The sequence below is a fragment of the Rhipicephalus sanguineus genome, chromosome 8 (assembly GCF_013339695.2).
Source record: "Rhipicephalus sanguineus isolate Rsan-2018 chromosome 8, BIME_Rsan_1.4, whole genome shotgun sequence".
NCBI classification, from domain to species: domain Eukaryota; kingdom Metazoa; phylum Arthropoda; class Arachnida; order Ixodida; family Ixodidae; genus Rhipicephalus; species Rhipicephalus sanguineus.
Window position 1 is genome coordinate 141,190,676 of NC_051183.1, and position 144,179 is coordinate 141,334,854.

General features: G+C 46.9%; 1 protein-coding gene and 1 long non-coding RNA gene across 3 annotated transcripts; one reads left to right on the forward strand and one right to left on the reverse strand.

Annotated features, from left to right (window-relative positions):
- Nucleotides 1–4,259: 4,259 nt before the first annotated feature.
- LOC119402368 (venom metalloproteinase antarease-like TpachMP_B) lies at nucleotides 4,260–91,195 on the reverse strand. 2 transcript variants are annotated; one of them, XM_037669505.2, is made up of 10 exons: nucleotides 90,950–91,195; nucleotides 79,562–79,688; nucleotides 66,560–66,598; nucleotides 66,357–66,481; nucleotides 49,956–50,027; nucleotides 49,764–49,894; nucleotides 45,594–45,643; nucleotides 25,427–25,535; nucleotides 11,946–12,086; nucleotides 4,260–4,592 (listed from the first exon to the last, which is right to left on the reverse strand). In XM_037669505.2, the coding sequence occupies exons 2-10, from the start codon at nucleotides 79,650–79,652 to the stop codon at nucleotides 4,484–4,486; spliced, it is 867 nt and encodes a 288-aa protein (XP_037525433.1). In that variant the 5' UTR covers nucleotides 79,653–79,688; nucleotides 90,950–91,195; the 3' UTR covers nucleotides 4,260–4,483. The 2 variants fall into 2 exon arrangements, with proteins under 2 accessions (XP_037525433.1, XP_049274575.1); XM_049418618.1 differs by lacking the exon at nucleotides 79,562–79,688 and having other exon boundaries at nucleotides 90,950–91,063.
- LOC125759609 (uncharacterized) lies at nucleotides 84,519–87,524 on the forward strand. Its single transcript, XR_007417237.1, has 4 exons — nucleotides 84,519–84,711; nucleotides 84,778–84,849; nucleotides 86,832–86,896; nucleotides 87,266–87,524. It is a non-coding gene; the product is annotated as an uncharacterized LOC125759609 (long non-coding RNA).
- Nucleotides 91,196–144,179: the final 52,984 nt, after the last annotated feature.

Sequence of the window (144,179 nt, forward strand, 5' to 3'; positions counted from 1 at the left end):
CGAGAAACGTGGCGCTCGCGACTGGCGGCGACAGAAGCGTGAGATATGCCCTCGGAGGCCGCACGTGTAGCATATTGGCACGTCACGGTTCAAATTAGTAGTAGCAGAGGCTCGCGGAGTTGGGTGGTACTCCGCAGGCGCACGTCGTGACGTCTCGTAGTAGTCTGCAAGAGGACGTTGTGGTGTCGGGGGATATTCCGCAGCAGCACGATGGGGTGGTGACATCCGGCGGCGACCGTGACTTGTCGGGAGCGATCGGAAGCTCGTGCTGGAGTGCGCCTCTTCAGATTGTGGTCGATACTCGATGCGACGCTCTCGCTTCCAGAAGGATGGTGGTTCGGGAAACTCGTCGAATGCACATTGATAGCCAGCCGCTGCTTCCTGAAGCCGTGCTAGCTCTTCTTGAACTACTCGACGCACGATCAGAGGGAGGTCTTCGCAGGCGGCGACGTCCATACTTGCAACCGTAGGGACGTTGTCCAAGCGCCCGAACTTCGGCAAAATTCGTCGGGTCTTCAGCGCCTCGAATGCCCGACATTGCTGCCTAAACTCGGAAGGTGTGTGCAGGTTTTCCCTTGTAATTAAAAAGCTATAAACATCTTCAGCGATGCCCTTTAACAGATGTCCGACCTTGTCTTCGTCGGACATGTTCGTGTTCACAATGCCACAAAGCTTCAGTACTTCTTCAATGTACGTCGTACACGTTTCGCCGGGCAGTTGTGCTCTACGTGCGAGTGTCTGTTCAGCCTTCTTTTTCTTGGAACTTGTGTCCCCAAAGCAGGCCTTCAGTTCCTCAACAAAAGTCGGCCAAGTGGTCAGCACGTGTTCATGGTTCTCAAACCAAAGCAGGGCGGTCCCGGCGAGAAAGAATGCCACGTTCACGAGCTTCGCCGACGTACTCCATTCGTGATAAAGGCTCACTCTTTCGTAGTGCTTTAACCAATCGTCCACGTCTTCATCGGTCCTACCTGAGAATATGCGTGGCTCAGGTGCCCAGTAGCTAGGATGTCTCGGTCGGTGGCTGCCTTGCTCCGTGACACCGGTTGGTGCGTGGGCGTTGCCGGCCGACGTGCCTTCGCGGGCGTCGGTCATGTCGGTGTGTTCCGGAGGTAGTCCAGCTAGGCGTCGGCTTCTTCGAAGGTCGTCTGCGACAGTGTTGTCCAGGGCGTCGGTTACCCCGCACCTCCACCAAAACTGTTACGGATGATATGGGTTTATTTACAATGAAGCGGCAGGCAAAAGACAAGGGACGATCCGATGATGCCGAGCACCAAATCCCTCACGCCCGTTCTTCTTCTTCGTTCTTCTTTCGCGCTCTTCCAGCGCCGCGTTACATTTGATACATACTTATACATATACGGTGCATGACGGCGGCGACGGCGACGGCAAAATCCAGCCGAGACTGTCGATATAATTGTCGCAATGAAAATCCTTGGAGGACGCTTGAGCTTCGCTTTGACGTGTAGAAGCCGACAGCGTAATTGCGAAACGTGCGCATCGCCTTCTCAACTGCTAGCATCGCTTCGGTTCTCAGTGCATGCTTCAACCGTGCCGCAAGGACACGAACGTCTGTGCGCGTAATTTTGGCCGCTTTAAACTATCCTCAAATGCCAATTGAAAGTACAGTTGCGCAGTGCCCACTGCGCCATAATTCTTCCTTTTGTGAATGAGCGAAGCGCCCACTATGCGTCCGTAAGGCAACACGAAAACCTACGCAGCTGATCATATTGTTGATGCTGTTGCTGATGATGATCGTTAAATATTCCTGAGCGCTTTATAATAGGTAGACGTTTAAAACACCCACTCGTTGCGCAATTCACAAGTTTTGACGCCTGGTGCCATTCCACGCTTCTGCCACGCAATATTACATGCGTCAAGGAGACTCCTCCCACTATAAGATATTCATATAGCGTTCTTTTTTTTCGAAGATGTTCCGAGCAATGGCGTGTGGCTCTGTGGTAGAGCACCTACTTGCCACGCAGAAGGCCTGGGTTCAATTCTCACTCGAGGCAAAGGTTTTATTATTTATTTTATTTGCATCTTTCTCGATTTTCCGGTCTCGGACAACGCAGATTTTTCGCTCACAACCAACGACGCCGACACCCGAATTACTGCGAAACGAGCTGTCTAACGTTATCGCGTTAATGAACTATAGCCCTGCAAAGACAAAGCTAGATAAGCGGCTTCCGATATGAGTTCGCCGTACGCTCTTTAATGCGCTTACCGCAAATATCCGCATACAGAGTAATGGTTTCGTGCTCGCACTTCTAGTGAGGTCAATGACATTTCAAAGGGTTCCTCCAACACTTTTTCAGCATGGTTAGGAAAAGCTGCTGATTGGTAGTCGAGGCTCCTGAGAACACGAAACATTAGAGCGCGGCACGCGACCTGGAATTTACAAATAATTCTAAACTTAGCTATAAATCGTTCCCTTTTATTACGATAGCAATTATATGGACACTCTCGGCTGATTTTTGCCGTCGCCGTCATGCCCCGGATATGTATATGCATGTGCATATATAAAAAAGGCACAAAGAAAAATACAACAGAAGAAAAAAATCCGAAGTACCCGACCGAGGATTCGAAACATCGACCCCTCAATCCCCAGCGCGCTGGTTTACACCACTCAAGCGTGCACCATTCATGCACTGGCGAAATAACGGCAAGCTATTTATATACACCATTTACCGCTGGTGGTAAGCAAGTCTCCACAACGCTCCTACATTTTCAACGCTCCTACATTTTCTTTCAATTTGAAAACTGCCCTTGAAACGCGCACGACAAAGTGGCCCCTTTCTGTACCAACTGGTGTTGTGGAAGAAAGAAAAACAAACACCGGGCACACAGTTGCGTCAGACGCCCCCGTGTGGCAGGAGACGCAGAGGGGTCACTCCACACGCCGCAATTTAAAAGAAAAAGAAATATCTAAAAGCGTCTGATTCTCAATTGTTGTCACTTGCAGCGCGCTGTTCAGGCACAAACATGTAACAACTGGTTCAATTGTTAGTTCACACTTCTGCTGTGTATGCCTGTGTGTTCTTTTCGGGCTTCCTTCCTTGTGCTTCAGCGGCGCGCTGCAAGTATCGAGCTTCTTCTCGTTCTTCGTGTGACATTTCAATTTCCTGCTATCGCATTCATTGCTTCGCCCTTGCGGCGAAGCGGACTTGTTCTCTCGATAAATGATACCATATAGACCTTTTCACAGACGGTTCTTTGGATGCTGCCACAATCCTCTCTGGGCTGCAATAAATAGACGTGACCCCCTAAAATTACACTGCTGAGGCTGTGACGTCAGCCGTAGTACTCCCGCGCGCATCCCAGCATGGCGGAGTTTTTTCCCTCATCTGAAAAGATCTATACCCAAATGACCGCGCCATATACCGAAATTCATGCCACTGGCTTATTTCAGCATCGTGTGCTGCATTAGTTACCGTTGCCGCCGCGGGAGGCCGTCGCGTGTCCGCGAACGCGTTCGCGATCACACAATGCCGCGCCTTTGAAGAAAAAATGAAATCAAAGCGCACAAATCATGATGCACGCTGAAGAAGGGACACATCTTCTTTCCCCTTGTCATCGCCCTTCGTACTTAGCTTTCAGCTCCCTCGCTGGTATGAGAGCTCAGAGAAAGCGCTTGAACCATGCGACAAATCCCTGTAACTCCGTTCGTACTTCACGAGCTCTAAAAATTTTTGCGGTAGTTGCTCTGTGAGGAAATAACCCCTTTAAAAGAAGCCATTGGACGATTGCTTGGAAAAGTTTTGCAGGGCCACTTTAAGTAAAGGTGTCAGACGTACCACTCTTAAAGTACTCGCCCTGATTAAATTTGCCACAGAATAGTACGGAGTGAACGTAGTACCGCCGTATTAACATGTAAATATTAAGAAATTCTTCGCAAATACTTCAACAATAATCGGTGAGACAGCTTAGCTTGACAGGACGCTTTCTGAGCGTTACTCCATGTGTTTGTAAGCAGGTTCGCATACAAAACAGTTTGAGTAGGATAATTTGTGTGACATAACTCCCGCATATTTCCTTGAATATGCTTACTGGGCTGGGTAATGAAGCAGGTGTCACCTTTGGAGACATCCTTTTTATTCGCCTGGCACTAGGCCTAGATTGATTTATGAGCGCAAGATCATGTGCTGCTCGGTTATTGCTCATATACACGACATGCATGTGCTCAGGTCATTTGTAATTTAAACAAAGCCCCTGATATGTATAGGCAGATGTGATACATTTCGCCAAAACAAGGAAACGGTCAAATCAGCAATTTTATTACAGAGTACAATGTGGCCACTCTACAAGTTGAACGCAAAAAACTGCCTCAGTGGCGTTACATGCAGTTTTCTTTGGTGATGAAAATCAGAAACAAAGTTGAAGCAACAAAAAGGCGGCGAAGAAACGTGGCTGCTGATCTTTGCAATAGTGATGTGGTTGCATTCAATGGGGTTTATTTTAGCACACCTTGAACTAGTATGATTTCTCAACTTTGTGTTGATGACTTGCCACGCCGCGGAGGTTTAATTGGACGAGCGTAGACACCGATAACCTTCATCGATGCAGCGTACTTCAGACATTCTGCCGCCGGTGAGCTGAAATGAAGGAGCAGATGACACATTCATTATAAGAAAAAAAACATACGTCATCATGCTTTGACGCGTTATTATGTTCAAAATGACGAAAGGAGACAAGCGCTTTTTGTGAAGCCTATGTGTCTATGAACTTGTGTTTTTAGCGGTGATTTCCGAAACATTGCCCCGTGCACTAAATTGGCCAAATCGATAATGTGTTTCAACAAGTGACCGAATGGCCGGGCATTCTTTTCCTTTTGCTCTTGATTTTAATTTATCAGTGGTTTTTAAGCAATGCGTTTGGGCTGTGGTGCTTTCAGCTGTGGCGTATAAGAAGTAGTTGCTGCTCAGATAAACTGTATGAATTAAACCTGGATCTGCTGGTTACAGTGACTTGCTTTTTAATGACAAGGCTATTAATGGCATGCCGCGACGGCCGTACAGGCGAGCTAGCTTCGCTTATCCTATACCCCTGTGCGTTAAACCTACATTTCTGTAGGGTTCACGCGTGAGGTTAGGCCACTATGAAGGACTTTAACAGCTCAGCATCAAGCCGTGGAAGCCGAATCTCAATTTTCAAGAAAACTTTCTTTTTTTTTCATTGTATTTAAAGTACTCTTTTGTGCTACCCTGTCATTCAAACATTCATTCGGCCTTCGCGTGCACAAAAAAAAGAAAAAGAACCGATCGGAAAGCCCGCTCGTGGACCCTATGCGCCATCTCGCGGCTGACAGTCAAGCCTCTGGCACGCTGAGGCACCTCCATAATGAGCATTCCACCAAAGGTGAATGGTGTATATAATAATCGCCGCTAGAGCACTAGAGGATGTATGTGTGGTGGCCGAGCGGCTAACCTCATCGCTCCTGATGAGGAGCCGCAGGTTCGAATTCCCGGTCCCATCCCAACCGGAGTTTTTTTACTATTTCTTTATTCGCATCCACATCGAATTTTCGCTCACGGACAGCACTCATTTTTCGCTCACAACCAACGTCACTGACACCCACAACGGAATTTCTGCGAAACGAGCGTTCTAATAATACCGCGTTAAAATAATTTTTTGGCGATTATATTTTGCCTAAGATGCCTAACTTCAATTTAACAAAATTTTGGTATAACAAATAGTCGACTTTGCCGACTTCGCTATATTGAATTAGAACTGTGTGTATAATTTGTAATACAGTTGTTGCGGAACGTCGGCCTTCTAATCGTAGCGCCGCCAGAAAGACGGATCCATGAGACTGCAATGAAATGCCTTTAATGGCGACAATCGAACTCAAAAAAGTACATGATGATAGTGGTGCACGGACTTCTTGGCGCTAGCTGGGGAGACAGCAACCCACTATCAATTCCTCTTCTTTGTCGTCTGCTGATCTCCGACATCCTCCGGGGCCTCAAATGTGGTATCATCTAGCTCTAGACTATGTAGCTTCTGCACTGGCCTCTTGACTACTTTGCCTCCCTGTAATCGCACTAAACAGGCGCGCACCACTCCGTCGTTTCCTGGGTACACTTCTTGAACCCGGGCTAGTGGCCAGAATAACTTGGGCGTGTTAGGAATGTCCACAATCACGATGTCGCCGACTTTTAAGTTTCTTGAGTGATGCGCGGGTGAGCGATGAGCAGATGGTAGCTGAAGCAAATACTCATGTTTCCATCGCTTCCAGAAGTCTTCCATCATTTTCTGTCGATGTTGGAAACGGCGCTGGTAGTCTTTGGCCCCGTGGCTTGCTCCTTATTTTGACAATGTATTTCCTTCTGGTAATGTCGTCAGTTGCAGGCCGACTAGGAAATGCGCTGGCGTGAGAGCTGCAGGTTCGCTGGCCTGATCACGACCATACGTTAGTGGCCGTGAATTGAGAACCGCTTCAACCTCAGTCAAGATGGTTGATAGTTCTTCTGCGCACAGACAGCTTCGGCCTAAAACTTTTCGTAGTGCCGTCTTCACAGTCCCAACCAATCTTTCCCACCAGCCTCCCCACCATGGGGCCGCTTCGACTATGAACTTCCACTGTATCCTTTGGTTTGCAATATAAGCCTGGAAGTCGTCTTTTCGAATAACTTTCCACATGTTTTGTAGCTCCCGAGACGTCCTCTTGAAGGTAAGGGCATTGTCGGAGTAAATGGTACTTGGCAGTCCCTTTCTTGCACTAAAACGCCGGAATGCCAACATGAAAGCAGTTGACGACATATCCGAGACCAGTTCCAAGTGCAAGGCTCTTGTCACTGCACACGTGAAAAGAACGATGTACATTTTGGAATCGGAGCTCTCGGATGACTTCGCATACAGTGGTCCGGCGAAATCAATCCCTGTAGTGTCGAAAGGTTTCGTCTTCTCGACGCGGCAAGCTGGAAGCGGCGGGTACGGCGGCACGGTGGGTCTCGTGCGAAGACGCACGCATATCATGCATCGGTTGATTGCTTTCTTTGCCGCTTGTCGCGCTCTCGGTATCCAGAAGCGTTCGCGTACGTTGTGTACTGTCGCCGTTACACCTCCGTGCATGACTCGCCGATGGGCATCGTTAAATACCAGCTCGGTGAAACGGTGTCGACTTGGAAGCAGGAATGGATGCTTCACGTCCCAGCTGTCTCTGAGATTTTCTAGTCTTCCGCCGACACGTAGAAGCCCGCTTTCGTCGATAAATGGGTGTAGTTGTGCTACCCATGAGTTACTGGGTGAAGCTTGTTTTTCTTCTAGCCACCTCCGCTCGTCGGGAAACGCTTCAGTTTGAACTTGGCGGATCCAATATCTCTCGGCTGCCAAGATTTATTCAGCAGTTATGGCTCCATCTTCCTTAGTCTTGAACCTAACCTTGAACACAAAACGCTGCACCCATGCTGTGATCCGAAGGAGCTTGGTGGTGAGTGATTCCTCTCGAATGACCTCCCTGTGTGGCATGTAGTACTCAGGGCCATCCATTGATTCGTTGTCAAGTACAACTTCAGCATGGCCGGAAACACTGTACTGACGTATCGCTGTATCGTATCTTTCCAGCGAATCCTTCTGGCTTCGAGATACGTTTAATAAGATTTCGTAGTCGGGTAAATGCGGCGCTGTAGTTGACTTGTAGCAGCTCGATGTCCGGGGTTTTACGTGGCACGGCTACTTGGTACCGTTTTCCGATCTTTGTCATCTTACTCTCGAAAACAGACAAGGTGTCTGCGTTCCCATGAGTTGCTTCCGTTTGTGCAATTCGCATGGCATCCAACGTCCAAAATGACTCCAGTATGTTTTGCTCCAATCCTTTGCTTTCTTCAGCTTGCACTCGCAGGACGCAGATCATCACCTCGGATGTTCCGCTTATGAAGCTCGTTTTTGTGACAGGACCTTGGAGCGTCCATCCAAGAGTGGTCTTGACCGCTACCAATCCTTGTACTTCCATGCTGCGTATGATGTCGCCGCTCACAATCTTCCACAGTTGATCAGATCCTATGAGCACACTGTCTAGGCACAGTTTGCTCGTCTGCCAGCCGATAATTTTGCTCTCGCAATTTGGCTGCGAAGGAGCATTCCATAGCCGTGGCAAGGATGTCGTGGCAAATTACTGGCATGGCGATGGCTTCGATGACGTGCTCGTTGTAATCAAACTGGCTACGTAGGCGAACCTCGACGACATTGCACTTTCTCACACGAGAAGGAGCGTCTCATGCAAACGTGTTCACCGCAAGGCAAGTCTCTCTAAGGATTTTTAGTCCCAACCGTGTCACCAGGTCTCCCTTAATGAACGTGCGTTGACTGCCTCCGTCGATGATGCCTCTGACATAAGACGTCTCATTGAAACCGACAATCAGAGAACGGAAGGTCTGTAAGTTAACGGCTTCGTCAAGTTGACAGCTTGTAACTTCAGTCGACCGCGGTGACTCTTCTTTTATTGGCTTAGTAGCAGCAGCGGCCACGTTGGGTGACTTTTCGCCTCTTGTCGCACGATAAACTCAGTCGCACATCGTTGTAGCATGCCTGCCTTTGCATGTCACGCACACCAACCTCCGCCGGCACTCGTTTGCGTGGTGGCCCTTCATAGTACATCGATAGCACCGCATAAATTTAGCCAGCCGGTTCTTTTTCTCTGAGATGGTCAAGGTAGCGCTGCATGCCTCGGTTTCATGCCTCTCAGACTTGCAAAAGAAACATTTGTTGCGTACTTGCTTCGATTCTTCGGATGCATGTAGGACCGATGACGACGGCACATGCTTTCTGTTGTTCCCGCTGCCTTTGATAGAGGAAATCGATGGAGCACACTGCTCTCTCGTTTCGAGCTCTATCTGTGTATACCGCAAGAGTTGCTCAAGGTTTTCGGAAGGCGTTGTGGTTGGCTCTCCTGAAGCAGCGTCCCGTGCCTTGTGCTTCATCCTGGAGACGTCTATGGCGGTAGAACGCCACGATGATTTCTTGTGGCAAGGATTGAAGCATAACGTCGTAGAGCATCGCCGAAGAACTGCTAGTTGGGACGTCTAGGACGTTGAGGCAGCGGACATTAAGCTGGACTGCGTCGTAAAGCCTTCGCAACTCCCTTGTATCCGATGGAGAGGTCACAGGCTGCAGTTCACGAAGCGCTCTGAAGTGCTGCTGTACGATCCTGCTCTTGTCCCCGAACCTCTGCTTCAGCAGCTGGATAGCACTTTCATAACACGCTTCCGTGGTTGGTAGTCCGGCAATTGCAGCTGCTGCTTCACCTACCAAATAGTTGTGTAGGTAATGAAATTTATCCGTCGTGCTCAGAGTTGGATTCGTGTGGACGGCTCCGTTGAATCTCTCCAAAAACGACGTCCATTGACACAAGTCCCCATGAAACGGCTTGATAGTTAGCGTTGGAAGACGAGGTCCGAAGCTCTGGGATGCAGCTGGCGTTGGGGCAGGCGGCGTGTTGAGCGTCGTCGAAGAAGAAGTCTGTCGCGTGTTACCGAGGCTGAGATCTTCAAGCCGGCACCGTAGGCGCGTCAGGGTCTCGAGTGCCTGGTCGTCATAATTCGCCGCAGACTCGTACTCCCTCTCAAGTTCCTCTACCGGAATCACTTGCTCGAGCTCGGCAGTGATCTTCCGAAGCTCGTCACGGCTTGCGACGAGCTTGTCGATAACCTTGCTTAACGCTGTTCGGTCGTTGCAGTCACTCTCCAACAACGTCGTCGCCTCATTCATTACTTTCGTTGACTGGGTCCAGCCTAGCAGCACTTTTCGCTTTCAGGTGGTCCATGTCTGCTTAGGATCACGGCTTACTTGCTCGTAAGGTAGCCGGCTCCGCTCGTGACTTCCCTGGGTGCGGTTCCAATGAGGATCAGGTTGCTCCGGCTGCGGTTTCTAGTAGCAAACTCATCGTCGCCGTCGCTCGTTGTCCACGTCGTTGGATCCGCTCGTTATCCCGTGGGTTTTCGGCACCATATGTTGCGGAACGTCGGCCTTGCTAATCGTAGCGCCGCCAGAAAGACGGATCCATGAGACTGCAACGAAATGCCTTTAATGGCGACAATCGAACACAAAAAAATACATGATGATAGTGGTGCACGGACTTCTTGGCGCTAGCTGCGGAGACAGCAGCCCACTATCAATTCATCTTCTTTGTCGTCTGCTGATCTCCGACAACAGTCATCAAATAGCACTATAGTAGGACATTTCGATGAACTATGGGGTGTTAACTTGGACGCCTTTGGCCCTGGTGAGGTTAGAACAAGTGAGGATTATGCAATGATGACTAAAGGTGGTGTTCTCAGCTACAGAGGTCTTAAAGATAGAAAATAAATATACGGCGTAATATTGTGACGTTGTTGTGACAGTCAAGGCTCAAGAAGCGAAGACGCGAAATAAATATTAAAGTTTTTGTAAGGCTAACTTTTGCCAAGCAAATAGGTAATCCTAAAAGAAGAATTTAATTATTATTTATTTATTTATTTATTTATTTAATTATTTATTTGGTTATAATACACAAGAACACGAAGACAGAGGGAATAGAGAGGGGAACAGGCTGACAACTGCCACCTACAGGGGCACGACTTCTGCCTGCAGAGAGCATACTGTTCAGTCGTGAGGGATGTGATCTGCGGGTGAATGACCTCGCCTTTGTAGACACGGAACTCTTATAGAATCGACTCAGCAGTAGGCCGGGACGACAGTCCCAAATAATGCTACAAAGTGCACGTTTCTAGCGCCTGACAACACAGGCTAAGCCTGCAGTTCCAGCGTAGTTTGCGCGGACATACCCAAGGTCGATGACAGCGAAATGAAAACTGTAAAAAAATGTCCACCCCCCAGCTAAACGAGAGTGCTGTAGTCCGTGATGATGTGCGATACTGTGGGGCAGCTATATTAGTGATTTAATAAATAATTATAAATGAACAGCATTGCAACAAAAAAAAAGGGACAAGATCGGTTTTCTTTATGTGCGACAAGAAACATCATAAACTTCAGGTTATCACGTGCGAAAAGTGGCATATCCGTATGATAAACGCCATAGGTGTGGGACTCCGGATTAGTTTTTTTAAAGTTTAGATTACCTTAGACTGCACATATATGCAAGCGGACAGGCGGTATTGTGTTTTGCCTGCGCCCCAAACTCGACGGCCGGACGCAGAAATCTAGCTGAGACATATGAGCGCAAGGAATAAAACGCCGAACACAAGAACGAATACGAAACAAACGCACACACACACGCACAGCACTTGTCTTCGTCTTCTTTCGTGTGTCAGACATTTTATTCATTACGCTCATGTCTCAGCCAGTTATGTGCGACCAACGGGCAAAACGATTCAGTCTCCCAAAAATTTAAACCAGAACTTAGCCAAATCCGCGAAGTCGTGTGTCAAGAAGAATCATCCTGTAAGAATCCGCACTCGCTCTTAACACAGCAAAAGGAGCTCCTAATTTCTTGCTACATTGAACTAAGTTCTGACAGAAATTAGTTTAATAGTTTTTAAAATAGTGCGCTCATCTTGTTCCAATAGAATTGTAGTAGGTTGCTATACTGCAATCCGCAACGAACCTTCTTTTCTTTATTGAAGGCATTGGTTTGTCTTTGTTTGGTAGAGAGACATTCCATTATGTCTTGTGTTAACGCTTGTATGAGTGTATGAGACTGCCGACGCGCAATTCACGAAGCTTCTGCTACAGCGGACTGCAAGCGAACTGTTATGGGAATTGCTTTGGTTACCATAAGAGGGCGATCATGGTCGTCAACGTTAGTCGTCGGGATGGCGGTGTGCCACTATGTGTGGGTGCATTCACGTGAAACGATGTAATGCTGGACTAATACCACTAGTTATAGTGCAAATTGGGGTTCTTATTTCTTGAAGTACGCTCAACATGCCACTGCCTTCGTGATGACACATTTGACTTTTGTGCACAGGATTCGTTTGGCTGTGCTACAGGTAAGGTTAGCAATTACTTACGTTACATATTTGGAGATTACTGTGCGACTGCAAATTGAGAACTCCTCACTGTGCTTTTCTTCGAGCCCTGGAGTCATGATATACCCATCTGCGGCGGGACACATTGCTGAGGTTCCTTCACCATCGTGATCAGATCCGAACCTGCGGTCCAAATTAAAAGACATATGAAGCTGAAGGCTTTTAGGTCTATATGGTGGCAGTAAGTATAGCGGGAGAATGATTGCCATTCTAGTAAGAAAAAAAGACGGCAGTGCTAGTGGGCGCAGTAGCAGTTCTTTTGTGAATAAATGCTTTTGTCCTTCAGAGTGACTGAAGTTGTCATGCGGTGACTCTTCCTCTGTGCAGTTGTACTTTGTAGCACATCTTCCGAAAATGGCATTGTGAAGTGTTCACCGTTCAAAACTTTCTGTATCTCACATATGTACATGCAATTGTTTCGCACTTGTTTTCGCACTTGTTTGCTTACAGACAGCAGCCATAGTTTTGAAATATTACCACCCAGAAGACTAAGCAAGGCAGTTGCCTTCGTCTGCTGAAATGAAAAAAGACTATGTTTAGTGCGAAAGTTATTTGATAGCACTACCAATAATGAAAAGCTCGACTGAAATACGTCTTGCGACGACAAAGCACGCTGACGCCAAACGAAGAATTGCGAAGGAGTGTAACAAAACGAAGACAAAAATGACATCTTGGGTTCCGCACTGGTCCCTTGACCACACCTCGATGGTGCTTCCATGCATTGCGTATGAAGTCGAGACTGTGAAGGAAGATCGTCTGGTAGTTATGACGCGTGTTAACCCCTTCAGACACGCATTATGATGCACTGTCTGCAAATGCGTCAAAAACGCATGGCATGATTCGAAGGCACTCAGTATTACATATCAAGAAAGAAAAGGAAGAAATGTGTTGTTTTTTGTGAGTTTCAGTAATTAATCGTTATTAGCGTGTTACTAATTATCTAATTATTCTGTCATCAGTCAGCTTCAGTACTTGCGTAAAAAGAATCAACTATTAGGCCCGAAAACCATGTACACCTTCTTTTTTGGTTGTATTTGTTTCGAGCGGAGAAAAAAAATACTCTTTACGTTGGTCCTTAAACGCGGCACGTCGAACGATCGTCTAAAATGGTAGTGTCTCCAGCAAAGTGATCCTCTGCAGCAATACGCAGGGCAGTGTAGTTAAATGACCGCTATTTGTCCAATCAGGAAGCGTGCACGAATGTGCACACTGAGTTTCAGGCCATTTGAAGAAACACGCGGCATGGGACGCGCCTCCGAAGTTCGCGTCCTCAAACGAGGACGCCGTGCCGCAAAGGGTTAAGCAAGAGAGACGTTAATATATTACAAAATAGTGGATTGTAGGGCGAGTTCGTACGTCATATTGAAAACAGGAAAAAGCGAGGACACAGATAGGAAGGCTACCACACGAGCGGTTACTTGCAAATGAATCTTTTTGAAAACCGAATAATATATACATAGGAAAGTTAGGCGACTGCGTGTAAGAAAGAAAGGGGCGCAATGATCTGGCCATCTAAGGTGGCCCTCTAGATAACTTATCTCAGCGTTTTGCAATGTTACCGACGGCTGCACGATACACTTGTCGGCCGCCTGAATTCATTTGCAAGTAAGCGCTCGTGTTGTCGCTTTGTTTTGTGAGCGCTCGTTTTTGGCGTTTTATTTTTTATTGTGTTAATATATGTCTTTTCAGATCAATTTGGCAGGTGTATGATCGACCATTTTTAATTATTTTGCGTACAACTTTTTCAAAACCGTCGGAATTTTTCTACATAGAAACATTTTTGAGCTCCTTTCACCTCTCAGCATGAATGTTTTCCGGTTGAACACTCAAATCTGATATACTAAGAATAATTAAAACTTATACTGACAAGGCCCACCTGTTGTTAATTTGAGAATCAGGCGCGTATGTTCAAGAAATTTTTCTAAATCTTCGATTTTTGCGTTTATTGCATATTTATAGCCGTTACTGACGCCACATTTCAATAGAAATAAACGTCAATTGATTTTTTAGTTGCTTCCCTGTTATTTCAATCATTTATTTGATACAGAGAAACTAAACTGCACGTCATAGGAGTCAACGGTAGGAACTTGCGTAAAGCGTTCAAAACCACGTGTGCGTTCCACGAGCACAGTTGCCAGTTCCGCTTATAGTAAACGGATTCGGGTTTCTCTTTTCGCCGAGTCGCTTGTAGAACTTTACAGTCGCTTGTCGCGGTTTTTGTTTGTTTTATTCGCACTTTTCCAGGAAATATCGTTCTTTTAGTGATTATCACGTTCGTCAATAGCGCGTTTGTCGTTCACTAATAGCACGTATGTCGATGACTTTGTGTAGTTGAATATTGAAGTCAAACATACGCTGGGGGAATGTACAAGTGACGTTAATCATGTACTGGGAAACAGTGCATTGAACCGAATGGAGACTGTTAAAAAGTAAATATGTGCTTTCGTTCATAGTTGCGCATATTTTAGCTGTAGAAAATAATGAAAGTGATTTTTTGAACTCCCCTTCGTATTTTAGTGGCATCTCTTTATTATATGAAGAACATTTTGATGAATCGGAAAATTCATTAAATTTCCGCTTCTTTTGGGCATCTTCGAGAATGTCGCGCCGCTTTTATGGGGGGCTTCCTTTGGAATGATTACTTTCTTGTTAGCTCTGACGCGAGATGAACACTGGTCCAAAAATGGATGTCTCAGTTATGTATCCTATATTCATGAACGTATCAGTTAGTACTCAGAAAGTTGAGTTTGTTTGTTTATTGAATGCATAATATAGGAAAGAAGCATTTAGAACATATTATCGGGGAACCATTTTCTTCAACATAAGATGTTAATTTTTGCCGCAACACCGAACAGCTTTTCTGTATGAACTGGATGCGTAATGAAGATTAAAGCAGCATTGTTAGAAACTGGTGAACACACGACAACTGATCTTGATATAGTTGAAACTCGATTTAACGCAGTGAAGAGCTGTGACAGTCCACCGATATGCAAGGACATGCCGAGCAAAAGAAGGCCAATGGAGAAATTTGCGAGAATACGATCAGTGCTGTGTGTCGCACATACCATGAAGTAACGAAAGCAACCAGCGTCGCCCACATGTAACGGAGTGCCATTGGTACAAAAGAGTGTTATACCGACTGCAGAGTTCGTTTTGCCGGAGACAGGCAAATTGCGTTTGTCGGCTTTAGTCTTGTGGTTCTTGCTTTCCGTTTTCATATATAGCAATAGAACTACGATGCGCTGTGGCAATAGTCGAGCTGGAGCACGGACTCCAAGCACGAGCGGCGTTCTTTCAAAAAGGAGCCGAAAAGGATGACCCACTACAGCGTTCCCAGGCTTTGCTACAATATCTGTAGTGCTATGACTTTCTCACTTGTAGTTTAGCATTGCTTAGACTTCGCGAGAATGCGCCAGCACGTACTGTTATTTGTATGTATGGCGCGATTTGAAGGTTATCACGCAAGCGTGGACCAACAGCAAGAACTGAGCCATGGCCCAGAACTTTTTTGAGGAGAGGGAAGTAGTAGGCAAGCCAAGCCTGCCCCACTCTTTTTGCTGTTCTTTCAAGTGCGGTCACTCCCTTACGAGGATGGCGTTCTTTCATTTTTTTTCTTCAAGGAACAGTCAGTGATGATATTGTGCGCAACGTATTGATCCGTATTACCAGGAATTGGACGCTCTGGTCCGCCATGGTGGATCAGTGGTTACGGTGCTCGACTGCTGACCCGAAGGTTCCGGGTTCAATCCCGGCCGCGGCGGTCGCATTTCGGTGCCGGCGAAATAGTAGAGGCCCGTGTATAGTGCAATGTCAGTGCACGTTAAAGAACACCAGATGGTCAAAATTTCCGGAGCCCTACACCATGGCGTCATGTCACAATCACATCGGGGTTCTGCGATATTTATTTGAAGTTGCATCTTTGTTTTGGTCCTCTAAAATTAGAGCCAACCAATTCTAGGCTGAATCGCAATGAATGGGAAGCTTAAAACAGTAGTAACAACGCTTGTGTCGTTATCTTCGTTCATTTGCTGTCCTTGTTCTCATCGCGCTGTTACGACCTCTGCTCCACCAAAAATCGAGAAAGGGTGGCGAGTTCTCGTGGGGGTGACTTCTGTAGCACGGAACACCCAACGAGAGAGAGAAGAATGCGAAATCGTGATTTTAACGGTTCCAAAACGGACCGTTGGGGCTCTCGGATGCTGGGCCGTTCGACAATCACGCGATAGCCTATAAATCGCGCTAGTCTGTCGGTTGATGGGAAATTTTGTGAGCAAAAGCAATACGATTAATCAGAACGAGAGAGACAGGACGGGCGCTACCTCCTGTCTCTCTCGTTCTGGTGAATTGTCTTGTTTTTGCGCACAAGAGAGATGTAATGCGGAAAGGCAGGGAGGTTAACCAGAAAACATATCTGGTGTGCTACAGCCTCGCCGAATTTCAAGGTTTGTTGAACTGCACGTTGGCGCGTCGGAGGGCCCGTCTCTTGGCGTTTGTGCTCTAATGCAAGTGCGGACGTCATGTCGAGGCAGCAACTTCCTTCAGAATACTTGACTCAAGGTCAAATAATGCACTATAGCCATAACTAATGAAGCCGATAGACAATTAAGCCAGGGAAAGCATAGGGGGCAATATTGCTGGTTTCTTGAATGTAGTGTAATGATTCTCACTACAAGTCAAAGGAAATAAAGTGGACAAAACACCCTTTCTGTCGGTGGGATCTGAACCCACAGCCTTCGAGTTATGCGTCCGATGCAATACCACTTGAGCTACAACGGAGCGCGCTTTCTCGTCCACTTTTTACCAGCGAAGCTGTTAAAGCTGAGAGTAAGACATCCGTTAACAAAGCCGCTGCCGCGTCGAGGAGCATCCGCCGCCGAGCCGTCGCCATAGCAACCGCCACAGCCGTTTACGCGCACACTGCCGGAAAGCATGCCGCGGTGGCGCCCTAAAGTCCATTAATATATAAAAAGTAGCGGCACTCTCCTCCATATCCTCTCCAAAGTGTCCAACCATCATCTCCCAAGTGTCCAAACCTTATCTATATCCTCTCCCGAACGGCCACCGTGCGGGCGCCGGCCCTATAACCCGGCTCATGCCACTTTGCTATCAAGAATGCTGTCACGCTGATAACGCGCGCGTTTCCTGGGCGACGGCGCGTGAAGCGGGGAGGTGGAAGGCGGGAGAGGAGCGTGCTCGGCGTGGCAGCTGGGTATCCAGAGACTTTATGGCGTCCCGCCCGTCGGCGCCTCCACTCGGCAAGCAGCGGCACGCTGTCCACACTGCCGGCGCGGATGTCACGTGACAAAGGTGCTTTCTCGAGGAGCCCGCGCCCGTCGGCTCACTGCCGGCTAGCGGATTCTCCCCTACAGGCGGAGAGAGGTGGAGCGGCAGAGGACAACAATGTCCAGTTGCTATGATGGCGCCCTTGTAAGAAGGAATAATATAAATAGGTTTTGCTTGCTTTTGCTATGACTAAACTTTGGTGCTGCTATGTTTTGCTAGGTTTTCCTAAACCTGAACTTGCCTGTTTCTTTGCTTCTTTGCCGCTTAGGATCGACCAGCTACGCTGTTGCTCTAGCTTTGCGCAGCAGTGTAAACTTCATTTTTTGTTGTTGTAGGGTATTTATGTGTGCTGAGAGTGTTAGCAGCACCACTCGGAGCCCAAGAGGCTAGTGCTGCACACTTTTTTTTTTGCCAGAGGCATAGGTCTGAGGCATAGGTCACAGGCTCGGACTCGGACTCACTGAAATTTTACTCAATCGGACTCACTCGAACTCAAACTCACCAAAATATTGCTCGCTCGGACTCACTCCGACTCAGACTCACGGATCGATCTGAGTCTGAGTGTGTCCACTCATGAGTCCATTAGCGCATAATTTACTTTTTTAACCATAGCGTCAATGCTCTTTAACATCAATACCTCATATAACTGGTGTTCTACCTGGCGCGTTTTCATCTCATACGTCCAAATACGAGTTATGAATGGTTACAATGCAGTAAGGACATTTTTATCGAAAGAGATGACTCACACGGGATATTTTATCAAGGCCTTCCCATGAAAGATTTTGCCAGAAGGAGGTCAAACCCCCTTCCCCTTGCCCCCTCCGTAACTCACGCCTCTGGTCAATTATTATTGAGATGGAATATGAACCCTACTGCTTTGAGGTATGTGTGAGTAGACGTGAGTATAAACGTGAGTCATCTCAAAGCTGATGAGTAGAAGGCTGAAGTTGAGTAGATAGGACGATAGGTCGGCAAAAAAATGTGGAACTCACTCAGACTCACTCATGAAATACATTTAGCCCTTAGAGCTCACTTGAACTCACACTCACGAAAATTTTCCTCATTCCGACTCACTCAGACTCACCGAATTTTTTTTTCAACCGGACTCAGTCGAGTTCAGACTCGCGAAAATATTCCTCAGCCTGACTCACTCAGATTCAGACTCACGGCTCGATCTGAGTCTCAGTGAGTCGACTCATGAGTGAGTTTGCCGAACTATGGCCAGAGGGCGTCCCGTGGTGTCACGAGGCATCGGACGCTTATTCCAAGGTTGTGAGTTCGGATCCCACCGACGGAAAGGGTGATTTTTTGTCCACCTCAATTCCGTGCAATTTAAGTAAGCATCATTGCGCTACAGTTAAGAAGCCACATATATTGCCCCATACACTTTCCTTGGCTTCACTGTCTGTCGGTTTCACTAGTTGTGTGTAATACAGAAAGCGAGCCCCTTCGACAGTTCCCCTTGTTTAGCCCTATAGCCAGCATATTCCCGAATATTTCGCATAACATCGATTCCAACAACAGGGGTGTTTCGGAAACATTGGACGGGCAAACATGGAACAATATACCAAGTTTTCTGAACGCTGCTGGGGGGGGGGGTAAAATTTGCGTGGTGTTCTTTATTTATTTTATTTATCTTGAATACTGCCACTCTCTTTCCAAGATCGTAGCAGGTGCGCCTACACTTTGGAGATGCATGTACATCAAACCAGAAACATCAATCTAGTGCGGTGATCAAAAATATATAGTGACCAAAAAGGTATACAATGTGGGTTTCCTAATGATAATTATGAACCAATGTGGAAATATACATATACAATTCACATACACAAATAGACAAATCAATATACAAACATACAAGTAGTATAGAAAAAAGATGGCTGATCCCTCCGTCATAGGAATCGGTATAACACGAAAGGGAACGTGTCGTCCCAGAAGTACTTTATTGCTTATAGTCCATTGGTATATGAGAGCTTGTACAATGTCTACTGTTGTTGGACAGATGTAGCACCGATTGACGTGGACGCATCATACTCACGTGACGCCTAGTGGTACATCTCCGTACAGACGACAAACGTCCATGATCATGATTTAACCATTGCGGTAGCTGAAGTTCTTGACATATGCATGAACACCGCATATGGTGAATCCCGCTTAAAGATGGCATCAACAAGCACATAATAAGCACTGATACTCGATATGGATTCCTTCAAAGCGTCGTGAAATGCGAAGAGGAACGCTACGCGCGTCTTCTCTTCCCTCTAGCCTGGCCGTTAATTTTCACAGGGCGAGCGGGGAACTCGGTGCGACTGGCAGGCGAGCGTCGGAGAACTATTTTTCGATATGGATGAATGCTATGAGAAAGGCTTGCGTTAAACACGCCACCTGACGGTGTGGTAAAGCGTTGGCGAAATTAAACTTGTATTGGAAACGCGCCGAATTGGACGGTCGTAGCAACGGCGCGTATTTTAAAGACGATAGTCTTTCTTGGGGAACTTAAACGCAGAAATTTTGGTCTGTCTTTCTGTCTGTCTTTCTGTTTGTCGGCACGTCCCTCGATTCAGCCACTCGGCCAAAGTTGAACCACTTGCCCAAGGGCCAGCCATCGTGAACGGCTGACGAGGTTCATACTTGTGTACATTGTTGATCAAAAAGCAAACATTACGCATATCTGAGGCGCAACATCACTAGGTAAGTATTAGGCGGTGTGTTCCTTTAACAGAAAATACATAGATACGCAATATTAAAGACCTTGATGGTATGCGTTTAACGTTGAGACAGTAACGCGTTTATTAAAAGATTGCCACAGCTGAAGCGATCAGCGGTCCAAGCCGAGCAAGCGCGAGCGCCAACAACAACCGTCTTCGTCGTCTTCTTTCGCAGGCGTTCTTGTCTGCGCCCTACCATGTTACAAATCACTCCCCCGCGGAAAAGGAGCCATCCTGGCGACCTAAGGAACAGGTACAACTGGTGAGTCATAATGCGGCTTCAGTCGATCGACGTGAGCAGTCTCGCGGCCGCGACGACGGCGGTCCGTAGATGATTGAACAGGCTCAATCATATAGTTAACTGGGGATGCTTGACGTAGGACGCGGTAGGGGCCTTCGTACTTAGGCAGTAGCTTTGTGGAAACGCCAGGAGCGGAGGAGGGAACGCGAAGCCACAACAACGTGCCAGGCGAATACAACTGAGGAGGCAGGTTTTTGTCGTGACGGTCCTTCTGGCCCTACTCGCCCTACAATGTTACAACCCTAGTTTCATAAGGTGCGCTGAAAATGCGACTGCGCTGAAACTTGTCTTCCTCCGTGCCCTCTGCACAAGCTCATGTTGTGTTTCGGTTTGGGTTCAGTATTGCATTGTACGAATGACAGGGGGCGCCGCTCTGGCATTCCTGTTTTACCCAGGCGACGTGTAAGTAAGAGAGTTTGTGGAGAGTACTCGTTGAGTGCGGACGTTTCTTCTCCTTCGGCGCATCGCGCCAAACAGCGTGTTCAGGCTGGCCGCCGTCCCCACCGGTCGCGTTGGTCACCGCCGGTCTTCACCTGCCGCTGCGCCGGGACTACCAGCCCGCAACACAGCACTCGTGTTTCCCGACGTATTGCCAGATGGCGTCCATATCTCACGCAGCGCCTCTTCTATCGTCATTAGACGACATTTGCAGCGAAGCACGCAGATACGCGGCCAATTTTTTTTTCCGAGCCTGGTGGCACACGTGTCACCGCCCCGTTATAAAGGGGACGCTCATAGCACCCATCCATCCATCCATCGAAGAGCACGCTGAGAGGAAAGTGTTAAAGATAAAAGGCGCGTTCATATAGCCGCCGTAATGTTTTTGGCGGTAGCTCAATGGGCTAAAATCCCGCCAGCCATCGTCGCGGACCGAGAGGTCATGTGTTCGACTCCCGTCAATGGAACTTTTTCTTGTAGTTTTTTCTTTGCCATCTGATTGCGTTCATTTTGCGGACGTACATTCGTGACGAAAATACTTCAAGAAAGCCTTGGTGGACCCCGGCATAAAACACTTTCGTGTTAAAAAAGTTACACCATCTCCCGCTAAAGGGAACCATGTGTGGACGCGAAGCAGCGGGGAGATGGTTAGCTTGAACGGGAGATGGTGTAATTGTTTTTCTTGCGTCCTCGAGCCTGTGCCTTCCTCTGGCGTAGAATCAGCACTGTCTTCCAGTCTCCATCCACCTCCCGCTGCGTGGAACTGCCGGCGTTCGAGGTATTCGACTCCCCCAATGTCGCAAGGTCATGTGTGTTTGCCTCGCTGCAGTCCATGTCATTGGTGTCGTCGTGGGATTCTTCAGCGAGGGAAGGAGAGCACGAGCGCCCCGCGTCTAGAGCCACAGAAGCAGAGGCGGCCATCGGCCGCTCGTGCCACGTCAAGACGCCGGAGACGTCGCTGCTGCCTACTCGTCGCAAGAAAGAATGAGGCGCGCGAGAGGGGGAGCGGAGAGGAGGTGTGGGGAGAGGGTTTGCTCATGTGCAGTAAGGCTGGTCACGCCGCACATCACCACCGAATTGAAATCCGCCATGAGATGCTTCGAATCTAATATTAGAGAAACTGTACATGAAATGGAGTGGTACGCAGGCAAGTTACAGCAAACCTGACAACACCCTGTACTGAGCACGAGGCTACTAATATGCTTTCAATGATGATGAAATACATCTGGGGCGGGGAGCATTGCTGTATTAACAGATGATACTATCTATTTTTGAAGCGAAGCCTAATGATGAACTCGCGTTATCGACCGAGTGATCTAAACATTTCCACTCCATGACAGAACGTGGAAAAAGGAATGCTTGAAAGTCTCATTGTGGTAACAGTACTCTTTTAGTCTCTGCGAATGCCCGCGCCGGGTTACGCGGGATTTTAATGGATTGATGTGTTCATTTTATAATAGTTGTGAAGTAGGTGGAAAAGAAATTTGAAGCGGGCTTATTTTGCTCTAATCGGCAGTGTTTGGCGGCCACAGCTTGTTAACATATTTTGGGGAGAATCAATGCGTTTATATTTGTTGCAGATGAATCTTGCAGCCTTCTTCTGTACATTTTCTATTGTTTTTATGTTAGTGACGGCATAAGGAAATCGTACTAGTAAGCTTATTCTAATACCGGTCTAATCTAGGTAGCGTATAGGCTAAAACCTTAGTAGATTGTGGGGCCTGTCGGAGGCATCTGTGAAGATAAAACAGCTTCCGCAGAGCAACGGAAGCAATATTTTAGATGTGCGCATCCCATCGGAGATCTGGAAAAATCGTGAAACCTAGATGATTTTGTACATTGGCTTTTTGAAGCCAAGGGACTTTAATGCTGTAATCATAATTGATAGCTTCTTTCTCTCGGGTTATCGTCATACATACTCTTTTACTTGGTTAATCAACATTTGGCTTGCCATGCGTCGCGCCAGTTCGAGAGAATGTTTAAGGAATCAGTTAGTGAATCATAATCTGAATGACTGTTAGTGTCTCTGTAGATAATGCAGTCGTCGGCGAATAGCCTAATGTTGCAAGCAATAATGTCTGTGATGTCATTAATAAAAACAAGAAGTAACAAAGACCCTAGAACGGAGCTCTGTGGTACTCCGGACGTGAGAGGCGCGATTTGTGATGGCACTTGCTCATACAGGATGTATTGGAGACGGTCAATTAAAATTTCTTCATTCCAACGTACTAATATATTTCCAATGACTTTTAGGAGCTTTGCAAATAATATCTTGTGACATACGGTATAAATGTCTTGGAAAAGTGTAGTAGCATGGTATTTCTTTGTTCGCAGTGCCAAGTCATGAACAACCTCGCTCAGTTGCGTTATTGTCGATAATCTGCTACGGAACCCGTGTTGGCTAGATGACAAAGTGCCATTCGTCTCCAAGAAAGCGTTTAGGTGTTTTAGGAGTATATGTTCCAATATTTTGCATGTTGTGCTGGTTAATGATATTAGTCTGAAGTTTGAAGGGTCATCGGTATTCCCTGCTTTGGGAATCGTTGTTATTTGAACTTTTTTCCAGTCTTCAGGAATCATAAATGTGACGAGAGATTTTTTTGAAAACCAAACCGAGGTTCTTGCTACACCATTCTGCATATCGCTTAAGGAAAAGATTGGGGAAGTCGTTCGGTCCCGACGATTTCGGTCTCGACAATTAGCGCAAAAGACCTAAATATTCCTACGGCACTTACTTATTTGGGTTCATTCACCAAATGTCGGGGGGTGTAGGCTGTGATATTATTTCGTTTTTTTTTTTTTTTTGAAGACACAGCGGGAAAAGTTGTATGTATTAGAGATGGCCTTTTTTTGTTCTTATGAGAATTCAGGACTGCCTGTTTTCCTAGTGTGAAAATATTTCCAGCACCTCTGTGGGTTAACAGTAATGAATAACGGCACCGTTACCTTCAAGTTATGTTCTTTTGCTTGCTTTGTTTTGGGCCTCAAATCTTAAATGACTGCATTTACTCTTGATACATTCGCACTGCAACACTTTTTTTCCTTACTGCGGTCTGTGGCCGCTTAACTTCTCGTGTTGCGTGTGCAATTTCTCTCGTTATCCAAGGGTTATTCCTTTGGCGCCGCGTAAGCCGCAGTGGAATATAGTTATTAATGGAGTAACGAACAGTGCGCTTGAATCGTAGCCAGGGTTCATTTACTGTTGTGGCAGGATCACTGTTCAATTCCAGGAACTCGTGAAATGCATAAGCTAAATGGGTTATTACGCTGGCGTCGTCTGCTTCATTGAGGTTCGGAACATGATTCCCTGATGGTTGAAAGTGTAAGCTGTGGTCCAGTGTTAACCAGCAGATGGGCGCTCTGTGGTTCGAATTACTCTCCACTATCTGTCTCTCAAATTATTTTGCGCAGCTTGCACTGAGTCGCGCAAGGCTGTGGCACAGCAGAGCTGGTCGGCACTCGGTTGGTCCTGCCTTGACGAGGCACACGCGCTTCACGCACCGATGAAGGAAGTGTTCACGTGATCACATTTCAAATCACGAGTATTGGCTAAGTATCGATCGGGTTCGATTGAGCATCGCTTGGCAATGACAGCACCAAGTAACTTAATTAATTAAAACATCTTTTTTGTCACCGTTTCTTTTCCATTTCTTTCTTTCCCTCTGTCTACTTCTTTCCGCTCTTCCTATCATTTTTCTATTTCCTCCCTTTTTTTCTCTCTGTCTCTATTTCTCACTTTCTCTTTCTTACTATATCTTCTTTCTCTCTCTTTGTTTCCCTCTCTTCCTACCTTTATTTCTGTTTCTGTCTTGATCTCTATATTTCTATTTCTTTTCTGCGTGTGTTTCTTTGTGTGTCTTTCTCCCTTCCTCTGCACTAGTTCTTTCACCCATTCCGGTTATTGCATCCAACGCCGGACAAATCGGCGATGCGGGAGAGCGCAAGCCGGGTGCACGCGTTGGAGAAGCGAAGCAGGACATGAAGAAGATGAAGGAGACAGCGCACCGGCATGATGATGATGATTGTTTCTTGTCTGCATCGCGAAACAGACAAACGGCGGGCACAACAGCTCCGCTGTAAAATGTAACCCATCTACGAGAGTGAATGGTCGGAAGAATTGTTCTTACTGAACCCGGATAAATATTTGTAAATGAAGACTGCACATGCCTTACAAACCTAAACAGCTACTCCTTTATTGACTAACGTCGCGCCTGCAGTAGACCGGCGTTGCTGTTCAAGTCTGGGTGACATAGCTCTATCAGGCGCCTTTAGGGCATTTTGCTATATGACAGTAGAAAATTTCCCAAAATATTTGCAATGAAGTGTGAATGAATGAAGGAATGAATTTCTCTTCGGTATATCGCTGCTGGCACAGCTACTCACTGGCGCTACCCCTGTCTAATTATATAAGCAGTTGTTTAGCTCATTTTCTTGTCGTCAGCTTATTTGTGCTCTAGTTCCGCTAGTATGTTCCTTCCCGCATAAACCGCGATGCTGACTGTACATCCACGTTTCGGTGCGTCTTCCTATTACACAAATCAGCATAGTTAGAAACTACACAAATGGACATAGCTGGAACCAACTTTGTCAAAACCGCGTGTAGTTAAGCAAATAAAAGAAGGCATCATTCGGAATTGAGGCCCAAACATGCTAGAATGAGGCTACAAACGCTCGCATAGATGCCACAGCTTCCTGGAGAGAATGAACAATGCATCAATATTTAGTGCACTTACGAGTGTCCCATTTCGTGGGCCGTTGAATGCACACCTGTGTACCGTCCAGCCGTGTCTTTCACTAGTGCTACGCTATACTCGCTGCATATTCCCTCGATTGGTGCAAGTCCTGTGTGGATAATAAAGCAGTAGCAATAATTGTTTATATTCTCAAAGCAAATACAATGAGTCATGTTTGTTGCGCAGGCAATCACATTACATGTGTGGATTGCTAGTTTTCTGCTAATCATGCTACGTATTATAAGTTTAACCAGACTGCACTTTAAAAAACTGTCCCAGGAAGAGTGCGCTCGTTTCCGCCGACATGTTAGCGTAATTGACTGCATATAAGTATCAAAAACGTTCTGACGGCGATTCCGCTACCTAGAACCATGGCGCTAAATAATGCTCGTCACCGCACACTATGACGTATTCATTTGTGCATTTAAACCTGAATGATACTTCACATATTATCTAATTAGTATAAGTGCGATGCCTTGCACCAATTTCGAGCTATGTGACCTCAATATATGCTGCCAAATACATTACCTTTCCGTTTATCAGCATCCGTAGAGCACGCATCAAACAGCTCGGTACGATGACAACTGAAAAGCCGCAGAAGCGTATAGCAAAACTCGGGTATCTTTAAAGCCAGCATGACTTTAGAAACCCGCGCTCCCGTTTTCCAATTACGACACGTTCACAATGTAAACAGTACAGGATACGTTTTTACTAGACATATTGCCTAATCTGTTTGACTCCTACTTATCTGCACTTTGCAGCGTAGCCTACCAACGTATACAAATGTTGCACGAATCTGAATAAGTTCTCAATAAAAGACGGTTCTCATACAATTCTACGAGTCTGAATGTTCTTTTGGGCAAGTTTTATTGCTGTGTCCAATCTATTCTACCGCTTCTTCTATGTTACCATCGTTATACTCTTCCATGTGCCAGTGTTTTCGTCGCTTTAAGCAAGATGGATAAATGTGGCCCGTGGCATAAAGGGGTGCAGCTGTATTACTCAAATAAGCGAACAATATCTGAATCAGGAATGAAATTAGTATTCTAGTATATTTAGATTAAAGGAACCTACTACCGATACCGATATGAGTAACTAAACATTGTCACGTGCTTGGGACGACGAAGAAGGCTGCAGCAAGACTGGGAAATGCGCAGCTCTTTATTTGGACGAAATTGTGCCCGGGAAATGAATATAATAATACTATAATTGTTAGGGTTAAACGTCCCAAAAACCACGATTTGACTATGAGAGACGCCGTAGTAGAGGGCGCCGGCAGTTTTGACCATCCGGTGTTCTTTAACGTGCACTGACATCGCACAGTACACGAGCCCCTAGCATTTTGCCTCCATCGAAATGCGACCGCCGCGGCCGGGATCGAACCCGCGAGCTTCGGGTCAGCAGCCGAGCACCGCAACCACTGACCCACCAAGGCGGACGGCGGGTCGTGGAAAATGAAAAGTACGAGCAATTGGGGCTGTACACTAATAGCGGCGAGAACAGTTCGCAGCCGTCGAAGAGTCTGATCGGCGGTAAGCGCGTCGGCGTTTATACATGTGGCATCGAAGATTCCAGGCTTATCGGTGGTTACCGCGTTAGTTCCAGAATAAACTCTACTTTTAGCGTTGCGTGCTCACTCTTATTAGAGCAATACAAAACAATCGGGAGTATTACACATTCCGGAGCGGTGCGCGAAACCGTGGTTATACGTGCAACGGGTCGGTTGCATGAATATAAAGAAGCGCACGTGGCATTGCCCTCCTCTGAAAAAAAAGCATCGCCCCTATGCTGCACAAGAACACAAATTCGAAGGAAGAAACGTATACATAAATATAGAAAAAGCACAAAAACAACTGGGCAAATAAAGTTATGTGTGTTTTCAGATAACACCGTAGGTGCATGTCCGCAGACCTCCTGCGGACCACAAAAAATATATTTTGCGGTTCGAGTCCCCAGGGCCACAGAAATCATTCTTAGTTTTGCGAAAAAAAAAAGTTTCCTAAGGAAAAAAAAAGTTTTCGAAAGCCTCCGCTCAGCAGAACCGCTTTTCGCGAATTGCACAAAAGTGAGATTGGCGAGGTCCTACAAGAAAAATATTGTAGCCGTGCGCCTGAACATTTTTCTTAGAATTCTGAGAGTAACGTATGTTAACTCTTACGTTAAAACGCCTATTCAAATCGATCACCGGTGATTGATGCTTTTAATCGTCGATTTTGGCATGTTGAGTTTGTTTCTCGTGCACCTATCACGTCCTATTAGATAGGCCAGCCACTGAACTTTCAGAATCAGTTGTAATTGGCCGTTTTGGCAACATAGTGAATTTTGACAGAGCTTTACGCGAACCAACGTGCGTTTCTTGTTGCGAAAATGCGCTTGGCTGACGAACTTTTGAGAAATGCATGCCGCTCGGGGTTATGCTCCAGTAACATCAAACGTTCTGTACTCAAAAGAACTTTTGCAAGTCAAATATCAAATTATGGTGTCAGCTTCGCAATCTGACAGTGTTCAGCGGTAATAATTGCCTGAAATTTATGCCAGCTATTCACTAGAGAGCTGTTGTTTGCTGTAGAGGATGATTTATTCTACCGAAAATTATTTATGAAAGTTAGCCGCATGTATAACGTGTAGACGTGGCCTTTTCAGCCAGTCTCCAGCAGCTTCGGTTTCGCTTCTATTGTTATATGAGACACAGGGCCGCATCCCGCATCATCAGTCGCTCCTATGGCGTCGTCGTCACGCGAGCAAGGGTGCGCACCTGCACAGCGAGAAACGCGCGCCGCTCGAAACTATATTGCAACGGCATTTGAATTTAGTGAAGACGAGCTCTGAGCCCGAATATGACAGCCCCTCAGCTTCATGCTCGGCTGGCGACGATATTTTGTGTCAGCCTGGGACATCTGCAGCCGTTCAGGGGTTGGTTTCGTTTACGGCCTCAAGTGGTCTCCTCCGCCGCGCGTGCGTAGCTGCTGACCTTTGTGCACAATCTTAGAGCTACTATGCTTACGTACGAGGTTCATACGTCGCTGGACCGCGACGTGCTGGCGCCGGCTGCAAAGCTTCTTCTCACGACAGCAAGGCCGCAGGAGCAGATATCGGCACCGCACTACAGAGCGGCGCGAGACGTTTTAGTACTGCACGTGGTTTCGTCCTTTCCTTTTCCATACTATCAGAAAAAATACTAATTATTATGATTTGGTGCATTTTTGGAACGCCAACCTATCGGAGAGAGGTGGCTCACGGAAAGAGGTGATGACAGACGAACTGCTGAAGTTAGTTGCGCATCTGATTTATATAGGTGTTGTTCACATTGCGAGCATCCATCTGTATTGGAACGCCAGCATTCTGGTAAAAACAAAACTATTCTGGTAAAAAACAAAACAAAGATTTTATGCGAAAAGTTTACGAGTGCACCTGTGTCTCACGTAAACTTGGAAATGCTTCACCGAATTGCACGAGCAGTGAAGCAGTGCCTCGGTTCAGATTTTTTTCTCTATTTTAATTGAAACACTGTGTAGAACATTTATTATTTTTATACTATTCCTGGGTCATTTATCTTCAAAATGTATATCCTGAAGTTTCACTGGTCTGAGTACTTTTGCGTGTATAGCGTTTTTGCATATATACGGCACATTGCTCAATAAGGCTCTAGTTTCAGATGTTTTTCATCGCGTCTATAATACTCAGAATTTCCAAAATATCCCAGAGTGTTGCCACGCATTAGTTTAATAACTGTGTTAGGTATGATTGCCGAGAATGGTGTGAAACGCAAACCGAAAATGCATCAACGAAGGCTTGTCTGTAAAAATGCATTTCAAGGTCTTGTATTTTTATAGATACGCCTTCACTCATGCCTTTTTGGTTTTCTTTTCACACCATTCTCAGCAATTATATTTAACGCAATTGATTAAAATGATGCGTGGCAACACTCTGGGAAATTTTGGAAATTATCAGTACTATAGACGCGAAGAAAATAAAATCTGAAACTAGAGCGTTACTGAGCAATGTGCCGTATTACGTTTTTTATTCCATAAAATTCGGGTGACAAAACTCCAAGATAACAATATTTGGTAAACACACGTCACTCGTAGTATGCCAAGAAAAGTTTTGAGACTCACAGCTTCAATATTTATCTTGTAGGACGTCGTCAAAGTCCCATTTTCACGCAATTCGCAAAAAGCGATTCTGCTTAGTGGAGACTTCCGATCTTTTTACTAAGGCAATTTTTTTGCTGAACTAAGAATGGTTTCGTGACCTGGAAACTTGAACCGCTAGATATATTTTTGCAGATACATTAAAGAAGGTCCGCGGACATGCACTGACGTTCTTATCGTAAAATAGCATTTTCAAAGTTACTTAGCGCGCATAGAATGGTTTATGGCGCACCACATTCACGGCCGCGTGGCGTGCCCAGCGCCGCTGAGACAACCTTGTAGTTGATTTCGCCGAGACGTCGAAGTACCCAGAACGGTCTGAAGTATCGTCGCAGAAGCTTCTCGCTAAAACCGCGTCGGCATATCGGCGCCCTGACCCAAATGCTGTCGCCGGGCTGGTATTCTATGTGGCGTCGTAGAAGGTTGTAACGACAGCTCTCTATCTTTTGCTGGCTCTTGATGCGCAGACGGGAAAGTTGTCTGGCTTCTTCAGCGCACTGAAGGTAGATGGCGACGTCGAGCTTTTCACCGGCGGCGATGTTCGGTAGCATGGCGTCACGCGTCGTTGCCGGGTTTCTTGCGTAGACAAAGTTGTATGGCGTCATCCGCGTCTTTTCTCGCTCGGCCGTATTGTATGCGAAAGTCACGTCCGGAAGGATGACATCCTACGTCTTGTGCTCGACATCAACGTACATGGCCAGCATGTCGTCGATGGTCTTATTTAGTAGCTCGGTGAGGCTATTGGTCTTCGGGTGGTAGGCGGTGGTCCGACGGTGGCTTGTCTCTCTGCATCCCAACATCGCCTGAGTTAGGTCAGCGGTAAACAGTGCTGGGCAGTATCGAAGATACATGTATCTCAGATACTATCTTAGATACTCTTTGGGCATCCTGTATCTGTATCGCGATAAGTCTCGAAAGACTAGTATCTGTATGTGTATTTCCGATACATTCGATAATATACCGTGTACCCTAAGATACAAGATACTCCTATCGCAACACAACCGTGCAAAACAATAATCGCTGGCCAAGCTCCGCTTGTCAAGCTGGTACTGGTGCCACTAAGCCATCTGAATAAGTCTAAGGGCAGTGACGCAATTTTATTTTTCCGCGGTATCCTCCAGTGAGGACAGAAGATGAGGAAGACAAGGGCGCGCACGTCTACGACCAGCCCACGTACATTTTGTTTTCTCGATTGCTTTTCTTTTCAGTTGCGCCAATGCCGCGACACATGCTCTTAACCAATGTCCTGCGCCGCGTACTCCACTGCGTGCGGCGCCTATCGCGCAAATTCTGATGTTGCTACAGTGTCGTTATTGAAGATTCTCTTGCGTTTTGCGTCTTGCTCCGTAACGAAATGTGATGCGTGCAAGAATGGGGTTGATTTGTGTCTCGTGGATTTTACATATCAGCGATTTGAAGGATCCCGTGGATGTAAGTTTGACGTGCATGCAAATGTGGTTTTCACGTTCTTCCCTAGCTTCAATAAACGTTCTTCCATAAAGCTTAACTTTGAACACCCGGTATAATTATGTGGGCGTGCCTTGAGTATACAGTACAAAACATTCTGCTTATCACTTAGGAAAACAGTGAAATTGAGTTTGCATTATAATAATAGAAATCATTAGGAGTCATCTTAAAGATGTTAGGAAGGGGATTCGAGAAACTGTTGTTTCACTGAATGCTCCATTTTACTCATGAGCGTCCCAACGAGCCGTTCCAGGAAATTTTACATAGGCACTGAATTTGCTGTTGTCTCAACAGTTAAGTTGACAATACTTCATGCTCATAGCTATTAAGGGCGCCGTCTGTATTGTGTTTCTGTACTCATTCAATGTGGATGTTTGATACAGAACCTACCTCTATATTTTACTTATATTTTTTTCCTGTTTTAGGCCTTCTTAAATATTTTTCGTATTACTATTCGCCAACTACTGGGAGCTATAAGCGGCAATAGCACGAATAGCGGCGGTGTTCTGCGACGCTTTGTGCAACTATACAATACGTCTGAGACGTTTCTGTGTTGCACATGTTCTCTCGTTGAAGAAAAATTACTAAAAATTGCACGTTAGTGAGTATATCAACAAAGAATTCTTTATGTTGGCAAATAAGTAAAGTACGAAAATTTATTGCAGTTTTACTTCATCTACGTATACACCAGGGGTCTCAAACTCGGCTTATAGCCAGCGGGCCGCAGTCGCGAAAATTAGTTCCAAGGGCCGGGACAGTGAAGAAGGTTGGAGAGAGTTTCAACAAAATGACGCTTGAAAGGAAGCCTTTTCCATATATCATATGTAGGTAATTTCTGAGGGGGATTTCGAGTCACGATTCGAGAAACATCGATACATACGAGTGAAATCTGAACGCGGATTCTGAAATATAGAGTTTTTGTTCAACGGTTATGTTTCAGCACATGGTGACCACATGTTCCTCACGAAAAGAATGCTCGAGACCAGTCATGTCTGTGTAGCTCACGAACATACTTATTTAGAAAATAAAAAAAAACGCAAGGCCTGCGCTGAAACCGCAGCACAGTCAAAGCGAAAGCTGGAAGAGCGGCGCTTCTAGAACCCGTTGTAAGCTCCCTTGGGGCTACTAATACAAGTACACTAGCAAGGTACCCACTATGCCATAAATAACAATTTTTATGAAGTTGGGAAGCAGCTACTAAGCCATTATTCTTCATTCTGCGGAGAAGCGAGGCACCAGCTACACGTCTGTAATGCATTATGTTCACTTTGTTGAAGCGACGACTGATGACGATGAAGAATTATGGCTCAGCCCTTTGTAATGCGTTGGAAGCTTTAAGCGGCCCACCAGTTATGTAATTTGCATCGGGTGACGCCCGGTCGCTATTTCCCTCTCCCGTCACTGCTGTATAACATACGTTGTCGTGGGAGAGAGACGGGGGAGCGAAGAACATTACTGAGACCCCGAAGAATAGATCATGCGCTTATGGGCCTCCTTGGCAACCAATACAAGTGGACTTGCGAGAAACCCACTACGCTTTAAATCATTGTAATTTTACTGAGACCACGAGGAAATGGATCATGCGCTTATGGGCTTCCTTGGCAACCAATACAAGTGCACTTGCGAGGAACCCACTACGCTATAAATCATTGTAATTTTTGAGAAGCAGGGCAGCAGGCACTGTGCCATTTTCGTCATTCTACGGAGAGCCGTGGTACCTGCTAAACGCATGCAAGGCATTATGCGCACTTTGTTGATGTTGTGCCTGATGACGACGAAGAATTATGGCAGAGCCCTTTGTAATGGGTTGGAAGCATTCAACAATCTACTCGTTGCGCATTGTGTGACGCCTGGTTACAGAATTCGCGTTGTGCGACGCTTGGTGCTTATTTTACTCTTCTACCACGCTATATTGCATATGCTAATGTGGTTCCTTCCCGACATCAAGCCTGTAAAGGACCTTTTTGCAAAGCGGTTTCAAGCACCGGCATGGCTCAGAGGTTGAATACTGGGCTCCCACGCAGAGGGCCCAGGTTCGAACCTCGTTCCATCCTGGAATTTTTTTCTTATTTATTTTTTTTTCTTATTTCGAGCGATACTGGTTACGGACACCGGCGGCGGCGGCGGCGGCGGCGGACAACTACGGCGCCAAACACGGCCGGTGAAATGATCTCATAACAGCTTTCGCTGTAAAAGAAAGGAACGAAGACGGTCATGTGTGCGGGCTGGGCCCCTAGCGAAAGGTCACAGACTCCTAGTGTACACCATGCGTCCCCCCCCCCCCCAAATAAAAAAAAAACGTCGCTAGCAACGTTGTTGCTGCTTTACACCTGTCCGGATATACGGTATTGTGCAAAACTGTCCTTTACGGACAAGGTAAAAGTTCACACCAGTATTTGCGCCGCCGTGCGAAGGCTTCTTATTGAAGTTATTATAATTATATGGCAACCCGCTAGCTGGTCGGCAATAATAATAATATCTGGGGTTTAACGTCCCAAAACCAGTATATGATTATGAGAGACGCCGTAGTGGAGGGCTCCGGAAATTTCGACCACCTGGGGTTCTTTAACGTGCACCTAAATCTAAGTACACGGGCCTCAAACATTTTCGCCTCCATCGAAAATGCAGCCGCCGCGGCCGGGATTCGATCCCGCGACCTTCGGGTCAGCAGTCGAGCGCCATAACCACTAGACCACCGTGGCGGGGGAGCTGGTCGGCAAGCTGAAGAGCGACTCCCATCAATTGCTTGTTCAGAAAGCGGCTGGTCATCGAGGCGTGCTAGCGTTGCTGAGAGCTGATGTCTTTGGGAGCTATAGCGAGGACAATCAATATTGGAGCGCCGGAACGTTTTAGCTTCCAACCAGAAAGCGATAAAGGCGCTGCTGAAGTTTTTCCGCTCAACTGACCTCGCTAAACGACTATGATGCTCCCGTGCTTGAGTGTGTGTGCGTTTCTTGTTACTCTCTTTTTAGGGGCGAAGCTCCTTAAGGCGGCACCCGTTCGTCCCTCGTAGTCGTAGTCCTAGTCCGTAACCAGTCTTACGCTTTGACCTCCAAGGTGGTGCCGGTGGGAGATTTTTCCTGTGCGTTGTTGAACAATAAAAAATTAGCAGCGGTAGCTAAAAGCCGACTTCTTCTGTCTCTCATTCCCATTAGCAGCCATTCTTTACCTCCAAGGTAGTGCCTGGTGAGATTTCTCCTGTGCGTGATTAAACAATAAAAATTTTGTTCAAAACGCCGTTTATTGATGAAATAAACCAACGAAAGACGCCAGATGTTTTGTAAAAGCAAAACGGAAGAACGCCAGATGTTTCTAAAGCAAAAGGAAAAGACGCCAGCTGCTTAACGAAAGACGCCAGATGTTTTCTAAAGCAATGGTTTTCTAAACAATGAAAATTCGCAGCGTACATGTAAAATTAAAGTGAGCTGCAAGTCGTCATAACTCATCGAACCTTTAGTATAAACGCGCCCTATCTCACGTCGGTGATGATGTACTGGGCAGAATTCACGGAAGATCCACGGTTTACCGATGAACCTCCGCAGCTACGCCCACTCATCATCATTCACTCCGTGGATATGCTGTTTTTTTCCTTCCTTACCTTTATACATCCTTACGCCTTCCCCAACGCAGGGTAGCAAACCGAAAAACTTCTGGTTAGCCTCCCTGCCTTTCATTTAACCTTTCTCTCTCTCTCGCTCTCTCTCTACCATCAATTGCAAAAATGACAAGCACGAACCGCTGTCAGTGAAGTGTTAAAGAGTTGTCTTGTGAAGAAGCTAAAACAAATAAGTTGTTTTGGAAGGAAAGTAATGTACTTTAAGCAAGAAGGGCAGAACTTTTGTGATACTAACAGACATTTTATTCGAGATAAAAAAAATAAGTAACAGTTAAGAAATTTTCAAGCCGATATTTTCGTTCATAGGCGTTTGCTGCTACATTATATGGATCTATAATAACAAATTTGAGAGTGTATTGAAGTATCTTAAGATACAATTGCCAAGTATCGTATCGGATACAATTATTGCGGAAGTATCTTGTATCTGTATCTCCAATACTTCTTGCCTGAGTATCTTGTATCGTATTGTGATACAATTTCAAAGTATCTTTGCCCACCCCTGGCAGTAAAGGCCGTACCTCGGTAGGCAAGGAGGACCACTGGGGTGCCATGACGCAGGACGATGTTCTCAAACGAAGAACTCGGCTACCTTGGTGGAACTGCCTTTGGGCAGGACCTTTCTTCCGGCGTAGCGGGTGAGGTAGTCGGTAGATTAGACGATGTGTTTAATAAAGACGATAGGTCTTTCTTGGGGAACTTCAACGCAGAAATTTTGGTCTGTCTGTCTGTCTGTCTGTCTGTCTGTCTGTCTGTCTGTCTGTCTGTCTGTCTGTCTGTCTGTCTGTCTGTCTGTCACCCGATTCAGCCACCCGGTCAAAGTGTATCCACTTGCATATTGCCTAGCCATCTTGTTGCGCCGTTCATACTTGTGAACATTCTCGATCAAAAAGCAAATGTTCCGCATATCTGAGGCGCAGCATCGGTACGTAAGTATTAGGTGGGGTGTTCCTTGACTAGAAAATACATAGATACGTAATTCTAAAGACCCTAGAGTTTCTTAGGCTGCGCGGGAAATGCTAGTGTTATTTGGGCTGCGCTGCAAATGCGATGCTATGAGCCAGACGCGGCGATTCAACATAGAGGAGGAGGGCTCATGTATACGACCGGCAGAAGACTATTAGATGCGAAGCATCTTATAGGGAACCCAAGCTCAAGTTTGCGGCGCGACGACAGCGCCGCGCCAGCCGCGCTGCGGCTCTGTCGGAAACTCTGAACCTTCGCGCGGCCGACTCAGCCCCTTTCACGGTAGCTGTAGTGCACGTGCGCTCGCGTTCTTCTCTCGGTGCGGGTAACTGTGGGGCCGTCAGCTGGGTACGTTGAATCGAGAGGCTTGCTGTGCGAAGCTGCGCATTTCCGCGATGGCAGAAGCCACCCCGCGGAAGCGCAAGCGTGGTCCGAAGTATTGCGGTTTAGCGGCCAGCCACAACAGTGCAGACAGCACCAAGGCACTCGATTTACGTGTGAAACTGTATTGTTTCGTGTCGCACGAGAAATACAGGCGGCAAGCGCGGATAGCTGACAGCGCTGTCTCGCCTTCTATTTTGGTTGTCATAGTTCATCGCTTTCGTTCGTTTCGACTGCATGAATCGGTGAGTAACGCGGCACATACACGCAGCGACTACAGTAATGATTACACGCTGTCTTCTCGCATTGTGAAAGTCCAGTTACGGTTGTAGGTGAAACAACTTTGTGTTTTGATTCCCCGTGTTCGTGAGACCTACCCATCGTTCTTGAACGTTCACACTCACGTTATACCGTTAGCGTTGCGCGGTTGGTCGAATTCAACTGAACTCGGCACATTGTCAGAAGTTCGGCGCCTGCAATTCACGCGTCGGGAAGGCTGCTTTACCACGCCGGAACGGACGTCCGCGCATTTTCAGCAAGCCTTGACATCGTTCTGCAGGTTGTCTTTGTTTTTGTCACTTTATTAGTGTGATATATATTTAAGCCGCTAAATACAACTGGCACTTAATACATGCTTTGCAATTGCAACCTTAAAGTAACCTTCTGTCACCTTCTGACTTCGTGCGATTTTGTAGCCGCGTTCGCGCAGCAGGTTTTATACGCCTGTCAAGTCGATATCATAAAAAGAGACTGCAAGCATGACACGAGAGCCGAAAAAACGAGGCGAGCAGTTCATCTTGCTTCACAGTGGTTAAAGCTCAGCTAGCTGCCTCGCGTCTTAATCAGCGGGTGATTCTCCAGTGGCACGGAGGACTTGACTCTAACCTTCTCAGGAAACAGGGCCATGGCCGTGTAATTTCTTTTTTTCGCACGCCGCAAACGTTTGCTCACGAAAGTACACGGCTGCTACTGTAAAGCATGCCATATCAAAACAACAATCATATGATTCGCAGTTCACACCGCAGAACATCGATAGCGTGTACGGCTTCATTTCGAGGTGCATGTGAACCATTATTCATCTTTAACATGACAGAATGAGACTTACCTCGAGGTATACGTCCTACACGGTGTAATCGCGACTTGGGAAATGCATTTCGCTTTGCGTCGGGCGTCGTTGTCGTCGATCGTCTGCTCTTCACCGTTAAGGTGATTGACGAGCCTTTCTCCTTTTATCAAGTTCGCTTTTCGGAAGTGCCAGTCAAGCTTGAAGATCCTTTTGAAGCCGCACTGCACGCGGTACATTGTGAGACGCCGCAAGTGCACTGCGAGAGCTCTGCACGTGCACGGAAGCGAGCGGCAACGCGGTGGAGAGAAGGGAAAACGCTCGCTACTGACACCCCAGTTTCTCTTTTTCTGCCAGAGATGGCGCTGCCTGTCAAGAGCAGCAGCGCCGCTAAGCGTTGCTTCGGAAGCCTATGGCGGAGTTCAATCCGGCATGCGGTGTGACCACCCTTACTGCGCATGCGCAAACCCTCTCCACACATCTCCTCTCCACTCTCCCTCCCAGTTTCGCGCGCCTCATTATCTCCTGCGACGAGTAATGTCGGGAAAAGTACTGCATTCCTTTTTTTCTTCGCCGCCGCGCGCTCTCGGTGTTTTCGCCACATAAATGGTCTAGCTCGCTCGCCTCGCTAGTGTCGCCCGGCCTCTGACTATCTATCTATCTATCTATCTATCTGTCTATCCAGCCGACCACGACTTTGTACTCTCCTGCCCGTTTCGTTAACGGGATGTATACCAGAATTGATATGGCATAACATGACTGTATGCCGAATATCAATGACAGGTCATGCATGAAAATCGTAACATGCATGTCATGAACCGCGTGATTTACACGCCACTGTCTTGGTGCTTTCAAGGCCACCTTTTTTTACTTTATATATACAACAATTGGCATGGAGTGACAAGAGAGCATGACGAACATAAGTTATTGTCCTAAAATGCAAATCATGACGTGCATGTCATGTTAAACATGATTTACATGACATGATCTCGGGCGCTCGTGGCCGTTCAATTAAAAGGATATGTACCGAAATTGCTATGACGATGCATTTCTGTATGACGAGCGTAAATAACAGATCAACACCGCGCCAGTCCAGCGCCGCTGCAGCTTCAGCCGCGCTGGACCAAATATGGCGGCGGGCCGGACGGTCGCGGTACTTTTCCCGTTCCAGTGACTTTAGCGACGAGTAGGCAGCAGCGACGCCTCCGGCTGCGGCGTCTCGACGTGGCACGAGCAGCAGGTGGCCGCCTCTGCTTCTTTGGCTCTAAACGCGGGGCGCTCGCGCTCTCCTTCCCTCAAGATCATGTGAGTCTGCAGAGAGGCAGACAAACATGATCTTGCGACTTTGCGGGAGTCGAATACCTCGGACACCGGCACTTCCACGCAGCGGAAGCTAGGTGGAAGTACCATCTCCCCGCTGCTTCGCATCCACACATGGTTCCCTTTAGCGGTAGATGGTGTAATTTTTCGTCTTTCGACGACATTTGGAGCGAAGGACGCAGACACACGGCCAATTTTTAGATGCGAAGCATCTTATGGTGGAGCTCAAACGGTGTGCGGCGTGACCACCCTTACTGCGCATGCGCAAGCCCTCTCGACACATCTCCTCTCCCCTTCTCCACTCCCTCTCCTCCGCTACAAATCGGTCTCCGCTACAGTCGAGCCGGCTCCAACGCGCCGGTGCAATCGCATCTAGAGAAGCGCATGCGCACTAAAGCGAAAAGAATCACAGCATATCCACGGGTGAATGATGAAGAGCTTGGGCGAAGCTCCTGAAGCAATCATGGTTACACCGTGAAATCTTCAGTGGTTTCGCCCAGCAGTAATCAAAGCGATAGCCTAGTACGTCATCAAAGACGTGACAAACGCTATATATATATATAATATGCCATCTAGTGGCGATTCACACAAGCGCACTATTGCACACACTTCTATTGGACCAACGCCATCTAGGAAATGAGACTGGAAATGGTGATGACGACGGATGGATGGATCGATGCTATGAGCGTCCCCTTATAACGGGGAGATGACATGTCTGCCACCATGCTCGAAGAAAAAAGGAAAAAAACTTCCTTGTTTCATGCCGGCCTAATACCTTACCTACATTGATTAAATCTATGTTATTATACAAAACAAATTATCAATTCACGGTCTATCTCTCTGCCTCTTAAGGCAGAATGACCTCATTTTTCCCCATTATTTATTTTTGTACTTTATCTCTATAATTCTGCCACCAATACTCTAACCGTCTCTTACTTATTTCTATCGCGGACGTGTTCAGCTTTCCATTGTTGTCCCTAAAACCCAAGGCTTCCTGTAAACTCGTGCCCACAAGTATACCTCGGTGAATATCACCACATTCAATCAGTACATGTTCCATCGTTTCCTTAGTTCCCCCGCAGCATGTACATTGTCCTTCTTCGTTACTGAATCTCGCTTTATAACTACGCGTTCTAAGGCAGCCCGACCTTGCTTCAAACAGTGAAGCGCTTCCCCTTGAATTATCATAAAACCTTTCCGTCCTTACTTCGTTTTTTCCCTTTCGGTAGTAACTCAGAGCCGGCTTCTTTTCCATCGCTGTCATCCAATAAGTCCTCTCCGCCTCTCTGACCTTCCGCTTAATGCTCCTTGTTACCATATCGCCCGCACTGCTAGCCGTATATTTACTGGTTAGCCTCCTAGTTCTTTTTCTCCACTGCGTGTCAACGCTTTTTCTTCAAATGCCTGAAAACCTTCTCTGCTCATCTACTCTTCTTGATTTTCCTCAGCCTCTCTTCGAATCTCGTTTTGCTCTGAGCTTCCCTCACTTCAAAGCCTGTCCATCCGATATCACCCTTTACAGCCTCATTTGTCGTCTTCCCGTGAGCGCCCAACGCGAGGCGGCCCACCGTCCTTTGATTTACACCCATTCCTGATTGTACCACTGGCTTCATGCACACCACTGAGTTCCGAAATGTAAGCCCCGGGACCATCACACCCTTCCACAGCCCTCGAAGCACCTCGTACCTATTGTATCCCCATAAAGCTCTGTGCTTCATAATTGCAGCATTCCTCTTTCCCTTTGCTACAGATGCTTTCTCTTGTACCTCCATATATCTATCCCCCTCGTATACCCATACTCCGAGGTACCTGTACTCGCTTACCCTCGGTACTTTTTGGCCCTGTATGAAGACCGCATGGTCGTCGTGATCATTGAATACCATCAATCCACATTTTGTTGCACTAAATCCAATCCTAGAGCGTCACATCCCCTTCCGCATATATCTGCCAGTCGCTGTATATCATCTTGACTGTCCGCAAAAAGACAATATCATCAGCATAAAATAGACCTGGAAGCTTCTGCTCAACCATCGTGCCGACCTGTTTGTGCGACAAATTAAGTCCAATTTTGCTACCTTCTAGCGCTTTTTCCATCTTCACCATGTACAGCATGAATAACAGCGGGGACAAACGACATCCCTGTCTCAGCCCCTTGCTAATTTCAACGCTGTCCTTGCTACTTATTCCTTCCCATTCTATACAAAATGTATTTTCTCGATATATTTCTCTCAAAAGCTGTATACAGTCGTACTCTATGCCCACTTCTTTCAATATATCCCACAAAATTTCCTGATTAACGTTGTCATACGCCCCGGTGATATCTAGATAAGCTACGTATAAGGGCCTGTTTTCTATTTTCGATACTTCTCTACACTGGGTAAGAACAAACAGATTATCGTCTAACCGCCTGTCGATTCGAAATCCATTCTGAAGTTCTCCCAAAATATCATTTTGCTCTACCCACGCTTCTATTTTTAATTTTACTGCCTGCATCGCCAACCTGTATAGCACCGATGTAATAGTTAGCGGTCTATACGAGCGAATGTCATCCTTTTCTCCCCTGCCTTTATAGATTAAGTTCATTCTTCTTTCTCGCCAACTGTCTGGTATTTCCCTCTCCTGTAAGCACTTTTCTACGGCTTTCAGCAGTGCTTCTTTAGTGTTATGTCCGAGTTCGTTAATGAGGCTGACGGGAACCCCATCTAAGCCCGGAGTAGTGCACTTAGGACTTTTTCCTTCGGCCTTCTTCCAATTGAAATTCTCTAGTACTACATCTTCGTCAGTTGCACTCCTTTGCGCACTTTTACTCACCGGGGGAATCCCCTGGGTGACCTTTTTAAACGAATCGGCTGTTATCTTTCGGATGTAACCTAGCGCTTCATGCCCTTCCAATTGATTTCCTCCTTCATCTACCAAACGTTGTTGTATTGTGACAGACTTCCTATCTAGCGCTTTTAGGTGGCTCCAAAATATCATAGGCGCGGCCTTCTTCTTTTCGCGAATCTCTGTCATCCAGATGGCGCTGTACACAGATTGTATACAGCGCCATCTAGAATATCATCACTCAACTGCAGTACTCTTATGAGACAGCGCCATCTATTATACTGTTCGCGAGATACTGCCGGTTACGCCTGACGCCGGACGCGTGACAAGGTTAGACTAAGAGGAGCTTCGCCCCTAAAACGCCCGCGCCACCTGTCGGGAACCGACGAAACAGCCCGCGAAGCAGGTTCCTGGGTTCCAGTCCGGCGCAGCCGGCGCGATATGCAGCAGGATCTATTCGGCGCCGAGCGACGCCCGAGCGCGCCAGCAGCCGTCGGCCGCGTCGCCGGTCAGCCGACGCCGGACTATAGGGGGCTGTTTTTTGCTGATGTAACGTCGCCGTGACGCGCGAGCGCGCTCGTCGACGTTACGCTGGAGTATATCAGAGCCTTTAATGTTTCGTCGCGGCGTCGTCGGCGGTAGCGAAGGATCTTCGGTATTGTGACAAGCAGCAACCGCACCTCCATCAGTTGCTGCTTTGAGTGTCCCGGGTATGGACTGGTGGAACGACCCCTGGTAGGGCCGCTGTAGCGCAGGCGTTGGGTTGAGAAGTAGCGGCCTGGTGACGGCGAACGCGAAGGTCGTCGGGGCCTACATTGTGCTCCTGCGAGATATTCGGCGATGTCGCAGTGTCGTTCACCCCGGTGTGGACGCCGTGCGTTGATGGCGAAACCACGCAGTCCTATCACGCAGTCTCATCACGCAGTCGGTACTGACAACAGTCGTAGGAGTGGCCGGCTTCCCCACAATGGTAGCAGAGCGGGCGGTTGTCAGGGGCGGGCCAAATGTCGGTTTGTCTTGGAGCGTAGCACTGCAGTAAGAAGCGTGTAGCGCGCCTTATTAACTATGCGTAGCGCTGGCTGACAAGCGGATGGTATGGCGTCGGTTATGGCCCGTCACGCTAGCGGCACGGCGGCTCGCCGTTTGCCGCTATCCGGCTGCCGTGCGCAAGCGGCTTCGTTCGCGTACGCCAGCCATTCTTTGCCGTTCGGAGAATAGGTCCGAGACCCAGTTTCGCGCCGTTTTCCGGCTGCCGGAGAGCGACGTGGCCAGTCAGTTACGGAGGAGCTACATCGGCGCGCCACGTCGTCTGCGTCTGCCGCAGGATGCTTCGAGCTGCTTGCTTTTAGGGCCGAAGCACCTTAGGGTCTCGGCTTGTCGGCGGTACACCGTCGTCGCTGTCGCCGCGTGCATCGTGGTGACCCATTTCCTTGCACGCATCATCGTGTCCTGTCCATTTGCTTGAGCGCGAGAGAGGGCGCCACCGCCTCAGCACTCGCCGTGTGGCGAGATAGAGCGAACGGCGCGCTTTGACTATGGAAACGCTCTTTCTGCAATGGACGCTGAACTACCAGCTCGCGAGGAACGAGAACGCGCCCTCGCCTGCGAGAGACAACGCGAACGCGGGCAGCGTCTGCTAGCGAGTTTTTTTTTTTTTTAATTGCCGCGTATCTGCGTGCTTCGCTGCAAATGTCGTCTAAAGACGATAGAAGAGGCGATGCGTGAGATATCGACGCCATCTGGCAATACGTCGGGAAACATGAGTGCTGTGTTACGGGCTGGTAGTCCCGGCGCAGCGTCAGGCGAAGACCGGCGGCGACCAACGCGACCGGTGGGGACGCCGGCCAGCCCGAACACGCGGTTTGGCGCGATGCGCCGAAGGAGGAGGAACGTCCGCATTCAACGAGTACTCTACACAAACTCTCTTATTTACACGTCGCCTGGGTAAAACAGGAATGCCAGAACGGCGCCCCCTGTCATTCGTACAATGCAATAGTGAGCCGAAACCGAAACACAACATGAGCTTGTGCAGAGGGCACGGAGGAAGACAAGTTTCAGCGCAGTCGCATTTTCAGCGCAGCTTAAGAAACTAGGGTTTTTAAAATTGCGTATCTATGTATTTTCTTAATCTCATCTACCCACCTAATTTTCTGTCTCCCCCTCACGCGTTTGCCATCTCTTGGAATCCAGTCAGTTGCCCTTAATGACCACCGGTTATCCTGCCGACGTGCTACGTGCCCGGCCCATATCCATTTCTTCTTGATTTCAACTATGATGTCCTTAACCCCCGTTTGTTCCCTGACCCACTCTGCTCTCTTCCTGTCTCTCAAGGTTACACCTATCATTTTCCTTTCCATCGCTCGCTGCGTCGTCCTCAATTTAAGTTGAACCCTCTTTATAAGTCTCCAGGTTTCTGCTTCGTAGGTAAGTACCGCAGCAGAAAGCACAGGACCGGGTTGATTGGCGGAACATGGGAGAGGCCTTTGCCCTGCAGGGGGCGTAGACAGGCTGATGATGATGATGATGATGATGATCTATGTATTTTCTACTAAAGGAACACACTACCTAATACTTACCTAATGATGTTGCGCCTCAGATATGCGTAATATTTACTTTTTGATCGACAACGTTCACAAGTATGAACTGCCGTACGAGTTCAAGATGGGTGGGCGGAAAGCAAGTGGTTCAACTTTGGTCGGGTCGCTGTGCGGGAGCCTTCTGCGGTGTGAGCAGAGCAGGATGCCAAATCCGGCACGGTGTGACCTACGTCCCGTGTGCCGTCGGCGTGGTTTATGCCATCCCGCTCTCGTGTGGTAAAACCTATGTCGGTCAAACTGGAAGATGCGTCAACGAGTGGCTCAGGGTACATGCGCAAAAGTTTAAGAAGAATGCAGATAAAGGAGCCCATCTTGTGGCTCATATTAACACTTGCTGCAATTGTGAGGCACGATTTGAAGGGACGTCGATCCTTGGCAGGAGCGACAATGAGCATGCGCGGCAAGCTTTAGAAGCCTATCGTATCAGAAAAAAGGCTCATCTTTGCATAAGCGACACGTCTCTTTCTCTGCACTCATCTAAGTTTGATTTCATTTCATCGCGTATGTAATACACTGTTTCATTGTTTCCACTCTGTTTCACTTTTGTTTTTATGTTGATTGCGTGGCGCATGTGCGGTAAGGCTGCCTTGGAGGTATAAATGCATTGACAATCGCCGTAATAAAGTCAGTTGATAGTCAGCGCTTGTGTGTGTCGTTTTTTTCTTGGTGGTGCGTCTTTGCGTTTGCGCCGTAAATTTACTTCTAGGGAAAGACACAAAAGATACTATACACACAAAGAAGGGATCCCGGCGGTGCACATTCCCGGAAACAGGCTCCGTTGTCAGGTGTGCTGTCAGGTGCAGTCGTCCCTTGCCTCGATGCGTTGCTGGTGCAGTTGACGGCCTTCTGCAGGTCGGGTCACAAAGTCGCAGACACAGCGTAGTATGGGAAAGGTGCCCGATGAGGAATCCCCGGCGCTCGGCTAATTGTCCGGTGCATCTCGCAGAAGGCCGAACAAAGCAGTACACAAGTTACTGCCTCCCCGAGCAGCTTGGACTGCAAATAGTTCATCTTCAGGCCATAAAACCGTCAAACTCAGCCAAGCGTGTCCAAGGCGATTGACGAGGGGACTTGACAGCTTTGAAGGGTTCAGGAAACTCCGGCAGGGTTGTCGCCGCATCTGGTTCGATTCGGGGAACGTTGAGGGCGAAGAAAGCAGCGCAGATGCTGCCATACCATCCAAACGGCCCAGTGGCGCCAAGCCGTGAAAGCCGATCATAACAGCATGATTTCCTTTGGCGATATATTGAGGCAAATTATTTAACAAAGACTTCATGCGTGTACAGTTGCAGAGAATCCTTAACTTTAACTTGATGTTTCTAATTTGGGCTTTATTATTCTTCATTATCGTCTTCATTTTCTCCTACGGCGTCGCAAACTGCGGAGCAGAAGAGCACCAAGTGACTCGACACGCTCGATGCTGTTCTTTCGCTGTGCTTGTTCGCTCGGTTACGGCTAGGGTTTTCCCTAGCCGTAACCTAGACTCACAAAAGGATACATTATCAACTGAAATGAGGCTAGACAAGAAATCATCACTCTCGTAAACCATATGTTCCCGCGTATAGATGGAGGGAAGTGTCAACGAAATGATGCAGTGTACTACAGAAAATTCTATTATTTCAGAGCGGGCCGAAGAATATGAATGAGCGAGATGTTTACAACGTACTGCTTTAGATATGAAACCTTGCAGCATTGATCATTACTTGTAACAGCGTGCGCTTCATTTTTGGAAAAGAAAACATGACTTCATTTTTAGAAAAGGCGAAGCAAAATTTCATAATCTTACCAAGCAAATCAGGAGCCCCAGCTGGCGCTGAGGCATCAACCATCCGAGTTCTGAAAAATAAAGCAGGCCTTCGCTCAATGATCAATAAAGAAAAAATGCGTTGTCGGCAATATTCATTATGGCAATTTAGAAATTCATATATAATTGAAAAACAAAAAAAAACTTGCACCAACACCCCGACAGTAGGGCCTGATAGTCTGGTCGCCGCGTGTACTTAGACATCTGGTGCATGCGGTTACATGCTGAAGTACATCCACGATATCTCATATCACCAGCCCTTCCTTAGCTAATCACAACCAACAGATAATTAAACCAAATTAAGCATAGGGAGCATTATTTGTCGTTTTTGTTAACTGCATTGTAATGATTTCCACTGAAGTAAAATGAACTAAAGTGGACGAAAAAACCTCCTTTCCGTCGATTGGAGCCCACCGACGGAAGGGTGATTTCTAGTATTCGGATAAATCCTTCCTGCTGTACCACATCAGAGGACAATTGTTCTAAAAAAATTCGGCAGATCGCACACCACGTGGGAATCGGTTTCATGCGAAGAAGTGAGCGAGTAGTTCTATGCTGCATATTTCGGCTTTGGGCAAAGCGTTACGAGGTGGACCGAAGTGCTTTTGTAAGTGCAGTAGTTGCGTGCACGTGGACTTAACAGGCACGTCAACAACACAGGAGTTTAAAGCGTAACTTATGGTCTGACATAACGTCAGAAACACGTTAGAGGTTAAATTATTGTGCAATTTCCAGTATTATCGAAACGATGTGCACTTTACGGGGCGATGATTGGAATATCATGCATAAGTTTCGTTAGCGTATTCCTCCGAGGTCGAGCAACGCTTTTATATAGCTTGCTGAATCATTGGAATAAAATATAATGTTTACTAAACTTCTATAAAAGTAGAGCCCACACTGGAATCAAACACGCTAACCTGACATGGCGCCTGTATCATAGGCGTACATATGTAGTGTTTATTGCTTTGTTATAAAATAAGATAGGCACCACATGAAAAAGTGACGTTGCACCGACATTACGCCTGCATAGGGTGTTTTTCCAAAGCAGTTTGTAGACCTCGTGCGGCTCTATGGTAGAATATCCCACTGCCACAGAGAATCCTTTGGTTAGATTCCTGCTCGTGTCCTAATTTTCTGTCTTGCAGTCGGCCAAGGTGGATAAGTGGTTACGGTGCTCGGCTGCTAACCGGAAGGTTGCCGGTTTGATCTCGGCCGTGGCGGTCGCATTTCGGTTGAGTGGGAAAATGGTAGAGGCCCGTGTACTATGCGATATCAGTGCACGTTAATGAACACCGGATGGTCGAAATCTCCTGAGCCCTTCCGTTTTGGGACGTAAAACCCCAGATATTATTATTAAATTTAGTCTGCATTCGTCGGCTCAACGCTGCCGATGTCGGTTTTAACCGCAAAGATGTTAAACCGCCACGGTGGGCAAGTGGTTATGGCGCTCGACTGCTGACTCGCAGGTCGCGGGGGCCGCATTTTCATGGACATGAAAATGCTTGAGGCCCGTGTGCTTAGATTTAGGTGCACGTTAAAGAACCCCAGGTGGTCGAAATTTCCAGAGCCCTTAACTACGGCGTCCCTCATAACCGTCCCGTAGTTTTGGGACGTTAAACCCCAACAATGAATAATAGCGAAGCTGTTTGGCAAATCGTTCCTTGTGAGTCAATCGCGGAAAACTTTCATGTTAACGGGTATGCGCCACTGTGAGGCTACCTGAGAACAAGCCCAGAGAGAGAGAGAGAGAGAAACAGAAAGCGAGAGAGAAAGAAAGATGCAAAGAAAGACAAAAGCTCTTGCTGAAAAGCTCTTTCTGTGCCTTTTTACCCGGTGTGGTCTGCGCTCGGAAAAACATTCAGCCACGGCCTGCGCCGAGAGGCGTTAACATATTTTGTTGGTGAAGCCAAATCATATAAAAATAGAGAAATAAGCGCACGTTGCACTATGTTAGCGCTTCCTGGGAAGGTTTAGTGGTTGTGAAGGGCAAATATATTAGAACAACCATCTTCAAACAGCCGTACACGAAATGGACTGTAACAATACATAGAGGAGACACGGACACCACGCAATTTTCTCTTTCTCTCATTACCGTACTTTTCACGCACCACCGCTTGCAGATGACTTACCAGCTTGCCCAGCACTCCGTCCACAAGAGAAATTTAGAATCATATATAAAAATTTTCTTATACATGTGTATGTTATCTCGAAATCAGAAGTTTTCGCGCTTTTCGCAGCACTGATTTACACTCAAGCGCCATGGGAATACATCACCATACTTATAAAGATTTCAGGCAACTATCAGCGGAAGATGGCGAAACTCCAACACAAAGCAATGCAGCAGGGCTGGGCAGTATCGCGATACAAGAGTATCGCGATAGTATCTCAGAGATACTTTTGAGTATCTGTATTTCTGTATCAAGATACATTTGAAAAATGTATTTGTATCTCAGTAGTGAAATACAGTTACGATGTATTGCCCGTATCGCGATACTATGCAGGACACGGGTATCTCGTTACATTGTTTTTTTTTTTTGTGTCGGAAATGAGTTGAGGCGTGTTTCCAATGGGGGAATTACGTTCTTTTTTTTCTTTTTTGTGCCAAGACAAGCAAAGGCGCGCCGCCGGTCGCAGACAGATAGGGCGGCGATGGTTTCCCCTCAAGCACAGAATGGTCCATGTGGTAAAGCGCGCGATGCCGCAGACGGCAGAATCGCGGGGGCATTGTTGTCGGCCTCTGCCGACGAAAGTCGCTGTCTCTCAAGGTCAGTGCAGCACGCCTAATTTTTTTCGGGTGGCAAGCCAATACATCGCGACCCCCCGCGCGGATGCAATGCTTTGCAATGCTTCGCGTGCGTTCAGTTTTCAAAGCGACGGCACTTCCAAAAGCAGTTCCCGTAGTCGCGGCGGAAGTGACTAGAATATGGCTATCTTTGACGCGCTTTCGGCCAACTCTCCAATGTCAGGGTGCGTTCCTAATTGATTACATGCGCGAAACTGTCTTTTGTGGTAGCAGGCTCCCCCAATGCCGGAGCCGATTTCGCCTGTTGCGGCTTTCTGAAATGGGTGCTGGTAGTCTCGGTGGTGGTGAAAGCTTCATTGAAGCCGACTGGTTCAGACGGCTGAGGATTCCGAAGATGGGGACCGACTTCGGATTCTGAACAGTCAGAACAACCCAAGTGAGGGCGGAAGTGTTTTGGTATCTAGATGACCCGAGAAGAGATATCGCCACGCTGCAGGGCAATCCGGCTACGAAAGCGGTATTTATTCACTATAACACGAATATGTGCTCGTCTTCAGCAGTAGAGAGACTTTTCTTTCGCGAGTCTTGTGCTGAGGCTGAACCGACGCTGTTAGAAGACAGCCCATTTGAGAAGCCTACCCAGCAACCTTCTCAGCAAAGCAGATCTTCAAAACAAATGTGTGCTTTTTTGCAATTCACTGGTGTTCATTAGTGATTCGAGTGATTCGCTTAAAGTGTGCTATTTCTAGCATAGCTTAGCCTGTTCGCCAAGTATGTCGATTTCGGTGTCCAATCCTTGTTACTGTTGCTGTGAAATAGTGTATTTTTATTGCAACTGATACTTGTAATTATTTCATTATTACTAATTATGTACTTTGTCCGCCCCCCCTCCCCTGCAATGTCTTAATGGCGGTGAGGGTACTCTAATAAATAAATAAATGAACTGAACGTTTTGATGCGCTGTAACTTTAATTACAACATTATGCTGCACTAATAAGTGTCGTTGCGTAGTATGAGCATCCTTGAAATAAAAAAAGTATTCCAGTATCTGTATCGCTGTACCTGTATTCCGGAATACTTTTTTCGTCTTATTGCAAAAGTATCTCCGAAATATCCCCTTACGTTAAAGGCAAATGTATCTCAGTATCTGTATTTTAGGCTTCGAGTTCATGTATTTCGATATCTGTATTCCGGAATACTTTTCTGAGTATCTCTGCTCAGCCCTGCAATGCAGTCGTATCACATTACTACGGCAGTTATGAAAGAAGTACGACGGTGCATTTTATTGTGCGCATTGAGACGGTGCAGACTGCGACGGAGTTAACTCGTTTCCTTGAATCGTGACGATGTTTCGTACATCCATTCTGCTGCGTAGTATATAGGTAGAAAGCCACTGAGAGTTTACTTACCCGGCGATCAAAACCAGCAAGTCTGATTGATGAACTGAACTGCTTTTTGCTGCGTACTGCCTCAGTTTTGTGATTGTACCATGCGCGTCCACATCTCCAGTACGCGTGAACTTTTCATATTTGACATTTCTCTGCAAACATTTCGATTTTTATTACGTATATGGCACATGCCTACATTATCGTAGTGCTTACCTCATATGTGCGTTCGTATGCTACTAAGGCGATTCTTATAGGGGGTTTTAACTGCTGCAGTAACAGGCTCACCTGCGATAAGGAAAACGAAATCGACAGTAATTTTTGCGGGGAACGTGCTAATATACTTCTTAGACTATTTTCCGCAACAGCCTTGGCAATTCATACTGTCAACCCTTTGTGGATGATTCTTATGGTGTAGGTAAAATAAAATGAATAAACACTTTAAACAGATAGATAAACGGCCGCGTAATGTCTAAGGATATTACAAATACACAAACTTCACTCGCTTTTGCCACAAAGTTTGATAACGCATTCCAAACTTCAGTTACGGCTGCGGAAAAATTCACAGGCGGTTACGATACTGCCTAAAGCGAATTCTGAGCGCTGCTTCTTGTTGGGGCTACGCCAACTATGGTTCAAGTTTTGGCTTTCCGCAGTCGTAGCAATGAAACATTCATTACATATTGCCACAGAAACTGCCAGCGCTTGCGTGCCACGCACACCGCTCTGTGCATTGCAGGCTTCGCGAACCAAGCGAAACGCCGACAGCCCCGTTACTACAATCGAAGCCATTCAGAGTGCACGTGCCAGCCCTGCATGCGCAGGAGCTCCGACCAAGGGGCCAACGCACGTGACAGAGGAAGAAAGCGAGGTTAGTGCCCAGTGGCTCGTGATATCGACAGACTCCGCGTTCGATCTTTCGTTCTCGTTAGCTCTCTCGGCTATGCCAACGCCGACGCCGCTCAACGCAAGGACGGGCGCCGAAGAGCCGCGCTCTAGAATGCCAGGACTGCGCGAAGGCGCAGAACAGTCTCAGCGAGAGCTGGAAGAGCGGCCTTTCCAGAGCCCACTATAAACTCTCTTGGGGCACACATTCATGGTATCCACTACGCCATGAATCATAACTTGTGTGAAATAGGGAAGCGCCCAATACGCCAATATTCGTGTTTCTACGAATAAGCGAGGTACCCCCTGCACATATGTAAGGTGTTATGTGCACTTTGTTTATGCTGCATGTGACTGATGGCGATGAAGAATTATGGCTGAGCATTTTGCAGTTGGTGGGAGGCTTTAAACCACACACTCGTTGCGCAATTAGCATTGTGGGATTTCCTGTGTTACTTTTACTCTTCAGCCACACCATACCGCATAGGTTAAGGAGATTCCTTGGCCGACGTGACGCCTGTATGTGGTCTTTTTGCAAACGAGTTTCAAACACCAGCCTGGCTCTGTGGTAGAATGCTCGGACTGCCACGTAGAGGGCCCGGGTTCAATCCCTTTCGATTCTGGATATTTTATTCTGATTTTATTAAATGCGAAGCATTTCTTAGCTAACTTCTGCGACTTTGAGCGTATCTATCTATCTATCTATCTATCTATCTATCTATCTATCTATCTATCTATCTATCTATCTATCTATCTATCTATCTATCTATCTATCTATCTATCTATCTATCTATCTGTCTATCTATCTATCTATCTATCTATCTATCTATCTATCTATCTATCTATCTATCTATCTATCTATCTATCTATCTATCTATCTATCTAGCCTCCTACGACTTTGTGCTCTCCTGCTCGTTTCGTTAATCGAAGGTACACCAAAATTGGTATGGTATAACGTGACTGTATGACGAACATGAATGACGAGTCATAACATGAAAATCATGACACGCATGTCATGAACGAAATGATATACATTCCATAGTCTTGGCGCTCTTACGGCCGTTTCGTTAAATTGATGTATACCAAAATTGATACGGCGGGACAAGAATGTATGACGAACCTAACTGACAGGTCCTAACGTGCAAATCATGACACGCATGTCATGTACAGCGTGATATACATGCCACGCTTATGACGCGCTCGCGGCCGTTTCGCTAGCTTGATATATACCAACATTGGTACTGCGTGACGTTACTGTGTAACGAACATAAATAACATGAGTTAACATGAAAATCATGACACGCATATCATGTACAGCATGACTTACGTGCCACGCTCATGGTGCGCTGGCGGCCATTTTGCTAGCTTGATATATACCAAAATTGGTATCTTGCGACATGACTGTATGACGAACATAAATAGCACAAGTTGACATGACAACCATGACACGCATTTCATGTACAGCATGGCTTATGTGCCACGCTCATGGTGCGCTGGCCGCCGTTTTGCTGACTTGATCTACTCCGAAATTGGTAGTGCGTGACGTTACTGTGTAACGAGCATAAATAACGCAATTTTATATGAAAATCATGACACGCATCTCATGTACAGCATGACTTATGTGCCACGCTCATGGTGCGCTGGTCGCCGTTTTGCTGGCTTGACCTACCCCGGATTCGGTATTCGCGACGTGACTGTGTGACGAACATAAATAACACGACTTAACATGAAAATCATGACAAGCATTTCATGTACAGCATGACTTACGTGCCACGCTTATGGTGCGCTGGCAGCCGCTTCGCTAGCTTTATCTACCCCGGAATCGGTATTCGCGACGTGACTGTGTGACCAACATAAATAACACGACTTAACATGAAAATCATGACAAGCATGTCATGTACAGTTTGAATTACGTGCCACGCTCATGGTGCGCTGGCGGCTGTTTCGCTAGCTTGATATACCCTGGAATTGGTATCTTGCGACGTGACTGTGTGAGGAACATAAATAACACTAGCTAATATGAAATCATGACACGCATGTCATGTACAGCATGACTTACGTGCCACGGTCATGCACTGTGAACAAAAATTAGCCGAGATGGGAGCTTTTCCAGCATATGAGCTCCAAAAACCCCCATGCCCCAATAATTTACTCCGTGCTAGCGGAGTGAAGTCGGCACATGTCGTCGTAAAATGCCCCTTGCTTAATGAGGGAGTTTATGAACGACATGGCCTTGTTAAACTCCCCACGGAGTTTTAGATCACGTGGTTAGAAACTCCCTATGGGAGGTTTAAAAAGTATTCTTGGTCGTGACGTGCGTGTCACGTGCATTTTTGGTCGTGACGTGCGTGCGTGTGTGAATGTGCGTGTGTGTACGGGCATCTGTTTAGCACGCCGGTGGGAAGCTCCAGTGCCTAGTGTGGGTCGCCGTGTGAGCATTGTCGACAGACAACAAAATTATCAGTGCAGAGCGGATTTGCAACGGCCGGCCGAGACAAGTTCAACTCGCGCCAGCGTCCGACCGCGAACACATCGAGCTGGCTGTCGCGTGTTTATTCTCCCGTCAAGCGGCAATGCCCATGCACACGAGTGCAAGCCTCCGACACGCCACGGATAACTCGCTTCAACGTGCCGAGTTACGAAGAAGTGCGAAAAATAATTTCATCGGTAACAAAAGTAAGCTGTTGCGATCGTCAGCGGGTTGTTTCTGGAGTTTCACTGGCTAAAACTTCGAAGCAGTAAGAAGTAGGCTTCGCTACGTCCTCGGCATCAAGCCGGCCGGCGGCCGGTGTGAGAGCTGCGCCGGCGACGCGCTCGCCCCGACCACCGGCAACGCTTGCTTCTCGGAGTGTCACCGAACCAATCTTTCACCGGCTGCAACTTCTAAGCGGTAAGAAGGCTTCGCTACGTCGTCGGTACACAAGCCGGCGGCGTAGCGAACTCGCACCGCCACACCGATCGCCGTGGTGAGTTCTACGAGCTCGCACCGGCCACCGGTGAAGCAAACAATATGTTTCACAGAAAATAAAAAGCTGCTGGAATGAATACGTCTAAATTGTCTCTTTTGCGCCATGCAACCACCGCTGTCAAACGTCTAGCGAGAAGGCGAGCGCCGATACGAGACAGATTGAACCAACATGCGACCGCCGATGCACTGCGAGCAACAGGAACCGCGACTACGAGCCATCTGGTTCGTTGTAAGTACATCGCTCCGTAGCTTAACGCGGATAGCGGACTCGGATAGCGGCAGTGTGTGCGTAAAATAACGGCGACGAAAACTGTACAGCAGCAAGCATTTTGTGATCGCGAGCTGTCGTTCATCCTATAGCCGTGCCGTACTCCTGGGAGAGGCCTAGCGACGCCGTCGGCCACAACGCGGTATACCGGCGGGGCGACGCGGTTCTTCGCCGGTGTTGCTCGTGAATGTGTGCCGCTGAAGCGTTCGTGCACGGCCGCTCGTGGTTCATGTACGATTATGTGCATTTTACAGACTCACGCACAGTACTGCTAAGGCGGATACACCTCATGCGACAGAGTGCCAGCTGATAATCAAAATTCGTTAATAAAAAGGCGTTGAATGTTAGGCGGCTTTATAATAAAAGATAGGTGTGCCTCAGTGGTATCTATAAGGCCACCGCAAATTTACACGTACGCCATGAATGTTTGTTGCTTAATTACACGGAAAAGAAGTGTCCCATCTGAGCTACATTGGAGGTCAAGATGTGGTGCCTATATATACTCGGTGACCAAAGTTTGGTTGTGAAGCGCGGGTGGCGAGCGGTTGTCAGTGTGAGTGTTGTATTACTCTGCGAATGTTGTGTGCATGTTTGTGTACGTGTGATCTAGTTTGCATGTTTCGATGCTAATTTAATTAAAGATTCTCAGGCGCATGGTGCGACAGCGAAAAGCATTTTTTTTCCCATGGTTATAAAAATTTACTCCCATGCTTACCTGGAAAAGCTCCCCTATGGATGTAAACAAATGCTCCCCTCAGTCCATCCAAAACCTCCGTCCTTAAGGGGGGTAAATTTTTTACTCCCCTGGACGGAGTATATAAAACCCCCATCGGGGCGTGCGCTAGAGGACAAGTCCATTTACTCCCATCTCGGCTCTTGCTTACAGTGTGGTGCGCTGGCGGCCGTTTCGCTAGCTTGATGTACCCCGAAATTGGTACGGCGCGACTTTACTGTGTAACGGACATAACACGAATTAACCTGAAAATCATGACACACGTGTCATGTGCAGCATGACTTACGTGCCACGCTCATGGTGCGCTGGTGGCCATTTCGCTAGCTTGATCTATCCCGAAATTGGTATTGCGTGACGTGACTGTGCGACGAACATAAATAACACGAGTTAACATGAAAATCATGACACCCATGTCATGTACAGCATGACTTACGTGCCACGCTTATGGTGCACTGGCGGCCGTTTCCCTAGCTTGGTCTACCCCGAAATTGGTAATGCGCGACGTTACTGTGTAACGAACATAAATAACATGAGTGGCACGCATTTTCCTCAGTGACAGACAACACGATGTATGCAGCTCTTTGCTGGCTGCTTCGCATTACATCGACTCCCACAATGCGTGGGATCTGGCGACTTTTTGTTCATGGCCATCAGTTATGCCGACGCGAACGGCGACGCCGCTCAATGCAGGAACGGGCATTTAAGAACTGCGCTCTAAAAGCAGCAGCAAAACCCACCACTGCGAGGAAAACATGGTTATAAAAAAACCGCCAGATCCCACGCATTGTGGGAATCGATGTAATGCGAAGCAGCCAGCAAAGAGCTGCATACATCGTCTTGTCTGTCACTGAAGAAAATGCGTGCCACTCATGTTATTTATATTCGTTACACAGTAACGTCGCGCAATACCAATTTCGGGGCAGACCAAGCTAGCGAAAGAGCCGCCAGCGCACCATGAGCGTGGCACGTAAGTCATGCTGCACATGACATGTGTGTCATGATTTTCACGTTAATTCGTGTTATGTCCGTTACACAGTAAAGTCGCGCCGTACCAATTTCGGGGTACATCAAGCTAGCGAAACGGCCGCCAGCGCACCATTATCTTGGCACGTAAGTCATGCTGTACATGACATGCGTGTCATGATTTCATATTAGCTAGTGTTATTTATGCTCGTCACACAGTCATGTCGCAAGATACCTATTTTGGTGTATATCAAGCTAGCGAAACGGCCGCCAGCGCACCATGAGCGTGGCACGTAACTCATGCTGTACATGGCATGCTTGTCATGATTTTCATGGTAAGTCGTGTTAATTATGTTCGTCACACAGCCACCTCGCAAATACCGATTCCGGGGTAGATAAAGCTAGCGAAGCGGCTGCCAGCGCACCATGAGCGTGGCACGTAAGTCACGCTGTACATGACATGCGTGCCATGATTTTCATGTTAAGTCGTGTTATTTATGTTCGTTACATAGTAACGTCACGCACTACCAATTTCGGGGTAGATCAAGCCAGCAAAACGGGGGCCAGCTCACCGTGAGCGTGGCACATATGTCATGCTGTACATGACATGCGTGTCATGATTTTCATGTTAACTCGTGTTATTTATGCTCGTTACACAGTAACGTCACGCACTACCAATTTCGGGGTAGATCAAGCCAGCAAAACGGCCGCCAGCGCACCATGAGCGTGGCACATAAGCCATGCTGTACATGACATGCGTGTCATGGTTTTCATGTTAACTCGTGCTATTTATGTTCGTCATAGAGTCATGTCGCAAGATACCAATTTTGGTATATATCAAGCTAGCAAAATGGCCGCCAGCGCACCATGAGCGTGGCACGTAAGTCATGCTGTACATGACATGCGTGTCATGATTTTCATGTTAACTCATGTTATTTGTGTTCGTTGCACAGTAACGTCACGCAGTACCAATGTTGGTATATAACAAGCTAGCGAAACGGCCGTGAGCGCCTCATGAGCATGGCAGGTATATCATGCTGTACATGACATGCGTGTCATGATTTGCACGTTAGGACCTGTCGGTTATGTTCGTCATACACTCTTGTCACGCCGTATCAATTTTGGTATATATCAATTTAACGAAACGGCTGTAAGAGCACGAAGACTGTGGAATGTATATCATGTCGTTCATGACATGCGTGTCATGATTTTCATGTAATGACTCGTCATTCATGTTCGCCATACAGTCATGTTCTACCATACCAATTTTGGTGTACATTCGATTAACGAAACGAGCAGATAGATAGATAGATAGATAGATAGATAGATAGATAGATAGATAGATAGATAGATAGATAGATAGATAGATAGATAGATAGATAGATAGATAGATAGATAGATAGATAGATAGATAGATAGATAGATAGATAGATAGATAGATAGATAGATAGATAGATAGATACGCTCAAAGTCGCAGAAGTTCGCTAAGAAATGCTTCGCATTTAATATATTTGCGATTAACGCGACTACTTCGTTTCCGTTGTAGTTTCATGAATCCATATTTATTAGATATTAGTTGTCGATGCAGTATCCTAAAAATATTCTCAGTCGAATCATTTGCCTTGTCCACCTCAGTGGAGCAGTAGTTATAGCACTCGGCTGCTGACCCAAAGGTCGAGGGTTTGATCGCTGCCGCGGCGGTCGCATTTCGATGGAGCGAAATGCTACAGGCCCGTTTACTGTGTGATCTCATTGCATGTTAAATAACACCAGACGGTCGAAATTTCCGCAGCTCTCCACCACCGTGTCTCTCCTAATCATATCTATGTTTTGGGACATAAAACCCAGATATTATTATTATTATTACTCTTTTGCCTTCGTGATTCTAGCATTCCCATTTCCAAGAACAGCAACATCTGTGTGACGGAATCTAGCCGACGGTACGTGGTCTATATAAAGCCCATGGCATTGCGTCGATTCTTCGTAAAATATTTATTCCATTCATCTTGGAGAGGGCTTCAAATGACTGAGACATATTCTAGTAATGCTCTAATTGAGGTTTTGTTATTTAGGACCTTTATATTTCATGTACCATGATGTAGTTTTAACCGAGCACGTATTTTGTATGTGCCCATTCCTTGACAGATTCTGCGTGATTGAAACACTTATATATTTAAATTGCTTTCCATCAGGTAATCAATACCGTCGATGTGAGAGTGGAAAGGCAGCTATATGGTGTGAGACAGGCTTCATGTTGTCAAACATTTTCAATCTTAAATGTAAAGATTTCGACAGAAATCTGTCTGGCTAAGTGGAAGATTTAGGAGGTTGAAATGGCTCCAGAAAAGTTTATAGACCTTTCTAGCGGCAACATCAAACCAGCGACCTGCAAGCCGATTTTCGCCGCCTGGTGACGAGAGTAGCAGGCTCCTGCGCAACGCGCCCCTTCATCTGGGCTGTTGCTGGAGAGAGTGCACCATTCACGTTGTGTAGTGGCTATTCAATGCGTGCACTATTTTGGTGTTATTAATTGAACATTGAAATGTCGTTCAAGAACAGTCTATCAAAAGGGCATCATTGCGTTGTTTACGGTTGCAGTTATAACCAAAAGAAGAGGAACGCAGCAAGAAAAGAGCTCTGCGGCACGCACAACGTGTTGCAAGAGGAGTGCGGATGCAACGTGTATTTGCTGCATCGGTTTCCCGCTGACGCCTATTTGAAATGACAGTGGGTCGTCGCAGTCAATAGAAAAGGTTTTGTGCCCTCGACGTCATCACGTGTATGTATGTTCAGCGCATTTTGTGGACGGCAAGCGCAGCGATCTAAACTCCGTGCCGATGCTTCGCCTCGGAATTCAATAGGTAAAAAATTATGTCAGGGGCTCTCACAGCCCCCTCCCGCATGTCGTCCAGCCATTCATTCACCGTGTTAGGGTGGTCATGGCTCCTGCTATCTGGAAAAATGTTAACAGAAGGGTTATTTGTTTCCTCGGATGGGTAACAATGAGCGTGAATGTATTATTTTTCACATAAAGTGCAAAATAATAAAGGCAAAAAGAGCAACGACACCTCATGTAACTGCAGGTTTTATTTGCGACCACGTAATCGTAGGTACACGACTATTTTCACATTTCGCCCTCACGAACATGCGATCGGCGTGATCGATGACTGAACCCGTGTCTACGAGCTCAGCGCGACGGCTCACCTCCTAAGATACAAGGAGTGCTCACAATGATAAGTCCGCACTAGCATAATGCTCGCCCGAAAACAATGGACGGCGATTTTGCTCGATCCGCATCTATACATTTACGATCCGTCCATCGAGATTGCAGACAGTCGCATGCCTCCCTTAGCTCAACTATTGCGATCCGAATTGTAGGAGCCACACGCAATTAATCATTTCTGATGGCAACGAAAAAATCTGACCGCGGATCTCGGCCTCATGCGACAGCATATCGCGGTGTGTCAATAGCGAGGTTTCTCGATTAGCTTCAATATACCGCCACGTTGAAAAACGGTACAAGCACGGTGTCAATAAAGTACAGCTACAGCGAACTGTTGTCACGCAGAAACTGCGAGCGCTCGCCTTCAAGTGCAGCGTAACTGCGCTGCAACTTTTACTGCAGCTGGGTGAACAATTTTCTGGCAACGGCACGGGTATGCAGCGTTGTAGTAGTATAGCATTTGACGAGCAATAAGTTCAGTTTCATCGTGCTCGCTGTTAGAATTCTCACTATAACGTTGTCGTGAACATTAATGCGGTGACATAAATCATAAACATGTTGAGTGATCTTACCTCCTAAGTCGAAGGGCTCCTTACACGCACCACCAGCCATCGGAATGTGAACACGGCCGTACAGCACGCACCGTTCATACACAAATACCACAAATCGCAAAACACTCGATGCCGACCGTCTTGTACAACAGTGAGGAAAGCTCAGAGAGTCACAAAAGAACCGAACTAACGTCTCCGCAAAGCTTACAGAGAACTAAAACAAAAGTTTGACGACACAAGATGCGACAAATGTATGCGTCTCGACGGAAAGACGGAGAGCAAACAGCCCAAGATAGCGCCGCCGCGAGACGTCGCTAGCGGTGAACTGTCGGGCACTATGGTGAACTATGGGCACTATGGCGGCGTCCAAGAGCGCCTCAGTGGAAAGGTGTATAGAGAGCCTGACTTTTCAGGACTGATTCGGTCCCTTCCTCAGGGGGTGACGAGGTTGGTCATGGAAGCACCACGGCTCCGGATTTCCCTTTCCCTCACGTTTCGCACGCCGTGAACGCACTGAGGGCACTGTTCCTAAGGACCGGTTCACATTTGCCCGTGTGTTTTGAATGTGCCAAGACTCGAGCAAAAGCCTCCTCCCCGGATTCCTTTCTGTTTCTAGAACAGAAGCGCCGTCGAAGCCGATCTTATGGTCGTTCTTCTCACAGTGCTCTGTAAGAGCGCTGCGTTGCACTTCCACCTTCCTGACGTCGATCTTATGTTGGCGCATTCTTTCTGGGGAGCAATTGCTCTCGTAGCCTATGTAGCTGGCAGGACATTTCGAACACGCACCCTTGTACACTACGCCTTGGTGTTGCTCGATCCTTCGGCCGCTGTAGCAAGCGGGTGAGTGTGGACGCAGGCTTGTGAATCACCGTGACCCCCTCTTTTCCGAGAATCCTGGAGAGCTCTTCACTGATGCCCGGCACATATGGGATGACGATACGCTGGGCTGGCTCCTTTGATTCTATTGTGGCCGGTGGGGCGGCTGGGGAGGGAGGGGGTCCCGTAGTGTGTCTTTCGCAGGTGCCTCTCCGAACAATCTGCAAGTCGGAGGGGGGGGGGGAGAAAGAGAGAAGAGGAGAGGATCGTCGCCGAGCTACTAAAGAATGGATACACCGAAGCGTTCATCCGCCGGGTGTCACTCCATGTGCCGAGAAGACAAGCACCTTACCACGGAAAGGCACCAGCGAAAGACACATTACCTGACCTCCCTCCCTCTCGGGAGGAAGGGGGGTCAGGTAATGTGCGTACCCTTCGGTGCGTACCCTCACAAGAGGGTACGCACCGAAGAACTAGCACACTTCAACCAACCGAGACCTTCCTATCTGAAATTCCACATAATTCATAGTGAAACTCCAGAGAAACAAGCAAGATCCATTTCCCCATTTGTTGTGACAAAGTCTCTGACCGAAGTCTTTGGGCCAGGCTACAAGGTAACTAAGATGGCTAGCGGTGACCTTCTGCTTGAGCTACCTGAAAAACACCACTACAAAAAACTTGGCCGTCTCGCAACATTTGGCAACATTCCAGTTTCTGTTACACCTCATCGATCAATGAATACCACACGCGGAGTCGTCTCACAGGCAGACCTCCTTGAATTGTCCGAACGAGAACTCCTAGAAGGATGGAAAGAGCAAAATGTCATTGAAGTGAAACGAATCGTCATCAGACGCGATGACAAAGAATTGCCGACCAAGCACCTCATGTTAACTTTTGCATCTAGCATGCTGCCTGCAACGATCGAAACAGGCTACATTAAACTTGCTGTCCGTCCTAGGCGATGCTACAAATACCAGCGATTTGGCCAAGGCCACTCCTCTGGTAACTGTACAATCACACCTCACTGCGTCAACTGTGACGGCGATCACGCAGCCTACTCGCGTTCCTGCCCCAATTGGAAAAAAGAAAAGGATATAATCACCCTCAAAGTCAAAGAACACATTTCCTTCAAAGAAGCCCGTAAACGATGTACACCTTTTCACACTACACCCTACGCTGATGCGGCGCGCCAGGGGGGCAACGCCGCACCGGCCCCCGCCACTCCTTCGGCCTGCGCAGAGCGAGCCGTCGCTTGTGGCGCCTGCCCCCTTGGCGGCAGTAGCCCAGTCTACGCCGCCAACTCGCCAACAGGGACCGGCGACTTCAGGGTCGTCGGGTCTCAAGGCCTCGTCTCACAAGGCGAGGCCCGAAACCCGAACCGCCAGCTCGCGCGTGCGGGCATCCAGTGCCTCGCAAGAGGCAATGGACACGACGTTGGCACCCCTGGTGCCAAAGGATCGGCGTAGCTCGCTGGAGCGCGCTAAGAAAACTAAAAAGCCGATAAGGGGGCCCGACGACGGCCCTGCTGCTTGAGTTTCAACTTTCCGCCTAAACAACAGCCACCCCCTTTTTCGTACACACAGCAGTACTTTTAGCTTCATCATGAACACGCAAATTATCCAATGGAACGTGAGGGGCCTTCTCAGGAACCTCGACGATGTTCAGGAACTTCTCCACGAGCACACACCAAAGGTGCTGTGTTTACAGGAAACACACTTAAAACCAATACATACTAACCTTCTCCGACAGTACAACATATTCCGCAAAGATCGCCATGATGCTCTCGCATCCTCTGGCGGCGTTGGTATAATATTAGATAGAAACGTACCGTGTCAGGCTCTGGAGCTGCAAACGCCCCTGGAAGCAGTGGCCGTTCGCGCTGTTCTTTTCAACAAGCTCATACCAATTTGCTCACTCTATATACCCCACACTACCAGTTACACAAACATGAATTTCAGCCATTTATTGATGAATTGCCAGAACCATACCTCGTCCTTGGCGATTGCAATCCCCACAGCAGCCTGTGGGGGGATTCTCGCAACGATGCGCGAGGCCATCTGATTGAGCATTTTTTGTTTTCCGCTGGGGCATGTCTGCTGAAGAAGAAGGAGCCTACATTTTTTAGCCTTGCAAATAAAAGTTATTCATCTATAGATCTTAGCATTGTTTCACCCACCCTTTTACTTGATTTTAACTGGAACGTCATTAAAAACCCCTACGGCAGCGACCATTTTCCTATACTGTTAAGCACGCCAGAGGAAAACGATTCACCGCCACAGGCTCCCCAGTGGAAGGCTGATGCAGCTGATTGGGAGAAGTTTGGAACCCTCACCCGTATCTCGTGGACTGAAATGTCATCCTTAGAAATTGGTGCTGCTGCTCAGTTTTTACCGCTGTTATTATTGATGCCGCCTCGAAATCTATTCCTCAATCAAGCGGTATTGCCTCAAAACGTCGTGTCCCATGGCCGAATGACGACTGCCGGAACGCTCGCAAAAAGCAAAACAAAGCGGGGGGGGGTTACTGCGCGACTCCCCCACCGCCGAGGACCTTATCAATTTTAAACAGATCAAGTCCCAAGGCCGGCGAACACGCCGACAGGCAAGAAGAGAGAGCTGGCACAAGTTTTTATTAGGTATTAATTCCTATACAGACGAGGCTAAGGCCTGGAGCAGAGTAAATAGGATAAGAGGCCGAAAAACACATTATCTTCCTTTAGTAAATACAGAGGGCACCAGCCTGAAAGACCAGGCCAACTTTTTGGGCGCACATTTTGAAAGTGTATCCAGCTCTACACATTACTCCGACACGTTCAAACGACACAAAACAGCTATACAAAGACAAAAATTAGAAAGAAAATATGCGAAAAACGAGGCATTCAACGAACCATTCAACTTCGCTTAGCTGCAAGCAGCGCTTAACTGCTGCAACGAATCTGCCCCAGGGTCTGACCGTGTTATATACCAAATGCTGAAGCACCTACCCTATGAAACACAGAGAACCCTCCTCTGCCTGTATAACGCTGTAAGGACTTCCGGCGAGATTCCCTCCGCCTGGAAAGAGGCCATTGTAATCCCTATCCTCGAACAGGGAAAGGATCCATCTAGCCTTTCCAGTTACAGGCCTATAGCATTAACAAGTTGTCTTTGCAAAGTATTTGAGGAAATGATAAACTGCCGCTTACTACATTTCCTAGAACCGAACAAAATTCTTGATCCAGATCAGTGCGGCTTTCCAGAGGGCCGATCCACCACTGACCATCTTGTACGTTTTGAGGCACAAATTCGCGAAGCCTTTGTCCACAAACAATTCTTCCTGTCTGTATTCCTAGATATGGAAAAGGCGTATGACACCACATGGCGATTTGGAATACTTAGGGATCTGTCGCACTTAGGCATACTTGGCCGCATGTTAAATATAATCGAAAGTTATCTGACAAACCGCACATTCCGTGTTCGGGTCGGAAATGCTCTGTCACGATCCTTCGTGCAGGAAACCGGAGTGCCACAAGGTGGTGTACTCAGCTGTACGCTTTTGATTATAAAAATGAACTCGTTGCATCTTTGCATCGCACGAGCTATGTTCTATTGCACATATGTTGATGACATCCAAATGGCGTTCAAATCGTGCAATCTCGCAATCTGTGAGCGGCAGGTCCAGCTCGGACTAAACAAGGTGTCCCAGTGGGCAGATAACAACGGGTTCAGGTTAAACCCTCTTCTCTAGAAAGAAAGGCGTCCATCCAAATTCAGAAATTGACCTGCATGGCCAGCGGTTGCCAGTAGAGGTGGAGCATAAGTTTCTAGGCGTAATTCTGGACTCTAAACTAACCTTCATATCACACATTATGTATACAAAAGACAACTGCATGTAGACAATAAATATCCTAAAACTGCTGTCACGTACCTCCTGGGGCAGTGACCAGAAATGCCTGATGAACCTGTATAAAAGCCTCATTAGAACACGCCTAGATTACGGCGCCGTTGTCTATCAGTCTGCGACACCAAGCGCCTTGAAGATGCTTGACCCTGTCCACCATTTAGGCATTCGCTTTTCTACGGGCGCTTTTCGCACGAGCCCCGTGGAAAGCCTCTACGCTGAATCGAACGAGTGGTCGCTCCACCTGCAGAGATCCTACATGTCCTTCACACATTTTTTAAAGGTGAACGCAAACAATGAACACCCCTCATACTCAACTGTCAATGACCTATGCAGTTCTGCCTTCTTTAACAATCGTCCTACGCTGAGACAGCCCTACTCACTTCGTGTGAGAGGCCTAGCTGAGGAAATGGATATTCCACTTCTTGAACACCTCGTGATTGCTCCTGCTGCACAGCTACCGCCGTCGCAGTGGCAGCTTTTACACTGTGATTTATTTTTTGTAGAAGTCACGAAACGTGCCCCTGCTGCACACATTCACATGCATTTCCGTGAGCTACAGCACAAATACAGTTATCCTGAATTCTTTACAGATGCCTCAAAGTCCCAGTTTGGTGTGTCCTACGCAGCGATCGGTCCATCCTTTTCGGATGCCGGTGTTCTGAACCCTAACACAAGCATCTTCACAGCAGAGGCTCATGCGGTATTGGCGGCTGTTAACCACATTAATAACCTGAAAATTTGCCGCGCAGTTTTATACACAGATTCTTTGGGCGTCGTTAAAGCCCTTAAATACTTGAAGAAGAAAAAAATCCTGTTATCGCCTCGATCTACTCGGTCCTATGTACCATCCATGCATTAAAACAGCACGTTGTTGTATGCTGGGTGCCAGGGCACCGCGAGATAGCAGGCAGATAGACTGGCTGCATGTGTCCATACAGACGTAGCCGATGCAACCATGGCTGTTCCTGTGATGGACTTAAAGCCTCTCCTAAGAAGCCTCAGAGCATTCTGGCAGCACTTATGGGACACAAGAACACACAACAAACTTCACACTATCAAACCGCAGCTTGGAAACTGGCCACCCATAGGAAAGTCTCGTCAGACCGAAGTCATATTTTGTCGGCTGCGCATAGGACACACATACAACACACACTCATACCTGTTAATCGACGGGGACCCGCCAGCGTGTGTTAAGTGTGGTGATCCTTTGACAGTGCTTCATGTCCTGATCGAATGTCGTGAACTAGAAGGCCACCGGAAAAACATTTTTATTTGCCATCGCGACAGCATATTCCACTCCATCCTGCGATGTTTCTTGGTAACGAGTCGCTTTTTAACAACCAATCAGTTTTACAGTTTTTAAAGGATGTCCAGTTACTTATCATATACCCAGGTCAGCCATAGCACTGCCTGTCGTGGGAGAGGCCGCTGCTGCGGCAGAAATCTCTCAAAGCACTTGCCTGCCAGACCTTGAGTGTAAGGAGACGGGTGAGGCAGTAGTGCATGATGACCGGACCGATGAACACGATGTCCATTAGCATTGCCGCTCTCTTGCATCATTGCCATAGCTTTAGCCTTCGTATACTTTACGCAATTTACAGCGACTTATTTTAGGCCACTTTACAGCCACGTTACATTAATCATGTGCATCCCGTTTGTCACTGCTACCTAACACTCATAGTCATGGCGCTCTTTGGCCAACCATGGCCCTTGCGCCAATAAACTCCATCATCAATCAATGCAATAAGGCCTTAGTGTGCCTGCTCATTTCCTTGTGCTATAACTCGGGCGCACGATGACCCTAGGCTTATCTCCCTCACTTACCTAATTGAACGCGTGGACGTGGGATCCAAGGGCTCAAGACCCTACAACACGCCCAGCTTATTTAACCTCCGCATTGGAAATGGAAGGACGCTTTCGGCGGTTGCCGTTGCCCGCAATATCAAAGAAGAAAAAGTTGGTTGGAGGTGCCAATAGAAATGTGTTAGGACTTATGAAAAACCGCGCATATAAAAAAGTAGTTATCGTTGAAGTCGCTGTGAAGGTAACGCTATGGTTGTGTGCGCTGTCCTTCAGAGTGCAATATTTCATTTTCGGAAGGACCTACAGGATATTGGCTTCAGTATTCCTACCATTATTCATCTGATAAGGCTGCTAACGCACTGATTAATACAGAAGATTACGTGTCCTAAAAAGTAATGTCGAATTCCTAATGTTTCGGGAGTTCTCACAAATGTACAAAAAACCCGGCAAGGAATTCACATACAGTGCGATAACAGCAGTAGCCTAAATACGCAAACGACAACAGGTAATAATATAATGATTTACCTTATACATGTATGTCGACATGTATTCTAAAGGTATCAACGACCTCCTCCGTAGTCCTACTGTGTGGCTGTGATCGCTGACTAGGTAAACCTCAACGACAAGAGGAATGGACTTCATTCTTTTATCTGTTGAGAAACGGATAGCATGTTGTTTACATCTTTGAGAAACACGCATTTACGCAGACCGAGTAAAAGTGTACGAACCTCGAGAGGATACATTTCCATTCGTGCGAGCTTCAAATTCTGCAAGAGACAACCGCAGTCAAGTAGAATGCTACATAAGCAGTAGACGATTAAATTTCACAAACACTACCCATTCTACACGTATCCAAAGGCCCTTAGCTTATAGGTTTGATAACATGTACTGGGCAATATTCAGAAAACAATTCATGGTGCTTTTAAGCGCATTCTTGTGAATTGTTAGCGGATCGCAATTTAAAGAACATAACAAAAACACAACTCTGACAGTGAAAAGGTGCTTGCCGGTGTTACAGCGATCAGACTACGTGTTGCCATTTCGCGAACCCAAACATTGTGTGTTCTGCTTTCTCCCATTCGAACTTAACTCTTACCAAATGTAGATTTCCTGGTAACCAGCGTTCCTGGTAACCGCGAAGCCACACTTCAAGGTTAAATGAACATGTTACCCTCACATCGATTCATATTTTTTTAAAGTTTAAAAGCTTCTTATACCGGCTTATACGCTCTAACTATACTAAGTTTTGAAACTTAACGTATTTTACAGGTTATCGCTTGCATCCTACCGAAAGTCAAATGCTGCTGCCTCACATTCGGAAAAAAAACGTCGAAAAGATTACCACTCAGTTGGGCCAGTTGGTTCTGCGTGGCGATGATGGCACAACGATTTAATAATAATATTTGGGGTTTAACGTCCCAAAACCACGATATGTTTATGAGAGACGCCGTAGTGGAGGGCTCCGGAAATTTCGACCACCTGGGCTTCTTTAACGTGCCCCTAAATCTAAGTACACGGGCCTCAAACATTTTCGCCTCCATCGAAAATGCAGCCGCCGCGGCCGGGATTCGATCCCGCGACCTTCGGGTCAGCAGTCGAGCGCCATAACCACTAGACCACCCTGGCAAGGCTGGCACAGCGACTTGAAGGCGCGGACAAAAAGAAGTCGAGACACGCACACTGCAAATTTGTACTTTATTCTTAAATGACGCAATCATGACTTATATATACGCGTGTGTGAATATTCGAACAAATAATACAGTATTCAAATTTGCTTCGACACGAATTTAAATTCTTCGAAATTTCGAAGTATTCGAAATGAACAATTAGATATAAACCGCGCATGAAACCCCCGTAAAGGTGGTTTCACTGCAGTGGAAGAGTGCTATACCGTGATTACACCTATCCAGGGGAAACTACACTGCCGCCAAGCCACACTTCAAGGTTAAATGAACATATCACGTTTATATCGATTCATCATTTTTTTAAGTTTAAGAGCTTGTTATACCGGCTTATACGCTCTAAGTTTAGTAAGTTTTCAAACGTAACATATTTTACAGGTTATCGCTTGCATTCTACCAAAAGTGAAATGCTACTGCTATTCAAAGTTGCTTCCATTTCCCTTTGATTAGTTCAAATGGAAATGGAAGCAACTTTGAATAGCAGTAGCATTTGACTTTCGGTAGAATGCAAGCGATAACCTGTAAAAAATAACGACATTTGTACATGCCTTGTTTCAATTTTAAAGCATATTGTAGCATATTGTAACAACTCACTATTCGCTTCGAACCTAGAATTTACTACTCACACAAGCATATAAGCTATATACGCACGTGATTTAAGGTATCTTAAGGTATTTAAGGTAAGCACGTGATTTAAGGTATCTGCATTGCACTCACTGGGCACTCAAGAACTAAAACTATTTCTTGTACGACGCCAGGGAGGCATACGAATACAAGTTTCAGTTCACTCCAAAATCGGTTTCACTTATTGTTTAGGTGATGCAGACTGATTACCGTTGTCATAATATGTGGTGCACGGACGCGAAAACGAATCCCATGAACCACGACAGTGTGCCGTACGGTGGGGAAGCGGATGTGATTTGTGCGCGGATGTGCCGTGCGGTGTCGACGGGGAAGACAACGGCAGCTCGTGACACGTGACCTCGAGAGTGCGTGACCCGTGCCTTCGGCAGTGCGCGAGGTTCGTCGTGCGAGGCAGGGCTACCTCGCTGGGTGTCTGGCTCATTTCTACAAGCCCGATCACATCGCGACACTCCCACCAGCTGAGTGGACAGCTCAGCCTCCGCTAGACGACTGTGTCTAGGACGGCTGACGTGGCGTTCGGGCTCGTTCTCCCTTTTGACGACCGGTCTGTGAGAGCTGGAGCCGGCTTCCTGAACCTGCCGGGTTCCTGAACCACTGGGTTCCTGGACCTGCGGTGTAAGCCCCGTAGGTCCAGGAGGACTGGCGCGGGGCTTCCCAGGCGTACTGCTGGGGCTCAAAGGGCACAACTCTTTGGCGCCGGAACCCGCGTGTCGTCGGCTCCAGTTCGTTGACCGTGGCGCTGAGCCACCCGAGGTCGACGCGGCGACCCTGCGTCTTCTGACTTCATCCCTGCAGGTGAAGGCGCTGCAGCAACGTCAACTTCGCCACTGAAAGGTTCCGACGTGGCATCAACGACGGCCCAGGCGACTACCCCGACGACCTGAACTGTAGGATGGACGTTCTATTTATTCATTTATCTTAGTTTGCGCGCTTTTTGTTATGTATGACGTAATGTGTGTGTTTGTCCCTACAGAAGGGCGCAATAGAAGCAGTGACGTCTGTTTGTGCACAGGCGTGCTGTCGGGTTCTATCTGGAGCGGTCCGGCCCCAATAACATCAAAAACTGGTGAGCCTGCCAGGATTCGCTCGTTAAACCATTGAAAGAAGACAGTTTCGCTCGGTGCAGACACACGTTCAGACTCCACCATGGATTTAGAAGCCTCACCGCTATAGGTCTCCAACTAGGTCTCTCGGGTGCAGAGCTTAACAAGTGTATTGAGACCCAACAGGCTAAGCTTGTTGCGACTATCGCAGAGAAAGTGCGTGAGGCATTAAAACACGTCGACAAGGTTTAACAATAAAGAGAACATAAACTGTTTTACATAAAAGTTGCACGAACACACAGATACAGAGAGAATAAACTCGTGTCCTTTCAGTTCACTTTCCAAGTAGCGTCAACCTGGGTTCACTGTCTGGCGAGAGTCTCACACTCGCGTTCACTGTCTGCTAAATGTTTGTCATCACACCGCATCTCGGCATCTTTTCCCCAGAGTCAAGAAAACCGAGGCGGCCAAGCCAAGCACACTTGTACCGTCGAGGTAACAGGATAGCCGAAGGTGGGTCCGCGCCTGCCCGAGACCGAAACGCCATTATTCCTTCTTCGCTTCTTCGTAACTTCTCTCTTGCCAGCCCTCTCTCGTTATGAGCCCGCTCAAATTGTGAAACACATATATGCAAAAAAAGACACAACAACCTCCCTGCCCCGGAAATGCTAGACGTAGGCAGAGAATTCAAGAAAGTAAAGGAGCGGTATTGGTCGCCGCAAGGTGGACCAGTTCGGCAGCTTCATCATGCAGGCTCTGATCTTATTTTCTCCTCGCCTCAGAAATTCTGCCCATCTTCCACATCTGACCGAGAGCTTTATCTTCATAAATGAGAACTGAGTCTCCAGCATCCACGCTCCGAGTCCGATTATCAGAAACATGAGCAGAACTGAGCGACAGGAGGTAATCCTTCCTCCAGCGTTTCCAAAAGTGCTCCAGCATTTGATTTCTGTGTGTCCACCGTCGTGTCACAGCCTCCCTTGACGAATTAACTTCCTGATCAGAAGATGGTAGGGCAGTAAGTCTCTTTCCCGTGAGAAAATGGGCTGGAGTTAGCACCTCAGGATCCTCAGGAGACGTCGAAATACGTCACTGGTCGAGAATTCACGACACTTTCAAATTCGTAAAGGTTCATATTAGGCTCCTCAAAAATGAGCCTTGCATGTCCAAACAATTTTCGGAGGCAGACCTTGACTGTTCTGACCATCCTTTCCCAGAAGCCACCCCACCAGGCTGCTCTCTCCTCAATAAATTTCCATTCTATGCGGGCAGCTGCACACTGGCTCTGGAACTTTCCATCAAATAGCACTTTCTGCAAGGAAGCAATATCTCGTGTCAACTTTTTGAAAGTTTTGGCGTTGTCACTGTATAAACTGATGGCAAGCCTCTTCATTCAGTGAACTGTCGTAAAGCCAACATGAACATTTCGGCTGACAGGCAAGAGACAAGCTCAAGGTGAACCGCTCTTGTTACTGCACAGGTAAATAGAACGATGTATGACTTGGAAAACGATCCTTTTTCTTTCGTAAACAATGGTCCAGCGAAGTCTATACCCAAAACTCCAAATGGTTCAGAACGACAGATTCTGTCTGCTCGTAAAGGCGCAGTGGGCGCATCGCCCGGTTTTGCGTGCATCTTTGCGCACGAGTTGCATTTGGTGACAACCCTCTTGACCTGCTGTTGGCCTCTTGGAATCCAGAACCTTTCGCGTACCTCGGTGAACGTGTCTCGAAATCCACCATGCAACGTTCTTCGACGGGCATCACGTATTACGAGCTCAGTAAAAGGCTCGCCAGGAGGCAGCAGTAGCGGATGCTGTACATGTTCACTTTTTTCAGAGAAATGCAGGCGGCCTCTCACTTGTAACAGTCCATCGTTACCAAAAAGTGGACTCAGCTTGTGTACGCTTGACTGCAAACTCACAGGATGTCCTTTCTGAAGCCGGGAAACCTTGTCAGTGAATCCCTCCTCTTGGATAGTTCTGGCCCAATAGACCTCTGCTTTCTCAAATTCCTGAGGAGTAAGCGTCGATTCGGACTGCATGGAGGGCTCTTTGAGAATACTTACAAATCTGAGAACCCATGCTTTTACATGCAGATGTAGGAAAGTGCTGTGATGAGTCAAGTCAAAATCGAACGCAGGACTATTATTCCTTTCCTTTCTTCCGCAAATATCAAATGTCTTGCAGGCGTAATATTCTCTGTAAGAGTTGGCCAATCGTTGTTATTCGATGAGGGCCACGAAGGCCCGTGCCACCACTCTCGTTCTCCTTGGAGGCAGTGTAACGACGTGCCTCGAGTTAAGCGATCCGCTGGGTTTTCTGTGCCTGTGCCTCCACTGACCTTTATCGGTGCAACCTTCAATCTCGACTACCCTATTCCGGAAAAACTGGCTCCATTGCGATGTATTTTCCAGCAGCCAGTGAAGCACGATACTAGAATCTGTCCAGTAGAAAGATTGCAGTTGGCATTGATAGCTCAAGCAGCTTATAAGAAAGTCTGCTGTTCTAGCACTAAGCATAGCAACCATGAGTTCTACCCGGGAAAGTACCATTCCCTTCAATGGCGAAACTCTAGACATTGCAAATATAAGCTCTGTGTGAACAGAGTTGTCAGATTCCTCTATGCGTAAGTACGCGCAAGATCTGTATGCTCGCTGACTGGCGTCACAAAATATGTGCAGTTGCACTGATTTTGCCCCATTGACCGGACAAACACAACGGGGCACCATGAACATGCCCAAGTCAGTAAGCCTAGACCTCCATCTTTCCCACTGCTCTACAGTATTGCTGGGCAAATCCTCGTCCCACCCAATGCTTAACCTTCACAAGTCTTGAAAAAGTATCTTGGCTTTGACTGTGAAAGGGGCTAACAATCCAAGTGGGCCAAGGACTCTGTTGATCCTCTCAAGAACAAGTCTTTTGCAGTAGCGTTCTTTGCACAAAACGCCGTACACTGATCTTGTGGCCACTGTGATAGTGGCCACAACATCAGTGTAGATCAGTGTACTCGCGGATTCCAAAGGAGACCGAGCACCTTCATAGTGTCATTCCAGTTAGTGACTGACTTCATCATACGAAGTAAACCACTGCCGTAAGCTACCTGAGTTGGACGACCACTTTCGGAGCTTCATGCCGCATGCCCTTAGAATGTTATTTCAGTCAAGGAAGATTTTTCAGCCTCATCCTCGGTTTCCGCTTCTACCAGAAGGTCGTTCACATAAGACGAGTCCGTGAGAAGGACCGCTGTCTTTAGCTCAGGTCCCTCGATGGTCTTTAGGTGCTGCTGCAGCGTAGCTATAAGTAGGAAGGGCTAGCCTTGGTTCCGAATGGCACCCTTTTCATTCTCCACTCATCCATTTCTCAAGCTGGTTCTTTCGAACGCAATGTTTTAAATTATAGAAACCGCAACGCGTCCCGGCCTTGTTCTCTGACGCTGATCTGCGGGAAGACCTTTTCTATATCCGCTGTCAAAGCTATACGATAGGGGCGGAACTAGATCAGCAACCTGACAAGATCTTAAAGGAGACATGGACCCTTTTCTAGGTGCTCATTTACCAATGTAGCACCTTTTTCATGAAAGAAAGCGTCAAGCACAAGCCGCAACTTTGTTTTCATTGAGTCACCACGTAGCACAGCGTGGTGAGGCATAAAGTATATTGGAGGCCTGCCCGCCTCCTTTGATACACTTTCAGCAAAATCCATCTCCCCGTAGCTTCGCATGACAGCATCATATTCCAAGCCACAGTCAGGATTGCGCAGCATCTTTCGGCCAAGGCTCTGTAGGCGCTTAACCGCTTGAGCTCGATTATCAGAATGTTGGCCAGAGTTTTCTTTCCAGGGCAGTGCTACCTCGTAGCGGCCACCCTTCTTTGTGGTGTGTTGTTCAAACCCACTAACAACCGCTTGTGCCTCCTCACAAGGTCCCTCGGGTTGGTCTAATAGCCCTACGCTCTCTAAATCCCAAAACCTTCGAGCAAGCCTGTCTCACTCTCAAAGCCCAGGCTTTCAAAGAGACGTGTAGGGAAGTACGGACGTTTATCGGCCCCTGAAATATCCAACCAAATACTGAGCCGAGTGCAACCAAATCAGGGTTTTCGGAGTGGCGTCGCATCTCTCCTGTCCTGAATTCACCATAGATGGTCAGCACCAATTAGGGGCCCAATTACAGGTACGGCAGGCATTACCGGTAAAAATAATTTGTCTGCGGTGGGTTGTCCGCCGTCTTGCATATCTTTCACAAACTCATTTTTAACAGGCACCTGTATAATGTCGTTGCAAATGAACGGCATCTCAATGGCGTCGATAAAGTAAAGCTTTCCGTCATACTGGCTGCGAATGCACACCTGCGCCAAACGGTGCTCTTGCTGAGCTGAGGAGGCTTCTCTGAATGCACAAAGATGAATTCTAGTCTTTCCAATTTCCTTGGGACAGAGGTTTCTAGAGATGCCTTCCCGATGGCTACCCCCATCCACTATACCCCTAACATAGCCGTAGCTTTGTTCTACGATAATCCATAGTCGGCAAGTTTGAAGCAGTGCCTCATTGTGCATGGCACTGAAGTTACCTGCGTGCAAATTGCTGGCATCTACAGTGGTGGTGACAGGTGCCTTATTTGGTTGCCATGCAAGATCGCAGATTTATGTAACGTGGCGCCCTTTACACCATCCCCACGTGACTCTACGCCAACAGTCCTCTGAGCGATGTCCACGCCAGGTACAACAAAAGCAGCGATTGGCAACTTGCAATTTCTTTAACTTTTCTTCGCGGACGTCGCTGTCGCAGACCTCTGTATCATGGTTCGTTGAAAAGCAGAACACGGACTGCTTCTTCACCTCAGATAACACATGCAGAACGGATGAAGTTGGCGGTGGAGGTGCCTGTTCTCTTTGGAATTTCTTCTTATGGTCTTTTTCCTCCCAAGTTTCTGCGATTCCGCTTCTCTCTCTACTTTCGACGTCAATGAGGAGAAAGGTCAAAAGTTGTACCAGCTCATCATCGCTGGAAAGTGAGGATGAAGTGGAGGCTTCAGCCTCTCGTGTCGGGCTTCTTGGGCTTGGAGTGGTCGCTGTTTCTTTGTAGTAAGATACCACAACGTCGGATGGCAGCGCCTTGCGTAGTATATCTGTCATCATGGTGGAGTATGTCGCTGCACTAGACCTGTGTTCCGGACCCAAAATCACCGGTGGCGGCGCGCCGGTGTTTCCACCTCCGGCGGCGGCGTGTGAACAGCGTGGGGTTCATCGGATCGGCGGCGGCGTGGCGCGAGGGGGTGAATGAGGGGAACATTCGAAAGTTGGTGGGGAGAGAAATTTGTCCCTCGAATTTCGAAAAAAAAGCTGTTGCAACGAAAAAGCGAACTTGTGAATGGGATGGCAACATGTCGTAATGTTATACGAACTATGGCTAACAGCTAACTTTTTGACCCGATCTCGCGTAACCCTACAAAACGCTGGTTTATTTTAATACGGCCGCTTCAGGGAGAGAAGCTTGCAGTTTGTTGTATCAGTGGTCACAGCCCGAAGCGGTGAGATCACAGCGCGTAGAAGGGTATAGGAGCCGTTTTCTGATGTCTCTCGAAATAACTCGCGCGCCAGGGCTCCCGATCACGCCTTTTTCGTGAATGTCCACAGTTACTACTATGACCACGTAGCCCCCCTTCCCCCGATGTACCTTCATGCTCCTTCGCCCAGCGAAAGACGGGGCATTTCCTCTCTGGTTGAGGAGTAATCGACCGCAGGCCTCGCCAGCGCTCGCCAGCTTTTACTCACGGCTAGAACATATCATGCGCGGAGCCATGTTATCAATTTCGACTTTGCACGGAACATGACGGCGACGTTAAAGACCTCTCCAGAGTGTCCATATAATTGCTATCGCAATAAATAAATGTAGTATTGCCGTTGATGCGGGCTCGTCTTTTTTATTGAGAGCTGCATTGTCCCCGCTGTAGTGTTCGTCTGTTGGAAGAATCAAATATTGCAGCTCCTCTTCAAATGGTTTCGTTCTCACCTTCACTACTCTTCTTGCAGGTGATATCTCCCCGCCACTTATGTCTTCCTAAAGCAAACGTACAATGTTAGCACTAAGCGTTGAACCTATCAGGATTTCCCGCTTGTCGCCTACGCTCTGGTATTTGCGAAATTAGTTGATCGCGCACGATGGTCATGCGAGACAAGGAAGAACGGGTGGGCTACTGCATGGCAAAGCAGGGTGGGAGACAATTCAGTAGTGATATTTCTCGTATATGGAAGAATTGAGAATATGTACCCCAATGATGTCATGTGAATCCCCGTTCTGCGGTCACTGAGTGCGCCGAAAAGAGGAGAAATGCCGAAAGATAATAACGCGCGCGTTCTTTAACAGCGAAGCTATTCTAGCTCGGCGTAAAGTGTCTGACCATGCCCGAAAACCATCATCATCATGAACGGATGTGTGCCACCGAATTTGACCAAATTCCTCTACGGCGTGGCCTCTTATAACCCTGATGGGTGAGAGAACGAGTACAGAGAGAGAGGGAGAGAAAGAAAGAAAAAGGAAGAGAGAGAAACAAACAGGAAGACGGAAAGAAAAGTAGATAGAGAAAAATTCTTCACGAGGCTGTATTCGAACCCACGTACCCTCGATCGGAGGCAAGCATCTTACCACGCGGCTATTCAGGCACGCTAGCAGAACATAGCCTTGTACAGGATAGTGCAGCGAGGGGGCGGGAAACGGAAGTGAGAATGAGGAGCAGAGATGTGATGGTGATGAGTAGGGAAAAGAGTAAAGTGTAGCACAAAAAAATGAGAGAGAGAACTAGAGTGAAAAAAATGCAGAACAAAAACGAAATAGACACAGAGAGAACATCAACGAAAGAGAGAAAAAGGACAGAAAGAGAGAGGAAGCAAGCATCGCGTCGTTTAGCGACCAGATACCGCCCCACCTGGCCAAGCCGCGCACGCCCAGTAGCTATGCCACGCCCACCGACGGAAACACCGCACGCAACCTCCGTTCTAAAGAGCAAAGCCTCTCGCGCTCGATCGTGTCCTGAGAGTAATGGGGAGTCCTAAGAAAGTGCGTACTCCCGAGGAGAAAGCCGCGCATCTTGAAGATGGACATGTCGGTTAACTGGGAGTGCGAGCGGCGACGGGAGGGTCCACTAGGTGGCGGCGTGGCTTGCGGACGTGTCTGCTTCAGCAGAGCTGAAGCAGACATGTCACTCTCAGATCGACACCGACGCCGACACCCTCAGACAAGTTTTTGACGGAATTAACCAAGATCACCTCACCATAAAACCATGTAAATGTGAAGTAGGAGGGCGGAGCATATCATTCTTGGGACATCTAATCGCGGACACTACAGTTCAACCGCTTCTCAAAACGCTCGACCAGGTTCTTGCCTCAAAAGGACCTACCAACAAGAAAGCAGTGCCGTTGTTTCTTGGCTTGACCGGCTATTACAGGAAGTTTATACCTTACTACCCCGAACAGACCAAGCCTCTCACGGACTTTACAAGAAAGGGACAAAGCCACACTGTTTCATGGGGTGCAATTCAAGAAGAAGCGTTTACGGCACTCAAGAAGCTCGGTGATGCTCCCATCCTCCTTGCTCCCGACCCCTCGAAGGACTTCGTTCTTCGCACAGATGACTCCAATACAAGCCTAGGCGCAGTGTTGCTCCAGACGGGAAAGGTCGAGGTGCTGCACCCAGTTGCTTACGCAAGTCGTAATTTATTGACCCGAGAAACCCGTTATTCAACAATCGAACTGGAATGCCCTGTACTTGTTTGGGCCGTGTAAAAATTCCATATTTACTTCTATGGCAAACTTTTTGTCATTTAGTCAGATCACCAGCCATCACAGCACTTACAATTCCGCGAAACATATGAACAACAGTGTTGAGGTGGAGTCTGCTCATGCAGCAGTATTCATTTTCAGTTCATTACATAAAGGGTTATGTCAATATTGGAGCCGACTACTTGAGTTCCGCATAAACCGCCGTTGAGGTAGCGGCGTGGTTCTTGATACTACTAGCCCTCACTCGCGAACTAGTTCCCTCGCAGTTGCGACAAAGCAAACCTACTGAACTGTACGCAGCGTTCTGTAAAAATTCTGCTACTATGTCCATGCGAACACTAAGGCCAACCTGCAGTGCAGTGACGATTCATTTCGCCCCGCGCCCTTGTAGTAGCATAGTTGCAAACAACTTTCTCGGAAAAGGTGGTGGTGTCATAATAAGTGGTGCGCGGATGCGAAAACGAAACCGCACCCCACGACAGTGTGTCGCCTTCGCCAACTTCGCCACCCCACGACAGTGTGTCTTGGGGCGGCGAAGCGGATGTGATATGTAGGCGTATGTGGCGTGCGGTGTCGGCGAGGAAGACAACGCAGCTCGTGAGGCGCGACCTCGAGGGTGCGTGACCCGTGCCTTCGGCAGTGCGCGAGGTTCGCCGTTCGAGGCAGGACTACCTCGATGGGCGTCTGGCCCATATGTACAAACCCGGCCACGTCACGAAACTCCCACCAGCTTAGTGGACAGCTTAGCCTCCGCTAGACGACTGGTCTTCGACGGCTGACGCGGCGTTCGGGCTCGTTCCCCCTCTGGGCGACCTGTCTAGGAGAGCTGGCGCCGGGTTCCTCATCCTGCCCGTGCCCCGTTCGTCCAGGAGGGCTCGCGTGGGGCTTCGAGGCGTACTGCTGGGGCTCAAGGGCACAACTCCCTGCCGCCGGAACCCGCGTGCCGTCGGCTCCATTTCGTCGACCGTGGCGCGTAGCCACCCGAGTTCAACGCGGCAACCCTGCATCGTCTGACTTCGTCACTATAGGTGACGGCGCTGCAGCAACGTCGACTTCTCTACTGAAAGGTTCCGACGTGGCATCAACGACGGCCCAGGCGACTACCGCGACGATCTGAGCCGGACGTTCTATTTATTATTTAGCTTAGTTCCCATGCTTTTTATTAGGTATGACGTAACGTGTGTGTTTGTACCTGCGTGAAGAGTGCAACAAAAGTGTGACGTGTGTTTGTGCACTGGCGTGCTCTCTCATTTTTTCTGGAGCGTTCCTCCTCGAATACCATCACAACGCTTGCGGAATACCAAGGTATACTCATCTAACTGCGGAGTGCACGTGCACCATTAGCAGTTAGTTGCAACATGACCGTTAGATCTGATTCAGACGTTCTCATGGTGTTTATGTTGGCGGTCGCTCAGGCATGTACCAGCTGGTCATATATATATATATATATATATATATATATATATATATATATATATATATATGGGAAAGAAAGACTCGAGAATGATGTAGCAGGAAGCGAAAAGGTCTAGCGCTATTCTTCAACTGCTTCTTCGGAAGGTAAAGCCAGGGGAATACCTCAATTTGCGCATCTGTGCATCAGTGTACGACACAGGTTGAAAGCGCAAAAAAAAAACAGCCTCCTGCTGCGCGCGCGCGGCTATTCGCCTTCGCTTTGCAGTCGCCGTCTGACGCTGCGCTGGAGCGGCTTGATAGCGCCTCTGACTGGCTTTTGCCAGTGTCGTTTAGCAATTGAGAAGGAGAGCACAAATGCTGCTCAACGGCGCACAAGAGCGGAGAAGCTTAACTCATCGGATCCCGACGTAGTTGCCTGGCAAAATAAATTACATGTGCCACATAATATGTATACCATGTCTGTGTCATTGGAGCAGCAGTAAGCATGATAATGAAGCTACTCCCAGACAATAAGGAAAGCTAAGAGCGATCAGTTGAACCTTTGCTAACGCTACGTTAGCCTGGCATAGCCGAGCTAAGCCACTGCAACATTTTTTTGGACAGGCTAGATGTTTTCCTTTTTATGCCATTGACCTTCTGAAGGAGAGTTTTCGAGACAGCTACTACGATCGACTTCGGGAAGCCGGCTTAATGTAGATTTGCGTATTGTTTTTCAAAACTAACCTGCATCGCGTGAGGAAACGACTTCAATAAGGCAGACTCAAGGCAGTGGGTAGCTATTGCTCTCTTTACTAGCTCACAGTGCGCTGAATCGTACGGGAGCATATCCTTCTGTGCACGTGACATTTACTGTCAAGAAACATGGTTTTTTTCAAAGGTTAGAGACAGAAAGCACTCTTCACTTTTTATATCTGTCTTTAGCATTAGACAAAAGCCTTTTTTGTTTACAGTACAGCCATGAACAGTTCCACATATCCAGTGGACAGTGTTTTCTATGTCCAATTCTCTATGCAGAGAAACAAATATTGACCCAAGCTGTCAGAAAAAGTTACCTCCGGAGACATCCAGCAAGAAAGCAGTCTAAATTATGGTTCAACACTAGCAGCCTTAATGCCTGGACCCCACCGAGAGAACCAAGCATGTCTGCAGAAGTAATTTAAAATGTACTTACTCATCATTCTATAGTGGACTTCTCCTTTCATAGTTGGAATTCGCGATATTAGGTGTGGGGTTCTCCTCGTAAAATAGATTTGATTTCTCATAGGTTCAATATGGTGCGTTGAATTAATGAGGCCCGCCTGCAAAATATAGTTACATCATGTTAGTTCTTTCTGGCAAGTTCATGCACACACGCGCAGTGACTGAGTAATGATTGTGATGATAAGGATTATTTATTATGGCTCGGACCCAAAGTCAATAGTTGGAAACATGCCTTGTCAGGAAAATGCATGTAATGAAATTGGACGCCGACCAAAAAACTTCACAAAATTAAATATATTTCGGCTCCCGCACGGGCGTATATGTTCACTGTCATGATGGCGAATATGGTGGTTGTAACTGGAGGATATGTACACAATGGTCAGTGGAGCAAACTCACGGGCCATGCGACGGAAGTCCTATGGAAAGGCATCCACATCCGGTCAAGGGGAGGCATGTTGCATCCAATGGACATTTTCTGAACCTAAGTGATGCACCGTTACCCGAGAAATTTCTAAATGTCCTGCATGAGGACCTAAGTTCTCGATCGAGCTGTCCGTTCGCCCGGAGGAAAGATTAGCAATGGCTGGAAATGTTTGTCGGTTAGTCAGAGAAGAAGCACGCTTTAGGCGCACTTTTTGTTGGGCAAGTTGGTGAACGTTCATAATGATTTTTAAGGCGCAAAGCAGGACAAACACAAGAAAGGACACGGGACGGAGCGCCACTAACAACTAGCGCAGACGTAGCCTCGAGTGAATCGTGGCGCAATGAGTCGAAGTTGTGTGTTGGACCACTGATAAATTTTTATTCCAAAACCATACTGACAGTTCTCACTGCGGATAAAGAAGGGGTTTCTTGTTAGTCTTTTTGTTACCGTAAGTGAACATGCGTTCGCAGAGTAAGCCTTGGGCGTGTTGGCGAAAAATTTAAGAAAGTGTCGGCAAAAAGCAAAGAAGTAAATGCCAGAGCAAAACGCTTGTTGAAAAGTCTGAACTTTGAGAAATTCAGGCAAGCGTTGAAACAGCGAGAGCTGCAGAGCTAGAAGTCTTTTTCACCATTTACCAGCTCCCTACCGAGTTTTCTGATGAAATATGATAGAATAGTACCGATTTCTTTCGTACGCGGTTTTACGTGTCAAGAAACAAATAAAAAATACTGAGAGGCGCTTTCTTCGCAAGATACTCGCAAAATATTTGTTGGGGATTTGCCAAAGGTAGGATTCACTGTTCTGCACCACTGAAAGTGTCCTATTCTCTCCAGTCTTCAGCGCACAAAAAAAATCTGTTGAATTTCAAAAATGCAGAGGAGGGACAAGCGAGTCCGTGAAAGCGAACCATTGACGCGCCGGTGGTGGTTTGCTCAAATGTAACGGCGTGCGCTGCCGATACGTCGAGATGACCTCGTCGTCCGAATCCGCTGATCTAGAGAAACTGCTGCTATGTGTAGTCGCCGCCACACACGGAGCAGAACTCGAATTCTTCTTCATTGCAGAAAGCTTAGGGAAACAAGCGAACTTGTGTTCTTTTTTCTTTTTTTTTTGAAGAAGCTGTTGCAAGCGCGTGCGCGGCGCTCGCACACAGAGGAGGAATTAAGCTGTTTCTCGACCAAAATGCGTGCTTTGAGGGCATTTAAATTTTTTTCTGTACCATCTGCTGAAGCTCTAGAGAACACAACAAAATGAATCGGGCTAGGTAAACTGCGGCGCCCCCAAATGCTTCATTCAGAGTGTAGGCGCCCAGCCCGTCTTCGGCAGGGAAAGAGACAATTTCGACCCCACTAACCGATAATTTCATTTAGAGTGATTGTGTCGAAAAGAAATATATGACAGCTCGCAGTATCATTGTATCTCCAAAAACATTTGTCGGACAACTATAATTGGCTCGTTTCCTGCAAAAAGACTTGTTTTGTTGTGGAGTTTCTTAGCACTAATGACCTCGCTGTGTTTACCGGCTGTGATGGCAGCCCTAAGGATATATCTCTAGATCTGGGGATTTTCTGTCTGTTTCAGGGATTTGGCTGTTTTTGATTGAATCTAGGGATTTTCGTAAGGCTCTGCAAATGTTACATTACACGGCCTTATAACGGGCGTTTCCGAGTAATCACGCTTATTCAGCTAGAAAGGCTATGAAAAACAGTAGTTTTCGCTATATGGTGTTCTGCATTTAAGAGTGCTTTGCCGTTCTGCTGGGCCGAATGAAGGCAATAGCACTTTTATGACGCGAGAATATTATGTGCGCAATACTTGGGGAAAAATGAAAGTTTGTTGTCATAAAGTGCTTAACATGCACGCATGTATCGTCGTGAGAAACAATGAGAAATCTTGTCTTGCAGTGCACATGAAAACGTGCCAAGTTCACGCTCGTCGCGTGCCTTCACCGTGCAATGTCTTCATGTCTAACAACATCTGGACCAGGAGACCTTGTTAGGAGACCGAAAGTAGGGTTCACAATTGGGCGAGTTGGTACGGGTTCGTTATTATATGAAAACGGAGTGACGGAAAGAGACAAAAAGACTGTTTGTGTGATTTCAGTCTTTTCGTCGCACCGTTTTCATCAGAATCAAAATAGTGGCGAAAATATTTGGCCATATGGGAAGCTGATCAAAAGTACACAGGATGGCTATCAGCCAGTACAAAAAAGGGGCCCTGTATATCTGCTGCAAATCATGCAACGCTGATTTCAAACGTGAAAAATTTAGAAATTGACTGCCACCTCACAAGTCGCAAGTACAAAAAAGGGGCTACAGACAAGTGATAGAACCAAACGATCGCATTTATGCCTTCAATTAGAAGAAAGTGAACTTCACAAAATTTATCTGTCTCTATAGCAACTGGCTCCATCTGCAAGCCCTTTATGTGCAATTGCTCCACAGAAAATGCAGAAAAAAATCCTCAGTGGCTGTTAATACGAAGCATTTTACTTCAAGTAGGATTCGAATTAATTGGGCCACAACGGGAACAATCCTTATACCTTGTGAAAGGTGAATTAACCTGAATGATGACATTACAAAGTCAGTCTAGGGATTTTCCTTGCAATATAGGGTATTTTCAGGTGTCAATCTCGGGATAAAACGTTTACTTAGGTTGGCATCACTGTACAGTCTTCAGCATTGGTGTAGTTGCCCTTATGAAAATGAGTCTTGAGTGTCTAGTGTCAACTAGGTGCGCTCCTAATGAGTCACTAGACAGACATTAGACATGCAAAGCCTAATGTCGTTTAACATTAAGTGTACATCGGAGAGTCAAATGACCATGTGCACTTTAATTTCTGGTGACTGAAGTGTTCAGACTTTCAGTTGCCGTTCCTAATGTCAGAACGCGCATCACAACAAAGAAGTTAAATAGCCTTAATCGCCACCGTAAAATCAGTTTATCACAATAGACAAGTTCGTCTTTCAGAGACTACAAGCAATAAACAATTTGTGTTGCAATGTACACAAATATCGTGTTTCAGTAGAATGCGTAAATATTTTACATATATCGCCCATGCACCGGCGATCGAAGAATTGCTGACGACCGCAGCAAGGTTCATTATATTACCTGCCGTATATATAGAAGTAAGCATTTCCTTATTTTTAAAAGGTATGAATCGATCACATATGCAAATATGAACAGATATGATCAAGTGACACTGCGAACACTCGCTCAGGGGCCCGTGTTGCCCATTTGTCCAGTAGAAATTAACGGAGGAGAGTGGGGATTACCCGCACGGCGTCGCGAAGGATTTTGGGGGGCGGAGAAGAATTGGAACTGTGGACAATGGGTGACGTACAGAAAAAAAGTTCGTTATTGTTGTGATAAAAATTAGGGACTGTTCTTATGCATGGTGCACTTACATATATGTGCAAAACAGAATGTTGTTGGTTGCAAAGATACGCGGACAAGCGTTTTTCCCAACCTCAAACTACTGTCTCTATCTCTCCTCGCTGTTGCAAACGCTGGTCAGAAGCAGCCGACAAGCAAAGTTCGATTTGGCGCAACGTCGCGTACATCCTTCTCCCGCCCCGCCTCCTCGTAATGTCGTCTCCACGCGACTCTCTTCCGTTCTCCACGGCGTCAACTCCTCTCTCCCTTCACTCCTTCCTTGTCCCATTCACCTCCTCTGTGTGCAACGTTGGGTGTCGCCTATCACACCCTACCCATTTCCTCCTCCCATCATAATCCCTACCTCTTTCTATCCACGGGAGAGGGCAGTAACTTGAAACAAAAAAGCGTTTCTTTTGAGTAAGGACTCAGAGATGACCGTCGTTGGGATGCGAGTTTGAAAACTGCCCATTTCTAACTTTCATTTCCCCAAAACAAAATGTATAGTTGTATAACAAAATCGAACATCCATAACACATTCCCAACATGCACACACGGGTGTAAAAAAAGCCATAAATACGCTTTTTTTATGTACAGTGACAAATAAAAACAACAACATTGCTTTATTTTCTACGGAGCGCTGTTTGAAGAGAGGGTCAGCGCGCACCAAGGAGATATTTATATTTGTTTTGATTTATGCAGCGTCATTTCGCGTTTTTGCACTTGTGAAAACGTCGCACCTTTTACGTGCACCTCACAGTCAAAATAGCGCCTTCGTCTTCAAGTGAGCGCTCGTCACCCTCCAGCTTTCCCGACGACTCGCCTAGGGAGCTTCTGACGAATTTCACTAGCAAATGGCTGTATAAGCCTGAGACGGCCGCTCGAACAATGAAATGGCCGTCACATGAGGTACGGAAGGTTCACAAACCAAAAACTAAATTCGAAACGCGCGCCGAACCGGACTATTTCGCGGAGCAGTACATGTGCAGTAGCTCCGTCCTCTCGTAGCCTTCCCTCCCTTCACTGCCAAGAAAAGTTGTCCTTGGGGGCGCTTTAGTTGTTTGACGGGTGCGCGGTGCGTTCGGTTTGTGTGTGTGTGTGTGCCATGCTGTGTTCTGCAATGCTTCGTTACCACGTTTATCGATTATGCACGTTGGTTGCGTGATTCAATGTCAAGTGTACCTTCCAAGACGATCTAGGTCCTAGTCTCGTGACTGACGGCGAGTGCAGACGTACAGCAGCCTTTTGACAAGACTGTCGCCGAGTGTACGGTACATTGTGGACTGTAAAACTGAAGAGTGCACAGTGGATGCCTGATTTTGGTAAGTTCTAGAATATTTCTGAATTACACAGCTAGGTTACTTCATTACATGACGTCTTTTACGCAGGAACCGAGTGTGATCGTCTGTGCGGTGTGTTCACTCTGCGGGGATGATGGCCAGAGGAAGGATGATAGACAGGTATGTTTTACGCTATGCTCAATGCTTTCTGTGCACTTTATACGGTTGTATGAAGCACTCACCATGTGCGTTCACTACCTACAACTGCAACGGGTGGATGAAGGCGCGTTGCTTTGCGCGATACTCCGCTCGCTTCTGTAACGCAAGCGTTTCTTGTCATGGCGCTCTTCTTCCTTGGCTGTTTTTCGATTCCAAGAATGCCTGTCGCTCGGCCCGCCCGCTTCCCGCTGCTGCTTCTCTACTCGGGAACTGGTTGACCTTGGGGACGCCTGCGCGATGTATGTGTCGCAGGGAGGGCAACACTCGCCCTTTTGGGCGTAGGGGACCGGAGGGGGGAGGTGAGGTAGGAGGGAAGGACTGAGAGCATGGCTCTTTCCCGGAGAGGGGACGGGTCGCGACCGAGGAGAGAGAGAAAGTGGCCCGCTCTTGGCACTCTGCCGCTCAGAAGCGATCGTAAACCGAAGGAAGAATAATTTGCAAGATTTTTTGTAGCCGAGTTGTGATTCTGTAAATAAACTTCTTAGCGTGGTCGAAAGTTATTGAAATCGACTACAGCTGTATACTGCACGAGATCATCGCCTGAAGCTACTTGTACGATGGCTTATCACTTCGGAAATAGAACTGCTTTAAACATAACGTTCATCGCCTAGCCTTCTCATGATGCAGGTACAAATGAAGTAACTTTTCAGGAAACTCAGTAATAATTGGCATGTAGTACGCGGGGAGGAAGATATAAAAACACGCTGTGGCTGCACATGCGCGCGCGGTGCAGTGGCGTGTGTTTGTGGCTTTCTCCGCGACTACTGCACCGCGCTTGTTTTTTGTTAGAAGTTAGTTGCACTATGGTTAGGATTTTAATCTGACTGTGCAAGGTCGTTGCTACGAGAAACGAACTTGCGTTGGGTGAACCCACTTGAAGATAATACAAGTCAGTGAATTACGTTATATTCTGGTACTAACACCATGTGTACAGTAATGTGAAAGAGCACAAGATGTATATAATTATCAATTCTAGACAAATATGCCAGTTGCGTTTGGCAAGGTGCCTTTGTTGCAATATTTGTGTTTGAGAAAAATGATGTGAAATATTTTTCCCGTCGTTATATTGTTTCCTGAAGCATACTGGTTTATATTAACAGGAGTTGTTGTAATGGTTAAGCAGCACTGTTCCAAGAGCTTTTCATCCACTGTGCTGGGGTGGCAAAAGCACACCTCAATTATGTGCTTATCTAAAGTTCATGTTTCTTTTGTGAGCTTTTCTTAAGGCAGCATGAAACTGAAAAAGCGCTCTTATTTGCAGGTTGTGCGACTAAGACGTAGCATTCATTGTGAGAGTGCTACTATAATTTTATGAAGTAATTATTAGGGGAAACAAATCTAAATTCTCATATGTAACTATGTGTGCAGAAGTTTAGAGAAGGCTGACAAAAGTGGTTAACGGTTTTTTTTTTATGGCTTGCAGCACTACAAATTGAAACCGATATTCCAGGCATTGATTGGCTTTAACACGACTAGAATTACTTTCCTAAACGGCTCAAATTCATCATATAATACAATATGTAAAGCTCGGCATTATGGAGTGTGCACATGGGCCACACATACTCTTATTTTATCAATTTATGCATTTTATATTGTGTAGCAGAGCTGATGTAATTTTCGTCATTTAAATGACCTATATCGTAATCTGCGTTCCCCAACCACATAGTGTTTACTAAGTACATAAGTTTCTGAAAGTTCGGCTTGCAATGGCACCATTACAGTTGTCTGCCATGAGCCGTTGCTCAGGTTATACCTGTTCTTATAGCGCAATCTGAGTCCATCATTCAAGGCCCTTGCTGGTATATAAACATAGACTTGCCTGAATACATTGTATGTATTGTGTGTGAGCTGTAAGGTCTGTATGGTGCGCGAACTCATGAATGTTTTCTGGTATCCTTAACATATGTACCCGGTGATCTCACCTGTTCGTGGAACTGAAGCAGACGACAGCTTGCAGAAGAAGATGGGAGCGTTCTACCTGTGAGCCTGGTCGAGCTTATATTTTATGGTAGGCATTTGTTTCAATCTTTACAAAAAGCTTCGACATGTTGCGCCTGCTCATGAACCTATTGCACCTTTTTTGAGGGAATTCTAAGATCAAAGAAACAAGACCCTAGACGTAACTCCATTAATGTATACTTGATGCTGGACTTGACCTTCTGTGTTGTTTTCCTGTTTTCTTACAGGATTTGCTGAAAGTTTCGATTGGAAATGCGATATAAGATGCAATTTTGGCTAACTCTAACTTCACAAAAGTGTTTTTTGTCAACTACCTGCACGGGGCCTTGGCAGTACATCTAAGTGTTCTAAGGTGCACGATGTGTTGGATAAAGTTTTCTTTGCAACTCTTATATATTTACTGCGATCTTTCGTGCAGGATACACATGCATGGATACACATACATGGATTCCCTACAAGGACCCTGCGCATCAAAAGCAATCTGTCATCAATGTTAAGTAGACAGATTAAACGAAACGAAGATATGACAGGTGTACACCATATTTTTCTTTCATTTAACCTCTGCATGTTTCCCAGTCAATAAATGTTTTTATCCATTTTCTTTTGTTGAGAAATGTCTTTGTACAGCACAAGTGTCGTAGAAGGTGCATACGTGCACTTTTGTATGATGCTTGGCTGCATGTGTATCAACCAGCAAACACATTGTCAGGCACAACTAATGTGTGATTCCGTACTATCATCCGGACATATCATAATCTTATCATGCACTGTAATAGTTCTGTTTCAGGAATGTTATGAATGTCATTGGCCACGAAGCACAAGCTTGGCCGAGGGTCATTGCAAACAGGATGTTTCATACTCACAAGAAAGTCACTCATAAGGACACATTAGAATGACGGTGGCCAATATGTTTTTGAATGACATTATGAGTACATTAAAACAATTCTGAAGAAATACATTAGAGAATCAAATGAGTGTTGATGTCAAAGGTCGTTTCATGCTCACTAGACTATCACATGTTAATACGCATCGGACTATCACATGTTAATCCGCATCAGACTATCACATGTTAATACGCATCAGAATGATCGGCCAATATGTTTTTGAATGGCATTTCAAATACATTACAAAATTCTAAAGGGACACATTAGAGCGTCAAATGACTGAAATGTCAGAAGTCATTAGACTTTCTTTTTGAACTCGTCTCACATTTTCATAAGGGTGATCTCTATCATTCCTTGCCTGACAACATATTGTTAAGCAGTGTAGAAGAGGGTATTGTAAAGACTAAGAACGAGCTGAAATTTCGAAACAAATGTGCTGCTTCAGTGGAGTTTTTTTAGAAATTTTTACTTCTTACTTGAAGTTCACCTTTGTGAATTAGCTCGCAAAACTGTACATGCAAAACGGCGTGTGTATAGGTTTGTGCGTGGTCCCCGTTTTAAGCTCCATTTTTCTTAGTGAGGTGGATAACGCTGTTAAGACCAAATTGAAGGGAGTCGTAAATATATTCAGATACGTAGACGAATATATGATTCCTGTTGACAACTCTCGCGCAGTACAGAGAAGTGAAGATGTTTTAAATATCATTCAAAAAATGTTCCATTGGCTTAGCTCGGCTATGCCAGGATAACGTAGCGTTAGCAAAGGTCCAGCTGATTAATCGTAGCTTTCCTGATTGTCCAGGATTCGCTTGATTATCATGCTTACTGCTACTTCAATGGCACACACGCGGTATACGTACTATGTGACACATGTATATTTATTTTGCCAGGCAACTATTTCGGGATCCGATGAGTTAAGCTTCTCCGGTCTTCTGCGCCGTTGAGCCGGATTTGCGCTCTCCTTCTCCATGGCTATACCACACTGGCAAACACCAGTCAGATGCGCTAACAAGCTGCTCCAGCGCAGTGTCAGACGGCGACTGCACAGCGAAGGTGAATAGCGGTGCGCGCGCCGGCGCCAATACGTCTGCCACGGCTACGACGTCACTCATCTGGAAAGCGCAGACCGGCGACGGCGGCGGAGTGCGCCGGAGGTGCCAGCTCCAGTGCGTGACATCATTGATCCTCGCGAATGCGGAGCACGGTCCTTGAGGAGGCACGTGTAGCTAACGTGTAGCTAGGCCAGTGTAGCTAACGCTACAAAAAGAAGGAATCGGACTTGAATTCACTTGCGAGATTCCGCGTGCTGACAAGTTGCCATTCCTCGATTTGTGCTTAAGCTTCATCGGTGGAGCAGTGGTTACGGTGCGCGGCTGCTGACCCGAAGGTCGTGGGTTCGATCCCGGGCGCGGCGGTCATATTTCTATGGAGGCGAAATGCTAGAGCCGCATGTAGTTTGCGATGGCACTGCACGTTAAGGAATACTAGATGGTCCAAATTTCTGGAGCCCTCCACTACCACGTCTGTAAGACGACGTCTCGTGGTTTTGGGACGTTAAACCTCGCATATTATTAAGCTTCACTGCGGAGCACAATTGCAGGCCCCCAGTACAGCCCTCTTTCCACAAAACCGATCTTCAATTTCTCGTCGGGCATTCAAAGATTGTAAAACGCTTATGGTATTGTCTTGCTTACGCACGGCATTAGATAAAAGTTGCGCACATATGCTGAACAGTAGCTCCCCTGTGCAAAGTGATTGCTTCAAGGCGGCAGGGTTTCCCGTGCACCTTATCGCATCGGTCTGCGAGGAGCTCATGCGCATCGTTAAAGAAAAACACCATCAACCTTCTCCTCTCACTAATGAAGAAACATGGAAAATGGCTGTTATACCATATATTCATAAGATGTCGTAAGGCGTAAAAGAAATGTCGGGAAGAGATATGGGGTCAGGGTGGTTTTTTCAGCAGGTCAGAAGCTTGGGCGTATCTGCTCCATAGTGCACAGAAGGGCGCAGGGTTCCACAGCTGGCAATGGAAAATGTGGCCAAAGATATGTGAATGCTTTTGTAAAAGGCTGTTTAGGAGTGACGTATCAGATTTCTCCTTCCGGTGGTCACGTGTACATCGGTCAGACCAGTCGATGTATTAGCACACGCCTTAGAGAATCTACAAATTCACTGAATGGCTCGTCTTCTTCTCGTCTTCCTTTTTATTGTCATACATGCAAATGGAAACCTCTTTTAGAGGGCGCTCTCATTTTGTATAGTCACCCGCATCATACCACGCGAGAAATCTCGGAGGCATACTATATGGCAAAGAACTGAACACTGTGTGCGAGCCAACCATCAATGCATAACAAGGAATTCAATTTTATCAACCGATCATGAACACGTTCCTTGGGTGTATTCCTTGTAACCCCTTCTGACATGCGCGGTGCACTTTTTTTGTATGTGTACTTTATTTCGTCTAATAAAGCTTCAGTTGTGAGTGAGCGCTTGTGGTGTGTTTCCCTTCTTTGTCCTACGTCGTCTGTTTGCCTTCAAAGTTTTATATAAAAATGACGAAGACAGTCACGGCCCGGTTATCTCTGCTTTAACATGTCTCGTAGGCAACATGCGCGAACGTGTGACCGTCACTACGTTCAAGTGTGTCAGCAGTGGTGAAGGAACTCACCGTGAAGAGTTGGTTAACTCGAAGATAATAATAAAAGAAATGAAATTGGACTTTCCTGTTTTTCTTCAATCGCTGATAATCCAGACCCCAAAGCGCATGTTTAATCAAAATGATGGAAACTTGGCACGCGCGTACGCACGTTGCCTATGCATTATTACAAATCAAACGTAACCAGACCATTGCTGCCCGTTCCTTCATCGTGAACAAGGTTCCCGTGAGAACCGTCTTAGATATTCGAAACTTTCGTTGGTGGTGTCAGTTTTTCATTGTTGTCATCGACGGAACCCACGCTTTGCAATTGATCAAGAAATGTGCACTTGTGCTTTTTGTTAGTACTTAGAAATATTAGATATACACTTCAAAATCAGAGAAGGAACTGTAACCTATCAAGGAGAAAATATTAATATCGTGCGACTCTAAAAAAGTCACATTACGAATAACCTTAACCTAACCACTTTACTTAATCCACAAGAATAGTGTTATCACTAGAACTAATCGTTAAACCTGTATGCCTATTGTAGTTTAGAGAAAGGTACAAATAACTCACAATAAGGTAACGTCCTCGTTCTTGTGGTTTCACTATCAGAGAGGCTCCATGTTCAGAGTTCCCATAGAGATGGCGTTCGTAGTGGGCTCCGTTCACCTGAATAAACCATTTGTATTATTCTTGCAGGTATAGTGCGACTTGCTCGTCTACGGACCAGGGAGATTTATATATCAGTCGACAAAAAGCATCAGCGTGTTTGTGATTTTTATTGTGATGCTTCCTATTACCAGAAAGACAGTGTTATGAGCTCTACGTTCTGACAGTTACGCAAATCTCTGTTCACCATAGCTCTGGACAAAGAACAAGTGAATGTACGTCTATTTTGTTTGCTATAAAAGCGCAGCTTTCATTCAGGTTGCCTATAATTGTTTCGGATCGCAGCACGAGCTACAGCATGAAAAGTGCATCACCGTATGCGTCTTCTGCAAAACCACTATTTTTAAGGGACTTCTTATTGCTGTCTTTCTGTGACTTATTAAAAAGCTCTTTTGACCATAGATATTACCAACACTTTCTTTTGGCTAAGATGAAAGTGTATCTGATCTTATCCTGTACATCATTCTTGATCATTCACTAGGTTGCATCCATTCACCAATGTGTGGCTGCAGTACGTAAAGCAGAAGTAATAATAATAATAATAATAATAATAATAATCATAATAATAATAATAACTTCTTTATTTCCATCAACGATGAAGGAGAGTGGGGGTAAAAGTTGCTTGAAGCAAGCAACTTGACAGAGGCCCACATCCACCTCCACAATGCAGGCAGCGATAGCACAGTTTCAGAAAAGAAAAGAAAATCATATAGAACACAATATTCAGAATACAAATATATCCAAAAAATTTTACAATTTCATACAAAACAAAAAAAACAGCCACAACAGTAAAAAAGAATGAAGAAAGCAATATTTTTCTCCTATTTACTATGTGAGCATGGATTGATGAAACGTTCGCGCAGTGTTCGTGCAGAAGTTTTCTGCAAATCAATTTGTAATTTATGAAATGAATTTAAAAGGGTTGGTAGCGTGTATGATATTCGCTGCATAGAATAATTTGCCCGCGCAGTGACCACCTTCCACTGTTCTATGTGACGAGTGCCATATGAATGAGTGTTCTTAGCAAGATTAGATAACTCATGGAAAATCTTTAAGTTTTCCTTTATTTCTCGTTTAAACGCTAGACTTAACTTATAATTGTAAAGGTTAAACACACGGATGATATTTCCTTTCAAAAATAAATCTGAGGTATAGGAATTATAGGGTACATTGAAAAGTGCTCGTAAAAACTTTTTCTGCAGTATATGAAGTCTTTCAAGATTGGTATATGTGGTCGTACCCCATACCAAAAAACAATAATATAAGGAAGAAAAAAAGAGTGCATTGTAAACAAGAAGCTTTATTCTAAAAGGTAATATAAATCTGTGACGCGCCATCATACCGACCACACGAGATAACTTCCCTAAAACCGATTCGATGTGTACATCCCAAATCATATTTTGTGTGAAGGTAACGCCCAGTATTTTTACACTACTTACTATTTCGATTGTTTCATGTGCATAAAGGTGTGTGAAGTTTCAAACTTTCCGCACTTCCGTCAATTATTCCTGTCCTCGAGTGACACAAAAAATCACGCCATATCCACGTAGTGAATGATGATTGAGGCGCTGGCTCGGAGATATTCGAGTAAACCGTGAATGCTCCGTACAATTCCCCTGCTGTCATATAAAGATATCACACGTTGTGAAAGTAGCGATTGTGGTCAGGTTGTTGTCGAACCACAAGCGGTCGCAGACCTTGCAGCTGTGGCGGAACGTGTGGTCGAGGAAATCCCACTTGAAGCGCGCGTCGGCACCACCAAATTCAGGTAGCGACCGCTTTCGGCGCTTGGCCGCTGCATCCTGCGCCCTTACCTCTTCGAGGTTCTCTTGCCGCCGCTTCCACGCTGCTTCGGCATAGCGGGCTTGTATCTCGGTGTCCACACGACGCTGACGTGTCTCTGCGGCCTCGCGGGCTCTCACCGGCGGCGAGCCCGCACTGACGGCGAGCCCGTCTTGGCGGCGATCCCGCATTGCTGCAGCCTTGCGAGCCCTCCGCTCCGCCACCGTGTCTTCTTTGTTCTTTTTACAATTACCGAAGCGCACTGCCGGAGTGGAGCGAGCGCCGACGTAAGCTATGCTATATGTGGTTTTGCCTGGGGTAATACCCTCATCAAGGCGCTCCAAGAACAAGAGCGAAAAGACTTCTCTTTCTCGTGAGTGAGCTGCGCCTGTAGCGGGCGTCTCTGGAATTAAGGTTACGGTTACGGCGCGGGACTACACCCCAGCTTAAGAACCTGGCGAGCCAGCTTCAAAAATTTGAGGTAGCTATGCATTAGTGGTGCGAAGGCTGTGGAAACAGCGGAGCTGGTGGCCTTCCCCTCCTGTTGACCATGCTCCTCACCCTCACTTCCTTTCCCGCCGCCTTGCTATGTCTTAATGTACAAGGCTACGCTATCCCTTGCCCTCTCCCCTCCTCATTTCCATCCTCATCACTCTCACTTCCCTTTCCCAACCCCTTCCTATATATACTACACGTGGCTATGGTATGCTTTTTTTCTTTCACTATCTCTCACTCTCTCATTCTCTCTGTCTTTCGTTCTGTTTATATTTTTCTCGTTCTCTCGCCCATAGCACCTCAATGGTACGATTCTCATATATGCGTGTTCTGCTACCATGCCTGGATCGCCGAGTGGTTACGACGCTAGCCTTCAGACCGTGGGTACCCCGGTTCGAATCCCGTCTCGCCCAGAAATTTATTTCACTGTATCTTTAAGGCGAAAGCATTAGATGCCTCATCATACGAGAAAATAGGCCGGCGGCGGCGGCATCGGCGTCAGAAAGAGTGACACAAAAATCCATCATCACACGACAACGTCACATCATCATTACGTCACAGATCACTGAAATTTCAGAGGTCACTATGACGTAACATAGGCTTACTTTACGGGATGACATCATTACATTACATCGCGCCTTGCACTGCCTTCGTGACTGGTGGGGCGATCACGGAGGCAGTGCAAAACTTGAATTTGTGCCGATCCTGGAGGCAGTGCAAGACCACGTTAGGTGCAGAAAGCTTTCGAATGGAAGCGAGGGAGGATGAATAAATCGACTGAAAAAGAAAGATGATGGCTTTCGCCTTCGAGTCGTGTTTGGCGAATGCATAAGGGACCCTGTGAGCTTTTTCGCCTCCTTGTCCTCGCCTACTCATTTCCGTCCTCCTCTTAGGAGGACGGAAATGAGTAGGCGAGGACAATTTTCGCTTAGCGCTCGCCTCCCTCCTTCTGCCTGCCAAATCTGCTCCAACTACCTTCCCCACCGCTCTCCATCGCTCCCCTTCACTCCATTCTCTCGTGTCTTCGCTTTCTCTCGCACCTCCTGTATTCGGTAATGAGGCTTGCCCAATTCCTGTGGCACATACTCTCCCGAGTATTAGGCGGACGATACACGGACAAAGCTCTATCTTCAACACATCCACTCTTAACATAGAGAGTCGCATCTTATGGACAAGTGTAACCCAGTGCCGGCAGTAAGCATAAACGTTTCAAAGGGGGCTTTCGAGTCAGCCCGATAAGAGGATACTCAACTGCAACAAGGCAGACACAAGCTCTTTAATGGCAGAGCTGTTTAAGCCGGTCGTAATCTGTCCAACGCGAACGAAAAAAAAAAAAATCCCGCGCCGCGATGACGTCACCACGCTCTGTCTAGCAACTGGTTGCTCGGCTCTGCGCCCGCTTTGCTAGACCATGCACTGCTCCGCCAGAAGCCCGCCTTCCTGGACCCTGCGCGTAACTGCTCTGTCGTGCCAGACGTGACGTCACAGCAAACTGCGCATGCGCTCCTTCGTTCTGTAAAAAACCGGCGTGCCGGTGACGCGCGGCGCAGACATGGCGACAGCGAAGTAGGTTCCGCTTAGCGGAAATTGCGGCATGCTGCCAAGCGACACTGTTGGACTTAACTCGCTTCAAGTACTCCACGACGTAGTATGGCCGAAACGACGAAACGCGACTGTGCTGGACTCGACTGGAACTTGGCAGTAGTTGGGATTACCTCTTTTAACTTAGCATCACTTCATATAACTTGACATCACTTCGTATGGCCACGACCACCTAGGAACCGATCAGCTCTGCTGTGCCTTTAGCCTTCCACCCCTAGTGCAAGCTACGCCCGGGTTTTTTATCTAGGAATTATGAAACTTTGTGATCGTAGAATTCTCACGATTAATCGCTCCTCAAGTGTAACGCAGTTTTTCTTGTCGAAATACAACGGTGCGATTTTCCTGAATCCCAGCTGGTTTATGACTAAAGTCAAAGCCTCAACCACCCCCCACTCCTGCCGTGCCCTGTCGACGCGAACGAAAACCCGTATACAACTCAGGTACATATCCCTTCTGGATTTCTTTTTCTAGTGTCGTTGAAATTGAACGACTTGTCCAATCAAATTGTATCGAGAAAGTCGCTTGGCGTCACACTCGAACCGAATGTGTACCCTCAACCACATAAAGAAGGTAAAATATTGCATTGACGACTCTTAATCTGTGAAACGTTCTGCAGAGAAGTTAGTACTGTTGCGTATTCAAGAGCATCTATTATTTGAACGAGATAACAGTTGTTCGTTAAGCTGCCCCAAAATCCACCTCCATCTCTGTGGCGCCTGGCCGCCGTCATTGTGTAAACAAAGGGGCGCGAATGGGAACCCGTTACCTTGAGTGCGCTACTAAGTTTCGTTGGGATGTCTTGCTTCACTGTCTATTTGATAATGAAGCCGTTTCCTCTAATTAATGCGCTTTGCTTTCAGCTCAAAGAAAACAGCCAGTAAACGGTTCACCGGCTGCAAATGAGCGTCGGCCCCAAAATTACTGTTTGTAACTATCCGGATGAGCACTTTCTTGAATTCCGGTGGCCAGAACTTCTGAAATGTAAGTTTTCTATGCGTGTTTATTCACTGAAGCAACGCCACACGGCCAAAATGAATAGCTTGACATTTCAGCCTCTTTAAACATACCTTGCACAGCTCTTCTGGACAATTATTTTGTAATTATTCCCATCATTATTATGACCAAAATACATCAGTATTTCTCCTGCAGCACCACCACAGACCGAATGGCATTCGTTGTACCGAATGTCATTCGAATATAATGTTATTGAAATGCGCAGCGTTCCAAGAGTGTAAGACGCGATTCTGACACCGAATGCAGAATCCGGTAAAACTTGATTGCTGCATGCAGTCCGTCAATTCTGCCTTATTTTTTCTTTGCTTCAGCACTCCGTAAACAAACTAATAAAACGATAGAAAAGACTTTCTTAAAAACCAGAAGCGATGAAAAGTATTATGCAAATGTGCAGGTACTCACATCTGTCCTTTACACCATCTTTAGTGTAGTCCCGAAGCAGAAGTGTAGGCGCAAGGACCGACGCTCTCTTCAATTCCAATGAATGTTCATAGTTGAAAACAACAACTTTCCGCTGTTTATTTTCTCGATCTTCATACACAACGGGATACACTGTGACGCTTTCACCGTTTGAATGTGCCTGGTTGATGAGAGCTGTAAATAAATTCAGGCGGGAAAAATGAGCCACATCGACATTTCAGAAAAAGGGGTCTAAGCGACAGGCTCAAATAAGTCTCTGGGACATTAAAAAAACATTATTTTGAAATTTGCAGACATTTGTTAACACGAAGATGTTTTATGCCGGGGTCGGGCCCAATGTGGCTGCGCCTCCTCGCCAAGCTTTGGGTTCTTGCATTGATGTCGCAGATTGAAAACTCCACTGTCAGGTGCATGTACGTCGCCGCATGGGCCCAGATCTTCATTTCAAATCCTTGTGGGTCAAACTAGAACCTCTCGTCCACATTCTTCGAAAGTTCTAAACATCCCCGCAACTATTTTAAATTTTTGTCATTGATATTTTCCCTTATTCGCCCATTACGTAGTCACGGACAGGATGCGCACGCGTAACGCTGACACACGCGGTAAATAAATCATATTCGTGATTGTGGCAAATCGCAGTGCCTACACGTCTCATCGCTCATCTTTCCGCCAAGTGTGCAGCACACCGCTATTCATTTGTTTACATCGCTGCATCGTCTGCCTCGGTGGTACTGTAGTTACGGTGCTCGGCTGCTGACACAAATGTCGCTGGTTCGATCCCGGGCGCGCGGCGGTCGCATTTTGATGGAGCAGAAATGCCGGACGTCCGTGTGCGGTTCGATTTCAGTGTACGTTTACGCCAGATGGTCGAAATTTTCGGAGCTCTCTAACAGCGCGTGCCTCGATCATAATCATATAGTGGTTTTCTCAAGCAGCATCTCAGATATTACATTTATTAAGATCGCTGCGTATGAGTCCTAGAATGTACATTCACTGCTTGATATACATCAGCTGTATCAACTTGCCATTGCGGCATCGTTTGCGTCGTTTGTGAACATCATATGCGTGCACAAAAATGCGCGACAATTCCTTTGGACTGCATGCACAGCGTGAACAGTTTGTGACTACATTGCCCATGGTGTGAAATAAACGCAATTTGTTGAGGCAACTTGATTTAGAAGAAATTAGCAAGCTCTACACTAATATCTGTTGACTTCATCTGCGAAGTGCGCGGTGGACATGCGTAATTCTTTCTTGTCATTAAGAAGCCATCATGTGTCGTAAACTGCGTCGCAAACACTTGATTTAATTATTTAGGCTATTTGTTCAATGCTTCACTACACTGTATAAGCGGATTTAACGGCGTTCGCTGGCTAGGTAATGTGTATATAGCGGGATACCGCTGTGGCGTACGCTTTTCGCCACGTGGCAGGGACGCAGCTAATATGAATACACTTTAGAGGGTTTAGTGAGTAGTACAGTGTAATGTAAACCGTAATAGGCAGTGGAACTATTGTTCTGTTCAAAATATTACTAAATCTCCCGTGATAAGGTCAAGAAATTGAAGAATAGTGTAGAAAGAAAAAAAGATTAGCTGTTATTGTTTTGGCGAGTCTTCGCTTGTCACGCGTGTAAATCTATCTAAATATACAAGCTAACTCTGTTTGTAGAGTTTCGCCTGGCCTCGATTCTTCGATGAGAATATAATCATCTCCAAAACAGAGATAACACGTACTGCAAAAATAGTTAGATATGTGGCAAGACTCAGCAAACAGAGCAACAAGTAATTAAATTTAGAGTAGACCTTACCCACTGCTATCGTCCAAAAGCAAACATGCAGAACATACATGCTGGAGTTGCAGTATAGCGCTGTATACCGTTCAAGCAAGTCCTGAAATTTGATGGCTGCTCCAAAGGACGCTAAAGCTTGTTCTTGATTCCAAACAATCAAAATTTCACACCGGTCGTTCGGAATACAATATCGTGACTTCAAACGTTAAGTGCACGGTTGGGTTATGGTTGCCAGGTCTCCTTTTCTTATATCTTGCCTGTACACATGTATGAACACGCGCTCTTATATGTTTCATTTTGCAATAGGCCCCGGTCTGTAGATTTGCCCTATGTCCAGCAGTTTCTCGAGTCTCGCAGGTGCCTTTCTGCAGCGAATAGAAGGTACATTTATGGCCGCAAGTTGTTTTGATTGATGGGCATCACAGGTGACGAGTGTGCTCGCAAGCTCAACGCTGTTTAACGGGCGAGATGCTGGGTGGCTTTGTGCGGCAAGCTGTTCACCCAGATTGAAAGTGATCAAATATATCGTGAGAAGAGCACCTGCTGAGCGCTGTTCCTTCGGCTGAGCCGCGCACTCAACGACCATGACATTAACAGTGATGATGAGCGTATACGTGCGAAAAAGACGAAACACGATTGTTTGGCTCACATGACGCGCGCCCCGCGCGAGGGCGTCTGTCCAGGCCGATCGTTGTAGCGGCGCAGATCACAGTATAAAAGGGTTCAAAGTTGAAGAGTTGAAACTCTACGCACAAGGGAAGCGGCCGCCAGAAGGCGTGACGGCGAGAATGACGCAAGAGTTCGCTGTCGCGCTTGTTTCCACACCTCTGCGAGGAACGGTAAAACAGGAATAAAACATTTCACAGAAGAAACAGCTCGATTCGAGAGCGACATCTAGTCGATGGGTTAGAGAAACCGGTCCAGTGCCGTTTATCGTATCGCGTTTAGCCGTCCTCTTCACTTACCGCGGAGTTTATGCAGGCCCGATGAAGGCATTTGCCAAAGAGCTATGTGAACTTTCCTCCCGTTCAGAATGAGGAAAGAGGCGTCGAGTTCACAAGTCGGTTGTTGACACTAAACGACCAAAATTTGAGAGTGTCCTGCGGTCCGTTGTAAGCGAAAGTCACGAATGGCAGAACATGCCATTTGATGTGGTCCGCGCTTATGTAGATTTGCGTTACGTCGGAGAGCATGCGAGAAAAGTGCTCCATGAAGACATTGGTCTTACGGCGGTAGCTGGAAGTAGTCTTATGAACAGTGGAACCTGCATGAAGAACATTATGGAGAATTTGAAGTAGAAAAACATATTCATGTCCACACTAGGGGGTGCATAATTGCGATAACAGATATATGGACACTCTCGGTGGGCTTTTGCCTTTGCCGTCGACGTCATGTTGCGCTTGAAGTCTGTGAAGCCTCTGGGCGGGCGTTTCGCCGTTCTGCTAATCCCCTCCCTCTGCCGTTACGTTCTCCCGCGACGACAAGTGGCGTCATCTTTTGCCTCGCGCCGGTTCAGGTGGTGGCGCTGCGCGCGGTCTCAGAGCCGCGAGATTCAGCGTGACCGAGACACACGTACACGGGACGCTCTCTCTCCTCGGCCGGCGCGGGGTAAGCACGTGTTTCCTTCTTGTCCGACGTCCCCTTTGGGAATCGCCGGACTGTAGCCTGCCTGGGTGCCTCGGCATTTTCGGCGGGCGTGTTATTCTGTGTAAGCTCCGGTTCCGTACCGTAAGCCAAAGAGCGGTGAATAGTGCTCCTGCGTGGTCGTAGTACGCCGAGCTGCACTTGCCGGAGGCCCACGCGTACATAGATTTGCTTTAGGTCTCGCGACCAGGCCCAGTGCTCATCGCGAAAGTGCGCAGCATAGCCGCGAGAGACCTTTTCTCGAGCGGCGTGTCAAAGCTCGCCATTGCCAGCTGGGATGTGCTCGCGGTTGCCCTTGGTGCACCGTCTGTGCGTGAAGCCCTTTGCTTCTCTGTGTCCCGGGAGCGGACGTTGTGCTGTGTGTTGGGGTGCCGCGCAAGGCAAAAAATCACACCATCTCCCGCTAAAGGGGACCATGAGGCGATGCGAAGCAGTGTTTCGGCATGTAGAGCCCGCGTTCTAGAGGTGGAGTGGTAAGGAGGAAAGGGGAGAGGGGAAGTGGAGAGGGGGAAAGGAGAGCTGAACTGCTAGCTGAACGCTCGCGCAGCGGTGCTCTACACGGGAGCAGGCGACGGTGGACGCGGCCCTGTGGCTCGCTAAGCCTGAACCCGTGGTGGTCTTCGACTCCGATGAGTATCGAGGCTACCAAAAGTCTAAATCGACAGAATCACCCCGCGTATCGTAGCAGTTAAGTCTAGTAAATGCGTGCGAGCGCTGGGTGCGAACCCGGCTGAAGCATCGCTGAAACCAGCTGGCCGTCGCACGAAGGGAGGGCACATGCGAAAAGACCGTCCCGCATGCAAGGCCTGTCATCGATGGCTCAGAGAGGAAACGCCCCGCCCATCGTTCGTCGGAGGATGACGGGAAGTCGGTGGGGGTGGTTGCTACAGCAGCAACTGCTAACTTCTATGATAAGTCGTTACTGCATTTAACTGGGCTGGATGGTATTGAGTGAATGCTTCCATAATACTATATTGCAGCACGCACAAAGACCACACAGAAACACATGGTTTTCGTGTGCGTGTTCGCTTGGTATATGGAAGCATTTGGAGGATTTGTGCATTGCTGACCATTGATCTTCATGTTCTGTACATTTTGTGTTGTATTGCAGTTTTTGTATTCTGCCTCGACTCCTGCGATAGCCCTTCGAGGCTGCAGTATGTTGAAATAAAAACAGCCATTAGTAGTCGCTTCATAGAGGTGCTGTGCTTTTTTCACTGCTTACTTCACGCTGAGACAACAGACGCCACGAAAGCCTCCTCGCTTAAACCAACGCTTTGAAGAATCGCGCGCTAGCAGATGCAGAAGAGTTAAATGCTGGCATTACTTCGTAGAACGCTCCAGTTTGTTGTTATCGCATTCATTGCTTCGCCCTTGTAGTGAAACTGTAATTTCTATGGCAATTGAAAGGGCATATTTTTACCATTTGAAACAAAGTCGGGCTGCCTTAGAACGTGTATTTACAAACCGAGATTCAGTAAGGAAGAAAAATGTACATACTATGAAGAAGCTAACGAAACGATGAAGCATGCGCTGGTTTAAGCGAAATGAATATGGAGATATCCACCCGCGTGTATCTTTCGCATTAGCCTATATGAATCCTTGCGTTTGGTCACAACAATGTAAATGAAAACAGGTGATTGCCCCATATTAAAGGGGACGCCCGTAGCATCCATCCATAATTCCATCCATACATCTAAAAAAATCATGGGAAGTTTGCACTAAGTCGCGCAAAGCTTCTCACAGCGGAGCACGGACCCGTCTCCGCTCGTATTCCCCGTCGACCGACACCTCTAGCTTCGAGATGCGCGGCTTCCTCCTCGGGAGTACGCTGCCAGGCTATGGACAATAGAGCGGAGGTTGGTGTGGCTTAGCTAGTGCGCATGTGCGGCTTTGCCAAGCGTTGCGGTATCTGGTCGCAAGACGACGCGATGCTTGCTTCCTCTTTCTTTCTATATTTCTTTCCTCTCTCTACTTTCTCGCTCTTTCATTGATGTTCTCTCTATCTTTTTGATTCTGCATTTATTTCTCTCTTTCTCATTCTTTCTGTGCTACGCTTTACTCTCTCCCCTCCTCTTAACCATCACATCTGTCCTCCTCATGCTTACTCCCCTTTCCCTCCCCATGCTACACTATACTGTACAAGGTTATGCTACGCTTGGCTAGCGTGCCTGGACAGCCGAGTGGTTAGGACGCCCACCTTCGGATCGAGGGTAGGCATGTTCGAATCCCGCCTCGTGAAGAATTTTTTTTTTGGCACGAAATATTCTCTTTCTTCATATCTTTCTTTCCGTGTATCTGTTTGTTTCTCTCTAAATATATATACTCGTTCTGAGGTAGCCGCACAATGGCACATACACGTTAGGTTGATGATGATAGTTTTCTGCGATCGACTCACGAGGAACGATTTCCGAAACAGCTTCGCTGTGAAAAAAGTCAGGCGACATATAGTACCATGAGCTCTAGTATGAGGATGTACTTGTAACAAAAGGTAAACCATGTGAACCAGTACGAAAGAAGGGGAACATTAAGCAAGAGAAGTACTCTATATCAAGGTAATTTAATTTCTCCTGTGCTTTGCTTCGGATGTGAAGTGCTACACATTTTCCCATACGGGACAAATGCATATATACAGATGTCAGTGTTTAAAAAATTACACAATCTCCCACTAAAGGGAACCATGTGGGGATGCGAAGCAGCGCATGGGTCGACTTAAAGTTCATTTCATCACGGGCACCTTGCCCGATGTTAACGCGTCCTCGCAAGTAGATCACACCATGAATTCACTGTAGTTGCAGTTGCTGTTACTCGTCCCGAGCTCTTGTTGGAGCACGCCACGCGGGTTCATCGCGCGTCTGCAGAATCTCGTTCCCCGACGCCATCACGTGACTGCTGAGAGAGTGTAAGGGGGAGAGGCCACAGCGCCTTACCCATACCCTTACACAAGCCCGAGCGCGCTAGCGCGTGCCAGCACACATGGTTTGGTCTGCGTTACGCCAAGCTAGGACAGCACACGACAGCCCTGGCCCCTAAAGTGTTCTGCATGTATCATCATCAAGGCGGTCGAAGAACAAGAGGAAGTAGACTTCCCTTTGGCGCGAGCGCGCCCTTAGATGGCTATGCTAGGTGGTAGAAAGCGGACGGTCGCCAAGGGACGGACACAGCCCCGAGCAAAAGCTCTTTCGCATCTAAAAAGTGGTTATGAATTAGAGCACTGAGGTGACTCACAAAATTTCAGCCGACAAGCGCAGCCGCACTGCCATTGGAGCCAAATGTATTGGCACCGCAAGTGTAATTAACACAAAAATGCCTCCATTGCTGCTCCAGTTTAAAATGGAAGATTAGTTATGTTGTCTCATTGTGAATATTCACAACCTTACCATGACCGTGCAGGGCTATGGCTATTTGTTTTATCCGCATGTCTATAAGCTAACATATATAAAAGGAATGCATCTCAATATAAATATTAATTTAGCTTATGAAATCTCGCTGCCCGTCGGATTGGAAAGGATAAATACACAGGTACAAAACAAAAGGAAACCTTAGGAGTGCGCAGCCAGCCTGTGCACTATAGAGCGGAGGTTGCGCGCGATGTCTCCACCGGTTGGCGGGGCTTAGGTACTGCGCATGCGCGGCTTGCCCAGGTGGTGCGGTATTTGGTCGCCAGACGACGCGATGCTTGCTTCCCCTTTCTTTTTGTTTTATCTTTCTTTCGTTGATGTTCTTTGTCTCTTTCTGCATTTCTTTCTCTCTCCTTCTCATTATTTCTGTGCTTCTCTTTACTCTCTCCCCTCCTTTTTTCCCTCCTCCTCACCATCACATTTCTCTTCGTCACGCGCATTTCCCTTTGCCACCCCCTTGCGAACTGTACTATACACGCCTATACTACGACCTGCTAGCGTGCCTGGGTAGCCTAAGTGTTAAGACGCTCGCTTTCGGCTCGAGGGTAAGCGGGTTCGAATTCTTTTCAACAAGAATTGTTCTCTTTCGTTATGTCTTCCTTTCCATCTTTCTGTTTGTTTCTTTTTTCTTTCTCTGTGTATATATATATATATATATATATATATATATATATATATATATATATATATATATATATATATATATATATATATATACATATATATATATATATACATATATATATATATATATATATATATATATATATATATGCGAGGATGAAGTTCAATGGATCCGGTGGGAAATGCAGTCGAGAAAGGAAGACAAAACGTACGAAACAAGCTTTACTAACGTTTCGGCAGGAGGGCGATCGACTCACAAGGAACGATTTGCTAAACAGCTTCACTGCTAAAACATGAATTAACAATAGCTGCTGAGGCTTCACGTACCAAAATCACCATATGATTTTGAGGCGCGCCGTAGTGGAGGGCTCCGGAAATTTCAGCCACCTGGTGTCAGACGCTGCGCCACCGCGACGGTTCACAATATAAAAGGCCGCCAAAATATACGAGTTGTGCGATCGTTGGCAAATGACATTTGCTACGTACAAGTGGTTCGCATGACTGCAGTGAGAAAAAATCACGCCATATCCACGAAGTGAATGATGATTGAGAAGCTGGCTAGGACATGATTGGGTAAACCGTGCATGATCCCTACAGTTCCCCTGCTGTCATATAAACATGTCACACGTTTTTATAGTAGCGATTGTGGTCAGGTTGTTGTCGAACCACAAGCGGTCGCAGACCTTGCAGCTGTGGCCGAACGCGCAGTCGAGGAAATCACGCTTGGAGCGCGCGTCGGCGCCATCAAATTCAGGTAGCGACCACTTTCAGCGCTTGCAGAGTCTTGGCGGCGAGCCCGCGATGCTCTGCCTTGCCAGCCCTCCGCTCCGCCGTCTTGTCTTCTTCGTTCATGTTATTAATATTGAAGCGCACTGACTGACGACTGTCGAAAGAAAAAGGAACCGCGCAATTGTGGCCCTCTAGCGGCCTTCTATCAAACTAGAGCACGCGCAGGAGTGGAGCGAGCGCCGGATGCTACAGTTGGCTATGTTATGTAGGGTTTTGCTTGCGTTAATATGATCATCAAGGCGCTCGAAGAAAAACAGGAAGGAGACTTCTCTTTCGCGCGAGCGTGCACATGCTATGGTTGGCTATGCCATTTAGGGCTTTGCCTGCGTTAATGTCATCACGGCGCTCGAAGAACAAGAGGAAGAAGACTTCTCTTTCGCGCGAGCTGCGCCTGTAGCGGTCGCCTCTGGAACTAAGGTTACGCTTACGGCACGGGACTTCGCCCCAGCTTAAGAACCTGGCGAGCCAGCTCCTAAATCTAAATAGTGGCCATCACCTTTATTCTGTACTCTTTGCATCAGTGTCGCAACAAGAGTTCGATAGCAGAAGTACGTTTCTTCATCCATAAGGTTCGGCCATAATTGGACACCGCAATATTGATATTACGATTGGTACATTACAAAAACTCCCTTTTCTCAAAAGGTGGCTGCGGCAAGCACCAACTACAAGCTTTTAGCTTAGACAGCATTTGTGATGCCTCTTCTTAGGTATGCTAACATTGTATGGTTCATGCACAATAAAAATATTATATCTGAACCGGAAAAATCCAGTGAAAGGCAATTTGGTTTGTTTGCAAAAAATATAGGCACAGTAATTCACCTACACTTCTGTTAACACACTCGGGGATTGCAACAATGCTTGTTCAAGCCAAACGAGCTCTTCTGTAATTCTGCACCAAATATTAAGCAACCGCATAAGTATAGATGCCCGTGCATATGCGAGCCTTTTTTATTATTCCGCATAGCCTTGAATATTCATCCTTATACACTGAGTTCCTATGTAATAACGATAATCGTCTGTTCTTTTTTTCACCATGTCAGGGACGAGTGGTATAAGCTACATGCATCTGAAAGTAACAACGTGCACGTCTCACCTTGTTAGTTTATTGGAAAACGCCATTAGTACTTCCAATTGCCATGACACAGTCGCCCTACAATTTAAGGGTTTCAGCGAAAACTACAAGTATAATGTGTATTGTGCCTGCACATATATGAAAAATGGACTGTCAAACGATATTCCAGTGCCAAACAAGTCCTAAAAGTCGCCGCCTGTAAACCCTGCCTACCGGCAGCGACCGCCATTTTGCCATGGCGTGTGTGACGTCATGTGCTGCATTAAGCGGAACCGTCGTCGTCTGTCAAACTTGCAGCCGCTGCAAATCGGTTTCAGGGCCAAGCTGAACAAAGCTAAAATAGCTCGACTGTACACGCAGCTCACCACGGAAGAAAATAGTTCGCAAAGAATGCAGACACTCGCACAGCAAGCAGCTTGTTACGTCACGGCTCGTGACTGGTCAGTAATAATAATATATCGCGTTTAACGTCCCTGAACCACAATATGAATAGTAGAGACGCCGTAGTGCAGGGCTCCGAAAATTTCGACCACCTGGGGTTCTTTAACGTGCACCTAAATCTGAGTACACGGGCCTCAATCGAAAATGCAGCCGCCGCAGCCGGGATTCGATCCCGCGACCTTCAGGTCATAGCGCCATAACGACTAGATCACCGTGGCGAGGCCGAGTGCGTCAGTGTTGTCCCGACTTTCAGGCCGCCCGCATTTTTATAAAGATACTGAATAACATATTAAGGGTGATTCCACGTAAGATTGAACAAACGATGGCTGGTCGACCTCTTAAATTTATTTCAAAATTTCATATATTATTGCCTGATGAGTGGGAAGAAGAGATCCGCAATTTCTTCTGCCGCCAAGAATTATTTCAAAGCACAGGAAATCAATAATGACGGAGAGGTGGAGTGGAGCGCTCGTCCGCTCTGCTGTTTTGACCAACTTTCGTTATGGATTGCACAAAATGTATTAAAGTTAGGTAGCTGAAATTTCTTTAATTAAATATATGCATGTTTTTGCTTCTGTTCAGGTATTTTTAGGTTTTATGTGTAGTGTAGATGTCTTTATTAAAAAACTGAAAATTGGCCCAGGAAGCGTTATTTTCTTTATTTTGAAGGTCTTTATCTCAAAAAAGCCTTGTAGCAGAGCGACGAAAATTCCGCATTGCGTTCTTCGCGTACTTACCTACCAAGCTGCCGAATCTTATATTTATATAACTTTTCAGTAAAGAGGTACGATCGGGCTAATTTCAGGAAAACACCGAACAATGGAAATTTCAGACGACAATTAAAAAAACAATTTTTTATATTTCTTAAACTTTGTCCACCTATTCTCCTCCACATCAGCTTCCACAATCATTGAAAACATATTGCATCATTTCATTGCAGTAATAGTAACGGCCCCTCCAATGAGACCTTTAGGCAAGGCTCAGCGCACCATGCAGGTCTGAAGATACGATGCTTCCATGCTTAAGAAATAAGCTTCTTATTATAATATTTCGCTAGTGTGGATGGCAGGAGAGTGAAGTTGACAGCGTTCCCGGGGTCCCCTTGTTGCTGCATGAACTTGCCGAGAGCTTTCGGTCCAATGCGCTCAGAACCAGCGCTTTCCTTGAGCTGAATTTCCCGATTCATCACCCTAAAGTGACACTAATGAGGAACAATGAATTGCCTTAGATCGATAAATTATGCTTTGAGAAGTCTAATGCCGTTAATTTCGCCATCATAGATTTAATATTAGAGGAGCAAATCAAGTTCAAAGTTTCATTTTTGCATTTCGCGCTGAAATCTCCACGCGTGACGTCACGCATTTTAAAGTGTATTTATCGTATTTTGGCACCATTGGCTCAACAAAATTACCCCAAACTTGGTATGTTAAGTCTATGGACCCCTCAGAGGACAATGCACTTCATTTTTATCGATGAGGAACTACGTAGTCCCTAGTAGGCGCCGTCAAAATATGTGACGTCACGGCGAATGGTGCGGAAACTTCTAGGTGGCCTCGCCACCCACATTTTCTTCTTGCGCGTTTTCTCGCTTACTAAGCGTCTTCTTTGCAGTAAACGTGGTGTTTTTGGCATTGTGAAAGAGTACTTTACTAATATGAGAAAAATCGTTTTACTCTTTAGTGTCCCTTTAACTTTACGCCCGCCGTATCTCCCAGCGAACATTTTCGGCTACCACCTTCTGCCTCGTTTCGCGCCTCAGTTTGTTTTTCCTTGATGTAGGCTGGCCTGAACCTACTTCTAATTGTGCCAGGAGGTTTCAAAGAGGACACGCCGGTAGTCGCAGTGATCTGGTTAATGACGTCGATTTTTTTTTCAGGGGGCATAAGAATGTCATCGTTCAACTGCGCGTTCCGTGAAGATCTTTCATTGAAGTCGTAGCAAAAGCACGCGTAGCACAAGCAGTGCGTCTCACTGACAGTCACTGATCTTTTGGGTGTTAGACGTTCCTTCAAAGCACTGATGTCTAGGTCGGTATCTCTGTGAAAGTTTGGCTTCTTTGCAATAATTAAGCTTCTTGTGCTTCGAAAGGTAGTCTCCACAATACACTCATTCAGAGCTATACAAAGAATAACGCACATAACAAAGATTATGATAAAAAATGGGGTGCGTTCCGTCAGGTTGCTTCCCTCGTCAGATCTAACGACGCAGTGCCGGCGAAGCGCAGGAGGAGAAGTGGTGGCGCCCTCTCTTGCGCAGCGCCGGAGTCAATGGCATGTTTCGGAAACGTTTTTAGCTATCTCAAGTTATTTGTTCCGATTACTTCTTGGATATATCTGTTAGTTATAATATTTATACCTTGTTCGTTCATTTTAGCACGGTTTTAAACATTCCGACACTTCTCATGGCTTGTATCGGGGGCTTTACTGTGAGCGTGATCACGCTACATGAGATGCATGGATGGACGACAAGCCGGGCCCCTGAAGTGCTCCGCTCCTAAAACAAGGTTTACTTATATATCTCAAAATATCTGGTTTTCTGCACTACAGCTAATATTAGCTTGTTTTGCTTGCCTCACGTTTCGATCTCACTCTTGCGCCCTTCTAGGAGTTTGTCTTCAGACAGAACAGCCTGGTACGTCTCTTGTGCTAAACAGCGCCAGCTATTTATGGACCGATGTAGTGAGACAGGCGTATATGCTGCCAAATGTCACAATACTGCAAGGCGTTTCTGAGGGATACCTAAAGAAGGTGTTCTTCTTTAGACGTCTGCGTCATTTTCTAACACAACTGTAAAATTCGACTAAAGATTTAGTCGTAAAAAATTGAAACATTGATATTACCAGTTTTCAAGGTCCTCACTGCGTAGAACTTCAAATATTGGGTAGGTTTGCTTCGGTCAGTTTGTCCCCTCTTTGTATTAGGAGGGTGACAATAAAGCACACGGTGGAACGCTCATGTTCTCATATTAGTTTGGTTTATTTCTGCACTAATGGCTGCCTTGCGTCGAAAAGCCCAACTAAGGGAGGCTGCAGAACTTAACAAAATATCTGCAATGAGTTTATAACCTCTTGTATCATGCCCCAAACAAAGTGCGCACACAGAGTTTACCCAAGCCGCCCAAGAAAAGAATTTAACGTAAGAAACAAGTAGACAGCACATTAGAGAAAGTAGATATAAAAATATATCGGAGAGTGGAATAATAGCTACAAACACCTACTGACAGAATTACAGCACTCAGGTTCTGTAACCTCCAATAAACCTGAATTACTCCTTTATGCATGCCATCGAAAAAATAGCGCTCCCGTGGTACAGATTCGTATTAATGGTGATCCGATTTCTCAGCCTTATATACTCGTGTACTAAGATTCCGTCCAAATAAAGCGCTGGGCGCATCGTTGCGACGTCGCTGTGATCTCGGAGCGTCGCTACTGCGTAGAAGCTCGTTCACTGCAATTAAAGATTATTCTTCCTGAAACGTCACGCCAGTTAATACTTCCCTGTCCGCGGGAAAAGAGACCAATTTTGCATACTTTAGTAAACAACTTTTCTACTGCCCCACAAAATTATTGGTATAGTATAAATTTGTATAACAAGGAATGCACTTTCTAATGGTATTAATTTAATCCAACATTTCTAAGCGGTTTTCCGGAAATAAAAACTTTAATCAGAAAATTTTTAACAACAACGAGAACACTGGGAAAACGTGAATTCTAATTTGCGCCAAATTAACTCAAAAAATTTTTTTCAACTATTCATTTTCGACCAAAAATGCCATATCCAATATCCCTGCAAGTATAAGCATTCTATCTGTAGGCCTTATTTAGAAAATAAAGAAAACGTTAGCCTTAGTGGCTATGGCAGCCACCGCTCTGTGCAGTTATGTGATGGGGTGAAGCACAGCTTTGCGCAACGTGTTTCGCAGAAAACATTTTCTGTTCTACTTGACGCTCAAAAGGATGCATCCATGCATAATTATTAGTTGTGCTGCTAGATCTGGGCGATTATTTCTCAGGTAAAGAAGAGCATGAAGAAATCGACGGCTCCGACGAAACGCCGCGCGGCACGACAGAGCACAAAGCCGAGGTCCACTCACGTTCGTCTTCTCGCGCTATACTCCACTCTTTGAGCAGCCGCCGGCAAATTGTCCCGCCCAAACGATGTTGACACCCCGCAGATAAGAACTGCGACCTTTATAACACGCCGGATATCGTTAGAACGGAGCGCGCCAGCTACGACTCCGTTCGGAGATGAAACGAAACTTACTGGCGGATGCCTGTGGACGTTCCGCAGCTATTTGACGCATTATTGTGTCTTGCTGAAGTCCAATGAGTCAAAATCACCTTCCGGGTCTCAGCTACTGCCATCATCAAAAAATGCTGACTCAGACTCATCCGAATCCTCAAAAATTTGCCGTTTCCGAGAGGCACGTGCGCGCGATGTCGACGCCTTGCTTGAAGCTACGAGCGCTCGACCTTCTCGACATAAGTGTCACTTCAAAGCTCCCCCAGTGGTGGAAAAAAAAAGGAATAAGCGAAACCGAAAAAATAGTTCCTGTTTTATACGATAGATAACGTTACTATTGCGCAAGCGCTCCTTGCGTGGCAAAATTTGAAGTTGAAAACCACTGGTATGGCTATCAATCTCTATAGGCGCGGGCAGGAACGTTATAAGGCGCCTCTGTCTCTCTTGTGTCGGACACGAACGCCTTCCCGGACGCCTCTGCATGGGCGGCGCTCGAACCGTTTGCCTGCTTGTGCGCGTGTCTCGGCTGGAGAGAAGACGAAGTGTATTTCCTTAAGATTAGCGCACTAATAGTCAAATAAGTGGTGCTTTAAGCCCTACCGTTATAAGCTCGCTAGGGCTAAACGGATAAAGCGCGGGATATACGGGGGTATCTGCGAGCAGGAGGTACTTCTTTCCTCACACGTTTCTGTCAAAAGCAAAATCATTCTGTCATGCTACGCCTCTAACCCACAGCTCCATCATGTGGGCTCAGAAACAGCCTATCGTGAATTGCAGAAGCGCATTTATCAGCTCAATGCGCTAGACTCGTGACCACCAGGGCAGGCCTTCAGATTTAGGTTCTACTGCTTTAACTTCGCCTCCATCACCAATTTAAAATAAAACACTTGTCATCATACACGCACAAGGAAGAGACATACCTACGTTACCCAGAATTATATATACCACGTATCATACTGAATGTCAAATTCCTAGGGCAAAACCCTTCAGAAAGCTTTACGTGTAGCTGTGGACGCGCTCTGTTTGTGTGCGGCAGTGTGTCCATCTTCTTCATCTTATACAATATTGGCCATAATTTTGTCCTTCAAGGCGATCACAGCGGCATCCATCACTGCCAACTTTTTTCGAGAGGGCAGGGGAGGCTGTCACTGCATTTGCGATGTCGCATTGTGCATCGGCGATACCACAGTGACATTTAGTGGCTCCAAAGCTGCCATGCGTGGCCTAAATGCAAGTCGCACCTGAAAAACTGCTTTTTCAATTCCTAATAAATGTCCTCGAGCGCACCGTATTGCTCTCATATGGTCATTGTGACAGCAGTTTTTAAGGCTACATGACTATGTCCTGATTCTCTGCTTCTGCGAAATTCACTTTGGTGCTTCGTTTATTGTTTAGTATTGTATTTTTTCCACTTCCACTACTGCCAGAAGCTACAGCGAACTTTGCAGTGTTCTTACAGTCTTGCACCATGCCCACTATGGCCGAGTTGTCGAAGACAATAGTGCTACACTGCGCTGAACTCATAAAATATCAGGGGTGACTTTCAAATGCGCAGCATTTCGCGGTTCCGTTAAAAGCACCGATGAAAAACTAGTCAATGAAATCAAGCGATGAGAGACGAAATTAAACACCTGATCGATAAGCTAGCTGCCTTAGTGCAATTGTTGCGCCTCACGTATATGGAAATAAAAGACGTTCGTAACACAGAAGGTATGAAAGGTCTCGCTGCAGAGCAGGCAATCGACGAAAAAGTTGGATGCCCTATTTAGCCACAGGACATCGATGCCTTCCATCGTGCCCCGGCAATCAATGGATCGCATATGTTACTGTACATCAAGGAAAGCTGACTTTGCTTCCAAAACACCGAGACATCTAACACCATACCAGCCATTGCCTTTCATAAAGGCATGAACAGACCCGTTTTCGCTAATTCTTATGTCACACCTTAGAAGAAGAGTTTGTTAGCTCTGGCTTTGGAAAAAAACATTGTACGCGTTGCATCGGGGGCCAGATAACTGGGTAATAAATGCAAAGTAAAGTAATAACAGCCGCGTGTATGGTATGTGCGACGCAGGCTCGCTGTCTATTTTTCGGTTTAGATATCTCCCAGTAGCATAACTTGATCCAAAAAAGAATATTGCGGTTTATACTGCTGAGCAGACCGAAACATTGGTTATGCCAAAACCTCCTGGCTTATTGCTGATTCTACTTAACGTCTATAGACAAACAAGCCATCATGATGACATCATACACACCCTGCCAGTGAATTATCACGCGGTATTCATGCGGTGCCAGTGAATAATCACACTATGCTAACAAAACGGAATAAGCTGCCCTCTGAGGACGTGCTTCATGTTCTCACACAAACGAACATGGTATGGCTAGCAGACGACGCGAGGGGCCTTCCACACTACGGGGTTTAGTTCGCACGCCGTTAAGGGCCGACTCTGTTCGATCTCGAGGCCAACAGCACCGATTCACGTGTATGTAACCACGTTGACGCCTCTATTACATCGCGGGCTATGTGACAAGGAAAAGATTATTTGCATCAATGAACCTAGCAAAGCAGCTTGCCTCATCACCGAAGAAATTGGTACCCTAAATCTGCCGGCGCGTGCCTTTTGGCTGTGGGACCATCGTGGAGTACTTTATACATCAGGCGTGCTGTACGACTTGATCCAGTCGGTTGAGAACAAGCTGACCACTTTTAGATGCGAAGCAGCTTATGAACGAGGCCTGTCCCCCCGGCTTGACCAGTGCCCCGCGTGCCACTAGATGTATGGAAGAAAGAAGAGAACGAAGGGCTGGCACGAGAGGAGAGCTCGCGCATGGTGTGCAGAAAGGAATAGAGAGTTTGAGAATTGGGGACTCAAGACGCTGGGCCCCCAAGTTGCGTTGGGCAGCCTGCTCTTGCGTTCGGATGATCAAGAGAGTTTGAGAATTGGGCCAACGCAGGCTGCGTTGGGTCAAGAGCACGGAGCGCCACGCGCGACGAAATTTAAGGTCATGCGAGACGCGGCCCATACTGCGCCGTGGCCCGCGAAGCGTCTGTGTCTTCTCGCTGTGACCCAACATGCCTTGGGGCCCCACGCTAGTTTTCAATTTTTGCGTCTGGAGTCAACGCGAGCGCAAGAGCCCAAGAGTGGCTTGGGTTCTGCGCATGCGCCCTGGCGGCTCACAAGTTTCTTGGGTCCCCAAGCTCCTTGGGGCCCAATTCTCAAACTCTCTAATGTTTGCCTGGCATATGGACGTGCGACAGAGCGCTCGCTCCACTGCGGCGCGTGCTCTAGAATAAATCATGCAAGGTGCCAACTACGCCATAAATCATGCAAGGTACCCACTTCGCCATAAATTATCGTCATTCATGCAAGGTACCCACTACGCCATAAATCATGCAAGGTACCAACTACCCCATAAATCATGCAAGGTACCCTTAGATGCGAGGCAGCTTATGAACGAGGCCTGTCTGCCCGGCGTCGCGTCGACGTAGCCAGTGCCCCAGCCGATCCCGGAGCGGCGGGCTCGCGAAGCCGAAGCGAAACAGGCGCGTTGACATCGCATTTTCAAACTTCAAGCTGCAACCTTTGCAGCAAGAGCCATTAACTTTATACTTTACGGATCACAAGGCCGTTATACTCAAGCGAAGACATTCCCCTGAGCTTAAAGTCATATATGACGAGTAACAACATCAGGGGAACCCCGAATAAAAGGACCATGAACAGTGGTGAAGAAAATAAAACATTTACAGAAATCTAAGTCGACTCATGGCTGCTTCGCATACTATACGTTTCTATTTACGGGGAGATGGCGGAATTTTTTTTTTCCTCAGCTCGCCTCCACGCACAGTCCGTTGCAGACATGTGGCAAAAGATCGGGCAAACGTACAGGTCGGCTGCAATGAGCATAGCATTACGTTATGACGATCTGTTACACGCTTTTATTGCTTAATTCGGGTGCACTTTTTATTAAAAAGGATTCAGCCAAAAAGAGGAAGAAAAGAAAGCCAAGTGGGCTGAGCCCTGTGTTCTGTAGAGAACTTTTTATTGCACAGTTCAAATAAACTTGCTTCGTGTACCAATGTGTTTTTTTGTCAACTAATTCTTTCCCCTCTGCCGACAAAACGTACACATGACGTTCTAACCAGAAGGCAGTGAATACTAATTGGCCCAAGTACGAGAGCAGGCAAGTTTTTAACAACGTCAGTAAGCATTGAAAATGGCTTCAATATGTTACAGTGATGCGTAATTACAATTGGTAAAATGGCAGGATACAAGCGCAAAGGAAACAAAAAGACACGGTGCCGAAAAGTGGCGTGCCCGAAGTGCCTCGAACGATATTACTGGCCCGCGCAGTGTCTCTCGGTATGCATCCTGCTACATGATAATGCATACGAACGCTTTTTTCTAAGGAAGAGATAAAGTCAACCCTTTATTAGTGCACTCGCTGAGGAAAAACAATTAACGTTGCAAGATGTAGCACGCAAAAAATAGTGCGAGCCATGTTCCTCGGACGCTGCTAGCAACACGAGCGCTTACTGCGCTCGTGTTGTTCTCTGTGTTTTCTTGCTTGTGTCCTGGTCATTTTGCGCAGCAGCAATTAATTATGCGTCTAACAGCAATGAACCAACCAGCCCGCCAGAACTAAACGTAGAAAAGCATCTTGATAGTTTTATCGAGTTAAGAAGCTTATCGAGTTAAGTTTATCGTGTTAATGAAGCTGATGTCATCAGATGCATTAAGAACTGCAAAAGTACGAAAAACAGGTTACCAAGGTCGAGGGATAGTAGCTTGGTGACATATCTTGTGCAGTACAACCACCCTACTAATTCCCATAGGGGCAGTTCTCCCACTACCTATAGTATTTGCATGGACAACATGTTTGAACGAATGGTGAAGTTTTGATAATGTTTAAGCTTAAATGTGATATTGTTAAATTACGACATAGCATTTTTTATGCGGACAAAAGTAGTGTTCAAGAAGACTAAGCAGTTCTGCCACGCGTCTGGAGTGGCCGTGATTATGGAGAAAACTAAGATTTGGTTAACGGCGAAGAAAAACCTCTAGGTCCGCTGGTATGAGGTGGAACTGTGCACCGCTCGGGCACCTTGTGCATTTGCATCAAGTACGAAATAGGGACAGAATTACAGTAGGCGCGTTGCTTATAAATGTACAGTGCTTGGAATCAGCCAAGCCATTTTAAAAATACTCTTTATTGGTAAATTCGAGGCTTTGACGTACTAATATTTCAAGTTTTAAAAAGAGCCCGTAGACGAAAATGTGCTCTATTTTAGGAAAAAGACGTAAATCCATTCCCGTTCCATTCCGTGCAAAAGGCGTTTAATGCCATTCCCATTCCATTTGTGCAAGCGTTGTACCCATTCAATTCGGGGTCGTGAAAATGTGGAATGATTCCGGAGTCATTCCAATTCCGAAGTGGCAACTCCGCAACACTGCTACCATCTATCCCCAGCCACCATACGTTTTTCAGGCCAGGCATTCGGCCAATATAGTCATTCCTGCTAAGCCTACCGATGAACTTTCGTATGGTTCTCGGAAACAGTTTAAAGAGATCAAGAACGCTTTGCTGTCGAAACATGTATGGACGAAGCTAAATCAAGTAGAAGCATCAGCTGAGAAATTGTGAGCCGAACAGTGCACGACGACGATTTAATAGATAAAAGGCAAGCGGCAACCTATTCGGCAGCAGTAACTACGCCATTACGAAGGCGGCAGTCGGTGCCAGCCGCGCGCTCACTAGTTCTCCGTGCATCGAACTGCTTCCGGCGTCGACGCCGACGCTTCCGACGTCTGGCACGTCCTGAGGTGGACGTTTAGGCCGCCGTCACCGGTATCGTCGATGCTGAGTGACGCCGGAGAACAAAACGCCCGACGAATGCCAGCAAAAAAGCTGCATGTGGTTCAGCCTTTATTAAAGCGAAAGCCTTAGACGCCTCGTCAAATGCGAAAATTGAGCGGCGTCCCGCGTCGGCGTCTTCTGTCGGCAAGTGATGCAAAAGGTCATCACCACGTGATGACCTCACCATATGACGTCATTATCACGTGTCAGATCGCCAACATTTGTGAAGTCATTATTACATCATGTGATGTAACGTCACATGATTACTTGATCACACAACATCTAGCTCGATCAAAGGTGCATGGGACGATCACGGAAGCAGCTGTGCACGCCCAAGTGAGGTGCCTCCGATCCTGGAGGCAGTGGAAAATCACGTTAGGTGCAGAAAGTTTTCGGAGGATAGCGGAGCAAGATCAATACATTGACTGACAAGAAAAAGAAGAGGGCTTTCTCCTTCCACTCTTCTTAGGTGAGTGCACAAGAGACCCTGCGAGTTTTGTCTGCAGCGTTCACGCTTTCTTTAGATGAGATCGTTATTCCTGACAATCGCCCCGCTTCGTGATGATCATCCTTAACTTATCTATTTGTTCAAACCGCGTACTGCTATGATACTCAGTGTGGAACAAAAACTGTATTTTGGGGCCACAGAGAACCTTATATCTATGCATTAAAGAAGGACGGCGATTTGGGCGAGTTGGTTCAAGTATATTTCGCAGGAGTTTCCAGCGTAAGCACGTGCGTGCTGAAGGAAAAGCGGCAATGTGAACAACGGAAGGCAAGCGAGGACTACTATTAACTTGATTTACTGTTGATGACGTATATGTACAGATATATACACAAACAATTAAACAAAGTTTTTATGAAGCAAAACTCAGTAGCATGTCACAATTCGGTAGGTTGACAGATAAAACCAAGGAATAGCGATATCGATTAAAAGAATAAAGTAGATCCGAAAGCGATAATTCCTCTGCATGCAAAGCAACCGAGGGCTGACTAACGCATCGGTCATCATGCTTCTTAAATTACAAGCCTCCGCAATTTCTCGCGTTACTTGGTCTTTATGGCGTTCCAACGCACACCCAGCTTGAAACTGACTTTGACAGACGTACTTTTACCGTGCATTACTAGGTTGCGACTTGTTCCTTTCCATAAGTCCTCCTTACACTCTCCTAACCTCTTATTTAAACAATGTGCTTTGCATCCAATGTAACTGCACCCGCACGCTAAAGGTAGCCTGTAGACAACACCCACGGAGCATTCCGTAAATTTATTTGCGTGTTTTAATGCGCATACATGTTTGCTTATACCTGACAACTCGGTAAGGCGTTCTTCTGTCAACCAACAAATCTGACCCAACCGTGCACGGGGCTGATAGACCCACATCGACACCATATCTGGACCCGATTTTCTTCAACCAGTGAGATATCTTGTGAAAATATGGGATAATAACCACTCTTGTATTAAATGCGAAGCATTTCTTAGCGAACCTTTGGCACTTTGAGCGTTTCTGTCTACGTATCTATCTATCTAGCCGCCTACACCTGGGTGCTCTCATGATCGCCTCCTTAACTTGGTGTAGACCAAAATTGGCATGGGAGGGTAAGCGCATTTGACGAATATGACTGTCGGGTCATGATATGAATAACCTGAAAATTCTGCCGCGTACGTCGTCAAACACTCTCCGCCAGACACGTGTGGCACATACCCGTCTACCCTGTGCCACGATGCATGGGTATGCGCCACAGGTGATAGACAGTTTACATCTACCCAGGAACAGCGAGAACAGACGTTGGTAATTTAAATGAGAGAGCGTTAAGAAAAACTGACATCGGCAGCGTTGACCAGACGAATGGAACGAATAAGAATTAGGATTCCAGCAGGAATCGAACCCAGGCATTCTGCATGGCAATCAGGTATTCTATCACAGAGCCACGCCAGGTTCATAAACAGGTTTGTAAAAACAACCTATGCAGGCGTAATGACGGTGCAACGCCACTTGTGTTTGTGGTTCTGGCTGTCTAATTTTACAAGAAAGCAATAATCACTAAATATGTACTCCTTCGCTACAGGCGTCATAGAAGATTTTACTACATATGTACTCCTTCCCTACAGGCGTCATATGAGATTAACGTCTGTAGTTCCAGTGTTGGCTCCGCTTTTATTGCGATAGCAATTATATGGACAGTCTCGGCTGGAAAATGTCCGTCCCCGTCGCCGTCATTCACCGTACATGTATAAGTATGTATATATATATAGAAAGGCCACAAAGAAAAATAAATTATAAATCCTTTCCGACGCGCGGAATCGAACGGGCGACCTCTCGCTTTGTAGCCCGCCGCGTTAGATGTTAGGCCACGACAGCACTGTCTCTCAGCCTGCTAATGGCGAGCTATTTATATACACCATGTAAATCAGTATGCTTTCTTAGTGGCCACATAGATGGCGCGACGTGCGCTCGTGTTGCGCGCTTTAAAGATCGTCGCCCCGCCCCTGCGAACGCCGTTGCTGTTCGCTCTACAGGGCGTCGTCGCTTTCGCGCGCTTATCTCAAGGAAAGAAGAGGCGGCCGGTGGGGTGCTTCGCTTCGCTCGCTGCAGCGGCCGCGTTTGCGAAAGGAGCGCGCTGTTCAAACAGAAATAAGTAACAACTGTGACCATTAGTTCGCGCTCGTCTTGTGTGCACCTGTACGTTTGTTTCGTGCGTCCTGCTTTATGTTTGAGCAGTGCGCTTCAAGTGTCGAGCTGTGACGCATTAGTTCGCGCTCGTCCTGTGCGCTTTCTTTTCGTGCGTCCTTTGGGCTCGAGCGATGCGCTGGCAATTTCGAGCTCCTTTCCGTTATTCGCGTTACATTACAATTTATTGCTATCGCAATCATTGCTTCGCCGTTGCGACGAAACTGTGACTTTTTATAGCAATCAGATAAACATTACATTCGCATTCCTATGACTTAGCAAGCTATATTGAAGCATTGCTCGACCCCGATGGAATACACTAACGAAAGTTACGTGTGATATTCACATGATTGCACTATAAAGTGACCTAGTTTCGATAATACTGACGTACGTACTCTAACGTGAGGGCTGACGTTACGTTGCGCAATAAGTTACCCTTTAAACGCCAGTGCTGTCGACGTGCCTGCTAAGACCACTATGTGCACATAGCTACTACACTTACAAAAACACGTCGATCCACCTCGTAAGGCTTGGCTCAAAGCCATAAAGTACAGCATAGAAGTACTCGCTGACAGCTTTTCATGAAACCGATTCCCACACCGCGTGGGATCTGCCAAATTTTTTTCTTATGTCTTTCTGTTTTCCCATGTTTCAGTTGTTTCACATTCTGCAACAACTTTTCACACACTGATGAAATGCCGAAATTCGGAAATTCTGCTGAAAGCAGCCTGTCTACTTGCGTTTTTACACTGTTGGCCGCCATATGTAAGACAAGACTTAGATAAGGCGGCGCTTATGGCAGACGAAGCAATTGCTCTCTTTACCTGATTTGTACGGCTGGAGGCATAACTTAACACAGGCTTAACGCTTCGCGGCTGGTATTCCCAAACGTGATTTGGAAATAGCCTGATATTTATATCTAAGAAGCGCAACAAACGATTCCTGTTGAGGAACCTCGTAGGTGAAATCCAGCAGCTCGTAGGTGAAATCAAGTTGCCATATCATAAGCAAGTAGAAGCAGGCTAATGGGGAAAAAAGCGCAAACCTTATTAGCTCTCGCCGCTCAGCTAAACCGCTCAACGCTTCTGCACACTCATCGACTGACAGCAGCTGGGATACAGAGCAGCGGCGGTTTTATGCTGTAGAAGAAGTGAAAGTTGTTCAAGTTGTTGACAGTTCTTCAACATATTAGTCTTGGTCCACGACGCGGACCAAGAGAAAATGGATGGATGGATGGATGCTATGAGCGTCCCCTTTAAAACGGGGCGGTGACATGTCTGCCACCAGGCTCGAAGAAAAAAAAAAAAAAAAAAAAAAAAAAAAACCTTCCTTGTTTCATGTTGGCCAAATACCTTATCTACATTGATTAAATCTATGTTATTATACCAAAAAATATAAATTCACGGTCCATCTCTCTGCCTCTTAAGGCAGAATGACCTTATTTTTCCCCCATTATTTATTTTTGTTCTTTATCTCTACTTTTCTGCCACCAATACTCTAACCGTCTCTTACTTATTTCTATCGCGGACGTGTTCAGCTTTCCATTGTTGTCCCTAAACCCAAGGCTTCATGTAGACTCGTGCCCACACGTATACCTGGGTGAATATCGCCACATTCAATCAGTACATGTTCCATCGTTTCCTTAGTTCCCCCGCAGCATGTACATTGTTCTTCTTCGTTACTAAATCTCGCTTTATAACTACGCGTTCTAAGGCAGCCCGACCTTGCTTCAAACAGTAAAGCGCTTCCCCTTGAATTATCATAAAACCTTTCCCTCCTTATTTCGTTTTTTCCTTTTCGGTAGTTACTCAGAGCCGGCTTCTTTTCCATCGCTGTCATCCAATAAGTCCTCTCCGCCTCTCTGACCTTCCGCTTAATGCTCCTTGTTGCCATATCGCCCGCACTGCCAGCCGTATATTTACTGGTGAGCCTCCTAGTTCTTTTTCTCCACTGCGTGTCAACGCTTTTTCTATACAAATACCTGAAAACCTTCTCTGCCCATCTACTCTCCTTCATTTTCCTCAGCCTCTCTTCGAATCTCATTTTGCTCTGCGCTTCCCTCACTTCAAAGCCTGTCCATCCCATATCACCCTTTACCGCCTCATTTGTCGTCTTCCCGTGAGCGCCCAACGCGAGGCGGCCCACCGTCCTTTGATTTACATCCATTCCTGATTGCACCTCTGACTTCATGCACACCACTGAGTTCCCAAATGTAAGCCCCGGAACCATCACACCCTTCCACAGCCCTCGAAGCACCTCGTACCTATTGTATCCCCATAAAGCTCTGTGCTTCATAATTGCAGCATTCCTCTTTCCCTTTGCTACCGATGCTTTCTCTTGTACCTCCATATATCTATCCCCCTCATTTACCCATACTCCGAGGTACTTGTACTCGCTTACCCTCGGTATTTTTTGGCCCTGTATTAATACCGTATGGTCTCCGTGATCATTGAATACCATCAATCCACATTTTGTTGCACTAAATCCTAGTCCTAGAGCCTCACACTCCCTTCCGCATATATCTGCCAGTCGCTGTATATCATCTTGACTGTCCGCAAATAAGACAATATCATCAGCATAAAATAGACCTGGAAGCTTCTGCTCAACCATCGCTCCGACCTGTTTGTGTGACAAATTAAATCCAATGTTGCTACCTTCTAGCGCTTTTTCCATCCTCGCCATGTACAGCATGAATAACAGCGGGGACAAAGGGCATCCCTGTCTCAGCCCCTTGCTAATTTCAACGCTGTCCTTGCTACTTATTCCTTCCCATTCTATACAAACTGTATTTCCTCGGTATATTTCCCTCAAAAGCTGTACACAGTCGTCACCTATGCCCACTTCCTTCAATATATCCCACAAAATTTCCTGATTAACGTTGTCATACGCCCCGGTGATATCTAGATAAGCTACGTATAAGGGCCTGTTTTCTATTTTAGATATTTCTATACACTGGGTAAGAACAAACAGATTATCGTCTAACCGCCTGTCGATTCGAAATCCATCTGAAGTTCTCCCAAAATATCATTTTGTTCTACCCACGCTTCTATTTTTAATTTTACTGCCTGCATCGCCAACCTGTATAGCACCGATGTAATTGTTAGCGGTCTATACGAGCGAATGTTATCCTTTTCTCCCTTGCCTTTATAGATTAAGTTCATTCTACTTTTTCTCCAGCTGTCTGGTATTTCCCTCTCCTGTAAGCACTTTTCTACGGCTTTCAGCAGTGCTTCTTTAGTGTTATGTCCGAGTTCGTTAATGAGGCTGACGGGAACCCCATCTAAGCCCGGAGTAGTGCGCTTAGGAATTTTTCCTTCGGCCTTCTTCCAATTGAAATTCTCTAGTACTACATCTTCTTCGGTTGCACTCCTTTGCGTACTTTTACTCACCGGGGGAATCCCCTGGGGGACCTTTTTAAACGAATCGGCTGTTATCTTTCGGATGTAACCTAGCGCTTCATATCCTTCCAATTTATTTCCTCCTTCATCTACCATATGTTGTTGCATTGTGACAGACTTCCTACCCAGCGCTTTAGGTGGCTCCAAAAAATCCTAGGCGCGGCCTTCTTCTTTTCGCGAATCTCTGTCATCCAGCGTTCACTTTCACCTTTAATTTTGCCTCGACTAATTTCTGCACAATGGATTTTTGCTCTAAATATATTTCCCATATTTGGTTGACTTCGTCCTGTGGCCGCTTCTCCTTTTTTGCCTGTCTGTGCTCCCGTGATGCCTGACGTCGCATCTCGATCGCTTCCCGGATTTCTTTGTTCCACCAACTTTTTGGCTTTTTCTTTCCTTTCCAACAAATGGTTTTCCTCTCTATTTCCATTTCTTTCGTGATTACATGTAGCAGCTCACTATACTTCCAGTCTTTGCCTGGTAGTTCGTCTACTTTTTCCTCGACTCTTGCGGCTATATTTGTTATTTGTTTGTCATTTAGATACGAGCTGCCAAACTTTGATTCTATGTTCTTATTTTCAGTTTTATATCCCATTTGTAATATTATGCGTTTATGATCACTACCCAAGCTGTTAATGCCTTCTTCGTCTATTCTCATCTCTCTAAGTTTGTCATATATTCCTTCTGTCATGAGACAGTAATCAATGCTCGATTGCCTGTTTCTGACTTCCCACGTGATCTGCCCCTCACACTTAGGCCCCACGTTAACTATCTCAAGACTATGTTGCTCGCAGAGATCTAGCAATAACTTGCCATTGGTGTCTGAATATCCGTCAAGGTCATGAATGTGAGCGTTCATGTCCCCTAGAAGGATTATCTCGGCATCCTGACCAAATTCTTTAATATCGGTGCTTATGCATTTCACTATCTCCAGATTCTTTTCTCTGCAGTTATTGCCTGTCCACAAGTAAGCTACACCTAGCCACGTTTTCTTTCCACCTACTGTGCCCGAAACCCACATGTGCTCTGAACACGTTTGTTTCACTCTCTCCCATTTTGTTCTGCTATGAATTAGCATTCCAACCCCCCCACCTCTCCTTTCTGATGTGATCCTGTTACATCCTTCCCAAACATAATTTTCAATATGTGGTGGCTCTTCCAAGTCTCTAAGGTGTGTTTCTGTAACCGCATAAACACCTATCTGTTCCTTGTTTACCTGTCCCTCAATCTCCAACCATTTTGCCTTTTTTCTGCCACCCTGCATGTTAATGTAACTAATTGCAACACGCGCCTTCTCCCTTCTTTTACCTTTTCTCTGTTTTTTTCGCTATACTACCTGTCAAAGAGTCCCCCTGGTTGTTTTCCTCATTACAAGCTACCATGGGCACCGAAGGGCCCGCGTGCCCCCCAAAAAAGCTACTGCGCGTCCTGCAAGACGCCAACCCACCTCATGGCCAAGCCTCCTATCGAAGTGTATTCCGTCTCTTCGAAAACCACCCCACCTGTGCACCTCTCTGTTTATTTCCACTACCTCAATGCCTTTCTCTCTACTCATCTGCCATATCTCTCTGTTTGCGTCGACAGCCGCTCTTTGCAGGTTGCCGTCACGCACCGGTACCTCCGGTATTGTGCATACCACTATCTGCACCTGAGGGGAAATGGCGCGCATGTCATCGACCCCTTTCGCCAATGTGGTCCCTAGTTCGGCTGATTCGTTACTCAAGACGTCGTTTAGACCTCCCGCGATTATCACGAGGTTACGTCCATTAGACTTAGCTGCGAGTTTTGCGTTAGCTTGTCTCATCACTGATCCCAGCCTATGGCCCGGGAACTTTCCTATTAAAACTCGTTTGTCGCCTCTCACCCTTTCCTTGACTGCTTCTGCGCATGTAGCTAAATTCGAGTCCCCGGCGATTATCACGTGATCCGACTTTTCTGGTGGACTCTCCCGCACCTGGCCACTGCACCTGCTACTAGCGCGTGCTACAGCTGTTGTTTTGTCCCCTCCCGTTCCCAAGACTACTTCGCGGAAGGTGGGTCCTGTGTCCCTTGCACCTGTCTTTTCCAAACCTGTTTCCCCCTTCGCGCCTACCACTGTGGGGGTCAATGCCCCATTTTTCTCGCTGTCGCCTGCTTCCCTGTTCCCCGTGGCTACATTTGCTGGCATGGCTACCTTTGCTGGCATGGCTACCTTTGCCAATCCCTCCTCGGCTGACTTAAGCCTTTCCGCCATAGCCATCGTTTTTTTCCCGCTCCGTCGCTACCGCTTTCTCCAGCTCGGAGATTCTCGCCTTGAGCTCATTCTGGGCGGCCATCATTATTTCCATCTTCGCCTCTAACTCGCATTGCTTACACTTGGCGTCAGCTCTCTCTGTCGTCTCATCCTCACAAACCTCTATTTTCCGCCCCATTCCGCATCCTGAACACTTTACGGTCTTTTTGACCATGGCTATAGAGCATTCACGCGGCAGATTAGATACACTTAAAGCCAAATGATATCACAAAACTCCGCAAGTATGTTACACTTCAAAGCACCTGTGCACCTTTCAGCCACGTGGTGGCCAAAAAAACAAATATTAAAAAAAAAACACCCGAAGCGACTGTCACACCACTTTGTACCAACAGCACAAAGTTGTAAGCTCTATTAAGCTGCAATCTAGTGGCTTAACTAAAGAAACAAGCTCGAATCATGCAAAAAAAAAAAGCACTTATCTGACGCTGTCATTCCGGAGCCCACGAAAAACACGTCCGTCCTCTAGCAGCACCACTTCTGAGCGCTTGGGACACACTAAAGAGGACACACTAAAGCGCTGTCTCGCACAGGATGTTCATTCAAAGCACATGACAGACGTAATGCCGTGACTGTCATGTGCTTTCAATAAACATCGAGTTGCGAGACAGCGCTATGGTTTGTCCGTTTTTCTCTTGGCCCGTTCGTGGTTGCGCTCTGTCTCAATATGTTCAAGCAATAATATACGTTTCCGAAAAAAGAAAATGAATTTCCTGAAACAGGAAGCGCGTTCGATCAGTCCATAAAACGTTTGCTGGTTCCCGCTCATATTTCATCGCCGGTGACGCAAATTTCAGTTCAGGCAGAACAACAGAACAAAAGCATGACAGAACGCTGTAACGTTATAGAGCATCTACTGAGTGGTAACCTTCTCTGCAGCACTGGAACGCATGGCGCGGAAGCGTCGCGCAGGCGGCCCGCACTGCAGATACCGTACAGCACGCATTCGTGAGAAACTGAAGACAATCTTTACAGTGTAAGCGTAAGAGAGATACGCCATGAAATTTCATTGTATAATTACCCGATTGCTATGTTGAAGGAAAACTTCGCCTCAATTGTTTTTCCAGTGTACAATCGACAATGACCACATCGAAAGTGGAGCGCTCAGCCCTCCTTGCTTTTCTCCGTAACGGGGGGGGGGGGGAGGGGGGGCTAGCGCGGTAGAGACGCCTATGACCAGAACCATTATTTTCGTGCTAGTTTTATTTCATAAACAATGTTTCTGAATATTCAGAAAACCGGAAATATGTTCTGCACCGGCAGTGCTTGGAAAAGGAACAAGAGTGTGACTCCTTGCTCGGGCCGCTGAAAAATTCAGGAAACCTTGACCTCTCCGGAAAGTGGGGGACTTGCGTGTTCGTGCCTCAAATGCCATCTTTCTTTCCTTTTTTCTTTCTTTCTTTCTTTCTTTTTTTCTTTCTTTCCTTCTTTCATTCTTCCTTGCTTTCTTTCTTTCTTTCCTTCTTTCTTTCTTTCTTTCTTTCGCATTGCATAATGCTCCCTCCTAACTGTTTTCCTTCTGCTATGCCGGAAGTTGGACCGTCATCGGCGTACTTAGCGCCGCAACACTTCAGTTGAGCCAACAACGACGGTCATGAGTTCAGATCCGGGCAACAACAATATGTGGCAACGTGAAATGACAGGCCACCTCGATAACATCGATAAGAGGTCAGATTGCTGTCTGTAGGAATGGCTGATGGCCGACAAGCCTACGATCGATATAGCGTCAATTATAGGAAGACGGAGCATGCAAATAAGCATGTGAACGGCGCACTTTCGAGGGCCGAATTTCTTTGCGCTTGTAGGCGCCGGGTTCCTTGCGGTCACAGCTACAACGCCAAACGACACTTGTGAGGCAATGCGGGATTCGCTTGAAAAACGTCAGCAAAGCGGAGATGAGAGGGCGCGCTCCAGCTCTATAGGTCGCAGTAACAGTTTTCGAATAAAATTGTAACAATGGGATACGTGCACTCTCCCTGAAAGTCAACTGTGCCCGTTTTATAATGTCTTCGGACATTTTAGTATTGTTCTATTCTTTACGCCGTTCCCGTCGAGCACCGGCGTCTCTCCAGCGTAGGAGCACTTATAGTTCACGTAAGTCCTCAACTACGTGACTGCTGATGCGCATGCGCGTTGGGGAGCAACGAGCGAAGGCCTCCCCCCTCCCCGCTGTTCTGATGTCAAGGGCCGTGTGAGTGCCGGCGCAACGATGTTTGACGTGTTTGAACGGGGCACACATCTCGGTGAGGTGCTTTGTTCTTGCTGTTCGAAGGAGCGCATGTTATTTATGTACGCATGGGAATATGTTCGACACGCTTTGGAGAAGAGCAGAAATCGGTTGAGGAGCAAGCCCCTCTGCCGATTGGCTGGTTTCAACAAGAGCACCTCACATTTAGGTAGCCGAGCGAATAACGCATGCACTGTCTGAAATGAACGAATGAGCTTAACTAAATTCCCTCAAACTAACTAAAAGTAAGGATGTTTTATTAACAAAACTAAGGCTGTTTATTTCACCTCTGCCACACACAAGCCCTCCTTACGTTAAATAACTCAGAAACTGAAGTTGTGAAAAGCATCTAATCATTCAGCATGCATTTTTCACTAAAATTTACATGGAATGACCACGTGAGCTGTATTATCAATAAGCCATCTAGGACAATCGGGATTAGGCGCCGCCACCGCTAATATTTTCCTACTTTTGTTAACATACTCTTACGTAACTTTTTGCTTTCTTGTTTATTAAATTGTGCCTTTCTTATATGGTCAAAAACAACAACGCTAAAACTGAGCAAACTTACCGTCTTGAAAAACAAAGCTTAGCGTCTAGCCTGCAATGTACCATATCGCTACCACACAGCACAATTTTGAAAAATCACCTCAACATTCAGAATGCATCACTGCATGTTTACAAATTTGGACGTTTTATGGAAACTCCGTCTATTGAAAAATAATGATACTATTACAAGAATGGCGAGGAGGAGGAAGGAAATGAAGGGAAGGCAGGGAGGTTAACCAGACGCGCGCCCGGTTTGCTACCCTACGCTGGGGGAAGAGATGAAGGGATTAAAAGATAGAAAGAAGAGGGAAGAAGGCACTGTGAGGGTACATATGCACCTGTCCATTGAATGCCTACAAGCGGTCATTTAAGCCGGTCGATTTTAAAAACAGCAGTAATGCTCGCGTCGCTTTGCTGGCCTGCGATGCGTAGGGCCACGATCCGAGGATCTTCTCTTCGGAAAACGGTCTGTCGTCTAACTTGTTCAGCGCATCGCGCAGAACGTTTCGTTTGTTCACAAAATGTCCACAGAAACACAGTAGATGTTCTATCGTTCCGTTGCTATTGCACATTTTGAGGTGTCTGCCATTCCTATGCGAAAAGAGTACGGCTTCGTGAAAGCTACTCCTAACCACAGGCAGCACAGTAAAGTTTCATCACGGCGGGGGAGGTGCGATGGAACTTGGAGCTTCCTCGATGGGTCTAGTTCATGCAGGCGACGGTTCCAGACACTGGGGTCACTCAACCAAGTTTGCGTCATGGTGTCAGCGAACGAGTGCAGACCCCTTGCAGCGTCTGTCTCGACAAGGGTATTGGGGTTGTCTGGGCATCCTCGTGGGCGGACCGAGCAGCATCATCAGCGAGATTGTTACCCACAACACCACAATGTCCCGGCAGCCATTGGAACACAACGTCATCTCCCTTCGATAAAGCTTGGTGAAGAGCTTCTCTCATTTCGTTCACTAACTGCTCGTGCACCCTTCGTCGTAATGCTGATTGCTGACTCTGAAGGGATGCCTTGGAGTCGCAAATGACAGCCCACTTTTGAGGCTGGGCTTTCGCGATATAAAGGATAGTAGCACGTAAGGCGGCAAGCTCCGCTGCTGTTGATGTCGTCCTGTGTGACACCCTGAACTTGACAGTGACTTGGCAGGCCGGAATAACAACAACACCTGTGGAGCTGTCGGCTAAGACTGATCCATCGGTATAAATGTGTGTCCTTTGGCCATACTCCTCGTTGGGTAGTGACAATGTCGCCTGTCGTAGAACCACTGTCGAATGACGGCTCTTCTTCGTTATTTGCGGAATTGTGAGGCGTACCTGTGGTTGTTGTAGGCACCACGGAGGCGACAGTGGTCTTGCTGCTGGAGTAAAGCCCGACGGAAGGCCTACTCTATGAGTCGAAACAATCTTTGAAAACACGGCTTGCGGTCTCTGAAGTGGCAACGCAGCAATATGGTGACCGGGAACTCGGCAGAGATGTCTAATGTGAGCTCTAAAATTGTCAGTAGTGACGTATGTTGGAATCGGGTGCTCTCTTGCGATCGTAATTGTCCCCTGCGTTGAGGTGCAGCGTGGTAATCCTAAGCACCTGCGTAGTGGCTGGCCTTGCAAACTTTGGAGGGTGCGGATGTTCGTCTTGCAAGTATTGGCCAGCATCGGCAAGCTCTAACGTAAAAATCCCAGAAACAGTCCTCTGTTTCTGGGATGGTGAGGTTAGCGAAAAACTTTCCTGCTTATAATGCTCGTCGTCCTGAAGCGTGGTATATATAGGAAAATGCAGAACAAATTACGGAAACCAAATGTTAAAATTTCAACTGCCTACACTTCTACACCGCATAATAAAGGAACATAAAAATAACTTATCTCTTATATCACCCAAAGAACTGCGTTTAGTGTTTGTATAAGGATGTGATGTGAAGACTACCGTTTTCCCCTCTTGTTTGTAACCACTTTCTCAAAGTCATACGTATTTCTTTTATTAGGCTGTCCTGACTTAGCCCCATGCTTCTTTGCTATTCTGTGTGCTAGGGGGTCGGCGCCCCTCAAGCGGTTCGAACAGCTTTTACCTGTGCTCCTCGTAACGTACTCTTATTGGGGAATAAAATTTTGATTTTGATTCACACGAACTGATTTAGTCTTAAGTAGCCCCTGATAATAATGATTGTTGGTGTTTTACTTCCCGAAACCACGATATGGATATGAGGGACGCCGTTTTGGAGGGCATCGGAAATTTCGACCACCTGAGATCCTTTAACTTGCACCAAAATCTAAGTACACGGACCTCCAGCATTTCGCATCCATCGAAATGCGACCGCCGAGGCTGGGATTCGATCCCGCAACCTACGGGTCAGTAGTCGAGCACCATGACTGCTATGCCACCGCGTCAGGGTCAGCGAGCCCTAAGCCACTCCCAGATCAAAGACGAAAGAGTGGCTTCATTCTCGCCTTCGCGACCGTTCCTACCGGCGCTATACATACCACCTTCTCGCCAGTTATTTTTTCATAAACACATGGACAAGGTCAGAACTAAGCGGTGAGCCCATCAGGATTTCGTGCTTTTCGCCTAGACGCTGTTATCTCCGCTTTCGCAGTCTAATACTCGCAAAACGAAGTGTAATCAGTCGATCACGCACGATAGTGATAGACAAGGCAGAACGAGTGTGCGGCTCCATGGCATAGCAGGGTAGAAAATAATTCGCAGCTGGTATCCCTCGTATACGGAGAAATTGAGAGCTTATTTCCTCATGACGTCACCTGAACAGAATGTTGGCGTCACGAACTGTGCCGAGAAGACGGGAAACGCCCGGAGAGGATAGCGTGCTCGTTCTTTGTATCTTCAGACATAAAATAGAGGCCCCTTAAGCGCAACTGTTAAAGCGACTGCAAAATGAAATGATTTAGTATGTTTAGTAGCAGTAGCGATGAAGACCGAAATGACGTTTATTCCTCCATCCCAGAAGGGAGCACGTCGCAGTATCGTGAAGTAACGGAGAAGGGGAGTTAAGTCTGTTCGGTTGTGGCAGCCTACGGCGATGGCAAGACCAGGGGAGGTGCCAAAGTGTAATGGACATTTACCCTGTACCCTGTACCTTGTTATGGACATTTACCTAGCATACCAGAGGCGTCGCCAATTTATTTAGTGCGGGCGGGAGGGGAGGCAGGTGTCCTTCATTGCAATGCGTGTGCGTGCATTAGTGTTTGTGCATACTCACAAAAAACAGGTGGCTGATACAAATTTGACTGGAACCGATCACGACACGACATTGACACTTCATAGAAGCAGTTGCAGCTTCGTTGGGCATAAAGGAATACAAGAGCATAAATTATCGCAATGTATGGTACGATTCAATTATTCATGTTCAGGTGCAAATTTATGTGCACGAAAACTTGGAAGTGTTAGTCATCGCCAAATGTAGCCATGACGGCGAGTGGTTTGCATGCACATAAATACCCGATAAAGTGGACGAGAGGACGACCGCCGCCGTGGTTCAATGTTCAGAGCATCACGCGCGTTATCCGAAGGTTTCAGGTTCGGTCAGTGCCGGCGCAAGCTGTCTTTTCGTCACTTTACTTTCTTTCAAATTTATACCTTAATTACTGCAATAGAGTTGACAGAGTAGAATTAACGTACTGGCTTCATTATCTGTTGGTTTTCATCAAGGTTGTACCAACAAAGAAACGAACGCTTAACATTGCCTTCTTTGATCAATTTACGCATAGTAAGAAGGCTTGACACGTTATTCTCCACAGCTCGGAGACGCTGCTTCGCAACCACAGGGGAAGCGCTTGCGACCGGCGTTGTCACTTCTCCGTGAAAGGCCAGAGAAACTGCGCGCACTGCCCTCTGCTTACTCGTCGGCTTGAAGCGGCGCAGCCGTGCTTTCTTCTTCATTGTCGGCGACTCCACCCGCTTCGAACCACTGCGCAGGGTGCAAAGCGAACGCGAGTCCCACTCATTACTATCCCCTTCGAGCAGGTCGCACTTAAGCAGCGAATCGAAACGGGCGATGAGGGTGACGCCGTGACCAACATTTTCAGTTACGCGGCTGCTCTCTGAAAGAAAACATCTAACGTAGTGTGACGTCAGCGTGTCGTCAGAGGCCCTCCCCCACGGACCTTCAGGGGTGGTTGCGGGTTACACCGCATCTTTCGTGAAGCGCCGGAGCATATACCGCTCCCGTGGCACACGCGACCGAACGCATGGATGCGGTGGTCGAGCGCCCCTTGGAAAGGGAGAACGCGACCTTCTCCTATCAGGATCTCGCGAATCGAAGGCAGTAGCCGTGTCCTACATAATTTCTTGCCGTTTTGCGTAAGACACGCGCGAAGGAACCGGTGACCTGGCGGGGGTCGTGGTGATGGTGTCATCCGCAAATAGTGGTGTCACCAGTGCGGAGATGTCTCCGGCGCTCGACAGCGATCAGCGCGGCGTGGCGGTCTTCATGAAAGAAGGACGGCGGCCGAGGTCGTCGAAATGAGTCGGCGACAGAAGCTGCAACGACGCTCTGGTAAGCCACGATGTCGTCTTCACTGAAATCGCTATTTCTGCCTAGCACATTACGTTTCCTCGCTCTGTATACCATCGCATGAATGTGTCGAAAGCGGCAGTGCCCGACTAGTAATAATATTAACGCATTATTCAGATCTTGCTTGCTTCTGCTAATACGTATTCGTATCCACCAAGACGGAACTGACTACCCATGTCCAAATTTAGAATTTTACACCGGCTCTGTCACGTAGATGACAGTCACGAACGATTTCTAAACAGTGTGCACAACTACGGCCTCACATGCGTTCGCAAGTCCCCTTAAATTGAAGGCGTTGCAGCTAGGATGCCCACAGAGTGAACGAGCGAAGCCTTGCTGATTACGTGCACTTAATGAGAAAGAGTTTATCTTCCGCAGCTACAGGTTGCCATCAAACATTGCATATGCTATCAACATCTTGCAGAAAAACATAGCCACATGCTATAAACGCAGGTAAGCTTACGTAAGTTTCTGTTTAGTCAGAGTAATTGTAGTGTCGCATTATTGCGTCACTAAAGACATTCTAACATAATAATATTTGGTGTTTAACGTCCCAGAACCACGAATTGATTATGAGGGAGAGAGAGAGAAAAGGTTTATTATGGCAGAAAAGCTGAGAGGTCGGCCTGAATCAATGTTCTGGCCTGCTACTCAGCAGTAGGAAAGGGGAGAGTGGTAGTATAGAGAGTGGAGAGAAGATGCGGATGATGATGATGGAAAAAAGTGGCGACGAAGTAAGTCCTTGAATGTCCAAAAACTATTTACAGTCTCTCGTCGAGCTCTGTGTCGCGCAAAAACATGTTCAGCGCTTTCAGAATATCGCGCTGATGACATGGTGGTGGTCCCAACAGAACTTTTTCTGAAACTTGTTGCTTCGATGACAACAAGACGGCCGCCATTGAATTTCTTTGCGTGAGGTATCGTGGGCAGACGCACAGGAGGTGTTCGATAGTCTCAGGAGTGCCACACATCTCGCAATTGGGACTGTCGGCACGGCCGATAAGGTGTTGGTAACGGCGAGTGAATGCCACACCTAGTCGTAGTCGGTGAAATAAGCTTGTAATACACATTTTCATGGTTGGTGGGATTCTAACACTCATATTTGGGTCAAGTTCGTGAAGCCGGCGGTGACGATGGCTTGGTAAAGACCAATATGCTGCTGTAGTCTCACTCAGGAGTGTGTACACTACGGTGTTAGTATCCGGTCGGGAAAAGGGGATAGCTAGTACTCGCGTTATCATGGGCCATCTTTGCCTCCGCATCGGCTTGCTCATTGCCCTGCAGACCGCAGTGCCCTGGAACCCACTGACACATGATACGATGGCCAGTTTTCAGGGCGACATCGTGTAATTCGGCCACTTCGTGAGCAAGTATGGAATAAGGCCCTCGTTTAAGTGCTGAATCTATCACTTGGAGTGCTGGTTTACAGTCACAAAATATAGTCCATTGGTGAGGAGGTTGCGTCGATATGTAACGAATTACCTCGCGGATGGCTACAATCTCTGCCGCCGTCGATGTTGTTCGGTGGTCCAGACGGAAGCGTTCACTGGTCTTCAAACTTGGTATAACGAATGCCGCTGTTGACGCAGTGGGTAACACAGACCCGTCAGTAAAAACATGCACAGAATTGGCATATTCTGTAGATATATATGATAACGTTAATGTTTGAGTCCACATAAAGGTATGCGCGACTTTTTACCCACTCCTGGAATGGATAGGCGCACTGTAGGTCTTGATAAAATCCATGCTGGTATCTCTGCAACTTTTGCGGGAGCGAAGCCTGAGGGAATGATGTTCTCATGGCGTGAGATGATTTCTGCAAAAGTGCTGTCCGGTCGGTGGGTGTGGATCGTTGCCAGAGGATGACGTTCATGCCGCGTCAATAGTCGGAGATAAACTCTTAACGGTTCGCATGAAAGATAACTATCCATGGGAGTTATGCGTGCTTCCGCAATAACTCCTAATGTTGACGTACATCGCGGTACGCCAAGACATGTCCTCAATGCCTGAGCTTGCAAACTTTCTAATGTACGCAGGCAGGACGGGCGTAGGTTTGTCATGACAGGTAAGCTGTATCGTAGGTAGCTTACGAAAAGTGCCTCATACAGCTGAAGCAACGACCTCTCTGATGGGCCCCATTTCGTGCCTGCTATATATCTAAGCATGTGTATGAAGCTGCTTAGTTTGGATCTAAGCATCGACACGTGCTTCGACCAGGACAAGTTTCGGTCAATCATCACTCCTAAGAATCGATGATGTGTTACATATGGTACGGAAGTGCCATCAATTATGATTTGGTAACGATGCATCGTTTTGCGTGTAAATGCGAGGGCCGCACACTTCGCTGTCGCCAATTGTAGACCTCGCGAACGCAAATATTTAGAGGTGACCGACACTGCACGTTGTAGTCTTGCCCGAAGCTGTGGTCGTGAAACGCCGGAAGCCCATATACAGATGTCGTCAGCGTACAAGCTCATCCTGGCTGTGTCTGGCACTACGTCGGCGAGTCCTATGAGAGTGATGTTGAAGAGCGTCGGGCTGAGAATGCCGCCTTGAGGAACTCCACGGAGGACTTCATGACGACTCGTCTCTCCATCCGTCGTCGTCATAAAGATGGTCCGGCGTGTAAGGTAATTTCGTATCCACAGAAACAGTGTGCCTCCAATCCCTAGCTCCTCAAGTGCGTCGAGGATAGCGTCATGTAACACATTATCATATGCCCCTTTGACATCCAAAAATAGCGCTCCTGTCAAGCGTCGGCGCCTCTTGGCCTGTTCAGCAGTTGATACGAGATCGATCACGTTGTCAATAGAAGACCTTCCCTTGCGAAAACCTGTCATTATGTCTGGATAAAGGTTGTTCTTCTCAAGAAACCATTCCAACCTCGTCAACAGCATTTTCTCCATGACCTTGCCTACGCAACTTGCCAGGGCAATTGGTCTGTAGGATGCCAGGGCATGAGGTGTTTTGCCAGGCTTCAGAAGCGCCACGACACGACTGGTTTTCCATTTTTCCGGTACAGTGCCTGTGCTCCACGACGCATTGAACAGGGATAGAAGAAGAGTGCGTGCATCTTTTCCCAGTGAACGGAGCGCAGCGTACGTGATGCCGTCTGGTCCCGGTGCCGATGAGCGTCGAGTTGAAGCAAGTGCAGCATCTAGTTCTTGCATCGTGAACATGACATCAAGACGGTCGTCAAGGGCTGGCGGGGCTTGTCGGTCGTTTGTTGGGGGAATACCAGTAGCTCCAGCAACAATAAGTTTGCAGTAGTCCTCCGCAACGTCTACTTCGCTCCTACGTTGTACAACCGCCAGAGCTCGAAATGGGTACTTTTCTTGAGGGGGAAATCGTAGGCTGCGCATAACGTGCCATATTTTGCAAAGTGGCTTTCGGGATCCAGGGAAGTACAAAATTTCCTCCAGCGTTTAGTGTCCAATTTGTCAAGGTGCCGAAGTACATGTCGCTGAGCTTGGCGGCATGTCCTGAGGTCCGAAACAGATTTCGTTCTTCTGTACTTCCTCTCTGCTCGGCGACGTATGGCACGCAGTTTTTCATATTCAATGTCGACGGACGATCTAGGTGCCAATACGCTTATGTATTTCGTCGTGACTTGAAGAGTTGAGCTTATGATACGTTCGAGGTCCGGCGGTGTAGTTTGATGTGAACAAGCGTTTTCAACCGATGTCTGGAAATCTTGCCAGTTAGTCGACTGAATACGAGGAGGAGAGGCTTGGAGGAACCATTTCAGTTGTACATAGGTCGGTATGTGGTCGCTGCCATGAGTCTCGAGATCTGTACACCAGGTAGCTGATGGCAGAATGCTCCTGGATACAAATGCAAGGTCTAAGGAGCTACTGTATGTTGGACCTCGTAGAAATGTGGGCGAACCGTCATTAATCGTTGCGAGGCCTTCGTCATGTAGGAAGGTAGCGAGCTGTTCTCCCCGTTTACTTGTCGTAACGCTTCCCCATAACGGGTGATGTGCATTGAAGTCTCCGATAAGAATATGCGGTCCTGGGCAGCTTTGAATGACAGAACTAAGGTATCTGCAGTCAAATCTCGCTTTCGGTGGTATGTAGCCTCCAATGATAGAAAATACGCGTTGCTTATGTTTCACGCTCACACATATGTATTCATTGGAGGCATGATCTGTAATGTTATGCCTCGCGTACACAATGTCACGCCGTACAAACAACAGAACTTTGCTTGTGGATATATCTTGGCGTGACCAAAGTTGCAGATACCCTGATTATGATTATGATTATGATTATGATTATGATTATGAGGGAAGCTGTAGTGGAGGGCTCCGGAAATTTCGAAAGCCTGGGGTTTTTTAACTTGCACCTAAATTTAAGTACACGGGCCTCAAACATTTTCGTCTCCATAGAAAATGTAGCCGCCGCGGCCGGGATTCGATCCTGCGACCGTCGGGCCAGCAGGCGAGCGCCATAACCGCAAGACGACCGTGGCGGGGCACTAAAGACATTGTAAAACCTCATACTGAGAATGAGTTAATACGGGAAAGAAAAATAAAACAGATATCCAGGGTTTGACGGAAACCCCTCTGGTCCTGAAAATTAATGGCAGGAAAGAGCAAACGCCGACCAATCGTTAAAGCGAAAACTAACTTGACGTTTCGGCCCCACTACGGGGGCCTTGTTCACAAAGAGATAGTTCTTGGCAGCGCTGATGGCCTGAGTCGAGGCCCCTAACACGAGAGGCAGTCTCATGCTCTATTGCAATTATACTTTCGTCAGGAACAAGGATCTCTTATTTTAGAACTTGCGTCACACGAATAGTAGTATTACACCTTATGCTCGCCACCAGCGCATTGCGTTTGTTTAGGTATCTGCCGGCAACCGGCAGATACCAAAGATCCTGCGCCTATGTACAAAAAGCTTACTTTAAGGATATCTTTGGAGAAAGCGCCACTCATTGACAATTACTGGTATTTAAAATTGCTATACATGCAGCTTTTCTATGATGAAAAGGGTCACGAGAAATCGTATTTATACTCGCAGGCGGGTTACAGATGTTGGATCCTGATGGAGCTCGAGGAAAAGGACGACGTAGGTTGCAAGTGTTGCGTCCACGTAGACTGCCAGGAACCGATGTATACCCATGCAGAAGATACATTTCGCATTGCAGGCGCTTCAAGCATTGAGTTCTTGAGGACTGATGCTAATGTACCACGTTCGGCTGTACCAGCTTTGGATACTCCATTTTCCCTGGAGGAACTGAGGGTTGCTATCACTGATTGTAACAAACGCTCTTCTCCAGGGCATGACGGAATTACTTATAAAGCTATCGCACACTTATCCCAAACCTCTCTTCTTCGGCTGCTGGAATTATACAATGATTCTTGCATAAATGCAGAAGTTCCTGCTAAATGGGTTCTGGCAAAAATAATCCCAATCATGAAACCAGGCAAAGAGCCAACGAGCTATGCCTCTTTCAGACCTATAGCTCTTTTAAGTTGCATCGGAAAACTCATGGAGAAAATGGTACACAAAAAACTAACATGGCTACTTGAAAGCAGGAAACTGTACCCACAAGAAATGAATGGATTTAGGCAACACCGGTCAGCTATTGACAATCTGATAGCCTTCATCCCATCAATTGAAGAACTTACCCAAGGACACATACCAATTGCCATTTTTCTGGATATCAAGGCAGCATTCGACTATGTGGCCCACAGTGCAATACTTGAAGCCCTGGTTGCCATCGGTCTTGGAGGAAGAGTGTACACGTGGATTGGGAACTATTTGCAAGGGCGACAACTGTTCATGAGCACCGCAGAAGGCCATTCTGCATACTGTATGGCAGAAGGCCATACTGCGGTGCTTAGCCCTTTATTGTTCAACCTTGTTCTTATTAACCTCAAAAAGAGTTACCACGTGGTGTCCACATTACAATGTATGCAGACGATATCTGCATGTGGAGCGCATCACCTTCTCGCTATGTCACTCAGCAGAGGTTACAGAAAGCGCTGGCAAACACCTCCCTCTATTTGACACACAGAGGTCTGCACCTATCTCCGGAAAAGGGCGTCGTCATGGCCTTCTCTCGGAAGAGCATGAAAAAGTACCACTAATAGTCAGTGGACGCGCTCTTCCTTAAGTGCGATGCCAAAGGTTTCTTGGCGTAATCATAGACAGAAGCCTGTCTTGGTCACCACAGGTGAACCAACTTTGTGCAAGGATCTCTGCATTCTCACAAGTACTCCGCTACATGGCAGGAGCACAAGTGGGTAGCGGCTGCCACTCGATGATACTTCTACACAAAGCTTACGTCGACGGTATTTTGCGCTACAGTCTGCCAGTACAACAGCGAATATCATTGACCAGCAAAAAGAAACTTGATGCCGCACGCAACAACTCTCTACGGATATGCATTGGCCTACCAAAAGGATCTTCGTGCGTCGGAACGGTAGCGGAAGCAAGATGCTTACCTCTTGACGTCCTCAGTAGGCAAGAAGTCTTACGCATTCATCTCCGACACATCACCCAAAATGGAAAACACTTCCTTGGCTGCAAGTGCTAAAAGCCGCGCTAACTCAAGCTTTGGACAAGCAGTCCGAGAAATAACTGCCCCCATTCCTGCAATGATTCGAGAGCTCATGCCCTTGAATTTTCCACCATGGACACTGTCGTCTATGCAAGTCTGTTCACACATCCCTGGTATCAACTCGAAAAAGAATATGCCACAAGCTGAGATTTTGCAAATCACCCTAGAATACATCGCCAAGAAATACTCCAGTTCGGCTCACATCTTTACCGACGGGTCTAGCTCTTCCCATAGTTCGTCAAGTGGTTTATACATATCTTCAACGGACCAATGTTTCTCTTACCGTCTTGAACGATTAACAACAAGCACGTCAGCCGAACTGTACGCGATAAAGGAAGCCATTCTTTACATCCAGCGGCAACCTCCTCGACGATGGGTCATTTTAACGGATACGAAAGCAGCCCTACAGAGCTTGAGCAACATCAACGCCACTCGTCAACAACATCCGGTGACCCGAGACATTGGTTACGTCCACTACATGGCCACTGTGTCTGGTCACCGTGTCATGTTCCAGTAGATTCCCGGACACTGCAGCATATACGGAAATGAAAAAGCGGATCTAGCTGCGCGTAGAGGTATATGCTTAAGGAAAATTCGATGAACACACTTCACTAAATCAGATGCATCAGAAATGGCAAAGAAGAACACCCACCGAGAGAGGGATCAGTTATGGAATCTTTCGCCTCAAGACATCTTTCTCCGTTCCATAGACCCTGACTTAAAAACAAGACTTCCGCATCACCTTCCTCGTCACCTTGAGACACTCTATCATCGTCTTCACCTCAACGCAGCATTCACCAAAATCTACATGTGCCGCCTTGGTTTGACCACTGACCCATACTGTGATAACTGTGGTGCTCTATAAACAATAGAACATATTTTATTAGATTGCCAGGCATACAGAGATGAAAGAACTTGTCTCGAAAGTAGAATATGCTCAACTTACCAAGTACCGCTAGATCTCAGGAATATACTCGGACCTACGCCTTCTCCTTCTCAGCAACGTAAAATTTTGAAATTTCTGTTCCGATTCCTCGACGACATTCACCGAATTGATAAACTGTAATTTAATTTACATCAGCATAATTACGTTGTCACATGTGCATACCACGATCATATTATCTTCTTTTATTTCTCCTTCTCCTTTTCTGCCTCCTCCTCCTAGGGCCTTTCTGTCCTCACTCCCCTCCCCTATACAGAGTAGCATGTAGGCGCATTTATGTACGCCTGTAGAATTCTTTGTTTTTCGTTAAAGTGCTTTCTCTCTCTCTCTCTCTCAGGATAGAAACGCTCAAAGTGCCAAAGGGTCGCTAAGAAATGCTTCGCATTTAAAATTCAGGACGCACAGGATTTCGACTTTCCGCTTCTCGAGCGGAAATACCCTGCGCAGACTGTATTTTGTGGTCGTGTTTGGTACCTCTGTCACGTTGTGCAGCCGCCATTACGTATCGTGCGATCACTGCAGTCGGCTTTGTGTTCCTTTTTTTGGTCAGGTGGCACTGAGTTGGTCTCTCGTGCGGTGCTAGGACAAGAGCGTTCCCAGGGAGGCTTCGCTTTCCATTCGGTGTCCATACGCTGCCGCCTACTGCCCCTGCGCTTCCTGCCACGCCTTTTACAAGGTGAAGAAACCTCCGCGCGAACTGTTGCGTATTACTTTCTGGGCATACACTTCCGTTATTTGATGCCTAATGTACATCATAATGTACATCATCTGCGATAGGTGGCGAGACGCTGGAAGTTGTAAAGGAGTACGTCTACTTAGGACAGATAGTAACCGCGGAGCCGAACCATGAGAGTGAAATAACTAGAAGAATAAGGATGGGATGGGGCTCATTCGGCAAGCACTATCAAATCATGAATGGTAGTTTACCACTATCTCTCAAGAGGAAGGTATATAACAGCTGCATCTTACCGGTACTTACCTACGGAGCAGAAACCTGGAGACTTACAAAGAGGGTTCAACTTAAATTGAGGACGACGCAGCGAGCGATGGAAAGGAAAATGATAGGTGTAACCTTAAGAGACAGGAAGAGAGCAGAGTGGGTCAGGGAACAAACGGGGGTTAAGGATATCATAGTTGAAATTAAGAAGAAGAAATGGATATGGGCCGGCCACGTAGCACGTCGGCAGGATAACCGGTGGTCATTAAGGGTAACTGACTGGATTCCAAGAGATGGCAAACGCGTGAGGGGGAGACAAAAAATTAGGTGGGTAGATGAGATTAAGAAGTTTGCAGGTATAACGTGGCAGCAGAAAGCACAGGACCGGGTTGATTGGCGGAACATGGGAGAGGCCTTTGCCCTGCAGTGGGCGTAGACAGGCTGATGATGATGATGATGTACATCATAACGGAGGTTCACAGTCAATAACACTTCCTGCATTTTATACACCAGCTGGCGCATTTTTTCGGCATGTCCCGTCGACTTGTCCTGGACTAGATGTGCTGAATAATCCTATTGTTAGCACAAGAGCTGCTTTATTACTCCCGCTAGTTCTTGCGGCTCTGCGCGAGCGCTTTAGTCGTGTGACTTGGAGCACGTTAACGGCGTCTGTTCTTCCTGGCCACCTCCGGAACTTCATGTGGCGTCTGGGGTGGGGTGTGCTTCCCACTCTCGACCGCCTCCAGCGATGGAGAATTGTCCAGTCTGCAACCTGCCCGAACTGCCCCCTTCAGGAAACAAATCAGCATGTTCTGAGGCAATGTGTCATTGCGCGTATTTTCCGTAGGGCCGTGCATGCCGGATTTCGCGGCCTCGGAGTAAATCGCTTCTTCTGGGCGTTGTTCTCGAGGTCGCTTCGCGTGCCTTCTCATTATCGCCAGCGCTTTCTGTCTTTGCCGCAACCGCTGCGAGGCGGTTGCAGCAGGCCGTCGCCGTCGCGCTCTCTTCCCAATCCTAGAGCGACTGTACACGGAGCTTCTATCTGTTCTGTCGGAGGAGCTCTTCTTCCTCGATGAGGAGGAATTCTTTCGGTACTGGTTTTGCCCCTTTGTGTTGGTCTGTGACGCACGTGTGAAGCTTGTTTTTCGGCCTGCCTGGTTTCGGTAGGCTGATGTCGCGGTTGGTACCTGCAGACGTGTCATGTAAATACGCAAAATGTACATATTGAAGTTTTCTTTGTGCTTTCGGCTTTACCATGTAATGCGGATATATATATACCTAGCTTTTTGTGACATATTATATGTATGTGTGTGTAAATGTTCTAAACATCAATTGTACGTGTTGCCTTCGCGTCATTTCATGTGTTTATTTATGTCCATGTTGCTGAAATATGTTTTGTCTTTCGCGTGAACGTATTCATAGCAAGCAAACGTCATGTTAAATTGTTATTGATGTTAACCGTCTGTGATACAATACATTTTTCTAAACACAGGTTTTTCGCCGTCAATTCAGTTTCAGCGATGTACCAACTAGCCCGACAGCAAACGTCCAGGATGTACGACGAGCAGGAGCGCGTTTCTGTGCATGGTCGCAAGACCTTCGGATAGCCGTTGTTTCATTAGCCCGTCAATGGTTTGTGCAGGCGTAGACAATTTTCTGTTCTCGTTATTCTTATTTGACCATTTCCATTTCCATTGCCACCAGCAAAGCCGGTAGCCCCGGGGCAAAGTTCTAGGCGGCCCCAGCGTGCTCAACTACATGCTCTACATCCTGGGCAACCGGCGCGATTACGACCGCTGGGAGCAGCAGCTGGGCTGCGAAGGCTGGGGTTGGAGATCCGTGCTGCCGTACTTCATCAATCCGAGGACAACCGCCATCCCGGGATCGCCCACAATGGTAACAGACATCTACCAGCTGCTTCACTCGCGAAACGTCTACGGCTGTTCTATAGGCAATCTTAGCTAAGTGCCACATGTCGGGCTCTCAGCCATTCCCCGTCTTAATATTTAACTCTCCCGAATTCCACCATTTTTCACGGTGCCACGGCGCATGCTCCGTTCCCTTTGGATCTCGGAGGCTTTTTCTTTGGTGCACCCAGGTGTCGCGGATCACTCCGCAATGCTACGCCACCCTACCAAAACGGCAGAGCGCAGCACAGGAACATCAAACAGACGGATTGCACGAGAGACATCGTTGTTAACATATGACAAGAAATCGAACAAATGTCTTCAAACGAACAAATGCCCCCTGTGCCTTAAAGGGACACTAAAGGTAAGAAATATTTTTCTCATATCAGGAAATAACTCTTCCACAATTCCAACATCACCATACTTGCCACGAGAAGACGCTTGGTAAGGGAGAATACGCGCAAAAAGGAAATGCGCGATGCGACGTTATGCCTTAACATTCCCACACCAAATGTCGTGACGTCATGAATTTGACACAGTCTACTATGTCCTACGTTCTTCCTAATCGGTAAAAATGAGGCACATTAACCTCTCACGGAGCCACGGACTTAACATACCAAGTTCCAAGAAATTTCGCTGAGCCAATGTCGCTAAAGTACGACACTTTGAAATCGGTGACGTCACGCACGGAGATTTCGGCCCGAAATTCAAAATTGAAACTTTGAGCTTGATTATTTCCTCTAATAATAAATTTATGATTAACGACTATACAGTTCTCGTATTATCGTTTATCTCAGATAAGTCGCTTTAGATAAACGATCAATCTGAACGGATTTATCATTTAACTTTGCTGACGCTTTCAGGCCCCATGTGACTGGTTCGCACCTCAAAATCGTGGCTTCTCCATAATAAAAGGACCAGCATGCAATAGCTTTATCCCATTTTGTTTTTACACATAATTCTCGACTAGCTCTTTCGTGTTCGGTAGAAATCTTTATGCTGTGCAAGTTTCGCCTGTCAACCAAGCGACGGCGGAAAACCGCAATAACTCGTGACGACATCATGACGAATCGCGAATATTATGCATAATAAATGCCCACCACGTATGAGGTTGTAGCGGGCGTTGATGCCGGTGACCGCGATAATTTTAAAGACGATAGTCTTTCTTGGGATACTTAAACGAAGAAATTTTGGTCTGTCTTTCTGTCTGTCTTTCTGTTTGTCGGCACGTCACTCGATTCAGCCACTCGGCGAAAGTTGAAGCACTTGCCCAAAGGCCAGCCATCTTGAACTGGTACGGCTGTTCATACTTGTGAACGTTGTCGATCAAAAAGTAAATATCACGCATATCTGAGGCGCAACATCACTAGGTAAGTATTAGGTGGTGTGTTCCTTTAATAGAAAATGCATACATACGTAATTCCAAAGACCCTACTTTCTTAAGCTGCGCTGAAAAATGCGACTGCGCTGAAACTTGCCTTGCTCTGGGCCCTCTGCACGAGGTCATTGTTGTGTTTCGGTTTCGGTTCTGTATTGCACTGTACAAATGCTATGGGGCGCCGCTCTGGCATTCCCGTTTTACGCAGGCGACGTGTAAATAAAAGGGTGTGCGGAGAGTACTAGTTGAGTGCGGACGTTTCTTCTGCTTCAGCGCATCGCGCCAAACAGCGTGTTCGGGCTGGTTGGCGTCCCCACCGGTTGCGTTGGTCACCGCCGGTCTTCGCCTGCTGCTGCGCCGGGACTGCCAGCCCGCAACACAGCACTCATATTTCCCGACGTATTGCCAGATGGCGCCCATATCTTACGCAGCGCCTCTTCTATCGTCTTTAGACGACATTTGCAACGAAGCACGCAGACACGCGGCCAATGTTTTGTTTGTGTGCGCATACCAATTCGTATGCAGCGGCGCACGGCGCATACGCGGCCAACAGGCCTCACGTAATC

What these genes read in the sequence shown, in the direction of transcription:
- LOC119402368 (XM_037669505.2), bottom strand. Translation starts at nt 79,652, where the DNA reads ATGAGAAATCAAATCTATTTTACGAGGAGAACCCCACACCTAATATCG. An exon ending in TTGCTGGTTTTGATCGCCGG is followed by an intron (nt 45,644 to 49,763) that starts GTAAGTAAACTC and finishes TTTATTTTTCAG; the next exon opens with AACTCGGATGGTTGATGCCT. An exon ending in GTAATCTCCAAATATGTAAC is followed by an intron (nt 4,593 to 11,945) that starts GTAAGTAATTGC and finishes CCTTCATTTCAG; the next exon opens with CTCACCGGCGGCAGAATGTC.